The sequence below is a fragment of the Trematomus bernacchii genome, unplaced genomic scaffold (assembly GCF_902827165.1).
Source record: "Trematomus bernacchii unplaced genomic scaffold, fTreBer1.1, whole genome shotgun sequence".
Lineage (NCBI taxonomy): Eukaryota > Metazoa > Chordata > Actinopteri > Perciformes > Nototheniidae > Trematomus > Trematomus bernacchii.
In genome coordinates this window covers 6,829,547-6,971,029 of record NW_022987714.1, presented here as the reverse complement: position 1 = coordinate 6,971,029, position 141,483 = coordinate 6,829,547, and the positions used below count along the sequence as shown (strand labels likewise).

General features: G+C 40.7%; 9 protein-coding genes across 23 annotated transcripts in view; 8 read left to right on the top strand and 1 right to left on the bottom strand.

Moving 5' to 3' along the window:
- The first annotated feature begins 4,266 nt into the window (after positions 1–4,266).
- On the top strand, positions 4,267–16,351 carry arntl2 (aryl hydrocarbon receptor nuclear translocator-like 2). Of its 3 annotated transcripts, none has more exons than XM_034141251.1 (17): positions 4,267–4,561; positions 8,949–9,075; positions 9,179–9,238; positions 9,355–9,396; positions 9,557–9,714; positions 10,175–10,254; positions 11,675–11,767; positions 12,286–12,403; positions 12,494–12,643; positions 13,170–13,419; positions 13,525–13,631; positions 14,088–14,238; positions 14,342–14,412; positions 14,541–14,652; positions 14,762–14,846; positions 15,682–15,781; positions 15,870–16,351. In XM_034141251.1, exons 1-17 carry the CDS (start codon positions 4,504–4,506, stop codon positions 16,025–16,027), a joined length of 1,920 nt encoding a protein of 639 aa, XP_033997142.1. In that variant the 5' UTR covers positions 4,267–4,503; the 3' UTR covers positions 16,028–16,351. The 3 variants fall into 3 exon arrangements, with proteins under 3 accessions (XP_033997142.1, XP_033997141.1, XP_033997143.1); XM_034141250.1 differs by having other exon boundaries at positions 8,946–9,075; XM_034141252.1 differs by lacking the exon at positions 4,267–4,561 and adding an exon at positions 4,902–5,148.
- Positions 16,352–20,283: 3,932 nt separating this feature from the next.
- si:ch211-245j22.3 (uncharacterized protein LOC563798 homolog) lies at positions 20,284–24,881 on the top strand. Its single transcript, XM_034141249.1, has 5 exons — positions 20,284–20,427; positions 20,960–21,092; positions 23,117–23,266; positions 23,543–23,648; positions 24,151–24,881. Exons 1-5 carry the CDS (start codon positions 20,357–20,359, stop codon positions 24,285–24,287), a joined length of 597 nt encoding a protein of 198 aa, XP_033997140.1. The 5' UTR covers positions 20,284–20,356; the 3' UTR covers positions 24,288–24,881.
- Positions 24,882–25,918: 1,037 nt separating this feature from the next.
- Positions 25,919–49,225, top strand: ppfibp1b (PPFIA binding protein 1b). 5 transcript variants are annotated; one of them, XM_034141247.1, is made up of 28 exons: positions 25,919–26,092; positions 32,199–32,280; positions 32,939–33,144; positions 34,031–34,120; positions 34,236–34,349; positions 35,762–35,893; positions 36,616–36,708; positions 37,145–37,237; positions 37,907–38,024; positions 38,706–38,750; positions 40,144–40,205; positions 40,804–40,888; positions 41,158–41,294; positions 41,712–41,809; positions 42,561–42,621; positions 43,298–43,484; positions 44,172–44,204; positions 44,797–44,938; positions 45,169–45,297; positions 45,618–45,768; positions 45,903–46,014; positions 46,149–46,237; positions 46,550–46,672; positions 46,803–46,928; positions 47,008–47,196; positions 47,600–47,764; positions 48,261–48,326; positions 48,430–49,225. In XM_034141247.1, the coding sequence occupies exons 2-28, from the start codon at positions 32,217–32,219 to the stop codon at positions 48,511–48,513; spliced, it is 2,994 nt and encodes a 997-aa protein (XP_033997138.1). In that variant the 5' UTR covers positions 25,919–26,092; positions 32,199–32,216; the 3' UTR covers positions 48,514–49,225. The 5 variants fall into 5 exon arrangements, with proteins under 5 accessions (XP_033997138.1, XP_033997135.1, XP_033997137.1 ...); XM_034141244.1 differs by lacking the exon at positions 37,145–37,237; XM_034141246.1 differs by lacking the exons at positions 37,145–37,237; positions 38,706–38,750.
- Positions 49,226–50,467: 1,242 nt separating this feature from the next.
- Positions 50,468–54,699, top strand: endouc (endonuclease, polyU-specific C). 2 transcript variants are annotated; one of them, XM_034141858.1, is made up of 9 exons: positions 50,468–50,568; positions 50,804–50,860; positions 50,956–51,055; positions 51,133–51,244; positions 51,350–51,471; positions 52,947–53,059; positions 53,209–53,359; positions 53,769–54,082; positions 54,113–54,699. In XM_034141858.1, the coding sequence occupies exons 1-8, from the start codon at positions 50,558–50,560 to the stop codon at positions 54,036–54,038; spliced, it is 936 nt and encodes a 311-aa protein (XP_033997749.1). In that variant the 5' UTR covers positions 50,468–50,557; the 3' UTR covers positions 54,039–54,082; positions 54,113–54,699. The 2 variants fall into 2 exon arrangements, with proteins under 2 accessions (XP_033997749.1, XP_033997748.1); XM_034141857.1 differs by having other exon boundaries at positions 53,769–54,699.
- A 622-nt stretch (positions 54,700–55,321) lies between these two features.
- Positions 55,322–77,758, top strand: polr3b (polymerase (RNA) III (DNA directed) polypeptide B). Its single transcript, XM_034141888.1, has 28 exons — positions 55,322–55,393; positions 55,677–55,709; positions 56,256–56,312; positions 56,399–56,463; positions 56,551–56,626; positions 57,037–57,137; positions 57,410–57,501; positions 57,603–57,720; positions 57,905–58,013; positions 58,632–58,754; positions 61,446–61,562; positions 61,644–61,778; positions 62,897–63,058; positions 63,403–63,603; positions 64,480–64,642; positions 67,302–67,455; positions 67,951–68,025; positions 68,118–68,216; positions 68,332–68,459; positions 70,520–70,729; positions 70,897–71,055; positions 71,929–72,046; positions 72,179–72,321; positions 74,530–74,633; positions 75,753–75,919; positions 76,696–76,809; positions 76,929–77,102; positions 77,442–77,758. Exons 1-28 carry the CDS (start codon positions 55,322–55,324, stop codon positions 77,569–77,571), a joined length of 3,399 nt encoding a protein of 1,132 aa, XP_033997779.1. The 3' UTR covers positions 77,572–77,758.
- Positions 77,759–78,688: 930 nt separating this feature from the next.
- Positions 78,689–97,363, top strand: rfx4 (regulatory factor X, 4). 5 transcript variants are annotated; one of them, XM_034141069.1, is made up of 19 exons: positions 78,689–78,840; positions 79,008–79,943; positions 82,571–82,657; positions 82,870–82,930; positions 85,295–85,418; positions 86,662–86,723; positions 87,458–87,671; positions 88,139–88,216; positions 88,353–88,516; positions 89,291–89,391; positions 89,497–89,555; positions 89,660–89,804; positions 90,117–90,211; positions 90,754–90,871; positions 92,221–92,340; positions 92,855–93,016; positions 93,115–93,274; positions 93,369–93,507; positions 96,172–96,444. In XM_034141069.1, the coding sequence occupies exons 2-19, from the start codon at positions 79,901–79,903 to the stop codon at positions 96,442–96,444; spliced, it is 2,205 nt and encodes a 734-aa protein (XP_033996960.1). In that variant the 5' UTR covers positions 78,689–78,840; positions 79,008–79,900. The 5 variants fall into 5 exon arrangements, with proteins under 5 accessions (XP_033996960.1, XP_033996959.1, XP_033996963.1 ...); XM_034141068.1 differs by having other exon boundaries at positions 78,689–78,910; positions 79,023–79,943; XM_034141072.1 differs by having other exon boundaries at positions 78,689–79,943; positions 92,858–93,016; positions 96,172–97,363.
- A 2,829-nt stretch (positions 97,364–100,192) lies between these two features.
- ric8b (RIC8 guanine nucleotide exchange factor B) lies at positions 100,193–111,452 on the top strand. Of its 2 annotated transcripts, none has more exons than XM_034141514.1 (10): positions 100,193–100,405; positions 100,838–100,885; positions 100,983–101,612; positions 103,221–103,315; positions 105,689–105,839; positions 106,160–106,255; positions 106,446–106,590; positions 107,186–107,330; positions 107,460–107,579; positions 109,444–111,452. In XM_034141514.1, exons 1-10 carry the CDS (start codon positions 100,322–100,324, stop codon positions 109,547–109,549), a joined length of 1,620 nt encoding a protein of 539 aa, XP_033997405.1. In that variant the 5' UTR covers positions 100,193–100,321; the 3' UTR covers positions 109,550–111,452. The 2 variants fall into 2 exon arrangements, with proteins under 2 accessions (XP_033997405.1, XP_033997403.1); XM_034141512.1 differs by having other exon boundaries at positions 106,157–106,255.
- An 80-nt stretch (positions 111,453–111,532) lies between these two features.
- si:dkey-103i16.6 (SIRT1 domain-containing protein) lies at positions 111,533–129,581 on the bottom strand. 2 transcript variants are annotated; one of them, XM_034141515.1, is made up of 8 exons: positions 129,314–129,581; positions 116,786–116,984; positions 114,482–114,625; positions 114,104–114,336; positions 113,417–113,517; positions 113,176–113,337; positions 112,866–113,078; positions 111,533–112,112 (listed from the first exon to the last, which is right to left on the bottom strand). In XM_034141515.1, exons 2-8 carry the CDS (start codon positions 116,974–116,976, stop codon positions 111,924–111,926), a joined length of 1,233 nt encoding a protein of 410 aa, XP_033997406.1. In that variant the 5' UTR covers positions 116,977–116,984; positions 129,314–129,581; the 3' UTR covers positions 111,533–111,923. The 2 variants fall into 2 exon arrangements, with proteins under 2 accessions (XP_033997406.1, XP_033997407.1); XM_034141516.1 differs by having other exon boundaries at positions 114,482–114,622.
- A 10,952-nt stretch (positions 129,582–140,533) lies between these two features.
- Positions 140,534–141,483, top strand: part of tmem263 (transmembrane protein 263) — a 3,983-nt gene continuing 3,033 nt past the window's right edge. Inside the window, exon 1 of one of the 2 annotated variants that reach the window (XM_034141449.1) lies at positions 140,534–140,696. The gene's annotated coding sequence lies outside the window, so the exon portion shown is untranslated. The remainder of the gene's footprint in view (positions 140,697–141,483) is intronic. The other variant, XM_034141448.1, reaches the window with a different exon arrangement.

Below are 141,483 nucleotides of genomic sequence, written 5' to 3'. Positions count from 1 at the left end.
ATCCTGAAGACCAAGCACTTCAAGCCTCAACGCATCTGTCACTGTCTGTTTTGCCTTTCTCAGAGATTCAAGTTCAGCTAAAATGATCTCAATATTTTCACTCAAACCCAAATTCTCCTCCTCTGACTTTCTTATGTTTGCGTAATAACACACCCTGCTTTCTCTTAACTCCAACTGAAGCGAGGCAGTCACAGATTCCACAATCTGCTTTCCTGCAATGTCTCCTTCATTTGTTCTTGTTAGCTTCTCCTGAATCAAGATTTTCATTTTTGCCTCTTCCAGTTGGTCCTGAAGATCATGCATAGCTGTTTTCACGTTTTTATTTTCCTCGCTCTCTTTTACTGTCAGAGACTGAAGTCGAGCCATCTCCTTTGCATTGTATTCACTCTCAGCATTCAGAGAGTCGATATTATCCTGAAGATCAAGCCGTTCAAGCCTCAACTGTTCTATCTCTGCCTGTTTTTGTGCTCTCACAGAGTCAAGTTCAGCAGTAATGTTGGCATTCGTCTCACTCAAAGCCAATCTCTCCTCTTCTAGCTTTCTTGTGTTTTGGATATTTGTCTCACTGCTTTCTCTTAACTCCAACTGATGAGAGGCAGTCACTGACTCCTGATCGACCAGGATTAGTTCTTTAGCATCCTTCAGTTGGTCCTTATAATCTTCCATTTCTGTCTTCAGGTTTTTGTTCTCCTCGTCTTGTTTTACTGTCAGAGACTGAATTCGAGCCAGCTCATGTGCATTGCTGTTTTTCTCCTCAATAAGAACGCCGATATTATCCTGAAGACCAAGCACTTCAAGCCTCAACGCATCTGTCACTGTCTGTTTTGCTTTTCTCAGAGATTCAAGTTCAGCTAAAATGATCTCGTTATTTTCACTCAAACCCAAATTCTCCTCCTCTGACTTTCTTATGTTTGCGTAATAACACTCCCTGCTTTCTCTTAACTCCAACTGATGAGAGGCAGTCACTGACACCATCTCATGTATCTTTTCAGCAATGTCCCCTTCTTTCTTTGTTGTTAGGTCCTCCTGAATCAAGATTTGCATCCTTGACTCTTTTAGTTGCTCCTGAAGATCTTCCACAACTATTTTCAGGATTTCATTTTCCTCGTTTTCTTTCACAGTCAGAGACTGAAGTCTAACCAGCTCATCTGCATGGCTCTTATCTTGCTCATTCCGTAATACTACCATATCCTGAAAATCGTTCAGTTCTTGTCTCAACTGTTCTATCTCTGTCTGTTTTTCATGTTTCAGAGATTCAAATTCAGCAGTAATAATTGTATTCTTGTCACTCAAACTCAACTTCTCCTCTTCAAGTTTTGTTAAATGCCTAGAACTTTCCTCCTTCAATTCACTTAACTTCAAGTTAATTGACGTTTTAGCTGATTCCAACAGCTCATGTACCCTCTCATTCTCAGCCCTGATCTCGGCCATGTTTTTTTCGATATTTTTTTCCTCATTTTTCAACGGTGAAGTAATATCGCACTGTTGAATGTCGAATATGCTGAGCTTTTGATTGGACCTTTCCTGACTCGTACTGGGATGTCCTCCTCTCTTTATCTCTTTATGAGAGTGCAGGAATGTAATTGTGTCTACCAGGACTTCCTCCTGCTTATGAACTCTGTCTGCGTAATATTTTGCGACGCTTTCTTTTTCCTCCACACGAAGATTCCAAACATGGTCAAACATGTCCACGATTCGTTCACACACTTTTCCAGGAACCCTTTGTGAGGGCCCCGGAGGCTCCCCAGGCATTTATGGCGCATTTCCATTGCAGCGCGTAGCTCGCTTTAAGCGTGCCGTGTCGTGCCGTCCACTTTTTTGGTTGTGCTTCCACTAGGCCTCGTTCCGGCGCGGCACGGCGCGGGGCCACTTTTTCCCCTCTTTTCTGGCCCTAGAAAATTGTGGTTCTATCGGGGCCAACAAACAGGGCTGAGTCGGGCTGAGTATGCTAAACTAGAGAGAGGAGCGCTGGCAAGAGGGCTAGAACTACAACAAGATGGACATATTTGACCGTGATTTAATTGTAATACACGTTTCAAAATGATGCCGAAGTAACAACATACTGATACCGGTTAGTAAAAACCATGAATTAATGCTTTGTCAAGTCTGCAGACAGACGGCAGGGGAAAAACCTTTTAAAATGCGTGTTTTTTCTAGATGGAGATTGGCTAAGCTAACGCAGTATATGCCCCGACCGTCCACACTCACAACAACGGCCTATACAGACATAAATAAGGCAGCGACTGTATTCACCATGACACAGGCAGTCTGTGGTGTGTACTTGTTTAACTTTTGTCGAGTTTCTGAACATATATAAGGAGCTGTGAGCTCTGAGTGCTCACAGCTAACGGCTGTGTTGTGTTTCTGGATTTCTCATTGAAGATGACGTCACGGCTCCGCCTACACTGCGTTACTATAGTAACTACCCCAGTTCCTAAACTGTAATGGAAGCGCAGCATGAAGTGAGTCGGCCCTGTTAAGGCCCAACGCGGCCAAGCCGTACCGAGCCGTACCGAGTGTGGCCGAGGCCGACCGTGTAGTGGAAATGCGCCAATAGAGGCAATTTGAGTCCATTGTTTCTCTAACGCAAAGGGCATCCTGGGTAGAATCTTGAGACAGCTCATTTCTTTCCATTATGTCTCTGATAGTGCTCAAACCCCTTCCAATAACAACTAATTGTTTTAAAAAAAACAATGCATGCAGTTAAAGGTAATTCTGGTTATGGCCTGTTCGATATCATGCCATTCTATGTATGCCTTGCATGGCGTGATGTCATGGTATTGTAGTTACTAGAATGCCATGACATCACGTGATGCAAGGCATGTATTAATCTAGTACATGCCTTGCATCACGTGATGTCATAGCATTCTACTATATGCCTCGCATCACGTGATGACAGTGCATTCTACGTACATGCCTTGCAGCAGACACCTTCGCCATCATGTTTTTTTTGGGGGGGTTTTAACTGGAAGAAAAATGTGTTCCTTGTTGTAACGCACCGGGGAACCGTACACCCAGACTCAGAAGCTGCTGTAGTCAGTTGTGATATCACTTAGGTTATGTCTTCATATTATTACTAATGAGAATACTTGGGGAAATTATCAGTGCATATTGTTCAACCCCACACGGAGCTCAAGTGCGCGAGAAACAGGTACTTCTGCTCCTAATATCAAACTAATTAACTTTCCGGTCACGTCAGTTATAGAGGCTTCCGAATGAGTGCGTAGAAGAAGACAATACGGAGTGGTACAAATAAAAAAAAGAGAACTTTAAAAAAAACATTTAAATAATTGATTACAATATATTTGTAAACTGATTCAAATAATCAAGAGAGGTTTTTGAAAGCGTTTTTTCCTTCATAATCTTTGTTGCACGCTGTTGTCCAGTTGGTGGCGGTATTGCACCACTAAGCCTGTTTGTCAATCTTCACTAAACGAAAGAAGAGGAGGATTAAGAATATATAAAATGTAATAATTATTTATTTTCTTTACCCATTTTTCTTTTGTTTTTTAATCTTCGTGCATATTGTACAACATTTCCTGAAGACGAGTGAAGTGAATTACAAAATGTTTTTTTGTTATCAAAAATAAAATAAAAATTTAAATAAGAAGATATTTAGATCTTCCGAGAGGCAAGTAGACTGTAGGCAGTGGTGGAAGAAGTAATCAGATGCTTTACTTGAGAAAAAGTACCAATACATATATTGTCTAACTCCACTACAAGTAAAAGTCCTGCATATAAAATCCTACTTAAGTAAAAGTACAAAAGTATTATCAGCAAAATGTACTTAAAGTATAAAAAGTAATCATAGTGCAGAATTTATTTCCATTATATGTTAATATTAATATACTTCTAGATCATATTTTTGCATCAAGTGGCATTTTACTGTTGTAGACCAACAACGTTCTGATTTACTTATTGTAAAATATTTTAATAATTTTACTCTTTGTGACTTAAAGAGTAAGTCTACTGGAGAAATAATTTTTAGAGATGCATTTTGTTTAAAGTAGCTGAAGCTGTTTAATAAAATGTAGAGGAGAAAAAATACATTCTTTCTCTTTTAAATGTAGTGGAGTATGAGTGTAGCATGCCTACATGGAAATACTCCAGTAAAGTACAAGTACCTCAAAGTTGTACTCAAGTTACTTGAGTATACTTAGTTTCTGAATGTTGGCCTATATTTCTATATAGAGGCCATTGGGTGGAGCACTGCAGGGGGAGTCGTGAAACTGCAGCGGTGACTCCGGTGCGCCGGTAGGAGGAGACGAATAATTGTTTCCCTCCGGTTCTCCACTCTGCCCTGATTGCACAGCATACAGCTACCTCGGTGCGCCCTCTCACTCTTTTTTCTTAATTTAGGGAATACAAGGCAGTTGTTCAACCTTGTGCCACCGTCTCGGCTCCCCCACTCCCCGCCCTCTTACCACAGCAACATCCCGGAGAGTCAGTCCACCGCCTCCTCCATGCATTGGAGTCCCCCGCGCACCGGCTCCGGCTCCAGCCATGTCGGCCAGGAATGCAGCGGCTGGCGGCGGTGACAGAGTGGGAGGCGAACCGGCAGGTAATTGAAACACTACTAAACATATCCACCAGTTTGTACACTTGGTGATTCATAGTATGAGCTGCATTATGGTTTGTAAGAAAGGAGAGAAGCGCAGTGGTGTTTTTATGTCAATGTTTCTCCGGCTGACCGCAACTTTGCGCTATTTCAAAACTAGGTCAGTAGATCAGTAGAGCAAGCTCGCCCTCTAACGTTACGCCATTTATGTAACATAACACTGCACGAGTCACGACATTGTTTGTCATATTGCCAGCGAAATGTGCAGAATATGACTGACGTAACACATCGGGTTGTCACAAATGACATCGTTAATAACATATTGTATGTGTGGTGTTTGCTAACGTTAACGTAAACGAGCCAAGCCGAACGTTAGCTTAGCAACGGTAGCTAGGCCTGTTTACCGGCAACTGGGTCAATTTATCCGGTTTTACTGCCCATTACAGTCGAGACATTTTTGTTTACACTTTTTAATAGCCTTGGCTTTCCGACCGAACTATTGTCACTGTGTGTCAAACTAGCATTAATGTGTGTTGCTGTTCAGGCCTAACCGTCTAATGTTAGCCAGGACCAAGCAAGCGTTTCTGAAGGTAAGCCGTATCATTTTCCTGGTGTCTTTACGTAGTGACTGTAACGTTACTCTACATGTTCAGCATCTACTTAGCTGCCCTTTCATTATAAATACAGAAATCAAGAAGTCGAAGACCACCTTACCTTCTTCTGTCGAAATAAACACAAATTGTGCTTCGACTAACGAGTATTTACATTATCAATTTCTCTACAAATGTTGTTTGTCTAATCCATGGGCAAACAAGTATTCAAATTCTTTACTTCAGTAAAAGTACTAATACCACATTGTACAAATATTCAATTTCAAGTCAAAGTTAAATATTATATTTTCAAGCAAAAGCTGGAAGTGTGAAATATTTTTGAACTAAAACCTTCCTTATTGCTGACAATAAATTGTCTTTTAACCCACTCATGACTTTAATTGTGTATCTATAGTGTTGGATGGACCAAATACCAAATAATCATATTTTAAAAGTGTATTTTTAATTATTTTGAGTCAAAATCTGAATTTATAAAGCAACTAGTAAATACTTCTGTAAAATAAATGCAGTGGAGTTAAAAGTACACAATTGGCTTCCAATTTGTGGAGTAGAAGTGTAAACTAATATAAAATGGAAATACTCAAGTACAAATACATCATAAGTGTACTTAAGTACAGTTCTTGAATACATGTACTTAGTTACTTTCCCCAACTGTCCATTGGTGATGTCTTTATATCTTGGTCAATCCGAAAGCCAAGAATATTCAGTTTAAAATGAAATTTAAATGTCCGCGAAACTCACCCTGAACTGCCTTTCCTCACTGGACAAGTTGGACGGACTTCTTTTTATTGGATGTTAGTGCTTTTTCAGTTTTGATGTGAATATTTGATTAAATATGAGCAATGTCTTTATTGAAAAGTCACGTCTTTTCAATAGATTCCATGTCATGTGATATTAAATCAGCATGTGTGTTTCATGGTGACTTGAATGTTATTGAATCAAGCTTTTGTGTTGGGGATAATAATGGCCATATCCCCAGTGTGTGTGTGTATGAGATTAACTTGATGAATGTAAAAAACGATGGTAAAGGGTAACTCAAACCTTTTTCCACAAAGTTCACTATTGCTACATACATACACAAGCCTCTAATAACACAATAATACATGTATTTTAAGTAAATACAAATTATGGATAGTAATCCTATCATCAGTTTCTCGTGATGCTGTTACTGTGCAACTTTGAGATGGACATATGACATACGCCGTATCGTTTGTGGCATACCGTATGCCACAATAATACTTAATGGCCAGATCAAGTCTGAAATTGTCCTTGCAAGGACAGATATTAAGACTAGAGACGAGCAAACAAACATTTACCATACAGTACAGTCCTTTGGGTTGTTTAAGTGCAGCAGATGCTCAGTCATGGATTGAGTAAATGAGCAAGTTACTGTAAGGATCATGTGGGAACAGGAGAGAGGGATTATGGGAGTTGGAAGTGGAATGTCTTTACGGTAACCCTGTAATCCATCCAATCTTGACAGGGGTAGGGGGATTAAAAATCAGATTGTTGCTGATCTGTTAATGGCTGTTTGGGTCACAGGGTCTGTGGAGCAGAGTTGAAAACAGGTGCCACATTCGGTCTGTTTCGTGTCGTTCGCTAGACTTTATGACACTCTAGTGATAAAACGGTATGAACGTTTCATACCATGATTTTTAAATAATAACATCACAGATTTTTAAATAATAACATCACGGTTATCGGCCTTGTTTTGATATTGTTAAAATTAATGTGTTGAAACAATGTTGATTACATTATTGACCAACCTGCCTGTCTCACATGTCTAAAAGGCATCCGTAGTAGGGCTGAACGATTAATTGATTTTAAATCGAAATCGCAAATTGAAATGATGCAATTATCAAATCGCAAAGCCACTGCGAATTCTTTTAATTTGTTTTAGTTTTTTTTGTTTTTGTTCTTCTTGTGTGACAGTCATCCACATCAATCAGAAGTGCTGTGCTCCACATGTACCAGTCATTGTTAACCAATCATAAGTGGTCCATGATAGTAGGTGATAGACAGATTGATCCAATCACCTGCCAAGTATTTTTGAAATACTTTTCCAAATGGCTTCCAATGGAGCTTTCCTATATGGTTTGGTGAAACAAACCATCTGAGTAATGCTCCATCACTTTTTTTACATCTATTACAGGGTGAATCTTAAACTGAAGCTTGACTTTAAAGCAACGCAACGGAAGTTTCATGTAAGTTTAGTTCTTTCACTCGTAGCTCGGGCTGCGGGGTTGCTAGAGACGGGAGCACGTTGATACGACCTTCCTAGCCGGAGATATGGCCGCATTTTACAATAAACTTCCGTTGGGTCGCTTAAAAACAAATTACCGCGAATCGCAATTGCAATATCTGTCAGAAAAATCTCAATTCGATTATTTCCCCAAATCGTGCAGCCCTAATCCGTAGCATGTTAGACAGACACACCATGGCATTTCCCCCTGCATCAGGTGATTAGCTTAGCATGAAATTGTCTACGAGGAACACAACTTTCTTCGTGGATCTAACCTGAGAATTCTTTTTCTCATAGTGAATCAGATTAATGCATTTTCCTTTTAAATTATCTGATCATCTCCTATGTGAAGTCTTTATCTTGCAAACTCAAGAATCTCCTTTAACAAAAGCAAAAACACAATTCCTGCTACTATTTAAACCAGGGATGGGCAACTTGGATGGTGGTGGGGGCCAAATAATGTATGTAGTGGCCACCAGGGGGCCGCAGATTCACTTGACACACACACACACACACACACACACACACACACACACACACACACACACACACACACAAATTCCATGTATTGTATGTAATTATTAACAAATATACTAAGTCTGACATCTTCATTGACATTTTACAATCTTTCAGGGAACATCCTCTAAGCTCACTAAACAAATATCAGATCACAGAAATGTTATTTAATTTTTACAAGTGGTATGTTTGTATTGAACAGGTTATTTAACAGTGGAATAAAACTATTTTAAACGATTTGAAAGCACGGAAAATGTGTGTGCATTGAGAATAACCATTAAGATGTCATGAACACTAACCCAGACATTAGTTGTCTAACTTGAACCTAAGACACTTATAGCCTGTCTCTACATTCCCCTTATTCCACAATAAGGGGAATGTCAACACAGACACCTGTCAACCCGCACTCTGCTGTTCCCCAGCGCCGCTCCCCCTCCCTCCCGCTGAAATTATGAATGAAAAGCGTATAGTAATCATAGATAACACGGCAGGGTCCGTGACAGTTTGTTTTCATCTGATTTCAAATAAACAAAGTCTTGGTTTTTAGAATATTAAACTTGTTTTAGCCAAATTCAGATGATAAATAGAACTTTGAAGCTTGTAAATGCATAATTACAAGCGGCAACTTAACGCCACAGCAGGCATAACAGCCGGTGTTTCTTGTGAGTATTTCCCCGGAAAACAAACACAATACACACAAACGCGTCACAGATTATTTTGCGGTATTTGGCTGCCAAACGAAATCATGTACGCAGCTCGCGACGTAACTAGGAGTCTAGTGGACGGTATCAGTACTACAAGTAAAAAAAAAAATTGTCTGTGAGTCACTGCTCAAGAAGGCTGGATATGACAATGCATCTGTTTGACTCTTTATCGCTTACATCAGAGAAAGTGCAATCTGACAGATTTATAGTGTGATATGCAATGGAATGTTTTTCCAAAATAAATGAACCCCCCTCCTTATGAACAATTACATCTCATTGTGTCAGCTACAGCTCATTATGTTGATGTGTTTCAGCAGATGTGCTGGTTGAGGACAAACAGAGTGGTTCTGTGTCCTTGCCCAGCCCGATGACCCCGGCCTCAGCTGCTGGCATGTCCGCAACCATGGAGATGCCCCGGAAGCGTAAGGGCAGCGTGGACAACCAGTCAGTAGTGTGATTGCTTTAATATGGCTTACAGAAAATCTCTTAAATCCAGTGACCTAAATTGTTGCTAGTTACTATTGATAATCATTAATTTTTTTTCTAGGGATACAAAATCTGCCTCCATGGATATGGACATTGAAGATATGGACGAGAGCCACAATGGGTACTGTTTGCTTAATTAACAATTATCAGAGCTAATCTGTTTATTTTGTGCAGTTCTGCATGTGCTTGTTATTGCTTGGCGTAAAAATATTTCAAATTGTGTTTTTCGCTCTACAGGTCAGATGGTGAGGACCAACATGTCAAAATGAAATGCTTCAGGTTGGTTATATTTGACACCACATTGATAACATTTGTTTGTTTGTAATTTTATAGCCAATCTTGTAATGATATTCGTTGTCACATTTAAGAATATGCTTCAGTAAAAGGACAAAACTCATTTGAAGCAGCTTGATTGTTTCTCCTTTTAATGTCTCTACAGGGAACCACACAGCCAAATTGAGAAGAGGAGAAGGGACAAAATGAACAATCTCATTGACAAACTATCAGCCATGATCCCTACGTGTAACCCCATGTCCCGTAAACTGGACAAACTCACTGTGCTCAGAATGGCCGTGCAGCACCTTAAATCTCTCAAAGGTACCATGTTAAAGATAATCCAACCTGATATCACCGATTTAGCATTTACTTGATTCATGGTTTATTGCAATTTGGGCTTTATTTTCTTTAGCCCATCATTTTTAGCAAGAAATAAGCATCACACAATTAGTCAGGTTGTAAGAAAAACAAACAGTTTAGTCTGTAAAGCACATTATTTGAAGGTGGAATTTAAAGAGATCAGATCAGAGAACAGATTATATTTTTGTGGTTGAAGTTCTAAGTCACTGTGACCTAACGAACAATTCATGCTAATTATGACAATTACACACAAATGTCTAATAGAAAAGGAATGTCTGTTTGCCAGAGACATACTGTAGAAATGTAGGACAGTAGTTCTAGTTGGCAATTTGATCATGTTCCTAGATCTGAACAGTTCACTTAGTGAGTACTTGTTGTTACTGATAGAGTGGCATTGAAACATCTTTGTCTTTATTTTCAGGTTCATCAAGTTCTTTTTCTGAAGCCAACTACAAACCCTCATTCCTTCCCAACGATGAACTCAAACACCTTATCCTAAAGGTAAACAAACCATTCTCACGTGAGAAGCTAAAACAGCAATAGAGTACCTTTTTATTTTATTTTTAAAGGTCCCATGTCATGGCCATTTCTACTGATCATAATTCCATTGTGGAGGTTTACTAGAATAGATTTACATTGTTCAATATTCCAAAATCACATTGGTTTCTCATACAGCCTCTCTGTATAGTATGTGTATTCACTCTGTCCTAAACAGCTTGTTGGAGGTCCTGCCCCCCCCCTCCCCATGAGCCCACTGTGCTCTGATTGGTCAGCTCGCCCACTCTGTTCTGATTAGTCAACCACCGTTACAGCGGAACTTCAGTGATTATGTGTTACAATGGCGTTTGTTAGCAACCAGAAAATGACACCAGTAATGACAAACAGATGAGAATGCAGCGTGGGGTCTGGGTGCCGTGTTGGCGGGACGTTGCGGGGCTCGCTGCTGCGGACAGTGTGAGCTGGATTACTGGGGTCATTTCCTGGTTGCTGCGTGGGGTCTGCGAGACAGCGAGACGCCGCGAAACTCACCCTGAACTCAGCCTGAGCACACACACACTCAGCCTGGCTGTGAGTTTGTGTGTGTGCTCAGGCTGAGTTCAGGGTGAGAAATCAGCAGTGAGTGTGTGTGTGTGAGGAGCTCCGCGGATTGGTTAATTTGGACCTGGGTATGGTTACGTCACTATACTCAGGAAGAAAGAAAAATCTTCAACGAGGCGTTCTGGGGCAGCATAGACAGGTATTTTCTGTGTTAGAGTTTTACTCGCTACAGGGTGTACTTTGAGGGTTTGTGACTCTGCAGACCGTTTACATGCAGAAAAAGCTACATAACACACAAGGGGACGGGTAATAACCGGAAAAGCATGACATGGGCCCTTTAAGTTATGTACTTCATTACCTGTCAATCATTATAATTTAAGTTTAGTCTAAAAACTATATTAAATCAATACAGTATAAAAATATAATAAAATACTCTGGCCTTACACTTTTGTTATAGATAGATGGATGGATCGACCACATTATCGTAGGTTGGGAAATTGTTTTGTTACAGCAGCATTTTTGACAATCGTTATACAAGAATTACACAATTTCTTAAAAATAGAATAAAATACAAATGAAAAAACATTAAAAGTATACATATATATTCACTATAGAAAATACATATATTCAGAAGAGTATCTTAGAATACACAATAAAATATTCAGAATAAATTATAGTACTCTAATATACCAATCTCCTAAAGGGACAGAAACAAGACTTATGTGTAAAATGTATATAGTACACTATGCTTATAGTGTACTATACACATAAAAAAAGTTGTGCACAGTAGCTTTTAATTAAAACGTAACTATATCCTGTGAGGAAGTTACAATGTTTTCTTATTGCATTACAATATTTCACCCTTTGCCTCTCTGTTGTCCAGGCTGCAGACGGGTTCCTGTTTGTGGTGGGCTGTGATCGTGGGAAAATAGTGTTCGTCTCAGAGTCCGTCACGAAGATATTAAATTATAGTCGGGTAATAATTTTACATTTGTTAGTGTATCTTCAGCATCTTTGTTCATGTGAAACCACGGACACACCAGGTGGCTTGCATTGTCTTGGCACCAGAGGTAATGGACTAAAACACACCAGTGTGAGCGTGGATCTGTAGCACCACATTTCTTTCACAACTTTTAGACTTTATAAATACAGAATTCATTTTTGTTGGTTCAAAACACATTAGTCTTACTTTCCTCTGTTATACTACATCATGATAGATCTTTTATATATTCCCAAAAAAAGCCAAATTACAGTTCAAAATGCTTGCTGAAAAGTAATTCTGAACAGACACCTGTGACTGCCAGATAATGAAAAAATGATAATGGCTTTTTTATTAGTTTTGTTTTTAATTGTTGCCCTTGTTGCTGCTAAAATCTTAAATTGCTTGACCTTTGCTCCACGCGCTACCTGGTGTGTTCCGGGGAAATTGTTTGTCGTTATCAGTATAGACATCGTATTGAGGGCGGGTTGATCAGCTGTTTGCTCTTCCTACAGGCGGAGCTGATTGGACAGAGCCTGTTTGATTACATTCACCCAAAGGACATGGGGAAAGTGAAGGAGCAGCTGTCAGCCTCTGAATTATTCCCTCGTGAACGGCTAATAGATGCTAAAAGTAAAGCATTTTTTTTCTCTCTCCGTGTGTGTGTATTTGTGTGTGCGAGAGAGGGAGAGATCACCTTTAACCCTCCTGTCATGTCTCCAGCCGGTCTGCAGGTCCAGGCTGACCTCCCCGTGGGTGCGGCGCGGCTGTGTACGGGCGCACGCCGCTCATTCTTCTGTCGCATGAAGATAAACAAGATTTGTGTCAAAGTAGAGGAGAAGGAATTCCAGGCCAGCACCTCCAAAAAGAAAGGTTGGGAAACAATTCAGTGGTTTATTTATCAAATCACATTTGTATATTCAGGATTTAAATGTATCTGGGTCCCTGTGTAACAGCTAATATTTAATTTATCAGGAAGGCTTCCATTCACCAAAAGTATTTGTGTAAACTGCAGTTTCTCAAACTGTCAGGCAGAGTTGAAGGGAAAACATAAAGCAATGATACTGTGTGAAGTGACTGCAATTTAGGTCCAAAATGTGACTGCTTCCCAGTAAATTAGCCATAGTTCTCCATTTATCCTTTCCTCCTACACGTTTCATAATACAAGCGTAAGTTTCACAAACATTTCACTTGACAGCGATATAGGTGATCAAGTTATGAGAAACTTTTCTTACCAACAATATACTGTAGTACTCATACACATGACATACTATGGCTTGGAGTGTCCCAGTTGTCTGGATTTTCTCTAATGTGGTGGCCACTTGGGGTCAAGTTACACAGTTTATTTATATTTTGCTTTTTGTTTGCATATTGTGATTTGTGTCTTCGTGTACTCCAGATTCCCAGAAGTACTGCACGGTCCACTGTACGGGCTACATGCGCAGCTGGCCCACCACTCAGTTGGAAGCAGAGGGGGAGGGCGAGGGCGAGGCAGACAAGCAGGACAGCTCCCACTTCAGCTGCCTGGTGGCGGTGGGACGCGTCCACTCCCACTCCTCTCCCCAGGTTAATGGAGAAGTCAGAGTTAAACCCACAGAGTTCATCACACGCTACGCCATGGATGGCAAATTCACCTTTGTCGATCAAAGGTGGAGTTGAATAAAAAAACAATTTCTTTACAGTTTATTGCATACAGTTTTAACAATACAGAAGATGTCTTAACTAACACTTTACTTTTCATTCTTCTTCTGCAGAGCGACCACCATTCTTGGTTATCTTCCCCAAGAACTGCTCGGGACATCATGCTACGAGTACTTCCACCAAGACGACTTACCGCATTTAGCTGACAGACACCGAAAAGGCAAATTACATTTTTCTGTGACCTCAAACGTTTACTTTTTTCCAATTGTCTCAGATGCATTATTATTATTATTTGATGATGAACAATCTTTAACTATGTAGGTCAATAAATGAATGCAGGAATACATTCTAAAATCACAAAATGAGTAAACGGTTTGGATCTTATTTTCTGCTATAATCCAAAATCCAAAGTAATCTACCTAACTAATTTATTCCTGCAGCACTCTAGTTACATTACATTTTTTTAATACAATACAGCTGCAGTGTTGATGTAAAGGTCAATCTTTTTTACATTTCTGTTAATCTGATTCCAGTTTGTTGCAAAATTGTGATGCATTGCCCCTATTTCTATACGCTTTTCCTGTGCTCACGGTGGTATCTGCATCTAGCAGATCATACTGACGTTTATTTTCCTGTTCAGCCTGTAACTCATCCTACCTTTGGTTTTTTTTCACAGTGCTGCGCAGTAAAGAAAAAATAGAGACAAACTGCTATAAGTTCAAAACAAAAAGTGGCTCTTTCGTCACTCTGCAAAGTCAGTGGTTTAGTTTTGTAAATCCCTGGACCAAGGAAGTGGAATACTTGGTGTCAACAAACACAGTTATATCGTGAGTATACACTTCAGTCCCTCCATGCATTACCTAGATATATTACCTGAGACAGATACGCAGTATATTAATCAACGCTCCATCTTTTTTTTGCAAAAACTAGGTGTGATAACAGTCGAACCTGTCGGTCAGGAAACAAGGCTGAGCAGTCAAGCACTTCCAAGACGTCTGAAGGTCGGTAAAAAAAGTATTTAAGGATTTTATCTGATTGTTATCTTGCCGTGTTAGCTTTGAACAATACAAATTGTGCCATAGAATACTTCTGTTTATTTCATTTGTAACCTTTTTTTTTTTTTTACAAGATGGGAAGAAGTCCCTTCCAGTTATACCAGGCATCTCCACTACACCTGGAGCTATGATTTATGCTGGAAGCATCGGGACCCAGATCGCCAACGAGCTGCTGGATTCCAACAGGTGAGATGTGTAAATGTGATTCAACCAGCATCTTTCTAATCTAGAACTGCAGTTTTTGTTGATGTTACTTTGTGCAGTTAAAAATATATCTTTATCTGTGTTGGTTTAGGTTGAACTCTTCACCTTCCAGCGGCAGCGTCAGCCCTTTCAGTCTATCCCAAGATAAATGTCCCCACAATCAAATCAGCAACAATGTAAGTTGTTGAACATTCAAATATGTGATCATTGGTGCATTTGTCCCAGTCATAAAAATGCCTGAACATTTTCAGCCTGAGTCCAAAACGGTGGCGCATCTATTATTTTAATTATCAACTAATCTCCCAATTATTTTCAAAACGGTTTGATCTATAACATTTCAGAAAACATTTAAAAAAAATTAAAATGTCCATCCCAGTTTCTCAAAGTCAGAAAAAACATATTGCCAATATAAGTCGACAAATCATTGCAGCTCTTGTCCGAAAATGCTAAGTGTAATTTATGATACATATACCAATATTAAGTAATTTAACTGACTTATATCCTAACAGGTGTGTAGTGTCCATGGTAATGTAGGCCCACATTATAGTTACAATTTTGTACTTCAAATTCATTTGTACCAACATTTGGTCAATACTACCTGTCACTCACATAAAATGGTGTATCTTTTATCTTTAAAACAATATTGAAGTTTGCAGCAGATAAATTGGGAGCATAATATGTAAAACATTTCTATCATCAATCAAATCATAGACCTCTATTAGACCTCTGTTTTTACTACTTATACTATTAATAAAATCATGCATGTTTGCAAATATGGGATCAGGAGACATTTAGTCAACAAAGCTCATGTTGGTTTTCAGCGTAAGCTTTGTTGAAATGTTTGACAGTAAAAATGTCTTGCAAAATATTTTTTTTCAATGTAGAACAAACCTAAAGTAATGCAATCATAGCTATATGTACTTGGAAATGATAGCGACTTTCTAACCAGCACAGGTCAAACTCCTGCATGTTGCTGCTGGCGCCATAATTCCCTATTTTTTTGGTCTCTAGGTGCCAAACAGAGAGGCAACAGACATGGAGATTGCAGGAAAGTCCAGCTCAGAGGAGGATGCTCAAGGAGCTACATTCTCAGGAGCAGAGTCTCTCATGGGTACCATTTCAGATCCTGATGTTGTATTCCCTTCTAAGTTGTTTATAGAATCGTATTTAATTCTCTCCTCTATTTAAATGTTTCCCAGTTGAGAATCCCCAGATGGATTTGGACAGCGTGGTTGGACCGGGCCTTGGCAGTCTAAGCAGTGACGAAGCAGCCATGGCGGTCATCATGAGCCTCCTGGAGACGGACACCAACCTGGGGGAGGCCGTGGACTTTGAAGAGATGCACTGGTCCTTATAGAACCTGCTCTGTGTGACACCGCAGCACACTGAAAAACACTTGAACGCTCATTTTTGTGATGAGAACTGCTTGAATGCTCCCTCTTAAGACTTGGCATTCCTTTTTTTATTTATTAGTTGAGTTATGTTTTGCCACGTAAGCTGTGTAGTCTTTGTGTGGCTGCTGTAACAGGGAACGGGATCGACCTGTTGACCCTTGTCAGGAGGAGGATGTGCCTCTAAAGCCTTACAGCGGCCTGCCCTCGCACGCTGTCCCTCACATCTACTGTCATCCTCTCACAAGGCTGAATAACCCATGAACACCATTAAAAATGACTTGGGATTTTCTCCTCCACCTACATTTAAACAAAGGTTTGGCCTGACGATGCAAACAAAAACAAGATTGCACTGAATTTTTTTTTTTTTAGAGGTTGTCATTTGATTGGGTACTGTATGTTAATGAAAATACAAGAACGACAACCTGTCCCGTCTCGTTGACCCCTCAGGATGCTAGCCGTAGGTAGCCAGTGTACCGCGGCAAACCACACTTCCATAACCTCGAGCTTTGAGAGTCACTTAACGGTGGGCCACTCAGAGATTTTCTCTTGTCAGTATCTGAACACTCTCCACAGAAACAGTCCAGAAGCCTGGATTTGGTATGAGATTTGCAAACATCATGTCTTCAAGCCATATCTTAAAAGGGACAGTTTGCATAGGAAGAATATTTTTATTTTTTGGTATGTACGCTTCTATATACATCTAATATAGCCCTGGATTTTATTCCCTGAACTCTAAACATTTAACATTTATTGCCATCAATTATCAACCTCTCATTTGTTGGAGAGCAGCCACTTTTGGTGGTTGACAAATCATGAACTGATTTTTGAGCACTACAGAATCACTTCATGCTAAGTGAAAAGCCACACAAAGGAGTTGCTGTTGGCAACGGTGAGCAGCAAACCATTGAAAATCTGTGACTTTTAATCAATACATGTTGGTTGATTACAAATATATTATAAAAAAGATATATGATATTTGAGTCTGATGGTAGAAGTTGAACCTCAGGATGTAATGGAAACAGAGCTGCCACATTTAAACACCAATGTTTGAAATACTTTCCTACATACTCTTCTAGTCATTAGTCTGTAGTGGTTCACCTGCGTCTGTGTTCTGACTCTGATCATCAGCATTATAATCTTGCAGGTAAGCCATAGCTCTAGCTGGTTTTCTCCTGTACTTTTACTGTATGTGCTTGATAGAGGCACACAACTATACTTCGAATATAAAATATGTGATAACATTGAATAACTATATTACTTGAGTTAAATAAACAGATATTAAAGGTGGGGTAGGTAAGTTTGAGAAACCGGCTCGAGATACACTTTTTGTTATATTCCATGGAATGCTCTTACTGTAACATCCCGATAGCAATGAATATCTTAAGTGCTTTGACAAAAAAGCCATAAAATGTAATCTGTGGAAGCCGTAATACTGTAAAAAGCACGACCAATCATTTTAGCCGGCCCGTTAAAAATGACTCGATGGCCTACCTGCCTGTCAGCCTTCCATCTGTGCACAAACTTATCTCGTGCCCTCATTGGTCATGTGCGCGTTCGTGTGTGTTGGAGGAGGGGCTCTATAAGGAAGTGGCAGATTTGTTCCGGTTGTGTATTTTCAAATTCTAGTGCACTCGAGCTGGTTTCTCCAAAATTACCTACCCCACCTTTAAAGTCTGTTCTGCCTTTCTGCTGCTTTCAGTACATTGCTAAAATACAACAGATTGCATGTTGAAATGGAAAAGATGACAGGAAATTATTCTTTTATTGAACAAATTGAACTGAACACCAAAAGAATATTTACTATCTAAAGTCACGTTTTCTACTTATACTCGTTCAACTAACTAAAGAAATCCCTGAGTGCAATATCAACCGTCTTTCGCGATGGTTTTAAGTTGACATTGTGGTGACGTAAAAAAAAAAAGAAAAGAATATATTGTGCTGCCCTAGCAAATGATTATTAAGGGATTATTCTATGCAGAGCTATTGTTCCATTCATTTTAAGCTATGTTACTTGTTTTTTTTCTGTGTGATTTTTACTCCCAACTCGTGCATGTCTCCAAAAGCCGTGTAATATTATAGTTGGTGAGAACGTGAACGAGTTGTTTGGATCCCTTTTGCAATTTTACCTCATGTAGAGTTTTGTTTTTTGGATTTTACAAAAAAAATTATTGACAGCCATCGTGATGATTTCTGTGTTGGTGTCCCACAGATTAGATTGCCTAATGGGTTCATAAGGTAAAGAACATAATATGTAACTTTGCCAAATGTTTTGTCTCACAGTGGTATATTTTTTAAAACAATGTAAGCTAAAGAAAACTATTGCATTGGCTCGTTTAAAAAAAAAAAAATGTAAGCCCTTGTGTTGTTTTGCTGACTGTTATGAAAAGAACTTGAACATACACAAATCCAGTGATATTTTCTGTTGGCACATTGATTCCCTCACTCTTATTTGATACCCTTTTGATTGTATGTTACATTTATCAAAAACCTTTTTACCTGAATTATGAGTGTTGTACATTGATGGAGTCTAATAGGCTGTGAAATGGAAAAAAAGCTAAATCAGTATACATACATTTAAGTATTTTTCATTAGTGTTTAGACTGTATATCTGTTAGAGCTGCAACTAATGATTATTTTTTTAATCGACATTAAAACTTTTTTTTTTGTACATTACATATTTAGACTACACTTTATCCAAAGCAATTTATACACACTAGAGCAATTTGGGGTTAGGTTAGCCATAACCGCCCCAGATTAAAGTATTTTCCATACAATATTTAATATTTTTGTTGAAGTCCAAGGTGATGTCTTTAATGTCTAGATTTATCTAAACAACCCCATAGTAATGCAGTTGTTTATATATATAATAAAGAAAAGTAGGACATGTAAGAGAGGCTGGAAACAGCCATTTCTGTTGTTTTGGCGTGAAAGACATTATGTTCGTGTAATTATTGTTGCAACTCTAACACGTGCATCTTACCCTCTATCATTTGTAAACCGATCAGTCAACGTTTGTGTTTCCCAAGTATAGAACATATGAACTGTGTTGCTTTTAGGCCATGCCATCATTCATGTTGGTGTGTCGGTCCACCATTTATATTCATCCTATGAGGACGACTTTTGAGGTGTAGCCTATCCAGTAAGAAATCTTGAAAAGGTTGTTGTGAACCACGAAGAATACTCTCTTTTCTCTCTGATGCTTGAATAACGAGGTGCCTTTGGACACGTCTGCTCAGACAACCTGGCAGCCTCTGAACCATTGGATTGACTTGAAGCACACTGCGCACATCATGATTGAAGCGAAAGCTTGCTTAAAACAGGAGTTTTAATGTCTCCCATACCTAACCAAACAAGCAGAGCTACAGAATCGTGCCATAGACACCGGCTGGTCTTTTTTAAAGGCAAGAAGTCCAATTTGTATTATGTTTTTGTATCTGTTCCCATGTTGTGGCTGTAATCTCCCTAGAAAGCTTCCACTTCAGCTTATTTGGTGGTGACTGAGTGATAAACCTGCTGAGTGGTCACATGTTTTGCTTTTGTCTTCTTTTGAAATTCACAGTAGATTGTGGAAGTGAACATTATGTTTGGATTTCTTGCCCTGCTTTGTGATTACTTGCATGCCGCCTTTGTATCAGTTATTGTTAGTTTTGGAAATGTGTTGCGTCATAAAACCTGGGAAATGAAGACGTAGTGGTGACACAGCTAACCGTCACTGCGCAGGAGGAAGAACATTAACCCTTATATATTGTGCTTCTGGGAGCTTAACCCTTGTATATTGTGCTTCTGGGAGCTTGTCACTGACTCGTTGTACAACTTCCTGCCACTTTATAAGTTCCTTCTTGATTGATTTTTGGGCCCCATTGGAAGCACTTACTGTATTTGTCCATTGCTGCTACTATCATCATGTCTGGGCTGTCTTCCCAGGTTGTCATGTTAATAAATATTAGTTTACCCTCAACAGGAAGCTCGGGCATATATCCACACTAAACAGCCACACTGAATTCAAACATTTAATTAGGCTTTAACACTTTTTCTCCCATATTTCTGTCTTCAGTGAGTTGATTGTGACGCAGCTACCAGCTTTATAGGTAATTACATTTGCTTAATACTGACGTTCACTGAACCCACGTTTCACGCTCCCGCCCCTCCCTCCTCCCCCTTGACGAGATTGGCTTTGAGTAATTTGTCAAATGTGATAAGGCAGTGGCTGGTGTACAAGCACGGCATAAACTGGGATTTATTGTGTGTGTATAAAGTGAGTAGTGAATGCAGAGCTGTTGCTCCTTCACAGAATGGGCCAGGCTGCGACCCTGCCTTGTAAGAGAGGCGGGTCTTATGTGATGGAGCTGCACGAATGGTACAGGTAAGATTTTCACTTGACTTTATAATGTACATTCATAGCTTCAACTGTATGGATGCAGCTTAAGGGTTTTATGTAATGGGTATGACCATGAAACTACCCTACTTACATCAAAACAATTATAATTGTTTTGTAGAATGCTATTGTTTAAGATAAAATGTAATTGTCTATCTTAAATTGTATCTACTTGCCCTTTTGTAACTTTATTTTTTTCTGTACTTCCTGTGGAATTGTGTTTCTAGCCCTTCTTTATTTCCATGACGATACACTGCTGCTTAGCTTTACTTTGCCATGTTATAGTAAAGTGGTTCAAAATCATTTGGCCTAATTAAATTACCTAAGAACTGTCCCTAGGTGTAAGCAAGCTTATAGGGGTAGCTTGACCTTAATTCTCTTAATTCTGAATTTAAAGGACATGTTTCTCCTGCTACAGATCTGACCCTCACCCAGACTGCCTCTGTGTTTTCTTGTGTATTACAATAACTGACATTGTTATTTCCTTTAAAAAACATTTGTTTCTTTGTTTTTCTGATAGGAAGTTTATTATTGAATGTCCAAGTGGGCTAATCACTCTTCATGAGTTTCAAAAGCATTTCTGCAATGGAACAGGGGGCAGTGAGTCAGCTGAGTATGCAGAACAGATATTTCGCACATTGGACTATAATGAGGTAGGAAAATGATTCTATGACTTTATGCTAAATATCTCACTAGTCTTAAAATGGAATCTTTGAATCTCAAGTCTGGAGGGATAGTTGTCCTACTTCACAAGATGATTGTAATTGATAAATCAAACAAATATATATTGGGCTACAACAAGTAGTCAACTAATTAATTCATCCATTAAACGTGGGGTAGGTAAGTTTGAGAAACCGGCTCGAGATACACTTTTTGTTATATTCCATGGAATGCTCTTACTGTAACATCCCGATAGCAATGAATATCTTAAGTGCTTTGACAAAAAATCCATAAAAAAATGTCATCTGTGGAAGCCGTAGTACTGTAAAAAGCACGACCAATCATTTTAGCCGGCCCGGCTAAAATAACTGGATGGCCTACCTGCCTGTCAGCCTTCCATCTGTGCACAAACTTATCTCGTGCCCTCATTGGTCATGTGCGCGTTCTTGTGTGTTGGAGGAGGGGCTCTGTAAGGAAGTGGCAGATTTGTTCCGGCTGTGTATTTTCAAATTCTAGCGAACTCGAGCTGGTTTCTCCAAAATTACCTACCCCACCTTTAACTAATTAAATATTATATAAGTAATTATTCATTAAAGAAATGGCAGAATATGCTGTTTTCAGCCTCTTGCTATTTGGAGATTTATATATTCTATATTCTATATATAGAGAGAGATCCTATTGAACTACAGTATATATTGTTTTTTTTACTGACACATCCAAAGACATTTTAACATCACATTTAACGGTACCACTTTACAATAAGACTACCCTTATAAAGGGGTTTACGAATAGTTTGTAATTCATTTATTAATTAGGTTGTGAACACTTTATAAATCATTAATAAGCTTTTATAAGACATGAGATAAACAGGGCAACTGTGACTGGTTGCTTGCCAAATAGTGAGCCCACGTGTATCTGTACTGCTAAGCCTTAAATTGGCTACCTAGCTTACTTTGTCTTCTTCATCAGCCAGCATCCTTGGTATCTGTTGTTCACTGAGTTGATTCTCAACTCTCGCTAAGTAGGCTTAGTCATGTTGCCAAATAGTGAGCCTGTGTTGATGTATGAAAACTATGTTAGAGATGGTTTATAAATGGTTCTTAATGATTAATAAAGTGTTTACAACCTAATTCATAACCTAATGATAAACCCTTTATGAATCCTTTATAATGGTAGTCTTATTGTAAAGTGGTACCCATTTAACTGAAAATGTGTCCAACGCAACTTACTCTAAGTGCATACAACCATTAAAGGGGACCTATCATGCAAAATGCACTTTTGTACGTCTTTTATACATGAATATGTGTCCCCGGTGTTCCAGGGAACTCACCAAGTGTCAGAAAACACAACCCTCTCTATTTTCCTCCATACCCAAATCTCAAAAAAAGGGCCTGCAACGGATCTGATAAAAACTGATCCAGATTTGAACACTGTCCTGACGTCAGGACAGTGGCGCTATGGCTATTGGGCCAACTCCACCAATCAGGAGGAGACAGCCACGGCCATTGCCGTTCGAAAGCGCTGGAGACGCTGTAGTACATATGCCAGGCCTGTAGGTGGTGCTGTTCTCACAGAATCAGCCCTTGCAAAAACAGAGCTAGAAATTGTCAAATTGAGCAAAATGAGGCATGGCTAAAATGCATGATCTGTTTGGTATTTGGAGAAAAAAAAAAGTATAAATATGCCTTATATAGGTATGGTCCTACACTATATTATTATAATATAGCATGATAGGTCCATTTTAAGTTACAAACTTTAAAAGAAAGTATCCTTGGGTACCTCATAAGCCATACCTTTTTAAGTGCTAATACTGAGGTGGTTTTTAGATCTATATTTCACATGTCACATAGGACATTTTTTCTCTATAAATGTATTGATTGAACAATTAATTGATTAGTTGAGAAAAAAATTATGGCCAGATTTTTTGGTAATGCAACCCTGAACACTTTATAATGTTGAAAATAATTAAGAGAAGTATATAACAATACAAGATGATAATGAAGGTGCTTCTCTTCAGGACGGGGTGGTGGATTTCAGGGAGTACGTCATGGCCATCAGCATGCTGGTTGAAGGCTCTGCTGTGGAAAAGCTGCGGTGGTCGTTTAAGCTCTATGACAAAGACAGAGATGGAGCCATCACTCGGGAGGAGATGCTGGAGATTATGCAGGTGTGTGTGTGTGTGTGTGTGTGTGTGTGTGTGTGTGTGGTGTGTGTGTGTGTGTGTGTGTGTGTGTGTGTGTGTGTGTGTGTGTGTGTGTGTGTGTGTGTGTGTGTGTGTGTGTGTGTGTGTGTGTGTGTGTGTGTGTGTGTGTGTGTGTGTGTGTGTGTGTGTGTGTGTGTGTGTGTGTGTGTGTGTGTGTGTGTGTGTGCACTTCTTGGTGTCACACTTTGTCATGTATCCAGCCATCATCTTTCAGTGCAGTGTGTTTTCATTTGTTCACAGGCTGTGAATAAGATGGGGGTAGCAGCTGATTTAACCAAACCCAACCCACTTACAGCTGAAGAATGTACCAACAGGATATTCCTGCGATTAGATAAAGACAATAATGGTAAGGAAATTATTTTGCATATATATTTTTAAAGAGTGCATATGTGGAATTTGTTTAAAAATGAAAACTCTGAAAAAATAGCTCAAATTGCCTTTTTCAAAAGTTATGAACAGAGTAGAACTGAGGTAATGCATCAAATAATAAAAACTGTAGCATTTGAAATGTCCACATGTTAAATGTAAATCTACTAAACATGATGAATTCCTCAACAAGGTGTGGAGTTCAACATATTTTGCTGAAGTTTGAGTTGTAAATGTTGTCCATATAACACTTAAATTGGAAGAAAAAAACAACTAATATTCTTCCCATGTGGTTTATTTAGGTATACAATTATAATTTGATGTTCCAAAATGATATTGACAGTAGTTAATTAACATGAAAACCAATTAAGCTCTTGCTCCCTTGTAACAACCCTTGCAGGCATGAATTAAGGAGTGTGTAGAACTAAATGATATTAAAAAGAGTCTGTCCTCCTCTCTCTGTCTGTGTTCATCGCCTTTAGCTATCATCAGTCTGGAGGAGTTCATAGAGGGAGCGCTGGATGATGATTGGATGAGGGAGATGCTGGAATGTGACCCCAACACTGTGAGGGTGGAGCGGCCCCCGGGAAAGGACCCTGCTTTGGGGACCCATGGTTGACCCGTATGGTTTAATATTTACTGGAAGCAAAGAAATTAACCGATGTCGATGTTTGTGCACCCAGCTTCCACTCCCTGTGACACTGTAGATCTGGAAAAGCACTAAAACATGTAGCTCTTAACCTTGAGATAATATTAAAAGCATTCATATTTGCCTTGTTTTCTATCTATATTAAATAGTATGGCTATCATAAAACAATGACATTTTAGTCCAACTTCCATTATAAACCCTTTAATCAGTTCCATGTAAAAATATTGTAATGTCTACAACAGCTCTTGTTTTACCTTGACTGCCTAGCACAATGTAACACCTGCCCTGCATACCTTTGCAATTATCCAGGATTTCCATTTAATGTAATTTAATTATTTATTTCCAGTTAATTTTAGATGCAGATATTGTACTTTTAATTACTTTGCAGACAAAGAATTTACTGACAAAACATATTAGTGTATAAAAAAATGTATGCAGTGTCTTTAAAATAAAAAGTTGTTGAAACATCTTCATCTTGATCAGCAACACAACGTGACAATAATTTTATCAAATGATATAATACGTAACAACAAAGGGTATTTCTGTATATGAGGTAATATTACTGTAAATGTGTCTGTACTTCTATTTAAATAAAACAATTGAACTCATAACGTGTATTTGTATTGGACTGTTTTTCACAGTAGTATGGCTACATTGTGGATATGCTACTTCCACCACTGACACTTCTAGACCGCTCGATGTCGCATGTGCTTGTTTCTGAACAGCTCCCAGACTCTGAGGAATGCTGCATTAAATGTTCAGCAAAACGTGGAAGATACCAGCGTCATTGAGGTCGACAAGTTTAGGGTTGTCAGTCTGCAGTTAAATGTGATTGTTATTATCAGTTTCCAAACAGATAAACAGAAAAGATGAATGGCTTTCAAAAAATAATCTTTGCGTCCTGTCCATCTCTGACATCAACAGTGAGGAGTTGTGTAGCGAAACACTCCTGTCCGATCTTCCATATATATTTTTTATCTCCTTTATTCAAGAAAATATAAACATCAAACATTATATTGACATAAAAGAAAGAAAGAAAGAAATATAAGAAGAAAAAAAAAGATAACATTTCAAGTCAAATATCAATACATTTGGTTTTGATTGCGTTGTGATTTTTACTGTTTGTAATAGTGGAGTCATATTATTGTAATTCTGAGGAAATATTTTAAAGAATTTGCTTTAGAGTCAGTCCATTAATTAATTCTTGTGAATGTAACATTCTACCCAAAAGATAATTCAAAAGTCATTTTAATCAAATCCATCACCTTTAAAGTGTATACAAATGTCCTCATCCTGAAGTTAAGTTAAGAAAACAACAGACTAAAACTATACAAAAACTGATAGAATTAATGACAAATTGTTTCTTCATGGAAATTACAAGAATAGTCAATATCAATTTTAAATGTCTCTAGTGTCTTTTTTTTACAGGATATGTACTATTTTGAATGATACTTCTTTAACTTTATTATTGAGATTACATTTGTCCGATCTTCCCTATGCGACAATGAATGCACCACTACTCTCGTCATGTAAAAAGTTCCTGCTCACGGGCCAATCCCGGTCGCAGCGGGGCGGGATTTTCCAGCCGTGACGTCCCGAGTTTTCCAACAACTAACAAGCCCTGACACTTCGACATCATGGCGTAGCGATGTGGACGGACGGGGGTAACACTGGTTGGCACGGAGAAGTTCAGAAACTGAGCATTGTGGAGGTTTTGTAAACAGTAGAGAAAACAAACTGAAGGAAATCCCGAAATCTCGTCGAGCAGACTTCCGGTAAATTGAAGTTTTGGCTGTGATTTGTTATGCATTCTAACTTGGGTTTATGAGTTGCTGGCGTTTATTCGGAACAAACGGACCGCTGTGTCTCATGTTGTAACGGTTAAGGCCACTTTTTTAGTTTTTCCGCTGTGAAATTGTTTTCCAAATGGTCCTGGGACTTCTGGGGTTTCCAGCATCCCAACAGTTTACCAGCTAGTAACGCTATGCTAGTTAGTTTTCCACTTGTTGCACATTAGCACGGAGAGAAAACGTCGAGAGCAAATGTTTTTGGGTCATCCTAACATTACAATTGCATAGGGACGTTAATGTTTTACACCAAAACCCAACACAACGATGGTGTTTGGTGGGACCCGGCTATGTAAAGGGAGGTTAAAGGTTTCTGACGTGGGTTTCTGACTCAGCCTCTGACTCTGCCAGACATTGTGGTTAGTGAGATACTCCCAGAGCCCGAGGCCACCTCTTTTTACTTTAGACTACACTTCATCTGTTTTGATGTGGCCTTGAGGTGGTGCTGACAAACTTTTGAACCGACTATAATCCAGTTATCCAAGATGAACTGACCCATACTGTAACTGTGTAAAGTGTACTGTCTGCCATGACATTTGATCAGCTGTTGAATTGTCCTCCAGTTAATACCTCTGCCTGAGCATCCAATTAGTTTAACACTTCAGTTTCTATAACATCCAAAGTGTGGGATAGTTTAAGAAGTTGTTTTCTTATTTAACTCTCTGGGGGTTTCCTTCAATATGTTAATTATTGTCCAGCTGTTAATGGATACCCAAATTACTCTCTATTTCACTTCCTTCCAGTCTTTACTTTAGCAAAAGTAAACAATCCAAAGAATTTACTTAGAATGAGCTCTTGGCTTATAAAACTCAAGTATCTTTTACTTGTTTTGCTGATACAGAGTGACGATAATGTCATATGCTCTGGAAAAAAGCAAATGTGTGTAAACCTTCAGCTGTTTTGATTTGCACAACCTAACCCTATGTGCACCACGTGTGCACTTTTCAGTGTTGTATTGCTTTTTGGCACATTGTCAAAGACAAATAAGTGAAATTAAGGTACAAGCTGTGCAGGCGTGAGTAATATGAAAAGAATGTGTGCTGCTGTCCAAAATAAATGAATTGCAGCTATGATCCTGTGTGTGCATACATACAGCCAGGAAGAAAATGTGAAGATTTTATCACGTTGCCTCTTTTTTCAAATCAAGGTCAATTTCCATATTTTGTTCAGTGTGTTTATACTGCATAGCCCATTAAACAGAAGCCTTGTTGGGTACTTAGTTTAAGTTCCTGATGGTTTATAAAGAGAGAAAAGGCTCAATCAGCCTCGCACCCACACCATCTTTCATATAAGCCGCATTGTTTGGTGGTATAAAATTAGTGATGATGTGTTCTGCCTGCTCACTCAGGTTGGAAATAGCTGCAGGTTATACGAGAGCAGTGCCCTGTCGGCGGCTGGGGAAAGCTCTAAGAGTGTAAACACCCGGAGAATCAGCAGACCGCAGCCTGCTCACTGCACCGTTACATTCATGCACCCTTTAACTTGTACTGGATAATAAGCCCTGTCACAAGATCATATCATGTTCATAACATGTATCTTATATGGTGTGGCACGACAGGGTATATGGTGAGTGCCAAAATCACACTTAATAATGATAATAATAATACGTTTATTTAGTATAGCACCTTTCACAGAAATAGAATTCACAAAGTGCTTCACAAGAAAGAACAAAAGAAACATGAATAAAATAACAACATGAGGCCGAAATGTAAGGTTAACATAAAAACAAAACTCAGACCACGTAGAGTCCCGAAAGGAACAAACATAATAACAGAACGCATCACACACATCTCAAGTATAAACAACAGCCAATGTAAAAAGATAGGTCTTCAGTAGTTTTTTAGACTTGGATGAAGTTTAAAGAGAAGCTTACCCATGGTACAGTATTTTTAGAGCTGAACAGAGCCTCCATGGTTTGAAGTAAAATTGATGATGAGGTCTGGAAACAAGAATTAAGCTTTACTCATGGAAACAAGGGGTAAAGACTTAGTCATGGCACATAAGTGTCATTATGTGGTGAGACCTGGTTTCTACACAAAAAAGCTATACGTAGATTGCTTTGTGTTACGTAAAGCAAAAGGCTGTGTGATTTATGTCTGGATTGTAAATTCCTCTCTTCCCGGGCTTTTTTACCACCAGTGCAACTAAAACACAAGCTGTTAAAGGCAGTTGCATGACTGCTGTAAACACTTTCTCCCCTCAGAGACAAGTGGCCCTGAGGCTTCTATGTTGCTCTCCATTTCCTGTGTGCTCAAGAGTATAGGTCATTCTGGATTGAGGACTACACGATCTTCCCTTTTTCTTTATTTTTCACCAGAAATACGTCAGCTCTCTGTAGTGTCCAGTGTGGATGGGTTATGATGTTTTTCCCTGCCTGAAGGGATCAGAGCTGACGGGTTTGAAAAGCCATTATAGCGGTCCACTCTCCCCCTTGTATTCATTATTCTCCGCATGTCTCCATGAATTATATGGATGTTTTCACCAAAGGGCAAGATTGCTTTTTGAATGCTTCTTCTTTCTTTTGTTTTGCTTTGAGGCTCTTTGGGTCTGGACAGAGTACGCAGGCAGGTGTTGTTCCAAATGCCATGTGTACTGTAGCGTAACATTGCATTTTTTTCTCGTCTTTGTCTTCTCATGCCTCTCAGTCAAAATACCCCACTACCACGAACAAAGCCCCCTCTGTGCGTCTTATGGTTGGTGTAAGTGGTGCTCATAGAAGGGCGGACAGTGAGACTCTGTTTTTGAGAGAGATGCTTGCTTGTTGGGATTTTTGAGATGTCTCCTTTGAAAACAAGCGTGCACCGATGAAATATATACTTACGGGAAAATACAGGTGCAAATATCTTCAGTTAATGCTTTCTTAATTCAACAAAAAGGGAAACTACTCAAGTAATGGCCTAACATGTCAGAAAATAGTCAAACAAGGTTTCCAAGGTGTGACTTAATGTTATTACAAATGCAAATATTTTCCCTTTTTAATATGATATAAAACAGAAAACCTATGGAAACTCCTGATGTTTACAGAAACATTTACTTAAACAATAAATCTTTTATCAAAAATAATTGTTTGGGATTTGTTTTGAATCCACATATTATTGAAGCTTTAGTCATAAGTATTATACTCATTATTTGTCTTCAGACAAAGCTGTGGGAAGATGTAACCTTGTAGAAGATGTGCTCTTGAATATCTTAATGTGAATATTCTCAGTTCTCTGACATTTTATAGACAAACAATGAATCCATTAGTCAAGAATATAATCCTTTCTTGCAGGCCTTAAACAATCTGTTCTACTGCTTTCCTCCAGTAATGCTTTTTAGGCAAAGTGAGGCGCAGACAGGGTGCCTGCTTGCTAGACAACCCTGCTTTGTTTACCCAAAACGTACTTACTGTGGAGGCATCCCAGGACGTGAGGACAGAGTGGACCTCTCTGTAATTTGGCATTCTTTGTGCTGAGCTCTTTCTGGACTTTCTGGGAAGTGCTCAGTCTTTACACCTGTTTGGCATTGATTGACACATGGACAGCAGCTCTCTGAGCAGCAGGTCTGGTCTTGGCCTAATCTGTTTGAAGTCTGTTTGCTGTAAGCCAAGTGTTAACCTTACCCATATTTGCCTTTCTGCCTTGAGAGAAGAGCTGACTCGGCTTTTTGAGGAGGATACCCTGCAGGCCTCCATTCCAGTTTGAGTCATCATGATCCAAAATGTGTCTGTGCTTTAAAGACTGGACCACTGCTATGCATCTGTTGTGGGAGTGTAGTGATTTCTTTAAGCTCCTTTTTAAGCCCTTTTTCCTGCCCTGGGCGGCCCTGAATCTGATTGTAGTTTAAAATAAGAAACGTCAGTCTGGAAAAAAGTAAAACCATCACATGGATTTAAGCAAGTCTATTCCAACTATTTTTCTCTTTCTTGTTGCACAACATTTGCCTCAGTGTGTACTGTACACATGTATTGGCCTGAAGGACATAACTGGCCAGCTCCGTCTTAGCCTGAGCTGTGAACCACACACACACACACACACACACACACACACACACACACACACACACACACACACACACACACACACACACACACCACAAAGGTCAATGAGGCTGAAGACTTTTTAGCAAGACCACCCACTTTACCCATGACGATGAATAAAAAAAATATGGGGCAATATCAAACTTTAGGGCAACTCTGCAGAAAAACAAGTTATTGTATAAATCATACAAAAACAACATTTCTTAATTGATGAAAACACACACACACACATACACAATACCAGCAGTTGATACACCTCAAGTATGAAGACATTCAGAATATACTGTAAACCAAAACAAAAAATAATTGGGTTAATAAACAACTTTTGGTTGTTTCGGTTACGGTTTTGATATTTTATCCAAAGAGTTTAGACAACCCTTTTGCATGCTGATATGACTGTTTGTGACGCGAGACACCGTAAGTCCTCACAAATATGGAGTGCTAACCGTCTTCTGTATTTCTATTAAGTGCAAATGTCACTCAGATGCCACACATGGGGCATTCCTACTGCTGAATGTACCATTTTCATAGGCCTGATATATTTAGGTCCCCTCTGAAACACACATTGAAATGACATCTTTTAAATTCTTCAAGTTATTTGAGCACACTGTTCCCTAACCTACAACCTGCTAATGCTCCCAAAACATAAAAAATGGTTGCCTTTGGAAATAACTATTTGAGCCTGGGTTCTGTTTAGTTTTTTTTTTAAATGTCATGGTGTACGTCTGCTTGTCCAATAAGTGAGACGAGCAGTCTGAGAGGCATTTTGACCCCCCTTCAGATTCCTACTGTTGGAAACCACTCAGCATTTACTCTGGAGCTGACTGATGGCATGCTGGTTCCTCTCATCTCCTCTCAGCCTACTGTGCGTGTGTTGTGGAGATCCTATGTTTTAGTGCATGCTTATTTTACACAAATTGGAAAATGTGCCCACAGGAATGCTTAAATAACAGTGTTAGGTCTGTGGGTGGTTTCCATAAAGTTTGTAAATGGTGCTACGTCCCACTGTGGGGCACTCCCAGGATGTGTGGCAGCCGATATAAAAAAAAAGAAAAAAAAAAAAAAAAAAGGGACGTGCCTGTGCATGCATGTATAAGCATGCCTGTATATACAGCAGAGCCTTTTGATTAAACGTCCAAAGAAAATAGGGCCGTTGTGCTGCCTGGGCAGATGTCCAAGGCTTGGACACTAAAATGTATCTCTGCTCCAAACAGTGTGTCCAGTGTCCATTCGGCAGGACATTGATGGGGCCAATACGGTTAATGGCCTGATTGATATTTTGTATTGCATTATTCATCACGTATTCTGACACATTTACATGAGATCTATGCAGCATGGAGCATTTATCACTTCCTTTTTAGATGTTTATGTTTCACTCTTGTGTGCCTTTAGCTGTCACAGACCCCTGGTTATCATGTATCTTTGCTTTCTGACATATCACTCAGTCAGTACAGTCAAACCCATCCCACAAACGTGCCGTTTAAGCAGCCACTGTTGCTTTTTTAGCATATGGTTGTTGAGGATGTTCTGCAGTTGCAGTGTAATTCCTGGGTGGGAACCTTCTGTAATCTTACTGTATGCTTAACGCCAACATGGGCGCTCTTTGTCTAGAAAGTTGAGTACGACCGTATTTTGCTTGATTTGTCCTCTTCCTACAATGTTTATATTCACATCTTGAGCACACAGCAGCTGCTGTCACAAGGATTTGTTTCCATAGACTAAACTGTGATTATCTGCGGGGTAATAGTCATAACAATCACGGATGTTTTTAATCTAAAATTCCTTTCTGTTGAATGTGAGATTGCTTGTTCTTATTTTTTGTTACTACTTGTTAGACTGCCAATGTAGATATTTTTAGGAGCTGCTTTTATATACAAGAGATCATTATTTAGAGCTATGATCATCATTGTATTGTGATGCTTTTTTTGTTATTTAAAAATGACTAAAATACTGTTAAACAGATTTAAACCTGAGACATTTTTCTCTCTTTTTTTACGGTTTCATTGTTTCTTCCAGGTTAATCCGTGACTAAAGATGATGGCTGATGCCAGCGACATGTTGGCCGCCGCCCTGGAGCAGATGGATGGCATTATAGCAGGTAAAGCGTTACTATAGAATTAAGTATAAACTTAGTATTATAAATATTTAAGCAGCCATGTGGTAATTCCTGTTTTTACAGCTGTGTAAGAGCATAAATCAGCACAGTGTCTGTTATATAACGCTTCCATGTTGAGTCAACATTGATAAGGCTTTCTCTAGTGTTATGGTTTATAGCAGCGCTGACATTTTAAATGGACATCACGTGATGTCTGAAAGGCTTTAGCATTTTTTCAGTGCTAGGCTGTGTGGCTTGTAGCTATGTTATACAATGTAAACACCCAATTATATTGTGTCTCAATAGACCAATTCATTTTATTACCTCATTCTTTAGTGTCGCAAATGGATGTGGCCTTAGAGGATCGTGTGAAGCCGAATGACATGATTCACTTTAGACCTATACTTCATAGCAGTCTGACTATGATGGCAGTACATACCGTTGTTAATAATTGGAAAAGGGAAGTATCAAAAGTCAAGTCCCTTGTATTTCACAAGAAATCTTTACTTTTTTGCGAAACTCTGTACTGTTAAGAGCAGTAGTTTTTAGGAAGTACATGAGAATATATTTTCTAGTGAAGTATTAGATTTAGTACATACATGTATTTTTTTGGATTCTAGCTCCTCCTAATGTTTGCCTCGTCATTTATACTTTTGCTCAGGCTCCAAGGCTCTGGACTACTCCAATGGGATGTATGACTGCCAGTCTCCTACCTCTCCCTTCATGGGCAGCCTGCGGGCACTTCACCTTTTGGAAGACCTCAGGAGCGTCCTGGAGTTGATGGACACCGATGAAAGGGAAAGTCTACGCTGCCAGATCCCCGACTCCACAGCTGACAGTCTGGTGGAGTGGCTCCAAGGTCACCTGGTAAGATTTGTTCATGGAGGAAACAAGCTGCATAAAACTCTGAAATCTGGTCAAAAAGAAAAAAAGCAGCATTAGAAACATTGAACCGATCAGATCATCATCATTAGTCGAGATCAAAACTGTGCTTTAGTGGGAAGATCATAAAGTACGGTAACATCTTCTCATCAGAATACTGTAGCCTGGTGTCAGGTCAGTCTATTGGTTCTGTCACATAACAGATTTATCTGGATAAAATCTGGAACTGGAGTAAGGAACACTTTCAGCATCTAAATCAGTTGAAGTTGCATAACCGTGGAGGAGGTCTTGTCTGTGATGGTTGGACAGAATGTGCTGAAAACATGCTTTAGCACATCTGGTTTGCTTCTGGTTGTGCTCGCTCGGCTTGCTGCATTAACACTGTATGACTGTAGACAATCCTGGGCAAACAGTCCTGTGTGTAAGTAGGCGAGCGACTTGTTTGCTAAGCAAAAGATAGGCTGTCTTCCTCTGCTGAATTCCCTGGGAATGCAAAATGAAATGCTAGTGTTGTAAACGTCCCAGCCTGTGTGCTGCAAGGAACACGCTGACTTCTTGGGAACCAGAGCGTTGTTTGGGAGAGCGATGGGCTGCAGGCCAGATAAATGCCAGAGTTTTTGTGTAATGCTGTAAGTCACTCTGTGCACTGCAGTGTGAATGAGAGCCTTCTTCTCAGCCATGTAAGGTTTTGTTTGTAAAGCAGCACAGACAGTTTAATCTGAGATCAGTGTTAGGCGCTGAAACCTTCAAGGTTGTTATGATCAGCAGAATTATTAACTTACCTGTACCGCCTCCCTTACCCTTGTCTGCTCTTTAAAATGTCAGTTCTCTCATGGTTCTTTTTTAATCCATATTTTCTGTCGCCCTGCAGTCTAACGGGCACATCTCTCTGAGCGGGGGCGACCACTACCAGGAGAGGCTTTCCAGAATCGAAACTGATAAGGAGTCTCTGGTCCTTCAGGTAACCATCTAGCAGTTATAAAATAAAGAACCACGTTTTTTAATATATATTCATGTTGGGTAGAAATACAATCTTACTTTTCTTTTGCATTGAGTGACTTCTTGGTTCCACGCAGGTGAGCGTGCTGACAGACCAGGTGGAGGCTCAGGGAGAAAAGATCAGAGACCTGGACCTGTGTTTGGAAGAGCACAGAGAGAAACTCAATGCCACAGAGGAGATGCTGCAACAGGTGTGTGTGTTTATATATGTAGTATAGATCAGGGGTTCCCAAAGTGGGGGTCGCGAGATGAATACAAATAAAAAGAGATGATTACAAATACAAAATAAAAATTGTATTATTAATAATAATAACGTGTGCATAGACATTTTTCAAAAATATTCATGGGGTGGCAAGAGGGTGGCAGGAGATTTTGAGGGGTGGCATCCCCTGGCAGAAGTATATGCTGATTTAATCGCAGTCATATCAATCAATGTTAACTTGGAAAGCCACACTATTGATATTTTAACTCAATAACATTAGGTGACATTATTGTGGCACATCAGTAAAGCCTTAAATAGAAATATATAAGATGGCAGACATAATTGAATTTTTTTTAACTGAACAATAACAAATAAAAGACCAGCAGGGGTACCAAATATATGCAGACTGCTGCAATAAGTACATTAATTAACTGTCTCATCGATGTTTGTCTGAATTAATATGATAATATTAACAATCATATTATTCCTATCAGCTGTCAATCACTGTTATGATTCACATATTCAGTGTTATTATTAAATAAACTATATTTTTTGGAGGAGTTAATGATGAATGTTCCTCAAGATGCTTGTTCACAATGACTATCATATATCAAAATGCATAAGAATCAAAAGAACAGTTCAGCGCCCCACAACTTTATTGCAAAGTGGTTACTTTTGTTTTGGCTGGGCAGTGTAGTTTTACACACCGTCTTATTTGACTTTCTCAGGACTTAAAACTGTTTTTTGGGGGCAGACCCCCACAAAGAAGAAAATATACACACACATACTGGTCATCATCTTAACAGTTTTTTATGCTCATCCGTGAGCAGAGCATCAAGTTGGCATGCCTATAACAGCTGAATGCGGCGATTACCATTTTGTTCAGACTGGCCATCTGTAGAATTTCCCCGCAGCGAGGTTCCCCCCCGTTGACAATTCACTAGCACCCCCTGCCAGTCTCTGGCACAGTTATTTTGGGGGTCGCGGGCTGAAAAGTTTGGGAACCCCTGGTATAGATCATGACCAACTGTTTGCACACAGGATCAGTAGCCACCCATTAAAACACATTATGCATGCTCCACATGTGTTGAATAGAGTGTGGCTTTTAACTTTACGATTGGAGTTCATGTCCTTCTGTCAACAAACATCCGCTGTGTGTGATAAATGCTTGTTCTCCAGTGTGCTGCTGTATCTAATCAACAAGTGTTGCGCTGTTTAGAGGCTTTTTATTGTTTTTAACGACCGAGATGAGGCAGCCTGGGTTCCATGTCTAGCTTTAGCACAAAGCACTGAATAACCTCTATTATTATATTTAATACTTACAAAAACATTAAAATGCCCATACTGCCAACATTACTTGCATTGCCAACATTGTTTAACCGTGATCATTTTTCTCTGTAGGAGCTTCACTGCAGAAGTACTCTGGAGAACCAGAAGCTGGAGCTGATCTCTGAAGTGTCCAACCTGAAGCTGAAGCTGAACTCCATGGACAAGGACCGACTGGACTTTGATGACAGATTTAGAGACAGTGAGGTGTGTGAGCTAATCTTCAGGACAGGAGTTAGCTTTATTTCTGCCTGTCCTTTCTCTCACCTCAATACACACACACACACACACTCCAAACAGACCCTCATTCATGTTGTCTGACACCTGTGTGGGAGAGGGACTTCTCATTTTACTGTCAGCCTCAAAGCAGCAGTGTGTTGAGTAAGAAAAAAAGTCTGCATCAGCATAAAATGAACTAACCATGGAAAATATGCCTGCTCTATTTGTTGTGAGTTTAAGTAAAAAAAATCCCCTGTGGGAGTAGATTACCTTTTTTTTTAATTCTACCTTAAATACGAAATATGTAAAACCATAAAGATGTCAATCATCTGTTTACTAGAGATGTCTGCCCCCAGAGGGAAACCATGCAAAGTTGGAAAGCTTTCAAACACGTAATGTTATTGTTGTAGCAGCGGCTGTCTCTTCCACCCTACTGGAACAAAAAGCGTCTGTCTGCCTCGCCGCACATTAATCACTCCTCTTCTAAAAGCCGCTTCCTCTTGCTTTATCCCTGCTGCTGCTTTGAAGCATTTACATTCTCCAAGAAACACAGTCAAACTTATCTGGAGCTGCTTTTGAATATTTAGTTGAACTTTGAATGGAATTTTAGAGCTGCCATAATGATATTCATACCGTAAAAGTATTACTTAGTATTTTAGGAATCTGCTTCCCATTATTTCTACAATGATATGAACGTTTTGTTCTTTCAGGATTTGATTCTTGAGATTAATGAACTGCGGTACAGAATGACAGACCTGGAGGGTGAAAAACTGCAGTATGAAAAGAAACTCAAATCCACCAAGGTGAGTTGTCATAAGGAGGTTTGCACAGCCGCAGTGTTTGTACTCTTCATGACTTTCATCTTATTCTATGCTTTTTGTAGCAAACACCTCAGTTTCTTTGTTCAAATCTGAGATTTTAACCGAGATTCTGGTGGCTGTTTTCAATACTCTAAATTTAGGATTGTTTTGACAACATTTGACTCAAGGATAACATCCCTGTTGAAGATGTGAGGGTGTTCGATGACTGATTGTTTAAACAGGCTTTTGGACTTGCCCACAAAGCGTAAACCTGCTCTTTAAGCTTTCACTCTGATGGTCGGCAGTCTTTGTTTTCATTGTGCTTTGTAAATATCTTTGGTTGATTCTTCGTCATTCCATCTTCTTGACCTTCTTTCCATCTTTCACATCTTGCATCTCTATTTTCTCTCTCTTCCGTGGTTTGTCTCTCTGATGCTAGTTGCTAATGGCCAAGCTTTCTAGCCTGAAAATCAAAATGGGCCAGATGCAGTTTGAGAAACAGAGGAAGGAGCACAAAGTCCAGGCCATGAAGGTTTGCTTTTCTCAGGATGGCTGTTTTGCTTGCTGTATGATTATGGTTTTTGACCTCTCCCTTTGGCTCTTCTGTTTTTTACTTTTGAGGGACAAAATCACAAAACTTGGTTTGCAGCAGTACCATTTTAGGCAAAATTGCATCACTTTTTGCAAACAGTGAAGTCACTTTATTTACTAAACCACGCAGCACAGTAGAATGTAAAAGTCAAATGTAGTCTGAACACTTTTTATAGCTCTGTGTCTACAAGACACCACTTAAAGCAAACATTCTCATTTGTTTAAACCACAGGTATGCTTTGATTTGGATTTTCCAAGAGTTGGCAGCGTTCCGTCTTCCTGTGTCTTTTTTTTATCTTTCTTTGCATTTTCTTACCAATTTCTTTCCTGGTTTTGTGTCTATCTTAAAACCTATTTACAGTTGAATGTGTCTGTCCCTATGCTTGATTCCTGTTGTGCTCACTTAAACATTATTTTTGTTTTTAAAATCTCCAGTTTTCCCTCCCGTTTGTGTTATTACTCCAGCCCTCTTACCTCACACAAGAGCAGGTGTGCCATGTCAGCGTCTGTGATCCTCTGTGTTGTGGTTTGTTTGTAGTGTGGAGTTGGGGGTGGGGGAGGCTGTGTCTGTGTGAAGGAATGGCCCTCACTGTTGTCCTCTGTTGGACAGGAGGAGCTAGCCATACTGAGGAGGCAGCTGGAGGGCAGAGACGGAGAAATGAGGCGACTACAGGACGAGACAGGTTTCAAAGCCATCGCCTCGAGCAGCTCCGACCCCACAGAGAGAGGTGGGACAGAATCACAAGCCTCACTGAGGATGCGTGATGTTTAAACTCATGTTCAACTTTGTCATATGATTAAGTCTTAAAGGTCACCTATTATACAAAATCCCCTTTTTCATGTCTTTTATACATCAACATGTGTCCCCTCTGTGTAAAGAGATTCTGAAAGTTTCAGTTAAAAAGATTCGCTCACTTTTTGTCCTGATCCATTTTTATAAAAACCTGTCTGAAAATGAGTTGATCAGATTTTGGCCACTTTATGATGTCATAACAATTTTTTGGGTTGTGCAACCATTAGCCAATCACCAACCAAGGTAACACCCCCCCCCCTTATCACCTGAATCTCCTCCTAGAGCACCATTGTGTTCTTTTTAACCAAATATCTCTGAGAGGCGTGGGGGGTGGCTCCTTATTTTCATCTAAAATAAAAAACAGAGAATCAGCACTTTTGAAACGGGGCTGAAATAGAGGGGATTATGGGATGCTACAATGCATGATCTGTTTGGTATTTCAAGCCAAACACTTCAGAGACATGTATTGTTTATATCTGAGTCCTATAATATATTGATGAAAAACAGTATAATAGGGGACCTTTAATATCTGTGTATAATTAGCAAAGCAGTAGGTTTAGCTTATTAAGATCTGCAACAAATCCGATTTTGTTTCATCATTCTTTGTCCTGTTTAGTCTCTCATCCAGATGAAACTCTTAGAAAGAGGCTGAAAGAAAAACGTAAGGGGGTTATGCTTGTGTTTATTATTGTACTTTATTCTTGCACCTATCTCAACCCCTGTTTGCATGAACGAGCATGAGCCACCCAAACTCAGCTTGTCCATTATAACCCAGTGGAGTGCTAATACCCAAACCATGGAGCACCAATCTGCTCAACTATTGTCAACATTATGACTTTGATCCGAGCACTGAGGTCACCCAAAGCTGTGTGTTCATGTCCTGGACCGGCAACAAGGAATGTCTGCTTTGTGTTTAAAACAGGAATGAGGAATGAATTGTGTTTGTCATAACCATTCAGGCTGCTCACTCATCCTCCCGCCTCATGTCGTCCAACAATAATCTCCCCCTCCCCCCCCGCTCACACCAACAGCCAGTGTGTGCTCTGCTAACCTGTGAAGTTGTCATGTTCAGTGTTGTGTCACATTATCTCTGTCTGTCTACATATCTGTGCCTTCCCCGTCGTCAGTGAACTTTCACTTATGTAGAACAATTTCAAGTTTATAGAGTTTATTAACGTGACAGTACAGTTCACTTCTCTAGTCTCAATCAGAGGTCTTGAATGTTTTACAGGCCAAGGAGCCCTTAGCTAATACATAAACAAAGAATAGACCCCATTTTTAACTGCATGTGCCTTTTCATGTAGGACGACCTACATTAAAATAATATTTAGCCACTAGTTTGCCATTAGGAAAGGTGCCTGTTTTACCATAGGTTAGCTAGCTCATGTGATTGCTGGGGGATTCATGGGTAACCGTACCGCCTTTAGAATATCAACAATTTTACCTTTGCTTATATGTTTGATTCATACTTCTGTTTATGTGTATTTTCACACATATTCAAATTTGAGTTAAACATACTTATACCATTATCAAACAATAATTTTGTGGTCCTCCTGCAGTGACTCTGAACACACCCTAAAAGACCCCTTGTCTAGGTCATTAGAAATGGCCGCTATAAGAGAGAGATGTCAGATAGATATAAATATTTTACAAATCTTTAAACACATTGACCAGCATATGCCAGTTTGCTTAGAGATCAGATTGACATACTGTATGCATTTAGTGATTATAAACCAGTGGGTGAGGCTTGAATAATAATTAGTATCCCCAGGATTGCTAGAGTTGAGGGAAGACTGATCACAGAGTGTTTGTTCTGGAAATTGAAAATGTTCTACCCAAGTGAAAGAACCCTGCTCACACAAGATGGTCAATGAATCTGAACATTTAAAAGACCAAGAAAGTGGCTGTGATGTTCCTGGAATGACGTTCAGTAATGTTGCAGCATGTTATGTCTTAATGTGTTAAATCCTGCAGTTTACCCTTCGTATCCTCCTCAAACTACACACAGTCACTGCTACAGTTCTTTGTCTGTAATCATTTCCTTTCCTCACTAGATGTGGAAGTGCAGAGAATGAAAAAGGCAGTCGAGTCGTTGATGGCAGCGAATGAAGAGAAGGTATCAAATCAAGTTTTCTATCTCTCTTTCTAAAACACCTGCCTCACTGAAGTATGAAAAAAGATTATGGAAAAATATTTGTTTCAAATCAAATGTCATAATTCTTTGTCTTCTGAAATATAAAATTCAGTATTTAAAAAAAATATAGAAGCAGAGAGGTTTTCGTGGCAAGAGCAGTCAGCCAGAGGAGCTACAATGTTTATTACCACACTATGCCAAACCAAGAAGCTTGATTTTCTTTTCTTTTTTCAAAAGCAAGGCAATAAGTTCGGCATGTGACCAAACGCACACACAGACAGAGCTGTCTGTACGCCTTTACGTCAAAGCCTGCTAAACGGCTCTGCCCCAAGTACAAGATGTTGGACAGTAGAACATCGTCCACTTTCAGCGTAGGAGTGTGGAGTGAATGTTCACACTGGGTAATGCAAGTTTACAGAGGGCTGGCGTGACGATCCCGAAATAAAACCTGCTAAGCTAAGGGTTACCAATGGGGAAAATAAAGTTATATGCAAACGTTGTGTTGTATTATTCTTTAAATGGAAAATACATAGGAACCCTGCGCTGAGTTTAACTGTTTGATTGTCTCTCCTTTTTGCAGGATCGTAAGATTGATGAACTAAAGCAGTCGCTGCTGCGGTATAAGAAAGTTCAAGAAATGGTGATGTCAGTGCAAGGGAAGAAAGGTGAGATGACTCTTCTGTTGGAGTAAATAAAACATTATCTAATGTCTGAGATAAATGTTGCCCTGAACCTGCTTTTTGCTCATACACTCAATCATTCAACTCTCTTCGAATCATGTTATGTAAATTGAATTTGAGGTCTTTAAAGATCTCCCTAGAAACAATAGATGAAGTTTGTCTACTCGGATAAACGTTTTGTCTTAAGTGGTTTGTTTATTGCTAGATGAAACAGCTGATTTATAAATATTCATCTCATTTATCGTCCTCTGCAGAGAAAGGCAAAGATAACGAGTATTTCGAGGGTAATGGCGATGGATTCAACGAGTTCTTCCTAAACATCCCGATGTCTGCCGAGTCGGAGAAGTATGACGTATTAGATGTTGAACTGAAGAGGAGGAGCCCAGATGAGGTTTGTGTTGCATAATGTGAGCATGAAACGCTTTCAATAGAAATATTATTGCAAAGGAGTTGCATTAAAACATAATATCACAAGCAATGTCAGGGATTCAAAAATGTAGACTAAGAGATTTAAGAAACCTAAAATCACTGTAGTTTGTTTTATCCATTTAATGTATTTCTAATGAGTCTTGCTGTAGTCTTTTTTTGTAAGTTTTCAGTAAAACTGTAATAGCTCAAGCACATTTCACACTTGTGTAATGAGTGTTGAAGGGTCTGACATCCAATTAATTGAATAACCTCTCCTGTCAGTTCTCCAAGCCTGTGTGCAGATTTAGACTGCCGCGGGAGAATATGCAACTTAATGTTTTCAGACGGTGCAAACTTGGATATTTAAAAAATGTATTTCCTTGCTCTGATGTGTGCTTAGTTGGAGATGCTTAATGGTCAGACTGAAGAGCCTTCACCCTCTCCCAGCCCTTCAGATCCAGAACGAGTGTCAGAGTCGGCACCAACAGATGCTGAAAGGTGAAATATGAAGAATTCTGTATCCCCGTTCAAATGCAGTGATTTACTCCAAGTCCATTTAATTTGGCTTGTTTAGGTTTTTGTATAGTAGATAAAGTAGATCTTGTTAAGTTATCAGCAGCTGATCATTTGTGGCACTCCAGTCTTTAAATGTCAACATTTTTAAGGGATATCGAAAATAAAAAAAAGATCCTTGGCATTTCAGGGTTTCAATTATGTCTCAGGGTTTTTAAGTTTAGTCAGGGACACCAAGTGGCTCATCATCATTTGGTTTGGGGAAATTAACCAGGAAACGTGTCACAATGACTTCAACATGTCATGTCTTCTGGCTCTTTTATAGTTTCCTGGCACCATCAACACCTTTTATCTCAAACACCTGAAAACATACAGCTGTTTGGAAAATTACAGATTTTCTTTTAGTTCAACATGAAACTTTATTTAATAATAATTTAACAGGTATTCAACTTTTCATGAATATCTTTTACATACATCTGAGAACAATTACTGGTGTGACGAAAATGCTTTATTTGTAATGTTTGTATACCACTTTCACTTCAATATGTAAAAGAGTGCTGCTGAGTGGCCTTTCCTGAAGTCCTACTGGTATACACTGTAAGGATTTATTTCGGCCGCGTTCTTTAACTTGCACAAGCAGAATGTGTGTAACAGCAGTTCACATCCTGCTGCTGCTTCTCATGAGCTCCACGCTGCTCAGGAGACAAGCTCACTATCTCCTCTCTGTCTGTTTCAGCTGCCAGGATCCCATCAAGAAGGGCAGCCAGGATCAGATGGAAAGGAGCAATAATGAAAAGGTAAACTTTACACATTTAGAACCGGGAAACCTGTTCGATTAAAAGAGTCTTGTTCAGTCAACCTTACCAAAGACATCACGGCATACCATGACGTCTCAGAAAACTGTTTGTAACAAATAATATTAGTCTCATTCTGCTACACCAAGATGTCTCTTTGTTGAAAATCATTCTCTCTATTTGGCTCATACTGTTTGTATGCATGCATTAAACATGCTCCATAGAGTTTATAGCCTTCGCAGTATCCCACATTTTCTGTGCTGTCTAGAGCATATCTTGACTGATAAGTTGATCAACAGAATATTCACTAACTATTTTTTAGAATCTATAAATTATTAAAGTTATATTTCAAGCAAAAATTGAATTTCAATTTTTCAGCCTCTCAAAGGTGGAGATTATCTAATTCTCTTTGTTTTATAAAACATTGATCTTAATGTCTTTGGGTTTTGGCCTGAAAAACAAGACATTTTGACCACTGTATGGACCAAAAAAATTATCGATGTTAATTTACAGCTTCGGTGCAGTGTCTACATCCTTAACTCTGTTTCTTTACAGTGAAAGTAACAATATTTTATTCTTTAGGCAAATATTAGTCTGCAAGATTAGCATATTATACCTGATACTTGTGGGATAGTATGTATGAAAAAGTGATATAGGAGTATTGTTTTTGTCCTCTCAGAATGCTAGTGAAGGGATCAGTAAGATGAGTGGGAAGCCTCCTGTGGGTTCCTCTGTGGGTTCCTCTGCGACCCTGCCGGCCTCCACAGAGGACGAGAGCTTCGGCTCCAGAAAGGCTCGCTCGTCCTTTGGAAAGGGCTTCTTCAAGCTCCGCGGGGGCAAGAAGACAGGCAGTACTCCTAACCTTGGTGAGAGCAAACCACATGAGTTAGCAGCTGTGCAATGAATTAGCAGTTTACTAGATGATGAGTTAAATGGATGTGAACTATTTAACTAATCACCAACTATTTTAATAATTGTTTGCAGTATTTCTTTAGAGTTGATCATTTAATGCAAACATGTTCAGGTTTCTTTACCCCCTCTCTGACAGTAAACTGAATAATATCTTCGCAGTTGTGGTCAAAACAAGACCATTCAAAGACTTTATCTTGGGTTGTTATCTTGGGTTGTTATCAACATCTTTTCTGATATTTCATAGACCAAACAAATACAAAACAAAACAATTTACAGATAAATGAAAATAGTTTTAGTTGCAGCCCGACTAGAAAGTGAGATTTTCTTGGAGGTTTTTTTTCACCATGGACGATTTTTGTGTTTTCCGAAGCCACACCCATGAAATATACTCTTATGGACCAGGACCATAATTTGCAGCCCACACAAACTGTGGTCCCCGTTTAATTATGGAAGTTGGTTTCTGCGTTGGATTTCCTTCGGTCTGTGTTTGTGCTTTTATTGTGTGTACTGTACACATGTATGTCTGCGTTTGTTCCACCTCTCCACTCCTGGTCTTATTTCATTCATAATGTCTGCCCTTTGTCTTGTTCTTTCTCTGTTGGACCCTGTGGGGTCTTGTGTGTGTTTTGTTACACATGAAGACCGCAGCCGGAGCGCAAGTGCCCCTATGCTAGGTACAGTATAGACCCCAGGTCATTGTAGGGTCTCAAGAAAACAAAGGAAACTTCAAAAGATCTCCTATTGTTGAACACCTTTGTCTTTTCTAACTTCATCCGTTCAGCTGACATCTTTTTATCATATCACGTTTCAGCGCTTCAACAGCCACACCCCTGTCCCAACCCATTGTTGCACAAATGTCCAACATACAGACAGTCTGTTGTTCATTTGCCTGTGTGCCTGCATGGATTTGTTTCTGTCAAACCCTTCCCCAAACACAACTATACTTCAAGATCCAGATAATCCAATCAAATGATTTATTTGGATCTTGAAAGCCTCCCGCTAAAAATCTAAAACTACTAGTGAGCCTCCTTTTTTATCTAATAAAACAAGGCTGTTTCTTCCAGTTTTACACAGGAATCAGCAGTGTCTGATGCATGCTTACTAGAGAGGGTATTTCTCCCCACTGCCATGACCCCTCATTCTGTCTGAGACATCATGTGTCTGAGTGTTTTCTGGGTCTCTTCCCTGACCCTGTGCAGCAGCTTCTTTTCTCCCACCATAACGCTCATGATGCTGATTCTTTTCTGTGGGCATTTGTTTGTACAGCTGAAACGGAGCGACCGGGCACCGACCATCTGGACCTGGCCGGGCTGCCACAGAGGTCGGCTAACAGCGACAGCACCAACACACTCTCCACGACCCCTGAGGGCAGGAAAAAAGCCAAAGGAATAAAGAAACTCTTTGGGAAGTGAGTAGAAAATTGCATGATAATTTCTAGCTCTAAAAAATAGTAAATTAGTTACTATTTATTTCTAGTACTTCTAATGCATTTAGAATAAAGGAAATAAACGTTTACACTTTCAGATTCACCTAGAAATATTTACAATGTGCAAATATGGTTTATCACTATGAGCATATTCTATAGCATCGAAAGGATGTTTTGATATACTGTATATTCAATACCATATTTTCTTTAAGGCTAAAAAGGAGTCAGTCTACCACATTTAACCTGGATGACAACCTACCAGAGGGAGACTTTAAGAGAGGCGGAGTGCGAGCCTCAGCGGGACCCAGGCTGGGATGGTCTCGGGACCTCCAGAAACCCAAGTAAGTGTGTGCATTCGGTCTGAATGATGAGAATCTCTGGTGTACAACACAACTCAGAGATCATGTGAGGATTTTTCAGGAAGCAGTGTTTGTTGGGACTACAACTAACCTTCAGAATCAATCAGAATACTTCATTAATCCAGGGGGGAAATTGGGTTACATGACAGTTGCTTCATTATAGAATAACATATTTAAAAAGAATCATATTTAAAAACATTACATTTATACTTCCAATGCAAATGTGTATGTGTTGCCTTTTTTTAAACTCTATAAGTATGCGCACCTGTCACCATTATGACTTTTCTCTTTCTTCTCCTTAGTGAGGTTGATGCTCCCTTTGCGCGCTGGTCGAAGGATCAGGTGTGCGACTGGCTGCAGGATCAGGGGCTCGGTCTCTATGTGAACATGGCTCGAGTGTGGATCTCCTCTGGACAGACGCTGCTGCAGGCCTCACAGCACGACCTGGAGAGGGTGAGCTGCTGCAGAACAATTCAATAAGTCCAGCCAAGCAGGCAGGCAGACAAAGTCTTTTTGTTATTGATCCTTCTGCATCACGTAGTACCTCGGGGATCTCAGTGTAATACTTGGCTTCGTGTCGATTCTAGGAGCTGGGCATCAAACACCCGCTGCACAAAAAGAAGCTGCAGCTGGCTCTGCAGGCCCTCGGCTCAGAGGAGGAGAATAATAAAGGAAAGCTGGACTACAACTGGGTGACCAGTGAGTACTAGCTGCCAGCTCCCGGTTTTAAACACCCTTCTGCTTTGTTGGTTTTTCTTCTTCACCCATGTTACTTTTAATTACATTTGACCGTCAACTTGACATTCTCCTTCTGACACTTTGCTCTTTCTCAGGATGGCTGGATGACATCGGTCTGCCTCAGTATAAGACCCAGTTTGACGAGGGGAGGGTGGACGGTCGCATGCTGCACTACATGACAGTGGTGAGTGTTAGAGAGACACACGCTGCCTCCACAGACGCCGCGGGGAAAGAGGTCCGACGACTCCAGTGCCATCTCGCATTAGGATTATTGCATACAGGTTCTGATGAGCTCCACTCAAGTGGACCTGGTCTTACCCTCCATATTTGAGACAGACCTGAAGTCACACCACAGTGACCTTATCTGTTCAATTTGAGGCTTCTTTGCCTAGGAATGCTTATTGTTATTGCAGAAGTCTGTTGTGTTTTTAATGTATTTCTTCAACCATCTTTACCATTTCACAATAAGTCATTGGTGTCTTACTTTGCTCCTCAGGATGACGTGCTTTCTCTGAAAGTGGGGAGTGTCCTGCATCACCTCAGCATCAAGAGAGCCATCCAGGTCCTCCGACTCAACAACTACGAGCCAAACTGCTTGCGTCGAAGGCCATCTGACGAGGTGGATACAATCACCTGAGAATTTAGCAACCTTTTCTGCTGTTTGAAATAACCCACACTCATTTTATAATGCACATCTACACGTGAACATTTCTTTTTTTTCATCCTCTTTCTGTGCTTTGTGCCCACAGAACAATATTTCTCCAGCAGAGATCTCCCAGTGGACCAACCACAGGGTGATGGAGTGGCTGCGCTCTGCGGACCTGGCTGAATACGCTCCCAACCTGAGAGGCAGCGGAGTGCACGGAGGCCTGATGGTGAGACACTCTGGCAGTCACTTTTTCTGGGAAACCTGAAAGTATTCAAACCTCCTCTAACACATGTGCTCACCCTCAGGTCCTGGAGCCGCGCTTTAACGTGGAGACCATGGCTCTGCTGCTGAACATCCCCCCCAACAAGACGCTGCTGCGCCGCCACCTCGCCACACACTTCAACCTGCTCATCGGCTCCGAGGCCCAGCAGCTCAAACAGGAGTGTCTTGAAAACCCAGACTACACTCTGCTGACTGCCACCACTAAGGTCAAGGTAAAGCAAGACTTCTGATGGACAGACATTGGATAGATGGATAGAAATATTACTGAAAGAACTTCTATTACTTGGTTTGTTACAAGGGTTACCAAGAGTATCTGAATTAATACCTAACAGACTAGAACGCAGACATACTGACTCTTTAAACTCTAAACCTGAAATACTAGATATACTCTAAATAAATGTAAATTATTAGACCTTTAAAAATGTGTTTACATTTCACTGAAATTGTATAGTCACAAAAACAGTATTAGCATTTAGTTATTGAACGTTTTAAGATTTGCTTTGTAAGGTAACCCTGAGGGATATGCACATTCCTGTTTGGATATCTACTGTAAATGTAGCCATGTGAAACTGATGAAGTGTATTTCTTTCTCTTTGCTCTCTTTGTTCATACCAGCCAAGGAAAATGTCATTTGGTAACTTTGGCAGTCTGAGGAAGAAAAAGCACGAAGAGAACGAGGAGTACGTGTGTCCGATGGATGTGCAGATGCCAAAGGGACGAAGCTTTCAGAAAGGCTATGAGCTCCAAATCTACGAGGACGACCTCGACAGACTAGAACAGGTGAGCTTGTTCTTCTGTCTGTTTACTGATGATCGTATACCCTTAATAATGTAGTGATCGGCTATCATAATCACAGCTGTCAACACTTTATTCAAGTTTCATCAAGCTAATGCCTAATTTCCCAAAAATCACAACATTCAAACAAATTGCCCGGTCAAAACTTCTTAAGCCACTTCCTTTATTGATCTTCTGCCTCCCTTGTTGATAAATGTGTTATATACAACTTGCATTGGTAAGTATTTCAGACCTCAGAGAAATAAGGCATTCAACTAGGTGATCAGTTTGAACCTGCTTAAATATGAAACTAACTTGATACAAACTATAGGAAATGCTGTAATACTTTCATCCCTAATTATTATTCATGCTCAGATTTTCAGGGGTTGTCTTTTATACAATTCATATAATGTTTGGGAGGTTATGAATTTAAATAAGATATTTACTACGTAGAAGTTTTGAGGTCTCGGTTTATTGAGTTTGGCGGCTTCTTGTTTCACAGATGGAGGACTCTGAGGGAACTGTGAGACAGATCGGAGCTTTCTCTGAGGGTATTCAAAACCTGACGGTGAGAATTTCCTCATGGCCCAGGACCAATGGCACATTGTACTCACTGATACCACTGTTTCACAAGCTAAATATTGTATTCTCTGTAATGTCCCCTTATCCAGAGCATGCTAAAAGACGATGAATTCTTCAAAGAGGCTTCCAATTCACCGAACCCCAGCGTAACAGACGAGGACTCCATGGCGTGAGGCAGTCGGCACCCCGAGCTCTGGTCCTGCTGAGAATGAAACTCTGGGCCAACCCCTCCCCACTACTCACAGACTTGGCTCAACAAACTCCAAGATTGCTCCAACATTTCATTTTAGTGTTACATTCAAAGATGAGCCTAAAGTATTACAGTGTCTCCTCCTTTTCAGTTTCAAACGACGGTTTTGTGGCAGCCTACAGTCCTTTCACTCCTGAACTCTGTCTCCGTCAGAGGGAACATTTAGGGCATCACCGCTGCCTGCCAGCTGGTTTCTGGAGATATTTTCTACTCAGTTGTGTACTGGCACCGTTTATATTTATGATAGAAGTGTCAACCAGCAGGATAAAAGACATCTTAAATATGCCAATATAGATTTTAATATATGTCTTGTAATCTGCCTCCTGAAGGGATGTGCTGAGACGATTTTACTCATTTTTAGAAGGTGGTGTAAAGTAATAACTCTAAAACAGCTGCTATGTTTTCTTCAGAACTAAACCCTGCTATTTACGTGGGAATGTTCACATATGTTATCCTACGTTGAACATTTTACAGGTTTTCACTCCAAAGTAATATTCTAAATCTTTTTGCACCAATACATATCGTACAGTACAAAGGCTATGAGTAACATTGCATGGTAATAACATTCAACACATTTATGTAAGAGCTTTTTGTTTATTTTATTGTTTTTTTACCATAAATTGATTTAAATGGAACCCTGTTTGTTGACAGTTATTTTCAGAAAAGTTGATTTGGATGTCCTTTTTATTTCAGATAATGTTTTAATGCAACCCTCGACCATCCACGAGAAGTTGTGTGTATATATATAGTTGTTGTTTTTTTTAAGTTCATCCATTTCTAAGATCAATAAAATCATTTAAATCGGTTTGGATTTGGGTTTAACAAACAAGAGATTATGGGAAAGCTGATTTCACTGCTAAATGATGAAAAAACATGACTGTTTAAAGGCTTTTTATCAACGGCTCTCTTTGTGTGTATTTAAATTATATCTCAACTTTGATCATGCTGACTGATTTTTATCGAACTGCAACACAAGAATATTTGAGAGACCAGGAAGAAAAGTTAAGCACCACAGCCAACAGGTAACGGCAATTATTATTTAAGATTTGAAAAATACCATATTGAAAGAGTGCCATGCACCATAATTAAATGTTAGCATGAGTATCAGTACGTAAACCATTATTACATTGAATAACAAGCAAAGTCCTTCTCAGTCTTAATTATACTGCCCTTAAAAAATATGTATAAGTGGAGATGAAGACCTTCACATCGTCAATCAAATAGTGAAGTGTGTACAGCAGAGATGAAGAGTAGATCTACTTGAGGGTTGTGATGAGGTGCTGATCTGGAAGTAGAACTACAGTATCTGCTTGTATCTTATTTACATCTGATTATTTTTAGAAGGCCTGGGGCCTACAACTAATTATAAATAGAAGCCCGTCTCAACATCCACTACACTTTACATTAACTTCCGAGATTTCCGCCCCGATCCTTGCTCCTATGTCAATTGAACATTTTGTAACTTTTCTGTTATGAAAGAAAAACAATTGCTACACGGATTATATCTGACATTGAATGGCATGGCTTTGTCCCTATATTGTAATTCTAAATTAAAATGGTGCCCACTTTCTTGACCTATAATTTATTTGGTGACTAACATTCACTCACACAGATTTTCTAAAAGAATACATGAGTACTGACCTTGACACACTAACACATTTACTCATTTAATTTAATTTTGGAAACATGGAAATATATACATTTTAAAGAACAGCACATTTGGTATAAGTGCATCAGATCAATAAGACAGGTCGCCCTCTGGTGGCTGTATAATACAACTCCTGTGAACATCTGGAGGAGTTTGTTCCAAAGTGCCCATGCGCAATCAGTGGACACGGTGCCTCCCATGGATGTATAATAAGGTGCCTCCCCTTCAGGATGTGTTGAGGGTTGGGACAGGACTGAAGCAGAAGAGACTGAACTTTACTGCAGCTCGAGCTGAAGGAGTGAACCGAGAAAAAAGCATCATGGCTGCAAGGTTTGTTTTTCATTTTCTGTCCAAACACTAAACTGAAAATTAATTTTAACCCTGTAGAATTTCAGTTATTCTTCATTGTTGCACTTTATGTCTTTTATGACTGAACATCAACAGATCAGAATAGTGTTTTTTCTTTAATGTTAGACAATAAACTAGATTCGGAGTAAGAGTTTGGTTTTATTTCTGTTTATGTATTTACTATTTAGGATGAATGTTTTGGGTTTCTGATGTTCAGGTTCTGTGGAGTCCTTGCCCTTCTTGCTGTGTTTCTCAGTGGACTGGATGCATCAAGGTACAGTAGTCAATTTGAGAATTTCTCATGCTTTATGTGTTTTTTTTAGTTTACTTATTGCTACATATTTTTTCCTTCTCAAATTATTGCAACAGACCAGCTATAAACCAGGAACTATCCAATATCTTCAATGAGCTGTGGACTTTGGATGTGAATCGCATGACCCCTGCCACAGACTACACAATCTCTGTTCAGGTATGGAGCATGTTCTTATTCAAGCAAAACCTTAATTCTGTTTTTACAAAGATATCTTTTGTGTTCAAACTGTCCAGGGTAGAGCCAATTATGTAACCCAGGGAAGCCATGTTGTGACGGACCGAGCCTCACGGCCTCTCTTCTCCAACGTTAATGAGATCAAGCTGCAGAACATCACAACCTTCACCCGTAAGTCCCTCTGCAACACACAGGATATTTCCCTCTCATTCTGGGCATAAACATGCAGCTCATTGCAGACCTAACTGAGATAAATGTGATGTATGTTCCCTGCAGGCCTCATGAAACTCCTGGACAACTATGAGCGGTCCACAGGCGTGGCTGAGCGAGTCACAACAGAGGAGCAGACTGAGATGAATCTCTTCCTGGATGCCGTCCTAAACACTGAAGTCATGAAGGTATTAAGACGTGTTGCAACCAGCTTTATTTAGTAAGCCATGTTTCAACAGGGCTGTTTCCAGTGGTGTAATATAGTCAGGAGCATCCACTCAAGTACTGTAGGCCCTTTCCTAAGTACAATTTGCAGGTATGTATTTTCATTTTATGCTATGCTACTTTACTACATTTAAAGAGCCAATACAAAACAACTAATAATAAACATTGACATGATATCTCGCAGAACTACTGTATACAACACAATCGAAGTTAGTGCCACTTTTACCAGCTGTGTTGGACACATTAATGCATCAATAATAATATAATTTGGTACTCTATTTGGTACTTGATGATTTGGAACATTCAGTTCCTTTTGATGCCAATTATTTGCGTACTTTTGATAGAGTAAAGTATCTTCCACCACTGGCTGTTTCTATTGCACAACACCTCCTTCCTTACGTGTGTTTGTTTTGAGCCGAGATGTCTTTTCAGAGTAGAAAGATCATGAATATAACGAATGCTCACTCTTTTTTGCTCCCTTAATGACTGTTTCTAGTTTGTTGTTTTCCAAAGTTTTGTGTTTTTTTTCCAGCCTCACTGCAGCACTGGACACATTAGTTCAGGATGTTAGGGAGAAAAAAATATCAGAAACATCTGTGCAGCTGAGGAATGCTGTGTTGGCCTCAGAGGGTCTGAGGAGGGGATTAGTGGAAACATTGAAGACATGCAGTAGTTTTTCTGTTTCAGAGAAATCCATGTTTGTTAGATGGACCTGATGGCGGGATCAGGATTTAAGTCTATATGCAGATTACAATAACACTTTTTTTACGTAGCTTTTTTAATTGTTTATTACGCTTTTTCACATACACAGTACAGTTTGCAGCTAAATACTTATTTACTATCTCTTTTGACTTTGTACAGTACAGGTTTAATCAAAGAGGGAAACATTTAACAAAGTGTAATACAAACCGCAAAAATAAAAGGTTATCAAAGAGCATATTTTAAGAAAAGGCAGAGTGCTTACAGTAAAAATAAATAAGTAGATATTGAAGTAAAATGTAAACTCTAATGTAATGTTAAGTAGCTAAGTGCTGTTTGTATAAGTGTATTACGTATTGTTTCTAAATCTTGTTTCAATATACTTCAAACTACTTTTTCAGTGGGTTTCAGCAAATGTTTATATTGCATACACAGAATATAATTTTCAACAAGTATTGAAGTTTATTCAATATTTAGTATACTTTTAAAACAGATAAAGACGCCTCTGGTTTAACAAGATATTATAGAAAAGTCTGAAAACATACATTTTTGTACCTGTTATTCAAAGATTGATGTTAAAAAAGCATATTATGGAGTAATACATGATTTTATTTGGGAACACATCTCAATGCAACTTGTTTTTTAGCCTGTCTCTCCCATTTAGTTTATTTGATCTATCTGTATTGTGAGAAAGTATTTTACCTGAGATGTTTATGTCATAATTGTGATTTGTCCACAGCGAGCCCATCGGTACCTGGTGACCAAAGGACAGTCCAACTCTAACCTGAGGATCTTTAAAAATCAGCTTCGCTTGATCTGGTTCAACCTCTACCACAGAAAGAGAAACTCAGCGTGAGTTGCACAAACATCAGCAGATCATAACCTCAATTTGTTGAATTTATTATAAAATCTCAAGGGATTTACTACGATTGTGAAAAAGTTATGTCATTGTTTTGAAATGTATCTTCTGTTCTGTGTCTCTATTTCAAAACATTCACCAGCCTGGATTCCTGTGGATTCGAGCATGTGTTTGTTGGAGAGACTAAATCTGGATCAGAAATCATTGGTTTCCACAACTGGGTCCAGTTCTACTTGCAAGAAAAAAGCACGCACTTGGACTACAAAGGATACAAGGCCAGGGATCATGACTTAGTGAGTGCAGCGGTTCATCAGACAAAAGAGATGCATTTATTTCTGTAGCAACATTTCCTGTTGTCTCTTTTTTATTCCTATACTGTAAGGTTCAATGAATTGTACAACATGCGGTTGCAAAACGAAATGCAGTTGCTACATACAAACAAAACAAAAAAGAAACTCCCCCAGAGCCTCCGTAGATGAAACTGTTAAATAACCTGAAAATAAGAAGTAACCTTACTGACTTTGGTCAGACTGACTGTCTGACCAAATTTAGAAAATGTCCCAAATTGGGATCAATAAAGTACTTCTTATCTTATCTTATCTTAAATCATACTCAACACATCAGAAAGAAACTCAAGTTCTAAAATTCTAAAAACTCTTCACAAATTGAGCTAATGTAGGGTTTGTGTGTATCTTTCCACAGCCCGATCATGATGACCACGTCCTGAACCTCCAGTTCAGCTGGCACGGTCTGGTGAAGCCTGTCGGCAGCGCCTTCATCGGGACCAGTCCTGAGTTTGAGATGGCGCTCTTCACCATCGTCTTCCTCATGAACACAGAGCGGAGCACCACAGTGCTGGTCAACGTCGACCAGTGTCAGATGGAGCTGGTGGTCATCCGACACGGACGCTCCCTCGGGACGGCATACCCCAAACTGCTGAGCAGCAACAGCAGACATGTCAGCCATCACTAAACTGAAGGAGAGGGTCTTCTGTTATAAAGTGAAGCCCACATCCTTATTATGAGAGCTACATAAACTACATTGGCAATTGTTGTTGTTTACATAATCCATTACATCATAAAAATGTCATCTTATCTGATTACTTTTGAATAATTCTAAAATCAAACATTGAAAATATGCCACTTTATATTAAAAATGTAAGTTTCACTGATATTATTTTTCTAAACATATCAAAACATTTTACATTTTCAATGCATTTACAGTTGTTTTCATCCAATTACTCTAACAGGTGTGTTTTCTACACCATGTGGGATGCACTTTAATGAGTCAATAACATTGATTATTGTGAACAAAAGTTTCATATTTTTTAAACTACCATTTTATAAAGACTCATTCAAAAATACAAAAATATAACTAAGTAGTTGATTGACAGTGCATCTATAATCTGCACATGTTTTCATATCAATCTCAGTTGATTAAAGTTATGTTACTTACATGATCAAGAGTCTGTGTTTTGGTTAAAACACCTACTGACCTACTGACTACAGTGCATGACATATATCTGTAAATGCCTGTCATCTCTTTGACACACATTTGTAAACTTTTTTAAGTCAAACATGTGGTGTGTTTATAAAATGTCATCAGCCAATAAAATGCCATACAACCCTTTAAATGCATCAAGATCTCTTTGATATTATCATGTAATAACTTAATGTATGTGAGTACTATGTATGAGGGAGTGAAATCATTATTAAAATCATTTTTCTTCAGTAAAGAAAACCAACTCAAAATTGTGAGTAATAATTCCTCTAAGAGTTTTACATTATTCATGCATTAACATTTAAGTAGTATTGTAAAGTTGCAGCTGTTCTATATAGTGTGTACAGTACACATGTAAAAGATGTTCTGAACTGTCTTTAAAAGGCACCAGACCTCTGGTTGTTTTGAAAAGATTGTTATTGGTACTGTATCTTGGTATTCATTTTGGGTCGTTTTACTGGGTTTGTGGTAATTAGGCGTCTCTTTGTGAGCGTTTTCTTTCTAAGGTTGCACTGACCACTGTGCCTATCATACTGTTCAGAAATTCATCTATTTGACATCACGACATCACATCAAACATTTTAGAGTTTTCAGCACCGTACGAAAAGCGGAACACTTCTTTTGTTCCGTGTGTACGGACATTTTACACTGTAACACACGAGAGGGTTGCATGCTGGTGCGACTTCCGACGCCGTATCAACAGTGACAGAATGAGCAGAGTTTTATTTGTTTACTGTTGAACAGTAGAAACAACCATGGAGGTGCTTGGGGGGGAGTTTGGTGACATGACTCCTCAGGAGCTGGCGGCTCCTGTCGACACCATAGAGGTGAGTTTAGAGGAAATAAAGACTAAAGTTTCACACCACGAGTAGAGAGAGGCTAACATGGAGGCTAGCAGCACAGAGAAGCAAAACAAACAGTTCATGGAGGCTTTATGGTCTGAACCTCGCACAATGTGTCACTTGGGTGTCACATTTATTAACATTTTTTATTAAATTTGGAGCCTTACATTAAAGTTGCAAAATAAGAAAAGTTGAAGCAAATTGCTCTCACTACCTGTAAATAAGTGCAATTAAACCTGATATGTATTGAATTTCTTTCTTTTTTCAGGAAAAATGGAAACTGTTACCAGCCTTTCTAAAGGTAACAGCTCACACCTTCGAACTGCTGTGTTTCACAAACATTTACTTTTATTTCCTATAAATCCTCACATAATGAAATAAGCTTTTATATTGGGACCCCCCTCAACACACAATAGCAATTTAACTGAACATTTAACGGATAAACTGATTATGGATAAAATAATTAGAGAAACTCATTTGTTTCATTGAATTAAATACTTGACAATTCAAGGAACCTAATAATGTTGATGCAAAAATGAACTAAACTGTGATATTGCCATAAAATAACATTTGCAGTCTGCCTTACAACAACGTAATGGACACGGGACAATCACCACAAGTGCAAACATGTTACATGCATGTGGGTCTGGATTTATGTTGATACTGTTCAGCAATAGACCTCATTTCCATTTCCATTTTATTCTATTTTTTTTTTCTTTAACTCTAACTATTTTGCTCCTATTTTTCTTTTGACTGACTTATCATTCTTATTGTTTCACCACTACAAACATAACAAAATGTATGCATTTCACTTTGCACTATGTTTGACCTGTAATCTGTTTTCCAGGTGAAAGGACTTGTGAAGCAGCACATCGACTCATTCAACTATTTCATCAATGTGGAGGTAAAACAAAACCCCAACGTCATCGTACGTCACAGCTCCGGTTTTATTTAAATATAAATTGTTTATATATATTTTTTGTTTTCCAGATAAAGAAAATTATGAAAGCAAACGAGAAGATCACAAGTGATGCTGATCCCATGTGGTACCTCAAGTGAGTCGTCTCTAAACCATCATTGTTCGATGTAGCATCTTTTAAACTCATTTATAAGTTAAATGTATTTTAATGTTTTACTTCCAGATACCTCAATATCTATGTTGGCATGCCTGATGTTGAGGAAAGCTTCAACGTTACCAGACCAGTATCTCCTCACGAGGTGAGCTTTGCTTTTGTTTATTATTAAAGTAAATATTATAATTAATGGTTGACTATAACGTTTTTTAACTATAACATCTTTTTTTATTAGAGACAATTTATCACTTGAAAGAAAATGTATCCTGAACTATTTAAATATTGAGTCAAAAAGTGCCAAATATTTGTTAACTGCAGCTCAAATATTAACACCATTTATAAAAAATAAAAAAAAGGCAATATATTGACATATTTTGGTGTGTTTTTACATTTACTATTAATTGATTGCCTAAAATAAAACTTGATAAATTGATAATTTAAAAGATTCTTTCCGTTGATAGGGTACTAATTATTATTATTATAGCAAAATATCTTATCACCTACGATGATCAAACGTCAGAACATTTCCCTCTTCATTCCTGTTTGTTTCAACAGTGTCGCCTCAGAGACATGACCTACTCTGCACCCATCACAGTGGACATCGAGTACACACGTGGCAGTCAGAGGATCATCCGCAACGCACTGCCCATCGGAAGGTATCAAAGCTTCTCTTTTTGTTTCACACACAGTCACTTCCTGCCCCTGGTGGCTGAAGTTCTCACTTTTTGTTGTCAAAAACTCCTTTTATCAGTCTGGAACTAACATTCCTTACATTCAATTCAGCTGTCCTTTAATTTATCTTATCTCACCTTAAGTTTAATTTCTTAGTTCAATCTTTCCCTAATGGCAACATAACAATAAACAGCACATACAGTATAATTGAACTAAGTGGTCTTATTAATACACTCTTGTAATTCACTATCCTCAGGATGCCGATCATGCTGCGAAGCTCAAACTGTGTTCTCACTGGAAAGACGCCCTTGGAGGTTTCTAAACTCAATGAATGTCCTCTGGATCCAGGTACACAGAGAATGACACAGAATAAGAGCATTAACACACCCTAATTACGATTCATTTTCTTGATAGTGATTCTTGTAAAACCATCTCCTATTTCTTCACAGGGGGTTACTTCATAGTAAAGGGTCAAGAGAAAGTCATTCTGATCCAAGAGCAGCTGTCCAAGAATCGAATCATTGTGGAGCAGGACAGGAAGGGAGCAGTCGGAGCCTCAGTGACCAGGTACTGTGACAATATCTTCCCTTAGCCTTTACTTGGTGTAGAGACGGAGTTTTAAAACTGCATTTTTTTTAAATTTATACCAGCACAGGGTTTAAAATGAATAGGCTTGTTGCAATTACTTTTGTTCCGATTAGTTTCCAATTCTCAAACCTTCCGTTTCTTTATCCACGTGTCTCAATTCCAGCTCCACTCATGAGAAGAAAAGCAGAACTAATATGATTGTCAAGCAAGGCAGATTCTACCTGAAACACAACACGCTGTCAGAGGACGCCCCGATTGCCATCATATTCAAGGTGAAAGATAAATGATGAATATACATGATGGTTATAATGATGAAGCTGAGTGATGCAGAGCGTCCAGTAGGGGGTGCTACAACACAGCCAGATGTTTTTCTTTTTGTTTTTTATCTTCATGTGTCGCCATTTGCTCTCAATGAAAATGTCAGTTCGCCAGCTGGCATCATTAACTTATTTTCCCTCTGAGGACAAGTCTCTCCAAACATGTCGGCTTGTGAGCGTCGAGTGTTTGGAGCTGAGGTCTGTATCTACAGGACACGGTTTGCATGCAGTTTGCTGTGCACTTGTATATCCTGGGTGACTTCTTCCCTCAACAACCTCAGATCTGGTGTGGGACAGACTGATCAGTTCCCACAGCTTCACATTTCCATAAGCAAATGTCAGACAACCTTAAGACTCCCACCTCACCCCTCCCTTCACCACACACACACACTCACACTCACACTCACACTCACACTCACACTCTCACTCACACACACACTCTTGTTTGAGTAACTAGTTGTGTGTGTACTTTACCTCCCCTTAATGTCCTTTTGTGGTTACATAAATGAAACATTTCAACTGTTTTTGTTATAATTATTCCCCTCACACTCTCGCTGATGGTCCCTCACACAGGGCATGGGCGTGGAGAGTGACCAGGAAATTGTGCAGATGATCGGGACGGAAGAGCACGTCATGGCGAGCTTCGGCCCGAGCCTGGAGGAGTGTCAGAAGGCCCAGATCTTCACTCAGACGCAGGTGGGCCGTTAGATTCAAAGATTCAAAGGTTTTATTGTCATATGCACATAAGCTGTGTAGAAATGGCAATGAAATTATTCTGACCTGAGCTCCTCCAACAATGCAACATATATAATAAAATAAAAATAAAAATAGTGAAGATTATTATTAATCTGGATTTATAAAGATGATAAGGTAATCAATCTAGCAAAGCATATATATTATATAAACTTCCTTTGTTAAAGGAAAAGGTTAACATTTTAGGAAAACAGTATTTTTTTGTTGTTGCTGAGAGCTAGTTAAATAGATACCACTCATAACTGTACAGTAAATACAAACTTACAGTCAGCGGCTGCTTAGCTTAGCTTAGCACAAGGACTGGAAATGGTGGAAAACCGTCAGCTGGGCCAACGGTGACAAAATCGCCTCTTAAGCGCACTAATTGCTGTCTCTAATGGTCGCCTGGCAACCACACAGGGATGACAAGACTCAGGAAGTCACATAACCCCCCTGTAAAACAAGACAATGCGTTGTTACGCTTTTGTTTATTGTACAGATTAAACAAACAAGCTGTTACAATTTAATTAGTGAGTTTTGGAGGTGCTGGTAGGCAGACTGTTTCCCCCCATCTCTAGTCATTGTGCTAAGCTAACCGCTCTCATATCTTGTGTAGAAACATGACAGTGGTTATCTTATCATCAATCTTGCAATATTGAGAACATTTCCACCCAAAGAAAATTATGATTCTGAAAATCAAACGTGTTGAAATCAATGACTGTTCCTTTGTAATTCGGACAACATCATTTGTAGAATGACAACATAATTACTGTATGATTGAGCTCGGAGTCAGTAAACAAGGATCTTGAATTATCAGCCGCACTAATTTGCCCATTACCTGCGTCTGAAGAGCAGGATGCTGTCGCTCAGACGCAGAAACAAGCGTCTGTTGACAGAAGGTATTTTCTTTGTCTCTCTGTGATCAGATGACGAAGGCTTTGTCTCACCAGCCTGTCAAGTAATGCTTTGGGTGTTTTATTCAGCAGGCCCACGTGTTTTCTTTGACATCTACAGATGAATACAATCGGCCAATTTGTTTTTCATAAAGATGATGTTGTTAGAAGAACCACTGATGCATTGATGAGGCCATATTTGCGTCCTAGCAACCGGTCTCTGCAGCTCTGATGTCCCTCTGTCTGCCAGCCTCCATGATGTCTTTTCATGGTATTCATTGGGTCATTGTATTGTGCACAATGAGGCCTAAATCTATATAATTAAAGGCAGATAAGGCTTAAGAAACATTGCTATCAGATTATAAGTAATCTGCCTAAACCAAAACTGACTGTCATTTTTTTTTTCAGTGATTTATACTTAAGATTCAGATTTTAAGATGTGTGATTTCATCAATTAAGAAATGTTGTTTTTGTATGATTTATACAATAACTTGTTTTTCTGCAGAGTTGCCCGAAAGTTTAATATTGCCCCATATTTTTTTTATTCATCGTCATGGGTAAAGTGGGTGGTCTTGCTAAAAAGTCTTCAGTGTGTGTGTGTGTGTGTGTGTGTGTGTGTGGGTGTGTGTGTGTGTGTGTGTGTGTGTGTGTGTGTGTGTGTGTGTGTGTGGTGTGTGTGTGTGTGTGTGTGTGTGTGTGTGTGTGTGTGTGTGTGTGTGTGTGTGTGTGTGTAGGTGTGTGTGTGTGTGTGTGTGTGTGTGTGTGTGTGTGTGTGTGTGTGTGTGTGTGTGTGTGTGTGTGGTGTGTGTGTGTGTGTGTGTGGTGTGTGTGTGTGTGTGTGTGTGTGTGTGTGTGTGTGTGTGTGTGTGTGTGTGTGTGTGTGTGTGTGTGTGTGTGTGTGTGTGTGTGTGTGTGTGTGTGTGTGTGTGTGTGTGTGTGTGTGTGTGGTGTGTGTGTGTGTGTGTGTGTGTGTGTGTGTGTGTGTGTGTGTGTGTGTGTGTGTGTGGTGTGTGTGTGCTGTGTGTGTGTGTGTGTGTGTGGTGTCCTGAAACATGTGTTTTCTGTACTCTTTAAAATAAATAATACCATCATGTTAATAATTTTACAATAACATTAGCTTCACTTAGAGCAAATGCCTTTGAAATTGAGTTTTAAATGAACATAATGCTAACAGAACTAATGACCGGAGCTGGATAATGAACCGCAACACTTTTCAAATTCAAAATTGAGTGTTGAAAACTGTCAACTATCAAAAGTTACATGGCATTGACGGAGACTGTAATCAAGTAGTTGCAACGTCCCTGGTTTGAATCCAGTCTGGGGTCTTTGTAGCTTCTGTGTGCCCCTTTCTCTCTTCTGCTTTTTCAAAGACATGTTCACTTATTCTTTCTTTGATCAATGTCCTGAATTTTATCTAAATTGAGACTAATGCAACATTTGTCAATTCAACACCAATGCATAAAATAATTGTTAAAACTGTCTTGGCTATTTTAAGAGTATAGGAACAAATTAATTGTACAGTGACAAAAAATGGTTTTGGCCCTTTTTTTGTTGAGGTTTTTTTCAAGGTCTTGTGTTTCAAGGTCATGTTTGATTGGGTGGATTAGGTTTGGGTCTGGTAGATATCTAAAAACATTATTGTTAATGGTATGCATTTAGAAAATCTGGTATCACACCTTCATTAATGTCTAAAAAGGTGTAAACCCCCCTCTCTCGTTGCCCGCTCCCTGATCCCTGCTGTACCTGCTGCTCTGTGTTTCAGGCTCTGCGGTATCTGGGGAATAAAGTGCGGAGGCAGCGCATGTGGGGAGGACCGAAGAAGACCAAGATGGAGGAGGCCCGAGAGCTCCTGGCGTCTCTAATCCTCACACATGTGCCTGTATGTTTCCAGACAGACAAGGTCCATTTACTACACTCAGTACGTTTTACAAAGTATAATCACTTTGTATTTTGTCCACAGGTCAAAGAGTTTAACTTCCGGGCTAAGTGTATCTACCTGGCTGTGATGGTGCGGAGGGTGATCCTGGCTCAAGGGGGCAACAAGGTGGATGACAGAGATTACTATGGCAACAAACGTCTCGAGTTGGCTGGACAGGTAAGCCTCTGTGTGCCATGTGGATTCATTCACTGCTTGATAATGCCCGTCTTATTTTGTTTTAGAAAAACATGCAGGTCCATTAAGCTCATTTATTTGTACATTTGTGAACAGGTAAATGAGCCGAGTTCAGTTCTGACATCAATAAGCCCCCTGTTGATCTGGGTGTTTATAACTCAAAGGTGTTTTCTACCTTTTTCTTTATTCATACAGCCATTAGAAAATAAAACAGGCCTGACAAAAACACGTGTAGAAAAGAACAAATAACTCTTGCGTGCTTTGGTGCGAGCGGATCACAGCGCTGCTCCCGCCCTGATCTCTCACCTGCATCTTTGTTCCTGCCTCCTTCTTTTAATAAGGCTCTCATTATTTTCCCTCAGCTTTGTTTTTCCATGTTTTGTTTTGGCCCCCCCTTCTCCTCCCCCTGTATTTCAGCCTGGCTTTGTCAGGAGAGAGATATGCGGTGGCACCAAAATCCAGAGGCTGTGGAAGCATGGGGATTTTTCAGCAGCGTGACAATAGAAATGCTGCCTTGACTGGAGCGATTGAGCTAATCCGCAGGCCCGGCTCTGATAATGTAATTACTGCTGTCTTAAGGCCTTTAATTTCCCCCCCAACCTGCTCTGTATAAGGAGCAGGAGATGGGAGGAGGGTGGGGGCCCAGAGCCCTCTTTCAATAGGGGCTTACACACTAACAACGCCAGCAATCTCCTCACTCTCCAATTATGGTTAGCTGACATTCAACTAATTGGCCTGGCTGCGCAATGGAAGCTTAATTTCTTTATTAATTTTAAGCAGCGCTGCCTGTTTGTTTTGATGTATGCTAATGCATAGGGTGGGGGGTGGTGAGAGAGGTTGGCTCCTGTAGGCCTGGTGGAGGAGGACAGGGACCCTGGACGGAGGCCAGGTCAGGCTTATCAGCGAGTCGGCACAGCTGGTTATTAAATCTGACTGTAAACGCACCTCAGCGCAGATTAGAGTCAGAACAGGTGTGCGGTGCCAGGAGATCTGAGAGTCAGACTGGAGAAACAATGACGACTCTCTGAAGTTATTGTTTTTACAACTTAATGACTTCCATTTAAAAACAACTACTGATGGTGTCTCTCCGTCCGTTCTAGCTGCTGTCTCTGCTGTTTGAGGATCTGTTTAAGAAGTTCAACTCTGAACTGAAGAAAATCGCCGACCAGATCATCCCCAAGCAGAGAGCAGCTCAGTTCGACGTGGTGAAGCACATGCGGCAGGACCAGATCACAAACGGCATGGTCAATGCCATATCCACGGTGAGAGTGTGCTTGGGGAGGAAAAGTCAAAGCTCAGACAAGTTTTAAAGTATTTGATTAAAAAATACATCAACATTTAAACTGGCATCATCTGATATGAGACATCACAAATATATTTTTCGGACTGAAAGATGGATCTTTGCAAGTTGATGTATAGCGCAGCATTTCTTAGTCACAACAACACTGTCCAATCTCAGCAGTATCATGTAAACAGATGGAGGTTTTCAAGCCCAGCAATTATTTGTTATAAGTCAAATAAAAAATATATACTACATTCAAAAATGTTCATGAAAAAATACTTAAATAGGCAGGGTTGTAACGAAAAGTGACTGTTCTGTCCACAGGGCAACTGGTCTCTGAAGAGATTCAAGATGGACCGTCAGGGTGTCACCCAGGTCCTGTCCCGTCTCTCCTTTATTTCGGCTCTTGGCATGATGACCAGGATCTCCTCCCAGTTTGAGAAGACCAGGAAGGTCAGCGGGCCGCGCTCCCTGCAGCCGTCTCAGTGGGGCATGCTGTGTCCGTCTGACACTCCTGAGGGAGAGGTGAGCAAACGGCAGCCACATCAACCTGCGAACAGCGGTACACAGATCTACGTGTGGAAAATCTGCTGAATATTGAAATCTGTGTAAAGCCTGAGTAAAGTTACTTCTTAATTGTGCTCAGTTTGCTATGATGATACATGTTTGTGCCCTTGCATTCTGCCTCTATTGCTTTCTACACAGAGCTGCTTTAATCCTAGGCCAGCCCAATTGTGATTCCAACACTAATCGCAAAACAAATGGAAATCAGAACACCCAACATCGTGTGTGCATTCATAGCCAGAGATCCGTGCATCGACATTAGGCAGAAGCTAATGATGACATACATTAGTCTTGTAAAAACAGCACACTTGTGCATTTGCTAAATATGCCCATGTGCTGGCAAAACTCGGGTTACATGACACTTTGTCTTCTTCTTTTTCCCATCAACAGCACTTTCAAAGTTTGCAAGTTCCGAGAGTCATTACTGATAAAAACACTGCTTCAAAAGTACCCTGTTTCTAAACTACAGCTAGAAATAAAAGGGATGGAAGGAAAGAAAACCGAGCATTACCCATGTGGAGTATAAGTAGCCATAAGACCGGGGAAAGTCAAGTCAAAGTCAACTTTATTGTCAATCTTTCAGTTTGTGTGTACAGACAGAGAGATCGAAATACCGTTACCCACAAAGGGGTAGGGATGCTATGACCTGTAGGCCCATAAAGAGTTGACCTGAGCTCTTTGTACCCATTATTAGATGTCCAATAAATGCTGTGGATTGATTTGGTTTGGTATTTACAGACCTGTGGTGCAGGTCTTGTGTAGTTTTGTGTTATTAGAAACCTTGTTTTCTTTGTTATACTATCTGTACACGCTTTATATTGTTGTTTTGCTGTGTAGGCCTGTGGTCTGGTGAAGAACTTGGCTCTGATGACCCACATCACCACGGACATGGAGGACGGTCCGATCATCAAACTGGCCTTCAATCTGGGCGTAGAAGACGTCAACCTGCTGTGTGGAGAGGAGCTCTCCTACCCCAGCGTCTTCCTGGTCTTCCTCAACGGTAAAACTCCTCGTTGCAGCCTAATAAATAAATAAACACAAAGAGAATTACCAGTCGCTGCTGTTGCTTTAGATCACTTGAAAAGGAACTTTAATCCTCCCTGTTTTGAATGCATTGCTTATGAACTTGAAGGGAAAATATTCTGTTTAGTTTACAGAAGACAATTTAGTGTTTTGCAGGGAGTCTGATAAGTCGTTAATTTCATGGCAGCAGTAGGTATTATTCTTGAGTCAGAGCTTGGCCCCTTAATTACTGTATATGTTTGTCTCGCCACTGATAACTGTCAAATTATATTAGCTGCCATACCATTTAATTAGTTGGTAGCAGCAGGTGTCAAAGCCCATCAGAGTGTGTTCACTGCGGATGTGCCCTCACACAGAGGCAGAGCACAGAGTCCCTCTGTTCTCCAGTCGTTTGTCTGTCAGCCTCGATATGAACAAACCCCTGCAGGCAGCCGGCTCTCACCAGCGGCGGAGGTTCAGGGTACACTAATGTATACGCAGGCTGTTTCCCCTTTCAATTTAAAGTCTGTGGATGTGAGTTTTGGATTTAAAATTAAACTCAAAAGTAGAATAAGCTACTTTAACGGCAGTCACTTTTCTGAGTAGTGGATTTGTCTCATACCTGAGCTTAATAAATTAGCTTTAACAATCAATTAGTATTTTACCAAAATATTCAGATGCTCTTTGAATAGTCAGTTTAAACATTTGAGTCCTTTGAGAAAAAATACCAAGCACTTCCATGCTCCAACTTTTCATAATTGTCACAATTGGCTGCTTCACTCTGTCTGATATGATCAGGGATGCGAACTTGTCACCTTTCGGCGAAATTCGCCGTTTTGAATCCAAAATAGGTCGTTTGTGTGATTCATGTAGATCTGCAATAAAAATATTTTTGGGGTATGGGGGGGGGTCTGGGACCCGGAGTAATCTGCGGGTAATTATGTGCCATCATGACACGCATGGTGTTATTTTTTTATATATTATAATGAAGCGCGAGCTGTGTGCTCGAGTCTTCCTGCCTGTCGGCTCTGCTCATGGATGTATAATAACTAAGGCTCTGCTGCTCCGCGATGATCGTCTAGCTTCATTAGCTACATTACCTACGGGTGCGTTCGTTAATATTAACTGTGCGGTCCGGAGTCACTGTGGCACAGACTGGACCGCTGGTGAACAGCTGTTAGAACGGGCCGTTCAGGTGTTCAGAGCAGAGCTCCCTGTCGGAGCGGCAGAGCGTGATGTGCACTGAAAAGTTTTTCTGTCGCAATATTATTTAATGAATCGTTGAGCTAGCTAACTAGCATACATTGTCACTATCTGCTAACGTTAGCTTTAGCCTTCGTTTTCTAATAGTTTTTTTCATAGGCTATAAACGGAGGTGGTATAAGTATAGATCTTGAGTAAAAGTAGAAGTACTCAGGTCTTGTACTTGAGTAAAAGTAGAAGTACTCAGATCTTGTACTTGAGTAAAAGTAGAAGTACTCAAATAGTGTACTTGAGTAAAGTAAAGTACTCAGGTTTGAGTAAAAGTACCAGAGTGTAGGAACAATCCTGCAATCAAAATGTTCCTCAAATAAAAGTACAAAAGTATTATCATCAAAATATAGTTAAAGTAGCGACAGTAAAAGTAGAAGTACTCGGATCTTGTACTTGAGTAAAAGTAGAAGTACCAGAGTGTAGGAATACTCTGTTACAGTAAAAGTACTGCATTCAAAATGTTCCTCAAGTAAAAGTATAAAAGTATTATCATCAAAATATAGTGAAAGTAGCGACAGTAAAAGTAGTCATTGTGCAGATTGGTCCATTTCAGAATAATAGATATGATATGTTTTATAATGATTGATCATTGAAGTGTTCTCAAAGCTGGTAAAGGTGCAGCTAGTTTGAATGACTTTGTATACTGCAGGGTAGCTTGTGAATTTAGTCTGATTTAAGACTTGATTAGATTTCACATCATTCATCCACATTTGTAAAGTTACTAAAGGTATTAATACATGTAGTGGAGTAAAAGTACACCTTTTACCTCTGAACTGTAGAGGAGTAGAAGAACAAAGTAGCAAAACATTGAAATACTTAAGTAAAGTACAAGTATCTCAAAATTGTACCCAAGTATAGTACTTGTTGAGTTTATGAACTTAGTTACTTTACACCACTGGCTATAAAGATAGAAAGACTAAGCCTTGCACAGAGGCATGAAAATACATTTTCAAAATTATAAACTGACTGCTACACAATTAAAATAAATGCTTTTATATATTTCTATTAGATGTGACTCTTTGGCGTTTCTGTTATTATTAACACTGCTGCTTTAGTTGTTCTGACTGCTAAAATCCTCTGTTATTCCTCATTTTAAAGCCGATATTCCGTGGGGTCGGGGGGCTCGGATCCTTGTCACCTTTTTCATACCTGATGAGTTTGCATCCCTGTATGATGGCAAACACAATATATTTTCACTTCACATTGGGCTCTGGGAAAACTAATAATATTTTACCATTCTCAGCTGTTTTATAGACGAGATTATTAATTAACATATTAATTGAATATGTAATTGTTTGCTGTACCTTACTTGCAGGCTGAGTATGCATTAATGCTGATTGTGGGTAACAGCACACAGTAGTTATGTAAATAAGCGTGTGCATTGGTCTGGTCTATGTCAACAGGTAACATTCTCGGAGTGATTCGGGATCATCAGAAGCTGGTCAGCACCTTCAGACTGATGCGCCGGGCGGGTTTCATCAACGAGTTTGTATCAATCTCCACCAACCTGACCGACCGCTGCGTCTACATCTCCTCTGACGGAGGACGTCTCTGCAGGTAGGGAAGTTCAAACCTGGACCAAAACACACGTCATAAAAACATTTAGAGTCCTTCAGCATTAGTGAATTGAGGTAAACTAAACATGTTTTTCAGAGCGTCAGTGCAGCCATTACAGGAAGATCAAAAGCATCTAGGAGTAGTTTGTACGCCATTTAATAGCTGAATGATACATACTCTCAAACGTATACTAATCCAAATTTCATTATTTGATATTCATAAAAAATGTATTCAACATATTGCTTCCTTGCATTTGACAAGAACATTGGTAAGAGTGCTTGACCGCTCGTAAAATGTTCTATAAGAAGAGCAAAAATTTGAAAAACTGGATGAACTCAAGAAAACATGTATTATTATAGAGGGAATTTAACATATTTGCAAAAAATATTTGGGAGGATTTGAAACGGCAAAATGTAATAACTTTTCTTAATCTATTTCAGAAGGGAATATGTAGAAAACTTTCTGCTAATGTTCTGTTTTGTTTTTCTCTATCAGACCTTACATCATAGTGAAGAGGGGACAGCCGATGGTGAAAAACAAACACATTGAAGATCTGTCACAGGGCTACAGGTGAGGCTGCCAGTTTTTAAAAGCACATTTGTTTGCAGATAATCATATATGTTAAAACATATCAAACTTAACAAACTTTTCTTGACCTCCAGAACCTTTGAAGACTTCCTGCACGAGGGCCTGGTGGAGTACCTGGATGTAAATGAGGAGAATGACTGTCAGATCGCCCTTTATGAACACATGATTAACAAGTGAGTGGCAAGTGATCACACAGGACAGACTTCAAATTGTGAAGAAGTTCTCCTGATTTGTCATCACGCTGGTCTCACTCCCACTTCCGTTTTTTTTTTTTGTCATTTCCTGTAGAGACACAACACACTTGGAGATCGAGCCCTTCACGCTGCTCGGGGTGTGTGCTGGCCTCATTCCCTACCCCCACCACAACCAGTCTCCCAGGAACACATACCAGTGCGCTATGGGCAAGCAGGCCATGGGTAAGACTCAGCTGAGCAGGTAGCTTCAGTCTGCTGCAGGTCATTCAACTGTAGATCTCAAATCCTTTCCCAAACATCCTCCACACATTACTTCTATGCATGCACAAACACAAATACAGACAGCAATTTAATCTTACATCAAGACTTTTCTTAAGTCTCCTAAATCCGGTGGTTTAGAGTTTAAAGTTGTATTTGCACGAGTTGAAATCATACAAAAGGACATTAGAATAACAAACAGTATAGATACAAGCAGCCTGCTGGGTCCTCTCCCCCAAAAACTCTGCTGCTGCTCTACTTTTTGTCAGAAAACATTTGTATGTGTGATTGAGTGTTTTTCTTATGTGTGTGTGTCAGAGTGTGTATGCGCATGGACATCAAACATGGGGCGCTTGCGTAGGTTCTCCATTGTGCTGTGTGTGTGCGGAGGCCCTTTCCCTGCCAGTCACCCAGAGTGTCATTAGCAATTCATTGTGTCTGCTCTGGCTGTGCTCGGGGGGTCAGTGTGCTCAGCTGCGAAAGACCACAGAGTGCGCACCCGCAGCTCCTTGGTAACCAAAACTTCCCCAAGCGGCCCTGCTAACATTCGTAAGAGCCGCGTACACCCCCCGCCCCACCGCTTTACCTCCGTCCCTTCCTCCCCTCCCCCCATTATTACAAAAACACAGACTGGAACTATATTTGGCCCAATATTCTCTGCCTTGTCTGTTTTGTGTGGACAGCCCTATACATGTGCAAATGTGGTTGTGTGGCCCGGGCCTATTATCACAGACTGTGTGTTGTAGCCTGATTGTGAAGTAATAGTATCTGACAAATGTCAAGGCTTCCAGGGAGGCCAGGCTTTATGCCATAACTCAGCCCGTTCCTCCGCTGCTCTGTAGACATTTACCAGGCCCGTCCCACCAAACAGGACGATTAAACACATTTAATCCACTCATAGTTAAAGGTCACCTATTAAGCAAAATCCACTTTTTCATGTCTTTTATACATAAACATGTGTCCCCTCTGTGTAAAGAGATTCTGAAAGTTTCAGGGAAAAAGATTCACTCGTTTTTTTCCTGATCCGTTTATATAAAAACCCGTCTGAGAATGAGCTGATCAGATTTTGGCCACTTTGTGATGATACGTTTTTTTTGGGTTGTGTAACCATTAGCCAATCACCAACCAAGGTAACACCTGCCCACCTTATCCCCTGAATCTCCTCCTAGAGCACTGTTGTGTTATTTTTAACCAAAGATCTCTCAGAGGGGCGTGGGGAGTGGCTCCTTATTTTCATCAGTAACAGACAGAGAATCAGCACTTTTGAAACAGGGCTGAAACAGAGGGGATTATGGGATGCTACAATGATCTGTTTGGTATTTCAGCCAAACACTTCAGAGACATGTTTTGTATATATCTGAGACCTATAATATATTGATGAAAAATAGTATAATAGGGGACCTTTACAAGCTCTACACATTGTGTGCATTAACACTGGACATTTGAAAAATAATGATACACATGCACTAACAAACAACATAGTTTCTTATCAGAAAGTGAGTTATACTTAAAGGTCCCCTATTATACTGTTTTTCATTACTTTATTATAGGTTATAAGTGTTTGGCTCCAAACACCAAACAGATCATGCATTGTAGCATCCCATAATCCTCTCTGTTTCAGCCCTTTTTCAAAAGTGCTGATTCTCTGTCTGTTACTTTAGATGAAAATAAGGAGCCCCTCCCCACGCCCCTCTGAGAGATCTTTGGTTAAAAATAACACAACGGTGCTCTAGGAGGAGATTCAGGGGATAAGGTGGGCAGGTGTTACCTTGGTTGGTGATTGGCTAATGGTTACACAAGCCAAAAAATCGTTATGACATCATAAAGTGGCCAAAATCTGATCAGCTCATTTTCAGACAGGTTTTTATATAAATGGATCAGGACAAAAAGAGAGTGAATCTTTTTTCCTGAAACTTTCAGAATCTCCTTCCACAGAGGGGACACAGACATGAATAAGTGGGTTTTGCATAATAGTTGACCTTTAAGTTAATCCTCCATATGAATTCATGTTCTCCCCTCTTCAGGTACTATTGGCTACAACCAGAGGAACCGTATTGACACCCTGATGTACCTGCTGGCGTACCCTCAGAAGCCCATGGTCAAAACAAGAACCATCGAGCTGATTGACTTTGAGAAGCTGCCGGCCGGTCAGAACGCCACCATTGCTGTGATGAGCTACAGCGGCTACGACATTGAGGACGCTCTGATCCTCAACAAAGCCTCCCTTGATAGAGGTGAGAGCTGTTTGTCTGAAGATGACATGAAGCATGTTGTCAATTATTAGGCATTTTGATATAAATAATGCATTGGAATTTACTTAATAGGGGCTTCTATTGCAACACATGCATATCAACAACCTGTTGAGGTAGCAGAACGTTCTGACCTCTCTGTTTCCCTCCAGGATTTGGCCGTTGCCTGGTCTATAAAAATGCCAAATGCACGCTGCGACGTTACACCAACCAGACCTTCGACAAGGTGATGGGGCCCATGCTGGATGCCGTCACACGAAAGCCCATCTGGAGGCACAACATCCTGGATGCTGACGGCATCTGCTCTCCTGGTGAGTACCAGCCGGAAGAGACCAGCATGCCTTGCAGCAGCTCATTACAAGACTGTCCTGCTCCAATAAATGTGACTGTCAATAATAAAACAACAGGATATATCTTGGGATGTTTCAATGTGCAGTCTGTTACAGGATGTCATTGGCTTGTTATGTTTCATTCAGTGAGTAGTGTAACACCAGCCCCATTATATAATTATGTTAATTAATGTGATGTAATTGATCAATCAGATTTTAGACTGTAACGGTTTGGGTTTCAAAAGTAACATTATTTTGCCTGTAATGAGGAGGACGTTTTTGTAAGGCAGGGATAGCAACGCTTCCAAGCATCGGTTGCCTGTTGGGCGTGCCACTGCAGGTGTCCTGATAGATGATTGACAGTTACTATATTTTTCTGAAACAGCAATCAAATATCGAATTGAACGTTTACATGGCTTACTTGTGTTAGCTGTCACACCAGTCATCATTCTATATTTCATTACTACTGACCAACAGAGAAAACATACAGGCTACGTCATTCTGCCCCTGATTTGACAAACGTATTACTTGTGGAAAGTCAGCTCGTGGATTAAAACCCAACAATGTCAGCTCGTTTCTAAACGTATTTTTATTTTAGGAAGATGTTTCAACAAAATGTGTTTCGGGAGACATTTAAAGAGAAATAAAGTCAGGCAATTTCTGAATCTGTTTTTATTTTTGCTTGATGTTTAGTTTAGGAGTTTTGGGGAATACCAGAACGCATTGAACGTCTGCTTATATACACAATAAATAGGAGATGTTTAAAAACCTCAGATCCTGTGCACACCTGAAGTCATATAAGAGCATGTTGTAACCCTGTGCTAAACTCTGTGATGTGTCTTGTGTTTGGCACAGGTGAGAAAGTGGAGAACAAGCAGGTGTTGGTGAACAAGTCCATGCCAACCGTCACCCAGGCGCCACTGGAGGGCAGTACCCAGCCAGGCCAGCCGCAGTACAGAGACGTGCCGGTCAGGTGAGAGAACTCCAGCTCACAACACCACACCCACCTGCTCAGCTTCTGCATTTAAAACAACACATCTCAACATTTTGATTTCTTTCTAATCCTGTGAAAAAAACTAAACTTTCTTTAATTGTCTTTCTGCAGCTATAAGGGCTCCACAGACTCGTACGTCGAGAAGGTCATGATCTCATCCAACGCTGAAGATGCTTTTCTCATCAAGATCCTCCTCAGGCAGACCAGGAGGCCAGAGATAGGAGACAAATTCAGCAGTCGACATGGACAGAAAGGTGCCGGCTTTATCTCTGTCACACCGTGTTATCTGGTTAAAACAAATGGCATCATGTTGACCTCAGACCTGTATGTTTACTGCTTCAACATTCCCTACTTGGAGCCCCGAATTCGAACCTGTCATGGAAGATTGTAAATGACTTGGAAAAAAACTTTGGTCGTCTCTGTGCCGGAGCATTTGTTGAGTCAAGTCCCAGTAGCTGCTGCTCTGTCACTGCCCCCCTGTCCTCATCTTTCAAGAGCTCTTTTCAATTAATTGGCTCTTTGTCCTGTGCCAGACTATGCAAATGTATTACACCCCAGCAGTATTCTGCTGCTACTGGAGAAAAAGTGTTTACAACCTCCATTGTTTTGCAGCACCTCCCCTATAGAGGGCTGGTATGATGTTTTAATCAAAAAGCTAACTGGCGCCATGCATAATTTACTCTCCTCATTACTGCCGTGGCCACTGGGCGGTCAGCTCAGGATGGGACAATGTCTTCTGTCTCGGATAGTGACGAGAGAGAGAGAGGGGTCGCCGTAGGGTTAGCTGCAGATCAAGATGGAAGGTCCCAGATGTGCAACTGATCTGATGTACGGCTAGTTAATTAATCTGAGCCCTTTGAACTCACCGTGAGGTGTTTACAGATACTTTTAGTATTAAGAAACTCTTGTAAAACTTTTTTATTTAGCTTCAAAGTAGTACCCGATTAAGGTTTTATTGTTTTATTATCAGTGAATTTGGCTGTGGCTATAGATCTCTCAGCTACTCATGACTAGTCTCATAAGTCCTGGTCAGCAGAGCAGAATAAGTTAATTATTTACACACACCAACACACACACACACACACAGCTGTGGAGGTGGGGGAGGAGGTGCTGGGGTTGTCAGTAGTAGGGGCCCATTGTGCGAGCCGCCAGCGTGGGGCTGTGTGAGCTGTGATGGAGGGCTCTGGACCCTTGCTGTTGTCTTGCCTTTCTCTGCTGATTTCATGCCTCTTTTATCATTCACTTTCACACAAAACAAACAACACCGAGGATGTCTGCTGTGGGAACAAGTGTCTCTCTCTCTGAATCTTTCTAATCACCTTCTCCTCCATTTTCCACTTCTTCCCCCGTCCTCTCTTTCTGCCTTTATTCTACTTTTAACCTGATATTCAACCTTTCCTTTTTACTGACTGTTTTTCTTTCTATTTACCCCCTTTTAACTTTCCTTCTGGCTTTGCCATACTCGCCTTTTTCTCCTTTCTTTACACCTTCTTCCTGCTCTTGGATGACTTTCCAGCAAATCGCTTTACTTGTTCCCAGTCAACATCCTGTTACTACATCCTGTATGGCATCAACAGGCTGCTGTGTGGCTGGCTGGTCGGCTCATAGTGAATTTTTCCCACGTGCACGGATTCAATTTCTCCTCTCCAGTTGATCCCCTCCACTTCCTCCGAGTTAAACTGAAAGTCATGGATGTGTAATCCCAGTCTCCCTGTCAAGCTAAGCACCTTTCTCCACTTCCTGCTCTCCTTCTCTTCTCTTTCTCTTTTTTTCATTTGCAAATGGGCCTACAATCTGTTTACCCTGGCCAGTGAAGAGTGCTTCGGCCCCTCAGCAAACATTTGCCCTCGCACTTAAACTCCTGGCTACCAGGGCGCTCGTCCCCCACATCATGTGAATCACAAGAGGACCCAGTCTGTCCACAGGAGTATGGAAATGTCAAGCTCTGCCAGAGGTCTACACCAAGCCCCCCTGCAGCATCCCGCAACAAACACTTTTACTAGAAGTTTCATCATGTCTAAGTCACAACACTGTGGTCAGTTAGGTTGATGGGCAAAGTTGGTTTAAGTCCTAGGTTAAAATTGAGGATTTTAAAATGGAGCCAACTATTTTTTTCCATAAATATAGATAATTTTTTTGTTGAGTCGTAATAATCGTAAAAAATAAAACACTATTAGATTACCAATAATGATAAATGGTGTATATCATGTAATCCTAATATGTAATAAGCTGCAACTTTAACCAAATTAGTCATTTTTGCTTAATAAAACCAAACCAATCAATACATATTTAGATTATTTTATCAATCAAATTATTGCTTAGTGTACAAATTCTTACAGCGTTTTTTGAAGAAAAATATTTTAAAAGTGCTTCTTGTGCATCATCTGAAGATGTCTGTAAAAGTACTGCTGTATAAAGATGTATCCATTGACTTCATTATGATTTTTATTCCTGTGTATCAGGTGTTTGTGGCCTCATCGTCCCTCAGGAGGACATGCCGTTCTGTGACACGGGCATCTGTCCAGACGTCATCATGAACCCTCACGGATATCCCTCCAGAATGACGGTACGAACTGTGGGAGAAAATATTTTGTAATGCTGAAAAGCACAATGATTTTCATCAGAGATTAGTGTTCCTATTTTTTCATTGAGTCCTTTCATTGTATTGTCCAGAAAAAGAGTGCAAAACGCCATTATACTTTCCCACAGATAAAGGTGACGTCTTTAAATGTGTTTTCCCCTAAACCCAAATACATCTACTTCATTATTAATCATGCAAAGAAAATCAACAAATTATTAGATTTGAGCCACTTCATTTAGTAAATATTTTTACATAAAGGTTTAAAAGGAGACTTAAATGATAATGGACTATGAAAATAGTCACAGATTCATTTTTTTGCATTCTATAAACTGATTGAATAATCTTTTAAGCTCTGATATTCTGTGTTTTATTTGTCAGCAACTTTTATTTTCGAACATTTGATGATTCAACACCTAATCTGTTATTTGTGACTTCAGTCTGAATCACCTGTTGACCATTGCTCTTCATAAGTTTGTGTCGGCTCTTCAGAGACAAAACCCTCATTATCCCGCTCCTCTCCTCTCTGGGTTATCATTGGCCTCCAGAGCACACGTCCATTGACGCCGCTAAGCAGCAATCTAACTGTTCACAAACAGATATTTGTTGCCGCGGAGACGGCTGCCAATGAGCCGACGCCTGTAGCAGAGTGTGGAAGTTTTATCAAACATGCACAGCACATCTGAAGCGCAGGATGGGGCTGAATGAGAATGACTTGGCCCCGTTTCTGCCTGTTTTTGTCCCTTACACTGTAAAAACTTGAATGATCTTTACTGCTGAAGTTGTCAGTGCCAGTGTGTTTGCTCGCTGTGGTTGTCATGGAGAAGTCTCAGAAATGTTTGGCTCGGGAGGATGTTTCTGTGGCCTGAGAGTGAAATGAGAGTAGGTGTTTCCTTTTATGTGTCAGGGTCAGGGGTCCTCTGGGTGAGACCTCAGTGGAATTGTTGAAATCAGTCATCCTTAGACTGCCGGTCCCACCCCAAGGGGTACATGTGTAATCTAATCACACCCACAATATCAACACTCGCTGCCAGTGAAGAGTGTAAAGCACAGAAGATTTATGTTATTAATGAGCCTTCGTTACATGTGGACTTCTGATCCTGTCAGGTGGGGAAGTTGATCGAGCTGCTGGCCGGGAAGGCGGGGGTCATGGACGGATGCTTCCACTACGGCACGGCGTTCGGAGGCAGCAAGGTGAAGGACGTGTGTGAGGATCTCGTCCGCCACGGGTACAACTACCAGGGCAAAGACTTTGTCACCTCAGGAATCACTGGGTAATGAAGAGCTCATGTTTCATCCCATTAAACACAACTCAAACACACGTCACATTACTTTTATTGTTTATTTATTTACACTGAGTTTGTGAAAACATAAAGCTAACGTGAGGCAGAAAATCATCATATCAGACATATTGAGCCTTTTATCTCAGAGGGAGTTCATGATTTAGTGAATAAGCACTTATTAAGGACTATTTCGGTAAATCTATGTTGTTGGTGTCGTCTAGCAAACTCGAATATCGGACTTGGAAAAAGTATTTGTTTCAAAGTTATATGAAACATTTCTGCATTAAAATATAAAACAAACGCTAGACCTATGATATATATTTGTTTTAATTGTGTACCAAGGTTCAAATAAAAAAATCTGTTACTTTAATAAAGCTAACGGTTAAATATATTTGGTAACCTGTAATGACAAGATATCTCCTTTGCCTTGTGTAAAGGTCGTCTGCCAGATAATGTCATTATTAGATATTTTTTTCATACAGTTTTAACCACTTTTTTACGAAATAAGTTTAAGATCTTAGTCATTCTTAACTATATATCAAAACATTTCAGTTGAAGTTATTGGGCATCTGTATTTTAAGTTTTTAGAAAAACAATCGGAGCAGCAATAGCAACAACTGAACAGCGCTGGAAAACACTGATTCTTTTTTTATTGAAGTGTCTATTTTTACTTGACAAGTGATTCATTTTGAACTGAATAATCTGTACTGTAGTGATGACTAAATGTTTACAGATGCATTAGCTTGATATTTACCTCATTCCCTCAGGGAACCTCTGGAAGCGTATATCTACTTCGGACCGGTGTACTATCAGAAACTGAAGCACATGGTGCTCGACAAAATGCACGCCAGAGCCCGAGGCCCCAGAGCCGTCCTCACCAGGTAAAATCAACCGTCCTATTGTTATTATACAGAAATAACAAAAATAAAACTGTGTTGCTCTCATTTATCAATATCTCTACTACTCTAGTGATAATGTCATGCTTCTGTCCCGTCCTCAGGCAGCCTACAGAGGGTCGCTCCAGAGACGGAGGGCTGCGTCTGGGCGAGATGGAGCGCGACTGTCTGATCGGCTACGGAGCGAGCATGCTGCTGCTGGAGCGCCTCATGATCTCCAGTGACGCCTTCGAGGTGGACGTGTGCGGGCAGTGCGGCCTGCTGGGATACTCAGGGTGGTAAGTTGAACATTTCAGTCAACATCTCCAGATCTGTGAGTCAATTTGTACTGGAAACAAACATACAGGTTCATCTTTTCACGAAATGATTTCAGTTTCATCATACCATCATGTCCTTTAATCTGTTTCTTGTAAAAAAAATGTAGTATCATGCAAGATTTGAAGGTGCATTTAAGGAAACATCTAGGTCAAAGGACATCAACCTTTGCCATTAGTTTACATGATCCAGTGTACAACAATGTCCACTGAAAGAATCAAAATCCCATGCAGCATTGTCTTTTTTTGAGCAAAAGTTGAACAGGATTTGTTTCTTGTCTGATTCTCGGTTTTTATCTTCAGGTGTCACTACTGCAAGTCCTCCTGCCACGTCTCCTCTCTGCGGATCCCGTACGCCTGCAAGCTGCTGTTCCAGGAGCTGCAGTCCATGAACATCATCCCCCGACTCAAACTGGCACGCTACAACGAGTGACACAGTGGAAGTGAGTGAAAGGTTGAGAGATAGTATTTACAAAGGAACAGAAGAAGAAACAATCTAAAGCAGATTGACATTTTTGTTGGTGATCACACACCGAAACAATGTGAAGGTTCTCATTCTGTTGATACTTTCCAAACATTATGTTTTTGTATATGTTCATAATAAACACGAAAAAAAATTACACAATCCGCTGCTGTGTGTTTGTTGAGATTCGAAGAACAAAAACTTAAAACGATTGTTAAAATTGTTGCCAATTGATTCTGTCTAATCATTAATCAAGTAATATTTGGACCTGTATGGTTTGATAGAGCTTGAGATAAGATACATCACCATGATAGGCTTAATATATCGATATTTAATTACAATATTTACACTTTATTTGCTGCCTGATGAGGTCCATTAGAATTAATCGGTTGCCCATAAAACCCTTTGAATGAGTTTAGTTTGGGGTGTTTTTTGTTTGTATTTATAAACTGAGATTATTTAATTTAAGCAGCAGACAGTTGAAGACATCCCTCCTGTAGATGTGCAGACAGCTGGATGCTCGGTGAGGACTTACTGTATACAAACAAGCGCCACTTTCGTGGTTTACATCAATGTGAAGAGAAAGTAGCTTTGAGTCATACGGTTTCCTCTTTAGGACCAAAGCCTTAATGCCACCAACATGTCGTATATAGCGTAACGGTACCCCCCACTCGCACATACACACACAACTCAATTGGGGCCTTTTCACTGAACAAAAGCAGTACACATCCGTTTGTGCGGGCAGAGTGGAAGAGGCTCTTTTGGTGGCTGCACCTGTCCTTTTTTATGAGCCTCTAATAAGCAGATAACGGTGTCTTGCACTGAGGGAGATACAGACTCCACCTTCTCCTTATTTGACTGAAATTAATTAGATCCTCCTTTGAGGTCACGGCTGTGCATTAGCCACCATTTAGCCCTTTGAATAGTGCTCTCATTAGTGGGCTGTTAACGCACATATTTGTTGTTTAATCCTTTCTTAGACACCAAGAGAATTTACAGATACATGTAATAGGAAATTATTCAAATGTTATGATGAACAGTTTTTTTTACATAATTCCAAAGTCCTTTTGACCTGTCACTCATTGAGCAGCTTCTTTCTTCCCACATGAGTCTGAAAGGACGCACAGACCTGCTCTAACTAAGTATGACCCTGTGCACAGTGTCCCATGTGATGTTGCTGCCACCCTGTCCCACACATGCTCACAGGTGGCTGCACGGTGTCTGTGTGTCTGTGTGTCGGTGAGTAGCAGCAGTGGTGCCCACGCCTGCGCACTGGTAGAGAAAGTCCTCCTTTGCTATCCATGGTGTGGTGAGTAATTCAGCCATAATCCGCCTTTCTCCTCTCCCCTCTTCTTTCCCCTCTCCTCTCCCCCTCTCCTGTGGTTCCATTCATATTCTAATCACAGCTTTCGCTTCTCCAGCTCTCAGGCACTCCATCAGAGCCCTCCCAGCCTCGGGCTTTGCACTTTTACTTCCCCCCCTTTGTGACCGTTCCCTCTTCTGAGAGGCACACCAAAAATAAGGTTGCCACAGCGAAAGAGTGAGTGAAAAACAGGTGAAAATCCACCAACAATAATCCACATTGGTGAAGTTTTTCCAATGTTTGATTGTATGCCTGAGAACACGATGGCTCGAATCAAAAAAGTTATCCTAAAGATTGTTAATGGTTGAAGGAGGTGATAAACTCACCAAATGCAACAAGTGTCCATGGGATGTGAAATTTAAAATGAGAAGGAAAAGCAGGAGCGGCAGTTGTGTAGGCATGTATGTTTATATGGAGCTCTGGGGTGTATAAAAACGTATTAAATGCCATAATGGAAGACGGGGAGGCCACAGTGTTAGGACTGCGTAGATCTAAGCCTCTTTTTTTTTCGTTGGGAGGGAGCTTTTCTTATTCAAAACAGCTCCACAAAAGACTTCCAGTGAGCCTTGCCACATCCCCATCTGACTTGGGGCCATTCATCAGCCTTCCAAGCCTATCAATGACATGTCCCCATCAGGGCTCCTATAAAATCAGCCCCTTTCCCATGAAACATCAGCAAACATTTTGACGGGTCTGGCTTTCCCCCCGCTGGATTTCTGGAGTCTCTACCCCCCCCCTTTCCTCCCTTATTCCCACCTCCCCCCTTCTTCTCCGCCAACACCACCCCTCTCTGGGCGAACCTCAGATCCTCAACATCTCCTGTGACGGGCAGTGGTCACGGAAACACACAGCGAGACAAGGGGAGAGCCGCTGAGGAGGGGGAAACGTGCACTAAGCCATTTTCTTGGAGGAGCCAGTGTCGTTGATGGGAAGAGGATGCATTGCGGGCTGCTGGAGGAGCCTGATATGGATTCCACAGGTCAGTCCTCTTATTCCGCTCTGCTTTGTCTGGATGTGTTGAGGGAACCAGCAGAAATGTTGTGTGAGCTTCTGCTGATGCTCTTCAGGAGGTCTCAAACTTTCAATGCAGTCAGGAACTGTCTGGAGGCTCGGCCGATGATTTTTCTCACGGTTTTATCACTCGTTTCCTTTGAATTTTAATTTCCTAAATTATTTATGAATGACTGTTTTTGGTCACGCACATTTATCAGAAGTGCTGTTATGTTATAAGTGTTTCACTTGTTGCTTAATTTATAAGTCACAGAAAGCAGGGAATTGCTATTAGATCTTTCAGTAGTGGCTCGGTCCAGTGGCTTCTAGTTTTTTACAGTTAAACCAACTTTAATGATCTTCGTTCATCATAATTAACAGTGGAGGGATAAAATAAAAAATGCCCATAGAGGTGGACTTTAAAGTTATCTGTATTTGCTCTTAAGCTTATTTTTAAGTTTTGCTTAAGATTGGAACACTAAAGCAAAACTGAACTTTATTAGTTAAGAATAATCATTCATATATATTTGTATTTTATCGTGTTGACATACCTAGATTATTTGGTTTTCAGAAACAATAATGATTAAGGCCCATGCTGATAAAAGATTAAAATAAAAACAGTTAAGTTGTTTCAATGTGTTAAAATGTGTTAAGGGGTTTTATTGACTTTGGTTACAGACATTTAAAATAGTTTACATTCTTAAAAATCACATGTGTAGTGTGCTGGTGCAGTGGAGACTAGTTTAGCCCAGAATGTGTTCATAAATGAGAGAACGTCCGTTTCACTTGTTGATCAAATTTAATCCAATTATTTAGATCCCATACTTATCTGTCCCTGTGGCAAATGAAGCGTAAGATCTGAGCCTCTGTGGAGAATTACCTCCACTTCAGTGGATTCACCTTTTTAATACAGGCTTTTTCTTTAAGTAGCCATGAGCAAAGACTGCCGATAATGATTATGCATGTCAGTCGGCCGTCAGTAGAGTTACATTTCAAATGCAAAGGCTGTTTTATAATTGTTTAACATGCATTGTGTTTGGCGAGGAAAATGCTGTTAGTCAGTTAGTAATGTGAGATGTGATGATAATAACAAACATTAATTAAAATCAATAAATAGTACATTTCTAATCATAAAATGTCACTACCATGGAAAGAAAACACTTGTTCCCTGTTCAGCGTGCCGGTTTTTTATTTTCTGCTGTGCAGTGATGAGACATTTTGACCTCGTCTCGCAGCACATGCTGAACATCGAGCTGTAGATAGCCCATCCCTCGTGTAAACTTTAAAACTTTTAAATATCTGCGACCTCCTCATGGGCTGCACCAACAGGTCGTCCTGCAAGGAGGCTGTCCTAGCAACAGCTGCTATATTTATGGTTGTCAGCTCACATGCAGAAAAAAATAAGATTTAAAGAAATGTAATGTTTTTATTTTGTTAAAAGTAACATGTTGAGTACTGTATGTGCTGAGTTAACTTCTGAGGTAGTTTAGGCTGCTAATTTTAGGGTACATAAAATTGTATTCACCAGATTTAGTGGAAAATATAATACTTTTTAATCTATTTCTCTGTTTAGGACAAATACCCAAGTAATAGTGTCTAGTTAGCTTCTTATTATAATACAACAATGAAAATCACAACATTTTGCATTAATATAAACAAGAATAATAGTATTAATGTCCAATGCCCTTCCTAATTACACTGGTCAAATAAAGTTCGTAAAACTAATACAACCAGAATTTTAAATGGATTTCCACTCTACGTATCAGGCTGTTTCTACATGAAAGCTTTGGTGATTTGCTGCAGCCTGCTCACAGAAAGCACACCAGTTGAGCTATTTCTAAGTAGAAATTAAAACGGGACAATGGCCTCTATTCCACCACACTGCCTCAGTAATGTGTGCAGGCTCTTTTAAGCGAGTGTGTACTCTCGTAGTCTCCTGGGAACAATGCTGGATTCCTGCCGTCCTGGTGAAAACATTTCAAATAGAGCAATGGCCGCACCGCTGCCTATACAATTGATTGTTGTCAGCTCGCCCTGTCACATTACCAACAGTTAAAGTGTCCTGTATAGCTAGTGATTTGCACTGTTTATGTAAATACAGCTTTGGATCTATTATACTGCGGACAAAATAAGTTCACCTCAGGAAGTGAGTTTTTTTAACAGTGTCAGTTTCAACGAAATTTTATACAAAGAAATAGAAAAACTGCTATAAACTGTTTGAGCCAAATAAGATTAAAAGGCCTGTTGGCACATATTTAAAAATCTTATTTTTTTTGACTAGTTTCAAATAAACATGTCTCCCGTCCTGGAAGAGGTACCCCTCCTCTGTTGCTCTCCCCCGAGGTTTCTTCCATTTCCCCCATTAACTGTGGGGTTTCTTTGGACGTTTTTCCTTGTCCGATGTGAGGGTCTAAGGACAGAGGGTGTCTTATTCGTAATTCATATTCTGTAAGAACTGTAAAGTCCCCTGAGACGAGTGTAAGATTTGTGATATTGGGGTATATAAATAAACTTTGATTGATTGACAAACATAAAACATAAAATCGTTTTTTGAGTTTACTAAGAGGCGACAATTTGTGCAGCTCTGTGATCTGTGGTCCTTCATGTCTTTTTTAGAGAGTTGGATTGAACGATGCCTCAACGAGAGTGAGAGCAAGCGATACTCCAGTCACACGTCTCTGGGGAACATGTCCAATGATGAACGTAAGCAGGACGAACACTGTTACACTAAAACCACTGACTTCACATCTCATAGCTGCTGTTTATCCATTAATACAATAAGTGTCATTTAATGATGACAGTTTATATTATTGTGTCCGTTACACACACTTTCAATGGTGCTATATTTGTGACTGTCATTTTACATGAATAACTACGTTTTCATCCCTAAATCCTAAATGTGACGTGTGTTACAGATGAAGAAAAAGAAAACAACAGAGCCTCTAAACCACATTCGACACCGGCTACTCTTGAATGGTAAGTTACTAAAAATATTTGTGTATATGTCCTTCAGTCGGATGAAAAACTTTAAGTGGAAAATTGTGAACAACAAAAACACAACAATATATGTCAAACAGCAGTAATCAAATGTAAATAAAATGTAAAATGATGTAGGGAAGTCTTCGAATAAGTATTACTAAAGCTTCTATTCTCCAGATGAAATGTAAAACACTTGTGCTAAATATGAATTTACCTTATAATTTTCAGTCATGTTTGATACCAAATTTGCATCCTTGGTTCCCCGTATGTTTGCACATGGTGAGCAAATGTAGTATTTTGAAAAAAAATACCAATAACAAAGTCTTCTTATCATCTTATCATGATTATGATAGGAGATGATTTTATTCTTGTCTTTCCAAATGGGGAAGTTTGATGTGTTCTATCATAGAAAGATCTTATGCAAACAGTCTTAATAAGAAGAGCAGCATGTATCAGATCTTTGTCCTCTGCATGTATGAAATACAAACCCCACACATGCCTGTAGTTCATATCTTTCTGTCTGTTGCACTGCCCCATGACCAGTGACACCATTTACTAATAGTATTCAAAAAGCACATGGTATAATGAATATTTATGCTGATTTAAGCTGCACTGCAGGGGGCTGAAACCCAGCGTGAGGAACATGAGTTGGGTCAATGTACCTTTTTAAAGAGAAGCATTATAGACATAAATGGTGCTATAATTGGCCTTTATGATAGTTTCACTCCGCATATAGAGACTTTTTTTCTTTTGAGTGAAATTAACTACAGAAAAAAATTCATTTTAAAAAGAAAAACCTCACAATACCTCTACATTTGCAACCATCATTTTTAACTGATGATTGCGTTTTCATTGTTAAACCAGAAATAATATATTTGTTCATAGGACGGCTTGACCACTATTTGTTTTTGAGTTTGAGAAAGTCACTAAAATTAGGTTTATATATTTAACAAGATCGATAGAGAGTAGCCATTCATGAATAAACCAGTCTTATGAAATACAAAAAAAACCTGAAAACATAAAAAAAGGTTTCAGTAGTAGAAGTCATAACTCTGATAACGACAGGAACGGCCTCTGACAGCTTTTGTGTCCAGCAAGAATAAATATTAGATTTATTAAGAACTGAGCAATGAAGTTAAGCTCAGAAGGCAGAGAAAACATTTAAATCAGCATTGTGCTATTCAATGATCTGAAAACAACTTGAGATACTAACAGTAAAGTTCAGACATGTTTTATATTTATTTTTAATGTAAGTAATGATGCAGGTGAGATGGTGGCAGGGTTTAATATGGACTGCATTGAATATAGCAACTTTATGTAGTTTGTTAACGCTCTGAAGATCCAGACTCTGTGTATTCTAGCATTTTTACAAAATGGACGTTACATTTATTAAAACTAACAGGGCCCCTCGTACTATGAACATATTTGATTAATACGTGAAGGAGTTGTTCCTAACATTTAAAAAACAACATATACGCTCATTGTAAAATATGTCAGCCATGTTATATTTAAAATCACTACAGACCTATTTGCAGTTTGTTTTGCAGCAGAGATTTTGTTCTCACTGCGTTATCTGCCATTTGAATTTAGTAAAAATGCAGATGATGTGTTGGGGGCTTTCTTTACTAATGCAAACTGTAGAAAAGATTTCAAAACCATAAATGATAAAAAATCCATCTAATCTTTTACCAAATCTGCCACAAAACAAGTGACATGTTTAAAGGAGGGAAATACACATCAGAAATCACAGCAATGATACTGGTGTTCCTCAAGGCTCATATTTGGGTCAATCCCTATTTGATTTATTCTCATTTTGTTGTTCCTTGCGAGGAGTTACACAGACAATGTGATTAAATATGTTTGCAATGATCCTTATTTACGGCTAGTTGACAACCCTGTCAGCAATTGTTTGTAGCAGGAAACACAGCGCGCATTCAGATGTTTTATTGAGGCTTTAAAACTGCATTGAGTTTTTACTTTGTTAGGGAAATACTCCAAATACAACTTCCAGTCACAGATCTGACTATCTGATGCATTATCAAGTGCTTTACAGTACAAAATAAAAATTACAATTTGAACAAAAATCCAAACATTGTAGATGGAGCACAATTAATTAAAAAAATGTAAAACAACAAAAATAAAACATTTTTGTGCATTTTAAAACTTTGGAACTGTAAATCAGGTGTTTCTTTCCGTCATATAAATGACTCTTAGCAAGTAGGAACAGTCATGAAATAAACTAAAACCAATCACTGCATCCATTTATTTAGCTGACATTAATTTAATCTGGCTTTTTAAACATTTACACAGTGAAGTACTGCTGGTTTGTTGTGTACTGAGCATCCTAATTATGATCCACAGGCTAGAGGAGAACTATGAGATAGCTGAAGGTGTGTGTATCCCCAGAAGTGCCCTCTACATGCACTACCTAGACTTCAGTGAGAAGCAAGACACGCAGCCTGTGAACGCAGCCAGCTTCGGAAAGGTACGATTTAAACAGAGATGAAGTAGATGAAGGTCTAGCAATCCCTCCCTTTGTCCATCCAGTTTAACTCGTGATCATTTTAAAATGTCTGGATAACACATGTGTTTTAGTGTACATATATATTTATATGTGTTACACACTGTGAATTAAAAGTAATCAGAGCAAAATGACTCGGAATTAGAAATAAATCTTTATTGGATGTTTTACAAAAGCAATAATCTCATGCACTAAATCAGCCGTGAGCATCAGTGTGACCATTGCATGCCTGGCTTGGTTCTGTGCAGCTCTCTGGCTGCTGTTGAAGTAATATCCACTGCAGCTCAGTGTGACGCGAGCAAAGCTCTGCGCTCGCTCACTGAACACATAATCTCGAGCCAAAGGAGATGTGCTTTGGTCTGTTCCCACAACCCCAAGAAGTTCCTCAGCCTTGCTACCCCCAGCCATCCCGGTACCCTGGACTCAGGCCCCAACCCCCAACCCGGCCCACCCCCACCCCTCCGCAGCTCCTGTCGGAAGATATTGAAAAAGAGAAGGGGCCTGGATTAATGTGTAATTAAAGGAAATTTGGAAGGGTGAGATGTTGCGGAATGTTAGATCAGTGGCTGGAGCAGTGTGGGGTGTCCTTTAGGAAGGCTTCATTGATTCAGGACAAAAAAACGAGAGAGGGCCCGGACTGCCTCCCTGTCTGCTCATTTATCAAGCGGGGCCTGACAGAAACTTCACAGCTTGGCCTCTTTTTTCATCCCACACAATGGAGAGCTACACTGTTTGCTAAAGTTTCTGCACCATGAGTTGGACCAAGGAGCCAATCTCTTTGGACAAAAAGAGAGGAAAGGAAGAAGGAGGGAGTGGAGAAGAGAAAGAGAGTGAGAAGGAGAGAGGACGGGTGGGTGGACAGATGAGGGGAGACTGTTGATATAGGGAAAAAGTAATACCCCTGGATGTCATAAATAGATGGCTCTCAAAGCTTGTGTTCTCCTCTCAGACCTCCCTGTGGATACAGCGCTGAGACTTTGATGTTGTGCTCCTGACAAACTTTATCAGGCAAACATACACTCACAAATTTACATTTTATAAAGATCTTATAGTATGGCTCCTTTTATCACTTGTATGCATATTTATATTAAAATAATATAATTATTTTTTTCTTTACTTTCATGAATTACTTAGAATGAATTTGATGTAACCTCTCACTCTTTAGTTACAGCACACCGACTAACGTTTTCTCTCCTACACCGAACAGATCATAAGGCAACAGTTTCCAGCATTAACTACCCGAAGACTGGGGACAAGAGGGCAGTCGAAGTAAGTTGGTCTTTTTATTTAACAAACTGAGAACATATTTCTCACTTATTATCAGACTCTCTCCCCAAAAACTGAAAACAATTTCAATCAAACTGCAGCCACAGAACATATAAAATGAAATAAATATGAACAGTTTAACACAAACAAGTTGTCAAGCCTTAGATTGAAGTATGACACAGGATAACAACACGAACAAATAATGTTGTAATATATTTGTACAGAATATCTACACTTTCTTACCCAGAGTCAAAGCATTCACCACATGTAATGTTGGTTAAGATCTGAAGTTGTTTTTAATAAGATAATTTTGTTCTTTCAAAATATATAGAGAGAAATCAGAGAGCAAGATCAAATCCTATGAAACTAGCATTCTAACAAATGTATTAGTTGGATATAAATGTGGTAAATGCTTGTATGCTGCTCATGCTCTTTCTGCATGTCATATATTTATTTTTGCTATGTATATAAATGTCATGTTCTTGTATGTTGTATGTGAGGGGACTGCGGATGGAAATTAGCTTAAACATTGTTTTTGTTTTAAAGTGTTCATGATGTGCACTGTCCCGGTTCAAATAAACGATTAAATGAAAAAAAATGAAATGAAATACATTTATTTCTAAAAGGCGTTTTTTTTCCTTTTCATTGCTTTTTTTAGCCCAGTTTTCTAAAGCTGCAGTTTGAAGTGTTTGTACTTAGAAGATGTTATTCAAGCGTTCCCCCTCTGCTCTCCTCAGGTACCACTACTACGGCATAGCGGTGAAGGAGTCCTCTCAGTATTACGATGTGATGTACTCCAAAAAGGGAGCTGCGTGGGTGAACGAGACGGGGAAGAAAGAGGTCACAAAGCAGACAGTGGCGTATTCACCGCGCTCCAAACTGGGGACACTCCTGCCAGAGTTTCCAAATGTCAAAGACCTAAATTTGCCCGCCAACCTGTCAGAAGAGAGGGTAAACAGGAGTTTTAAAAGTCCATCCTTACAGCAACCCCCCTTCTCCCCAACTCTCCCTGCCATCTCACCAACTCTGCGCCCCCTCTGGCTCCAGCCTTTTATCTGCCGGGACCTTCACAGGGTTTGCATTTAGAGAAGGACCTTGAGGATTTATATGCTGGCTCCTCACTAACTCTTAATCTTCCGGGGAGATAATAAGATCTAGCAATGAACAAAGGATAGGCACTAGCTGTCCGGCTTTTAAAGAGAGGCCATGATTTTAAATGGTTTGTGTTTTGCTGATCTCTAAAGCTCGTTTTATATTACTCGGCTCCAGCCTAGACCTGTAACATGTATTTATTGGTTCTCATGCTTTGTACAAGATTTATTCTCTTGTTTTTCTACTGCTCTTTTTACTTTTCCCAAACAGATAAAAGCTGTTAAGTTTGTGATGCAATTAGATTAATCCTGCGTTGTTACCCACAGGTGTCAACCTTCATCATGATGTACAGAACGCACTGTCAGAGAATACTGGACACTGTTATTAGAGCCAACTTCGATGAGGCAAGTTACTCCCCTTTTTAAACCATTTCAACAAAAAGTTTGATTCTATTTTATGAATTCCAATAGATGTTAATGTTAAAAGAAGACCCTTTATTTCCTGTAGTATTGAATATCATGTTGTGTGTGTTACTTTCAGGTCCAAAGCTTCTTGCTGCACTTCTGGCAGGGCATGCCCCCCCACATGCTCCCTGTCCTCGGCTCCAACACTGTGGTGAACATAGTCGGTGTTTGTGACTCCATCCTCTACAAGGCCATCTCTGGGGTGCTGATGCCCACCGTCCTGCAAGCACTGCCTGATAGGTGAGCACCTGTTGAGAAACCTTCACTCTAAAGATGTGTTACATTTTCTGTTACTAAAACTGGATAGGATGTATGGATGTCTTTTACTGCTCTGACTTCATAGCATTTATAGACATTTGTTTTGCAGTCTGAACTCAAGCTGCTGCATTAACGTAATGCCATGGTTAAGATTCAGTTTGGTAATTTAAGCTGTTTACCAAACATTAGGCTGCCTAACAGTTTTTCCTTCATAATAATTATACAATTTACTTCAAAGGCTCACTTCTTGCTGTACTATACCTTTTACTATTTAATACTGTTAAATAAGCAGCATAATATATTATGTGTACCATTGTGTAAAACACAGTGTTCATTGCAGTTACATAGCATGTCTTTCTCATGGTCTGCATGAACACCAGTCGGGTTTGTTGTGGTCTGATTCTTTGAGTATTTTTGAATACGTAGCTTATTGAAAATGTAATTGTTACTGCTGAAATGATAAGTCAAAACCTCAGTTTGACGAAACGTATTAATTGTCAAAAGGAAATTCAGGCATAATCAACATAAATGACCTGGACTCCTAAATCGAGCATCTGCTGTTTTTCTCTCGCATGTGAAATTAAACTAAATATCTTTGTTTTGTGGAAAAGTCCACGTCTTTTTTATTTTTTACTATTTTTTGATATTTTATCAAATATTATATAAATATTGACAGACTTCATACAGGGAATAAATGTCCATTATTAATATTCTTTATGGTTTTAATAATGTTTCTGTTTTCTCTCATCCACACAGTTTGACTCAGGTTATTCGAAAATTTGCCAAACAACTTGATGAGTGGCTCAAGATAGCACTTCACGAACTTCCTGAAAACCTGAGGAATATCAAATTTGAATGTAACTATAACATCACATCTCAACATAATGTACTTCTTAAGAATGTTATTTTAAAACAGAAATGTTGCATGATAACAATACTAACCATGTTTTTCTTGTTTTCAGTATCAAGGAGATTTTCCCAGATTCTAAAGCGGCAAACATCATTAAACCATCTCTGTCAGGTGCATATCTTGTTCTGAATGTTTTTTAATCAAATCCATATGAACAAACAGAGCTGATATGGGTATGCTCGTGTTGGTAATATTGTCGATTTATCTGTCCCCAGGCGTCTCGGACTGTGATAAACAGTGCCGACATTACCTTTCAAATGCTGGAGGACTGGAGGAATGTGGACTTGAACAGCATCACTAAGCAGACACTTTACACCATGGAGGACTCACAAGATGATCACAGGCAGCTTATTATCCACTGTAAGTCCACGCTTTAAAGTGACTCCAACACACCCAGCCAGAATTACACTCTACTGCCACGCAGTGTGACACACAGAGAGACAATCCTTCCCACGACCGGCGGAGTCAAAGCATTAATGATGGAGAGCAAAAGGTTAGACAAGTTTGCTCTCCCCTGAAACACCCTGCGGAGCATCTCCAATTCACTCCGGTATCACTCCTCTGAATCTGTCCTGATGGGGTCAGAGGTCACAGATCATGGAAGTTGGGAGTTTTTTTGTTTTAGAGTGATGTAAAACACAATTTAACCTGAGGATCTCTCTCCTGTCTCAGTGTATCAGGAGTTTGACCGTCTGTTGGAGGAGCAGTCTCCCATCGAGGCGTACATCGAGTGGCTGGACTCCATGGTGGACCGCTGTGTCGTCAAGGTCAGACAGCAAATACTTTTTTTTCACTCATTTTGATAAAAATTAGGGTTAAAACCTCGTCTGACTCAGCATTACCTTATCAATTTTGTGAAAGTTTCACAAATAAAGTTAATATATTTTCAATGTTTGATACTAAGAAGTGATTTTAGCTAAATGATTCAAGTGTTTGCGCAGCAGAAGTCAGATTACTCTGCCCTTAAAAAGACACCTGTGGCTGAAAGACACTCGTCTCTGCGTCTCTTTCTTACACAGAGGCACTTACGCTGCAATCCTCCCAGTTAATGATGTCTTCAAGCTTCCCATTTGCGTCCATTATGTGCCAGATATGGGCTTGTAAAATCTGGTCGCCCTGGCAACGTCTTGGACTGCCCAGACAATAGTTCAATAGGAAGGCGTGTCCCCGGGGGCAAATTAAATAGTTGACTTGTTGACATGTTTTTCGTTCCTGAGGGTTAAGCCCCAATGCGGACCCAGGGGTTAATTCTACCCCGGCTTCCCAACCCTTCCCCCTCCTTTCTCATGGAAATGTTCTCTCTCTCTAGGTGGCAGCGAAGAGGCCCGGGTGCCTGAAGAAGGTGGCCCAACAGTTCCTGCTCATGTGGTCGTGCTTTGGTACCAGAGTCATCCGGGATATGACCCTCCACAGCGCGCCCAGCTTTGGTGAGCAGCTAATGCTATGTTTTTAATCTTTAATGCATCAGGTTGCAAACAATACACACACTTATAACATACCAAAGATCTCAGTGGTAAAAAATGTGTTAAGCAACAACATAACTTCTTAAATTGCAAATAAAGAGCTTTGTCTATAACAGCCTCTATGAATAAAACCGTCTACTATTAAGGCTTGTGTATCCCTTCAATCAAAATGATATAGTTGAATCCTGCTTTTCACGAGGCAAAACTTTTGTACTTTAGATTATGCATAACATTAATGGACCAACCTTCCTAGTACATAACTGTATATACATATTTTTTTGCTGAGCATCAATACTAAATTAAAGATTGAATATCGCTTATCCAGGGATTTTATACCTTTTATACATCCCAGCTAAAGATCTTTTTGGTAAGCTGCAACACCGAAACTTAAAAAGCAGTGTTGAACTATAAACGTGTGCACATTTACTATTTCCAGGGTTCAGTAGCAACAAATAAACATGTCTTAATTCTTTTTTAAATTATATTGTTCTCAAATAAGGAAAGAGGAGAAACAAATAAAATGGCTGCTCTAATAGCTTGTTGGATTGTATTAAGAGAAGAGTAGTACAAATAAAATGGCCTGTCTTTCCTCTGCGTGGCCCTGTCTGTGAATATCAAAGACACAGCTGGTTGCAGTGTTTTGATAAAGCAGGTCTCTGTGCACAAACAGCTAATTAACAAAAGGCGCCCCTCCCCTCTCCCGATGTGTTTGCCTGTCTTTTCCATTTTATGACCGGTCAGTGTTACACCCCTCTCCCTTGAATAGCCACAAGTTTTTATTATGCGCACGGCAGCGGCAAGGACCCGCACAATGACACAATTGTGACACTTCCCTCACATGCCACAGTCTCCTCTTCCGTGTGACCCCGGGGTCAGCTGACATATTTCTGGCACTGACTCGGTACACGGAAACAAGCGTACGCGCTTCTTTTTAATAACAGCCGCCCTCATGTCACTCTGCAGGATGTGGTGTCATTGCTCAGATGCTTTTAGAATCGCTTTAGTTGTAACAGCCGTCATCATTCATGACCATAATAAAGATGCAAGAATTAGTCGATTAATGGCAAATGTAGTTACGAAGATTTTTGGTTTTATTTGATGTCCTCCTTTTTAAGACATCATCTTGGACTTTCAGAGTCTAGGACAGACTTTTTTTTCCCTTATTTCTGCCATTCAATAGACCAACATGTAATTGATAAATAGATAAGGGAACATCCTTTGTCACACTGTGTGTTTTTTACAAACAATAACTTCTATAAATAGTGTGAGTCGTCTTCCTTCTGTATATAACTGGTCCTGTCTTCTGTACGCAGGGTCCTTCCACCTGATCCATCTCATGTTTGATGATTATGTGCTCTACCTGCTGGAGTCCCTGCACTGCCAGGAGAGAGCCATCGAGCTCATGAGGGCCATGAAGGCAGAGGGCAGCACAGGTGAGATCATTAATGACAGTATAGCTGCAAAAATGCCTTCCGGCGTAGTAGAATAAGAGGATTGCATCACTGAAAAGGTCCTAGTATGATGCGCTGTTATTTGTTGAAATCGTTCGCATGCTTTTTTCACTTAGAATTGTGTAGATTTACTTTGTTGTGGGGACTTTATTCAGTTCGTCACTTTATTTTGTACACACAGTTCATATGCTTTGCCCCCATATGTGTGTTTTACTTGTACACATTCAGCTACCACTCACAAAGAGTTTAACCTTTCAAAGTAATAATTATTGTACATCAGACTTGTATTTGGCTCAAACAAACTGATAAAATAAAGACAATTTAAGAATATAAATGTTGAAATAAAGGGGAGTAGCTGAGAAAGCTAGTGGTGGGATTTTAGGGCATTTTGAGTGATGACAATGTGGGGGCATGTTTGATGTGATTTGAGAGTAACTTCATATTTTTTTTATTTGATAAGACTGTCTAATAGTCTGTCCTCTCTTGACACCTTCAGCAGAGAGAGAGGAGGAATTCCCGGTGAAAGAACCCACCCCCACCTCCCCCTCTCCAGGATCCTTCTCTCCCGCTCGCTCGGTGCACTCAGTGGGCGTTTCCTCGGCCAGCTCCCCCACTGCAGCCGTGTCCCCGGAGTACAGCGGGGTCCCCACCACCACAGGTGAGACCCTCCTCTCAGTCACACACAGACATGCTCTCACCGCACATAGCTTCTTGGAGCCAACACATTTTCTTTGTGTCCGTATATGTGTCTACCAGGCGCTGTTCAGTCATATACCTGGTCCCTTACATACACAGTGACAACAGCCGGCGGCTCCACTCCTGAGGCCGGACAGCAGCTGTCCTGCATGAGGAACAGCGCTCCAGTCCCCCCCCCATCCTCCACCCACCGCCTGCCTGTGTACAGAGAGGAGCATGGGTAATTATTATGATTTAAGCATTAAATTATTTGTATATGTTGGAGAATTTCTTTAATGGGTTTTAACTTTCTTACCTCATTCCACTGATTCCAGGTATACTGGTAGCTACAACTATGGAAGCTACGCCAACCAGCACCCTCACTCCATCCAGAGCCAGTATCCCAGTCTGGCCCATGATCCGGCGATCCCACCCCCCCTCCACTACTCCGCCTACCACCGCTCTTCTGCACAGGTCAGTACCAGGCACCTTCATTACAATGAACTTAAAGCAAGAGTCCTTATTCCAATATTGTACATGATTAATAGTACTGAAATATTATCACCAAAATTGAGTCAAACATTCAAAGGTAAAACAATTGATAGATTATATATCCTAACGAAAAGGTTGGCATTCAGTAGTTTATACAACACACTGATACAAATAGGGCCTAAAGAGTAAAAACAAAACAATAGGACAAAATCAAGACAGTCAGAATGCTGTCAATATTAGTGTCTGTGGTGCTGGAAATATCACACATGTAACATAATTAAGAACTAATTACATAGTACAGTGCAGGAATAATGATTCAAATGGATAATATAAAATACAAATGAAATTACAGTTTATAACCGGATACAAATGTGGTTTGTGCAAAGCCTAACTTCACAAGTAACTGACCAACAGTTCAGCAGCATACTTAAGATTGTGTTTAAAATATGAAACTGCAACATAGTAACCGTAGTTTTCAGGTAAAATGTGGTAGAGAAAACGTTCAATCTTTATCTCTGAAATGTCATAGAGTAGAAGTATAAAGTTGCATTTAATGGGATTACTTAAATGAAATGGGTGTTACTGTACCTACATGTTAACTGGTGATTTCTCACTGGCGAGATTAGCACCCTGTTTAAATTGCAGATAAGGATGATGTCCATAGATAGAGATGAAAATGAGTGTGACATTACTCAATAACATAAAACAAATGTTTCTGATGTTTGCAAAAATATCTGTGAATACGAGCGTGTGTCGACTAAGTGTTACTAATGGTTCAACTGAATGAGTCTACACTGCAGAGCAGTTTGCAATTGTGCTATGTTTGTTAATTATGATAAGATCAAATTGGAAGAAGAAGATAGCATATGTGCAAAAATGTGCCCATTTGTTAGCATACAACATGCACATAAATATGTCAATATTAGAGAATGTGTGTGGAGGCTATGCTTTGAAGTCAGATGAAGACTGAAGATTTAAACAGGAGGAGGTGAGATGAGATTAAGACGCTGATTTTACAGCTCGTGTAGCGCCTGGAGTGAGTTTACTCTTTTGATGGTAATTTCCCGTGGAGGGCCCTCCAGCTGACATCAGCTGGGCCTCAGTGGTCGCAGTGTGTCTAACAGTCCAGAATCAGCCTCTCTACACAGCGGAAGCAGACAGAGAAAGGTGGCTTGGCCGGGCCAAGAGGGGCCCTGCTCTGTTACTCCTCTTTCCACTTCTCAATAGTCTCTTCATCTGTTTGAGCCAGTAGCCACAGAGCAGAGCAAGGGGGCGTTTATTAAAATATTGTTATTCAATGGTCTCTTTTCTGCTTGTGAACAAGAGGCAGCTGAGCCGTCTGTTCTGCTCTCTGACCTGCACTGACTGTCTTTTTCCATGCCATGATCCCTCATAATGGAATCAACTGTCGTGTTTATATTTAGTGAGAAAAGGAAAAGGGTGCTACTTCCACTTTTTTTTTTTAAGCCTGTCTGAGCTTAAATCGGGCACAATGCCTGTGCTTTGTCCGTGTGAGAGGTTGGGGATGGAGCTGAGATGAAAATAAAACCTTGTCGGATCCCCATCTGTTCAAAATATTGTTGTCATCTGGCAGATTTAGTCGGAGCTGTTTGGCATCAGTCACCAAAGGCAACAAAAATAACACCGGAAAACCACTCTTTCAGCGGAGCTAGAGTCTAATTTTCTTAAGTGGCTTAATTTTCTATTTCGACACTGGTACAACTTGTGAAGCAATTTCCCCTGACAGGAAATTACCATCAGCAGGGTCAGTTCACACCCAACGCTACAGAGCGAACAAAGCGTCCTATAAGATATTGGCTGGACTAAAGCTACCTTTGAGGACACTGCGGTCATGTCCTCTGTACGTGCTCTGGGAATATTTTGGTTTCAGCAAGTCAGAACTGCATGTTGAAGTTTGACTACTTTTATCCCAATTAATAAAGTAAAGGATCCCGTATTTCTACACTTGTTTATTCCTGGCAGCATTTTGAAATTCATTAAAGGAATAGTTGATATTTTGGGAAAGGCACTTTTTTGCCAACTTTTGATTGATTGAAGATTGATACCAATCTCATATCTGTTTATAGGGCTACATCCACCAGCTGATTATATTAGCTTAGCATAAAGACTGGCTTGTTGAATTGCCTTGTGTTGAAAGGTGCTATATAAATAAACTTGCCATGCCTTGGAGACTCGTGGAAACAGCTAGTTGAGCTTAATTCAAAGGGTACAAAGTTTGCTTTATTAGTTAGCTCACTAACTAATATGAACTACTAACACACTGACACGTTGCATCTTATATCGTCTGTACGATGTAACATCCTGAGAGAAAACCAAAACAAAAATGTGACCTTTCCTGATCAGTTGTTGCTCAGAGTTGTTGCTGTTCAGGTCCAGATTTGTTTTTTAAATTAAATTGGCTGCCAAATCTGAACGTCTTAATATTCAATTACTTGATTAATTGATTATTCAAATCACTGATAATGAGTCTTATAGAATATTCTGATATTGGATACACGATTAATCTTTTGAGTCACTTTCCAAGCACAGCATTTACTGCTTTTCTTCGTCACTGCATATGCTAGGCTTCTCACAACCCTTAATGCCACTGCACCAGCATAACTTCTTTCCTCTTCTCCTCCACAGTACCAGCTCAACGGCCAGATGGCTCGGATGGAGCCTTGCTTGATGGGCAGCACTCCTCGGTTGCACCCGGCACCTGTCGCCCCCCGGTGGCCAGATGTGTCGCCAGCTAACAGCTGTTACACCAGCCCACCTATGCATTCATCGCGCTATGCTGCCTCTGGTGACATGTACTCTCCCCTGGGCCCACGCAGGAACTCAGAGTACGAACACTCGCAGCATTTCCCCGGCTTTGCCTACATAAACGGGGAGGCCACCACAGGCTGGGCGAAATAAACTCAATCACTGCTGTGGACAGCCGTGAGCAACTCCAGGCCTTCCAAACTGGTGGATGCAAAGACTCTGAACACTTCCGATCAAGTACATCACAATAGGAGGACTAGAGAATGGAAAGTACCGATGCAAGGTATAAGGAATCGTATGGACGAACTGACAATTTGAAATTACTGATGATTGTGGTGTAACTTGTGCCGAGGTTTAATGACATTTCTTCAACACTTTTGCTCACTGCTGGAGGAAAATAATCATGTATGTTGAACCTGCAGCAAAATCATTTCACATGTGCAATGCTGCTGCCAAGCTGTGCCTTTTGTTTTAAGGAATGTACACCTCTGTTTCCCTCGTCATCAACAAAATTTCCCATCAACACTCAGTCAGTTTGTCAATGACTGACGGATCAGTGTGCCGTAAGCTGTGTATCCTCAGTAAACCGCTGCCTCCTCCCGTTGCTCAGCTATGTGCAGCATCCTGTCGTGGGCTCGCTGCAGCAAGTTGGTTTGCTGCAGGATGGATGATCTGCACTGCCTTAACGTTACCAGTTTATACAGCGGCACAAATCCAAGCATAACAAATCATAGGACGGTTATAAACTCCTTGATCAGTGTGTTAAGGTGTGTCCATCTTGGATAGTTTTTTTTAATGATTGAATGCTGTGACTCAAAAACAACTGTGTGAGTGTATTCTGTCACGATCTTTTTTGCTGTTTTCCCGTGACAATATAAATATATATATATATATAGTATGTATTTTCTGTAACTTTGTAACATGGTGTATCCTTTATTTTCTATGTTACAATTGGTACTTTGTTCTCTGTTTTGTATGGTTAGTGAAAGATGCACTAACCTAGGTTTGTGTGTTTTATGATGCACTCAAAGCTACTGAGGACCTATTACCCTATGGGTATTTATAAAAAGGGAAATTATCAAAGTGTACAGTAACATAAAGTCTAGTCACTTTTCTGTAAATAAAAGCACTGGAAACCGTCTGTGGTGACGATTTAAAATCTTTGTCAAATGAGTCTTTGTCCAAACGTTTTCTTTGTTCTTTTATAATCATGCACGAAAATGTCCAAATGTTAACAAAATTCAATTAAACACATTATTGTATCGGGTTGATAACCAAAATGAACGTCAGCACTAGAGTTAAGTCTTTGTTCTTTGATTTATTATATAATTGTATTTTAAAATACTATAAAACAGCTTTAAATGTATTTTATTGATTTGTTATTTAAAATGTTACTTTAATTTACTAAATATGACATCTTTATTTCTAATGATGGAAAGTTCTATTTCACAATGCATCTCTCCACTTTCAGCTTCCATCAAATTTCCAGTTCACACTTTGTTGTTGGAGAAAGAAAAACATTTTCTGAAGTCGTCTGAGCTGATTGTTGCTTCTCTCCTCATGCAGTGACAACACGGTGGGGGGCTGGGCCCGTAGAACAAGGGCCACACTGCAGAAAGAATTACATTTCTATAGAGAGAATTTCCTGCTGTGCTGGGGTCATTGCACCTCAGTCCCGTAACCTTTGACCTCTGACCCCTGCCGAAATTTGTATTTATTGGTACATAGATCCTCTGTGTTATGGCTCTCCAAAATCCTTTGGGATTCACAACCGAGCAGATAAACCTGTTAATGCATAAAAAATGGCACCCCATCATTGTGGTATAATCAGCTGAGCTCAGTTTCAATATCCACGTGTTGAAGATTTCAGAGGGAGATTTAATGTTCTCGGTGTGTTTGCAAGAGGACGTCCCTGTCAGCAACATGTCCTGCATGACCAGTAGCTCTCATCTTTTATGTGCTTTAAAATAAATCTATAACTCATATATTGAAAAGTATAATTTCAACTTTCACACTGGGTTAGTGGTTAAACTCACAATATATTTCTGTAAAATGCATTATGGTGTCAGTGGATTCATAAATACACCTGAATTAAAAAACTGGGATTAATTCAAATACCTCATAAATTATTCCTGTTCATGGTCTTAATAGAAACTGTTACATATTTTAGGGAGGAAAACATATATATCTACTCTCACAGTTATTGGCAGTTTAGATTCACAAATCCATGCCTTTTGACTGTGGAAGGAATAGTATGTGGGCAAAGAGAAAACATGCAAACTTAAGTTCAGTCATGTTTTAAATGTGAGGCAACTGTATCCTGATCCCATTTGGTGGCATGTAAAGTACCACTGTTCACCAGTCAGTCATAAAGAGGTGTATTTTTCTGCAGCATCACATAACTGTGTACAAGCAACTGTGGGATTTTATGAAAAGACTGAACTGCAGGATCATCGCCTCATTCAGTGTTTACAATAAATTATTGTATTTAATTCCAAGAATCTCTGACTGGTCATTTTATAATTTTCTGGAAAGGAAAAATGACTTTAAAATAATTTCTTTCATTTTTAAATTCAAGATTAAGCCACACAGTAAATATACATGTCAAACTATTGTTGCGATTAAAATGTTTCCTGTCAAATGTATTTTTAAACTTGTGTCATTTCAAAATGTCTTTTTTTACAAGACATTTCACAATGCTTCGGTCATTTTATCCAATATAAACTGTACGGAGTACAGACTTTTATACAAATTCATTCATTCTCCTTTTCTTTTTATGTATCTTGTGTTTTCCGCAAAAACCCAAAACACAAGTTACTTTTACAGCTATTCTTACACATAGGCAACTTGTTCTACTTTTAGACAAATAATGTGTTTTTATACAATTTTGGGCACATTTTAATTTAATTTATTGTATTTTTTTTACTGCACTCGAGGATACATTCAAAGTTCTTGACATTTTCCGGATCGACTGGCCTTCATTTCTTAAGTGATGATGGACAGTCATTTCTCTTTACTGAGTTGAGTCGTTCTTGCCATAATATGGTTTACAACAGTAGTCAAATAGAGTTATCCATTGTGCACTATGCTGCACAACACAACTGATGGTCTCAAACACATTAAGAAGGCAAGTAATTCCACAAATGTACTCTTGACAAGGCACGTGTGTTAATTCAAAACCATTTCAGGTGACGACCTCATGAAGCTGACAGCCAAGAGTGTGCAAAGCTGTCATCAAGGCAAAAGGGGGCTACTTTGAAGAATGTCAAATAAAAATGATATTCTGGATTTTTTAACACTTTTATGTTAACTAGATAATTCCATATGTGTTCTTTCATAGTTTTGATGTCTTCAGTTTTAATCTACAAAGTAGAAACACATGTAAATAAACAAAAACCATTGAATGAGAAGGTGTGTCCAAACCTTTGACTGTTACTGTATGTGTGTAAAATAAACATGATATCAAGATTAATACATTTGAAACACAACGGTTATTGTAAATACAGGAATATCCCAACACCATGTTGTGCCTTCTAGAATATTCTGAATATGTATTTACATTGGGCTATTCTGCATTTATGAGTACTTTTACTTTTGGTACATTTTGATGCTTATAATAATGTACTTTCAATAAAGATTTTGAATGCAGGACTTTTACTTGTAAACAGTTATTTGTGCACAAAAGTATTGCTACTTTTACTTAAGTAAATAGTAATACACATTTCTTCACCACTGCTGGAAACAAGGCTTTGATTCAGTAAAATCTTAGGGTGTTTATTTGTGTCTATTATTTAATATATTATGCACAATATTGATTGCAGTATTTGAATACTATTTATTTTGTATTTATCCTCCATTGCCCTGCAGTGGGACAACCCTGAAGTGATGGAGACGGTGGGGAGTTTCCCTGTTGACAGCAGCAGCAGCAGCAGCACACTGACTCCCTCTCAGCTAGCCGGCCAGCTAGCTAGCTGCACCCTGCACCCATTGGTCTACACGAAACTAACTACACTTTCACCAGATATCCACCATGGATTTAAATAATATTGTGTCACAACTTGAGAATACCAACGAGGAGGAAACCGAGAAGCTTCTGCTGCAGTACAATCGAGAGGTAAGTCTCGTTTTACGTGGACCAAAACAAACGACGGTGCTAACGTTAGCTAGCTAAACAACTAGCTTAGAGTTAGCTAAACATATTTAGCAGCCGAATGAGCTAAGATGTTGACACTTTCGTATGATATGATAGCTGTGTTGCATCGTTTAACATATCACACTAAACATATGAATGAGGCAACCCGGAGTTGTATGTTGTTTCCAACACCATCCTGATAATGCTAATACTGTCTGCTCACTAACTATATTACTGCTCGTAGTTAGCAATATTAGCATACTTTAGCTTCTTATTGGAGGTCTCTGGGAAATATGTATATCCGTTTCAAAGAGGCTGGGGTTTATTGTATTATACTTTGCATGTTAATTCAATATCTATGACCATTCAGGTTAAGTTGTTCGGTGTCCTCAATGAGCATCTTATCTGTTTCAGAACAGTCACACCTTCAGTTTTGACCAAACGGAAGAGAGCCTGCGGATTGTAAGTACTACTTATTATCTGAGAGGTTGGTTATTAGATGAACACGGTGGCCCAGTTATGTTATTATCTATATCTGTGTTATTCGGTGTCATCTCAGAAGCTGTGCCAGGGCGTATTGTCAGTTCTGGGCAGGCAGGTGCAGCCCAGCTGTCAGAAGACATGTCTGGAGACACTCCGCATCCTGTCCAGAGACAAGCGTGTCCTCGGCCCTGTAGCCACCAGGGAGGGCATGCTGATCCTGGGAGGACTGGCGAGGCTGAATCCTGGAGAAGAAGGAGATGAGAACCAGAAAAATGGTCAGGAAGACACCCAGTCAGAGGAGGAGGAGAGGGTGGTGGTGGAGGCCTTGAAGTGCCTATGCAATGTGGTTTATAACAGTCCTGCGGCTCAGCAGGTCTGTGTAGACGTGCAGCTTGCTCATGGCCTGTGTGCCATTCTGCACACGGCCCGCACATGGCACCATGAGGTGGGTCTCTTCACGCTGCGCCTTGTCTTCCTACTGTCTGCACTGAGACCAGATGTGCGAGGGGTTTTTCGGAGAGAATTGCATGCTGTAAGACTACTGACGGAGGTCCTGGAATTTACCCTAGATGTGAGCTGGGTCGGTCCCTATGAAGCTGCCCCTCCAGATCCACAGGCCCTGCCTATGCCTGCAGAAGACAATGAGAGAACAATGGAGGCGCTCAAAGCCTTGTTCAACCTCACACTGTCTGACACTGGTGGTGAGGTGAGTTGATGATGGGTTGTACATCTGTTGACCGCTAGTCGTTTGGGTTTTTTTCTGTTACTCATTGTGTATGTAAGTGTAAAGAGCAGATAAAGTATGCATCATCAGAAAAGTAAATGTTTCTGTCTTATCCATTTAGTCAATTAAAGATTAGACTGTCCTGGTCCACAAGGATCAGAAACATTATATCTATCTCTTGGGAGTCAGACAAACCGACCAGACATCAAAGAACTTGTCGTTTTTTTTGCATCACCTCCCATGGCCTGTGTCTTAGCCAAATGTATGCACTTGAACACTCTGCAAAGACTATAACCCAAGGCCAGCTAGCATGTGCATTCTGTGTCAGATTTACAGGCAATAAGTACACCGTAGTCTGTATTTGTCATTCAAAAAGGGAAACAGGAAGATCTTAGATTTCAGACATAAAAGCAGTTTTTTGAACACTTTCACAGCACCCTCCCTTCTTTGCAGTTTGCTTGTTCCCTCACTGCAGCTTTTGTTCTCTTGCACTGATTTGCTTAAGCTGAACAGCCAAACAGGATGATGTTAACCATCAAAACAACCGGCTTAAGGTGTCATGGCCTTTAGTCATGTGACAGTGAGCCACTAAACACAGCATTATTTTTGTATTTACACCCGTGCTTTTCCCTTATATGACAAAATGTTCTGTTCATACTGCTCACACACAAAGGCCAAAATAAATGTATCATCCTGTGAATGAAATGAGACAGTATTTTGTTGATATCTTTTTGGTTTTTAAAGTAGTTATTAGGGAATAGTTTGTAGTTACAGATCATTTATGATAATCCTTCTCAAAATTGGCTGTCTTGCCACATTTCATGCAATTTGGACCGAAGGGGACACATGACCGCCTCTGATACTGTGTAAGTCTTAATGACACCAAATGTAGGTGTTCGTTTTCAAGTTTGACCCTGCTCTCCTCTTTGACACTGTAGAAATCTAAGCTTCCTATTCCTTGTCCTTTTTATAAATCTAGACTCAAAGCTTTGATCTCACTCTATCTCCTAGCTCTCCTCTTTTTGCACTTTAGAATGGCTGTGATGCCCCATAGATTTTTTGGCAGGTGTTTTTGCAGTTAGGCCTTAGTGTCCATATCCTTATCCTTGTAGCTTAAAGGTGGGGTAGGTAAGTTTGAGAAACCGGCTCGAGATACACTTTTTGTTATATTCCATGGAATGCTCTTAACATCCCGATAGCAATGAATATCTTAAGTGCTTTGACAAAAAATCCATAAAAAATGTCATCTGTGGAAGCCTTAGTACTGTAAAAAGCACGACCAATCATTTTAGCCGGCCCGGCTAAAATAACTGGATGGCCTACCTGCCTGTCAGCCTTCCATCTGTGCACAAACTTATCTCGTGCCCTCATTGGTCATGTGCGCGTTCGTGTGTGTTGGAGGAGGGGCTCTCTAAGGAAGTGGCAGATTTCTTCCGGCTGTGTATTTTCAAATTCTAGCGATCTCGAGCCGGTTTCTCCAAAATTACCTACCCCACCTTTAAGAACTTCTGTATCTAGGTGTTTTGCTTAACTTCTGAATATAACACTTCCTGCTTGAATTCATGTTTTTGTACATCCTTGATTTGATAGGAGGATGACCACCAGTTCCGAATCATCGCTGCCATCCTGCGTCATCTGCTGATGCTGAAGACTGAGACTGAGGATAAAACAGAGGAAGCTCACAGGTGGGATGTCTGTCCTTTACTGCAGTTAATATCTGAATCTGTTTTAGTCATCTACACCCTGAATATTGAATGAAGGCACTCTGCTCTTTGAAACTTGTAAAACTGGTCAGACTCATTTGAAACTGATTTGCATTGAAAGTCACAGACTGACAAAGGGCTTTCACCGCTCAACACACTAACTTGTGTAGATGGTCTGCTGTGGTCTGATAGCAGACTTCCGTGCCGGTTGAAAAGCTACGATGTTTCTTTGTAGCCTTGTTGGGTGTTTTATCTTGTAGATGTTCTCAGCTGTCTTGCCACTGCAGCAGCAGCATCTTATTGCCATGGTAATTTAATTCAGGAATGCCAAGAATCTGTGGCCATAGACCAAATTTAAAGAGTGTCGTATAAAAGAGACTGATGTTTCCCTTGACCTATCAACTCAATGGCTGAACAGGTCATGCGACTTTGGCCCATTGACCGACATGACTTTGTTAAGATACTATGACATGTTTTATCTATACTGCATTTGACTTGTTTTCATCATAGTTCTCAACATACTATACTTTTTTTCTTCAGAATTACCAATACTTTTTTATGGCATACTATATTATGATTTACATATTTTTCAACAGTCTATACTATGACTCTTTTAATTACATTTTTTAACATATACTTTTGAGCGCCTCTAAATGTGTCATTATTTGTCTCTTATTGGCTGTTGCAGGTCTACTCCGACAGTATATCGTAAATATCCCAACTAATGGATAAGACTCACGTTACAGACATATAACAGTTGATATATCTGCCCACAGTTTATTAGGCAGAACGTTTCGCTTACTAAACACAGCTGGGGATTGTGGGGGTGTTGAACAATGTAAATATCTCTTCAACACGTTCTTTATTAACCTGTATTTCCTGTATATTGCTCTCCTGACAACATGGATTTGTGCAAATGCTTCACTCATAGCTCCGTGTAAGCCAAGAGCAAGAGATGATTCTGTACTTTGCCATGTGGGATCCTTTACTTGTGAAAATGACTCGGGCAAAATGCTCAAAGCTTTCATCTAATGTAGTCATCATCCTTTCTTCTTAAAGCTATTCTTGACTTATTTGTACTTCTTTAAGACAACAGAGTCTTTGGCAGTTCATTACCTTTTAATTTACTTGACTTTTAAATATCAAACATTTGGTTTAGACCAGCGGTTTTCAAAGTGTGAGGCGCGCCTCCCCTGGGGGGCGCCAGAGAGCTTCAGGGGAGGCGCAGCGTGAGAAAAAATAATAACGAGAAAAAGACGAGTAAAGTGACATTTGCACACTTTTGCCTGTCTGTGGAGACCGAGTTCCCCCACCTCGCCAAAAAGGCTGTTAAAGTGCTCACTCCCTTCACCTCCACCTACCTGTGTGAGTGCGGGTTTTCCGCATTGACTCTGATCAAAGGAAGTGCCGGTCAAGGCTGCAGCCAGAGGATGATCTGCGTTTATTCCTGTGTGCATCAAAGACGCAGACTCATTGTTCCCACTAAAGTAGGGGTGAGTGTAATAAGGAGATAAAGTTGACGTTCAGTGTGTTGCCGGGAGCATATAAGGATGTTGAAAATGTTAAAAATGTGTGTTGAGAACACGGCGTGCGAAAATATACGGGTCGTGCTGCAGCTAGATGTGCCTGTCCTCTGTAAGGTGTCGGCGACTGACATGCAAGGAAGAACGGCTGTCCACAGGCTGTTCCAACTTTAACAACTTTATTAACTTCCAGGGTAGTGAATTGAACATGCTATTGTAATTGGGTGTGTGGTATATTTTCATGCACGGACACGCATGTTCCACAACACACAAACTGAACAACACTCAATTGTACGATCGCTACCAGTGTCCTTGCGATCTTGTTATAACAAGTCAACAAGTGCACGTTATTACTGATGCAATATGGTTGAGACCATTCGGGCTTATTCTAGAGGGGTGCAAGGAATAGTCCAAGTAGTGGAGGAGTTTTATACAATATGTTTAAAACATAAAGATAAAAAGGTTTTAAAAAGTGATTGTTTAATGTTTTAAGGAGGTGACGCTACTCAGCCAATCAAATCGGTGCAGTCAGTGAGTCAGCACAATAGATTCAAACACTCACAGAGACGAGACAAGAGGAGAGAAACAGTCGGAATAATTTCAAATGGCGGAAGGTAGACAGCGAAAACAGAGCATTTAATGACATGTTCTCTTACTGGACCTCTTTGAAATGCAATGTAATAACAACAATAATAATAATAATAGCAATAATAATTGGGAGGGGGGGCGCGGCTGTTCATATGTTCTCTGAGGGGAGGCTCACCTTCCCACACTTTGAAAACCCCTGGTTTAGACCAACTGCGTCATAAATACTTTTTCTATTCATCTGCAGTCATGCCATCAACCTGCTGAACAACCTGCCTGTGTCCTGCCTGGACGTGTTAATCGACGTGCCTGTCCAGGGGGGCCTAGAGATGTACAGTGGGAAAAACTTGGATGCAATCCAGATGTTGATAGACTTCATGGCGAAAAGGATGGACAAGGTAAAGTTCATCCTCTGCAGCAAAGCCAGACAGAACTAATTCATCGACACTTCAGGACACAGAGAGCTTTTGAGCTTACATGCAAACTATGATACATTTGACATTTCTATACTCACTTGCAGCCAGTAATAGTGCACCTTTTTATTGTGACAACTTGCATCTAATTGATATGTTAAAGTAGTGCTAGACCTGCACATCATTCAGTTTCATTTCCACCCATCATGCACTCTGATCCAAAACCCTCCCCTGATTTAAAATGTATTCAGTGGTCCGTCTTGTGCAGCCTGTGAAGTGTTTGTGGTTTGTGTCTCTCCAAGCAGGGCTCCAACTACAAAGAGGGTTTGACTCCGGTGCTCAGCCTGCTGACTGAAGGATCCAGACATCACAGGGAGATCCGCAGGTTCATCAAAGCTCAGGTACAGAAGCTGCCAACATTTAGACAGATGATAATAAAGTATGTGACGTTTCTCATTTCATCTGCGAGGCCAGAGTCTGCCCTGCTGAAGTGACCTGTGTGCGTTCATGAGTCAGGGTTTGATTGTAATGACAGAAAAACAATAAATGCATAAATCAATAATCTGAACTCCTGAACGTCTGCACCTTCAGGTACTTCCCCCGCTGAAAGACGTAAAGATCAGGCCAGAGATCGGCACCACCACCAGGAACAAGCTGGTGCGCCTTATGACACATGTGGACATGGGGGTGAAGCAGACGGCTGCAGAGTTTCTCTTTGTCCTCTGCAAAGAAAGCGGTGAGCAGTGGTCGGGGCATGGGAGGAACATAGTGCAACCCCACAGATCAGAAAATATGAAGTGAGAGCAGGAATAACTTTGGTTTAGTTTATTGAGTTTCAGTTCTTTGCACACAGCTCCAACACAAGTACTATCATGAGACATATTGGAGATATGTGAAATGGGACTCCCTGATAAGAAAATCTGAAGTTTGAGAGTAGGGGCAGAAAGCATTTAAAATACATGTTTATTATCTGTTGTGTAGATTTTTTTAAAGCATGTTTTATACAATAACATTGGGAACCACCTAGGACTAACCAAATACCCTAAAAAGGAACTAACCGTGCTACTAAATGGTCCCAAAACATTTATTCCATCAGTTTTAACATTGGTTTAATAGCTAAGATGCAGTAAATGGAGACATAGGGCAAGTGGAATTAATGTTAGATTACAAATGGATTACAGAGCAGGGTTTGTAGTTTAGAAGTTAAGTGCAAATAATGGAGTAGTGAACTATCAGATGCATGACTGCTGCGTTGCTATAACTACTGCTAAGCTCATGCTCGCTCTAGATGTAACTTAACGATCTTGTGTATTTGTGGTGTTGTCTTGTAGTAGACAACCTGTTGAAGTACACAGGATATGGAAACGCAGCGGGACTCCTGGTGGCTCGAGGACTCCTTGCAGGAGGGAGAGGAGAGACTCAGTACTCCGATGATGAAGACTCAGACACAGAGGAGTACAAATCTGCTAAACCCTTGTGAGTGCTCTGCACAGATCTTAGGGTACAGCTCTCTGAGGCCAACGTGTTTAGTTCATCTGTATGCATTGATTATGTATGAATCTGTTTGCTGTTGTACTTTTATTTGTGCTCATCTTCTTGTTCCAGCATCAACCCCATCACCGGTCATGTGGAGGAGCCCATGCCGAACCCCATCGAAGAGATGACGGAGGAGCAGAAGGAGTACGAAGCCCAGAAACTAGTCAATATGTTTGACAAGTTGTCAAGGTAACAATGCTAAAATATAAAAGACTCTAAGAATAACTCTACTAGGGACTGTAGAATCCTCGGTTTAGTAATTCAACTGTAAGTGTTTTATTTTTCTGATGTTTGTTTTCAAGTTATTGTTTTTTTTGATAATGGACAGTAGAGGTAACAGGACATGAGGGGAAAATAGGAAGGAAGAAATGTAACAAAGGTGTTTCAATAACATGGTCAGTGTCTCAAACCCCTTGGTCAGGAACATTAATAGCATACAATAGCACAAAATGTTCAACGGACGGTAGTCAACAAACAGATATCATGCTAACCAAGAAACAAACAAACTTGACATGCCACTGAAATCTTTTCAAAAGTTACAAAAAATCCTCATTTGTCAAAAGGCTCGACTAAGATCATTAACTTTTTGAGCTGGAGCAACAGTTGTTTCCCTGTTCAAATTATTCATATTATTCATTGTTTCCCCTGCGAAAGGCCCACCTGTATTTGTGTTGACCTTTCCTGAGCCGAGGCTAACGTCAGTCAGGCACAATGGCGTCACAAAGGTAACAGTGCGCCCGCTCCCTGCCAACCGCTTCATCAAAGGAAGAATCTCTTCCTGTGAGCCGCAGCTTTAATTAGGCCCGACTTCCAGCACGCCGCAGCATTCAGCCGGGGTAAAAGGAAGCTGCCGGCACGCCGCTGCAGCATCATTACCACAGCCCTGTTAATTATCACCTAATTGGTAGACACAGCTGGCTCTTCGGGCCCCGGCTCCTTTTATGTGCCGCATTCAGGTTTTCTCAGATAACACATGTGTCCTGACTTCATTCTGAGGAGCCAGTCAGGGCGTGGACTGAGACAGAGGCACAACTAACAACAAGGCAATTTGAGTGGAACGTGCAGGGAGAGACACGAGTGAACAAATGTGCAAACGTAAGAAAGCTGACCTCGTCCTTGTAAAGCCAAAGAGGGGGTTGAGCTGTAATGAGACACGTGCGCCCAGAAGAGGAAGATTCCTCTCCTCTTTCTTCTGCTCCTCAGTGGAGGAGGTGTGATGCTGAGGGAGAGGTGCGTCCTCAGTGCAGCTCTAAGGAGATCGCTCAGAGCCCTGGAAGAATGTGCCCCTCTAACTGCTTAACTGGTCCTCCAATTAGCACATATTCTGCACCCCCGCCCACCCCCGTTTACATCTGACAGACCCCCAGTCCTCTGTCACTGCTCGGGAGGAGAGGAGGGATTATTTCTGCACTAATTGGGAGGGATGATGTCACATGTTTTTGTTTGTTTTGTCTTGTTAGGCTTCATTTTACCTGCCGACACTAACCAGTGATCTGAGGCTGTGGACTAGTGGTGCCTCTCTGTCAAAAGAAAATGTCATTAGAGAAAGCTGCAAAGAAAATACTTAAATATATTCAGATTCATCCTGCATCTCCTATCAAACTACAGAACCTGCTCTTTAACCAGGATAAGTTACATTTAATTGGAGGAATCAGTAGCGATTACATGGCCATTTATTTTGGAATCTCTTTACAACTGAATGCAAATGGGTCCTTAATAAATCTGTGGTGGGTAATTCTCTGATAAACCATCTCAGAGGGAGGGGTGACACACAGTGCAGGTATAATTGGATTAGGATGAAGGGGCAGCCGTGGCTTTGAGGAGATTAGTTTGAGCGCTGATCCTGTAATTAAACTGCCAGGGAGGGGGGGGGTGAGGATGGCCAGACAGGGGCAAGTGGGGTTGTAGGGTGAGGGTCCTTGAGCTCTGGATGTAAGAGAGTAAAGATGCAGGAGTGAAAGCCCCCTTTAAACTGCCCGAGGATACAGACAGTCCTGAACAGAGTAGGGGGTTAAATTCAAACAGCAATATGTTTTTCTTTTTGTGTCAACAGGCAGAATGTGATCCGGCCGATGGGGGTCATGCCTGACGGGACGTTAGCACCACTTGAAGAAACTCTCTGCGACCCCCCCGATGACTCAGGATCGGACTCTGACTAGGCACGCCACTTTCAGGCCCCATGTTCAGGCTAAACCCCTCAACAGATCCCAGAGCTGTGTCCCATGTCAGTGTCAGGAGGGATCTCACAAATCCAAACAAATGCTGAAATTTAGGATCTGCTTTTTTAACTTGGATGACCAGAAAGTCACCCTAATTTGACAGATTTGTGAATTAACATTAGGACGTTTAAGTGTATCAAATGTTTCAGATTGGCAGATAGTGAATCGGGTTAACGATAAATGTGTTTTAAGCGATAAGCGATGTAATATATGTTGGGCAACATGGTGTATTTAATATTAAAATGTGACGTCCGGTGATCCGGTCCTGAACTGGGACACGGCTCACCATGTCCCAAGAAACCGTGGAGGCCCTGTCGCAGCACTGAGACCTCCTCCAGAGAGGAAGTGGACTTGATGCGCATCAGAGACTTTGCAGTGGCATCAAAATGCAAAGGAGACCACCATGCTTACTGTTGCACCTTCCTCATTTATTGTAGCACTCCTTAAGTTTAAAAAAAATAGAGGTAATAATATAATTCGTTGCTGGATCATGTGTAGGTCACTGAAAGCACGTTGTCATAGTCGAAGTGTCACTGGGTCTGAATAATCATTCCTTCACATGTGCTTTTGTTTTTTAACATTTCTCTTCTTTCTGCTACATGATGATTTTGTTAACTCTGTTTCTAGATGACTCAAGCGCACATAATAGAAACTGCTTTAAACATGATATCAACAAAAACTGTAAACAAAGACCCTTGTTGTTGGTTTAAAATCATGGGGTATGTCCGTTAGAGACAACTAGATTGGTGAATATTTAGAGATCAGGCAGTGTGGATAGGTTTCACTTGCAGCTCACACTGAGTCTGTGTTCGGTTGTGTAATTATTATGAGTGTTGCACACCAGTTAGTCGCCAAGGAAACCTTCTGAATTCAGGGCTTGTTGGTTTGCTGTTGTGTCACTGAAATACCTTTTTTTTTTTTATGTATAAATTGTGGAGAGACGCAACCTTTTCCTGTGGTGGACGATAGTGAAGAGATTGTTTCTGCCTGCTGTGGACTCTCGACAGAGAATTGTGTAAACTGCAATGATTGTTTTCTAATTCATTTTACTTTTGCCAAATCTGCATTATGTTAAATCAGTTGATGTTTTTCTTTTTTTTTTCTAGATTGAAATGTTTGCTAATTTTATACAATTCAACATGTCTGTATAAACTGATAAGACTTATTTTTGTTAGTACAATTTAATTTAATATCTGCCACTTTTTAAATAAGCTGAATGCAACAGATTTGCCCCCAAAGTGAAACCCTGACTTTGGATAACTGAGACTTTCCTTGTACAAAAACAAATAGCTGATTACAATCCAGAGAAACCGAGTAATGCTTTAACCAGAGAACATGTCATTATTATATGATAAAGGAAACTTTTACTTGTTTTATAATGAATAATCATGAGCACACTTTTCACCTGACCTGAGAATCATCACTACTGCCTCCTCACACAGAAAATAATAAATGATCTAGAGTTTGCCTCACAAAAAGACTTCGAGTCACTCTCTTAAACTTCATGTGACTAATTTAATGTTTTTTGTTGCTTAGAAAAGTCATAAAAGGTCAGACATACACAAATTAAAGTCAAAACCTAGCAGTAAGGTGTTGGGTAGCACAAGCTTTTGGAAACACTTTTTCCCCTTCAGTTAGTCATGCAGCCGTGTCTCTCGTGCTCCTGTGTAAATGCCTTCTCTTTCCTCCACAGTCATAGTGGGATATATTAAAATTGCATGTTGATCCCTTCTCTATCTGGAAAGCTTTTGTTGTATTTTTGCACACTTTATATACTGTAAATAGCAGCGCACTTATTTTATGTGAGGCTTCCACTGAAAAGTTAATAAACTGGAGAATAAGAGCAGTGGTTGTTTTCTGACTAATATTACATAAACCTTGTTTTTAAATGACACAAGATGCAAATTAAATGACACAATTCCTTTATTGAATTTTGTTTAAAATACAGTTATATAAAACATTAACAAGATGACTGACATGGGACATATAAAACACCTGAATAAACATTAGAATTGTTGTTACAATACATGTATAGTAGTGTTCTCGATGGACACTCGCTCTATAAGTGCTATAAATATGCTTGTAGATAGCTTGATAAACAACATTTTTGTATTTACATATGAACATACAACTATGACACACTGTGACTCCCAGATAAACAGGTAAGTTGCACCTTCAGTCCAAATGCACAAAAAGCATTTTCTAAACGAATGAGTCGTGCATGTGAACAGGTAACTGGAGAACAGTGTTAGTGTCAGAAGAGGAGGAACAGTTTGAAACCTTTCCAGAGCCTATTGTTTAGGAAACGTCAGCGTCAGGTGCTCTGGCTGGAGGACGCAGAGCTCTTGCTGTCCGTCTCGGAGTCCGTCTCCTCGCTGCCGCTGCTGGCTCCCCTCTGCCCCCCCGCTCTGGACCTGGAGGTCTCCGTCCCAGCCGGAGCTCCTTTGCTCTGACAGGACGTCTGGTCCACTGACAGAGGGCTGCTTATCAGCGTAGGGAGGCTCTGCAGAAGAACATGATTCACATAGTCAGCAAAAGTGTTTGAAAATTGAGCCCAGAGACATTTTAAGAGCAACTTCAAAGATTATAAATCAAGTTCTCATTGGGAGTGCTAATGTTTATAAAGCAAATGGTGGATTAAGGCCATTTCGGATGTCAGTCATTAGCCCATACATGGAAGCTATTGAAAATACTAGTTTTACAATTTAAGAAAAGCTGATATTCAAACAAACATTTTAATAAAAGCAACTAAATAAGCTATTGAAATTAACTGAAATAATCTTCTATAATAATACTTTGACAAATCATAACATTTAATTATCATATTTTTATTGCATAATTTTTTCACTTAAACCAGCACGGAGGAATCGTTAATAACATTAGTTGTGTGTCATTTAAACGTAATTTATTGATTGTCCCTAGGTGAAACCCTGTGGCTTTGGAGCAAGGGCAGTTGGTGGTTAAGTTGCATTATGGGTAATGTAGGAAAGTAAAACTAATGATCGAAACCAAAAGATGACATCTAAGGCTCTGCAAATATCCATTGTTAGTCTGAATCTTATAGAAGTGCAATGTCAGCAGCACCATGGAGTATTCTTAGGTTTCTTTTGTTTATACGTATATATCACCAGTGCTCTGCGTTTCCCTTTGGATATCGCAAAAGTATGTTTAAAAAAATCATCTCAAGACTTACACCTTGCATAATAATCTTTAATAAATTGATTTGTATGGCGTTGTGTTTTAAAATGGAACCCACCAGTGTTTCCTGACTCCTCATCAGCTCCTCCATGTCATCGTTCCAGCCGAGCATTTCAGCAAACCTCCTCACGGTCTCCTCCAGGTCGCCCAGCTCCATGTGGTCCGCCCTGCGCAGCGGGACCTTCTCAAAGGGTCCCACAGCGTTTCGGTTCAGGAGGAGGCGGGGCACGGTGGAGCGGACTGTGTTCACCAAGCTGGCAAATGGCTCAATCTGAAACAATAGATTTTGGTTCAGATAAAACCGAGCTCAGCGTTCTGCTCAAAAAATGTATTGAACCAATTAGAGGAATGATATTAAAAATGCTTACTTGTAAAGATGTGCCCATAATGATGAGCAGGTCTGCTTTGGGGAAGTCTTGAGTGTTGAGGAAATACTTCTGAGGAAGGTCCTCTCCAAAAAACACAACGTCAGGTTTCACTGTTGCAGCGCAGAAGGTGCATATGGGGACTTTGTCATTCATTATGGCCTGCTGCAGAACCAGAGAAGAAAGCATTGAATAGAAGGACTGTTTTACATTTCAAGATGGTGTTTTTTTAGGTCACACATACCTTAGCGTCTTCAGCGGGGTATGCAGTGTAGCAGAGGTGACAGGCAGCTGTGGCAAAACTACCGTGAGCTTCCACAAGTTTGTCATCTGGGATGCCACACACTGTACAGACAGAAAAATATTATAACTCAAACCGACTTTGAATCTTTTTTCCATTAGACAAACCAAGAAAGCACAAAGGAAGTTGTGCAGGAAACACAATGTGTAATTTCTTTCTTTTGTTGTTGTTTTTTTTGATGTTGTTATTTTCTTTTTATTGTTTTTTTCCAGAAAAAGAAAAACATACATATATACATACATAACAACACAGCCTGCTAAATGTATCACATATCAAGATATCAAAGTACCACGGCAAACTACACCAGAGACAGGACAATAACTGACAAGACGGACAAAGGGAACATCACAGAGGTAGAGCATCATCCATGGCATACACGATATACATGATACGCGGTATGTAAACCATCCTGCACATACTACAATACAACACATTATATACATCAAATACGTAGTACACAATGTGTCATTTCTAGCGCATCAAACTCCATGCAAGAGATAATGTTAAATATTTTTCTGCAATGGTAAAAAACATGGATGTGCACATTTAATGTGTATTTTTGTACTCCTTATGAAATGGTTTAAGTTTAAACAGTTTACATTTTTTTTATACAAATAAGATCTCCCTCACGTTTCTCGAGTCCGTCGATGTTCTGGGTGTACACTCGGAGCAGCAGTCCTTTGTTATGAAGCATGCGGATGAAGTAGTGTATGTAGTTTGGACGGTGGCTGCCGGGATACAGAGCCTTGGCCAGGGAGAAGAAGGGCTGCGGGTCGTTGGAGAAGTAGTCAATGTTGAAAATAGCTTCTGGGTAAGGGATGTTGTACTTCTCCAAGTTGGCGTAAAGACCGGTTCCTGGAGTTCTGGAAACGTGGAAATACAGGCACTTTGATTTGGACATTATGGTTTCATTAAAGTGTCTTTATTGTACTTTTTATATCCACTTAACAGACTAATATAATAGACAAAGGAAAGATGATGATGGGGCTGTAAAGAGAACAAATGTACCTGAAGTCTGGGATGCCGCTGGCCGTGCTGACTCCTGCTCCGGCCACCACCACCACATTCTTGCAGCGGCCCAGTTTGACCAGCCGAGCCACAGAGGCTAGACCCCCCCGAGAGGAGGATTTGACAGCTGAAGCAGACGGACTGCTTCCAAAAAAGACACAAAAACATCTTGATCCCAAATAAGACAATCTCCTGCATAATACCTTTGAATGAAGGCAGTGTGGTCTCCCATTTGCTCCTCAAAAATGGTATGCTCCCCAGCCACAGTGGCCCTGACGCCCAGCATGCAATGCCCCGATTACTTCTTTAGACGGTGTCTTTTGTTGACATTACTGGTTTCACAGAGTTATAGTTAAACATACCGTATGTCTCACGACTATTACATGTTTACTTTGTTCAAATCTAGCATCATTTTTAATATAGTACTATGCCTCCACTGTTTTAGTTTTGTTACATGTATGTATAAATGTTTGCATATGTGGTTATTTGTGTATATATGTATTTGCAAGTTACTAATGATAATATTTTTGCCTCCGTTTGTCAATCACTGATATTAAAGGTCTCCTATTATACTGTTTTTCATCAATATATTATAGGTCTCAGATAAATACAAAACATGTCTCTGAAGTGTTTGGCTCCAAATACCAAACAGATCATTCATTGTAGCATCCCATAATCCTCTCTGTTTCAGCCCTGTTTCAAAAGTGCTGATTCTCTGTCTGTTACTTTAGATGAAAATAAGGAGCCACTCCCCACGCCCCTCTGAGAGATATTTGGTTAAAAAGAACACAATGGTGCTCCAATACCCCTTTCACACCAACGGTGTTTCAGGGCCGGTTCGGTGCTGGTGCTTGAAAAGCACCGGGTTTTCCTGTTCACACCGCAGCCGAGCAGCGTCATAGCTCCGGAATCCGGTTCGTTTCGAGCACCAAAAAGTTGTCCGTCTAGAAGCAAGAACCGCATACGTCACGCTTACGTCGGAGGGGGGCGAGATTAACCTGAGCTAACACTTAAGGCGAGTACGGCAAATAAAAGTTGTAACAAGCAGTAGTGCTGAGCAAAGTGACTAGAACGCAACCACACACTTGTTAAAAAAAACACACTTTATAAAGTCAGGCAACACTAACCAGGCTTCGTGTGATTCTGTTTATTTGTACCTTACTTTGACCATCCGTTCGCTGTTATTGATCATTGTGGAGAGCAGGCAGACGTTTTGTTTGTTATTATAGCAGCTATCGGATGGAATCAATAGATGGGCTGCACAGGTTGTCATGTCCGACTATCACAAGTAGAATCATAATGAAAAATACGTCGATAAAAAGTGCCTGTAGAACACGGCTTAGCAAGTAGTCAGTTTAGCTTCGGTTGCTATGCTAACATCACCCATGTTATACCAGAGAAACTTTCATAACAGCGTTGTGATGCCAAACAGCGTCAATTCAGACTGACACCAAACAGCGTCAATTCAGACTGACACACATTCACTTAAGGGGAACTGGGGATATGTATCAGCTGCTTGTGTGACAGTCAGACAGTGAATACTTTAGAGCCGTGTGAGCTAACCCGGAGCTAACGAGAGAATACACTCCCGTGGAAGAGCAGCCAGCACTGCAGCGGTCGGTAAATGCCGCTGAAACACATTAATAAACAATGAACCACGGCACTCTGGAGAAAAGTATAAGGTTGGAGAAGTCGTTATTTAATTTAATCTGGCTTCGTATGATTAAAAGCAACGCAGTCCCCGGCCCGTTGTTGTTGTGAGGTGAGCTCCGGCGTTGGGGAGAAACTCAGCGACGTAAACTGTGACGTCATGACGCAGCAGCGGCAGCACCAGTCGGGCTCTGAGCGGTGTGAAAAGAGCCGGCGCTAAACCGAAGAACCGGTTCTGAACCAGAAAAGCTCTAGCACGGAGCTTGAACCGGAGTTGCGTTGGTGTGAAAGGGGCATAAGAGGAGATTCAGGGGATACGGTGGGGGTGTTACCTTGATGGTTATTGGTTAATGGTTACTCAAGCCAAAAAACCATTATGACATCACAAAGTGGCCAAAATCTGATCAGCTCATTTTCAGGTTTCTATATAAATGGATCAGGACAAAAAGTGAGCAAATCTTTTTTCCTGAAACGTTCAGAATCTCTTTACACAGAGGGGACACCTGTTTATGTATAAAAGACGTGAAAAAGTGGATTTTGAATAATAGGTGACCTTTAAAGTCACAGTTGGACCTCCTGCTCTTATTCATGCTCTCTGATTTCATGTTCCTTATCTAGACTCTATAAAAACGTAAACCTTTTTAGGGTCCCCACCTGTTATTGAGAGTGTCCTGTCCGCTCATACTCATCTGACTGAGGTCCTGGGCCAGAGCAGAGTCAGTCTGCTTCCGTCGTTGTTTTCCGTACGGACCCGGCCCGGAGTCCAGCCTCTCTGCGGGCTCGGTGAGTCGGCCCGCGGCGCTGCGGGTCACCCTGGGGACCGGAGGCTGGCTGGACCTGTTCATCCCAAAACCTGTTGACAGCAAGCCAAAAAATAAACATTCAGCCTACATTTAAAAATCTGTCATTGTTCATGAGTTGTAAATCACAGCACAATGTGGGATCTATCCAAAGGACATTTTAACGTCAAACAGAAAAAAGAATGATTTGTTTTTGGTTGTACCAAATGGAAAATATTTTGTTCAACCCGTATTGTTCTAACTGCACTAATTAGATATTGATTTGTTTGTCAGTGATTAGCTTTTCATTTGCTCCCACTCTTTCTTCTGTGTCCCATATTTAAAAAGCTGTTACACTGAAAGCACCCTTTTCCCCTCACCCTCTCTCCGCTGAAATGTTTTAAAACTGTCAACTGTTGAACAAAAGGTAATGGCTGCAATATATTTAGCAGCCCCCCCCTCAGCTATGCTAATACAGTCCACAGCTGTGGCAGCTTTACTGTTCAGGGAAAGCGGAGGGGAGAGCAGAGGGGAGGGGGGGTGAGTTAAAAAGAGGGGTGAAAGGGAACGCAGATTGACTGTGTGTCAACAAACCCAGCTGGGAGAGAAAAGAGGATGCCCCCTAACGGCCCCCTGAAAGTGAGGGAAAAAGGGAGAGGGGGGCTAGAGATAAATGATATAGAGGCGGGATTCAATAAAGAGGGAACAGAGGAGTAGAAGAAGAAGAGGAGGAGGGAGGTTTCCTTTCCAAAGCTATTCTAGGCCTTCAAACAACTTCCATGAGGAATGAGTGTGAGTGATCAGGCAAAGGCAGCGGACAAGGAAACAAAAGAGCTACATCCCATAAAACACGACTGCTTCAGAGGGCGGCAGGGAGATAAGACCAGCTTTTCTCCAGGAGCACCTTATCCCCTCTGGACGGGGCAGCAGAGGTCACTGAAGGCTTACTGAGCAGCAGCAAAAAAGAAAACACAATACCAGCCTTTCAGATGAAAATGTAAATGTGATGTAAACATGCTTTTAGCTTAAAAACATGTAAACTTTGGCCTCTAACCACTGTAGATAACCCGGGATAAAGTAGTATCCAAACTTTCTTTTAAGGAGCTCAATCTTCTTTCACTTTGCCTCCTTACAAAAGATTGAATCCCCCACATTACTACCATTTCTTTCCCTCCCTGCACATCCTAAAGAACTATTAAAAACAGCGGGAGGGTGAGGGTCTCGGCTTTTGTCCGACACCTCTAAAAAAGACACTGCTGAGTACATGCAATAAATCACCAGCCCAGTTATTAAGGTCTCACACTGATGGTGTGCAGAGGCAGAGCCAGAGAGTCAACACACCCTCTGATCATATCTGCAAAAGTCACACTCACATAAAAAGTCATGCAAAAAAAGGCCAGAATGACCTAGAACAACAAATAGAGCACACTTTCCTGGGATAATATTGATTTTGTAAATTAAACGTGACTCAACACGTCTCTGTAGCTACAGAAACCTGTAGAGTGGCAGCAGGTTACGACCAGTCAGAACAGAGCAGCAAAGGGCCATGTTTACAAAATGGAGGACACTTCAGCAACAACTTGAAACAACAAAACTGAAGAAGTTGTTGTCGGTTTTAAAAACGACATGAAGTCCTGTGTGCATATTTATTTTTATGAGATCAAATGCTTTTTTGTGTTTTTTAAACACTTGTGATGAAGGCCTAACTGTGCCACAAATACCATTATTATTCTTTAATGGCAAATAAATCCCTGTGTAAATGACAAAAGGCTTAAAAAGGATTTGACAGCCCCCCCCCCTCCTTTTTACTCGGCCTTTCACTCTGGTTGTTCTCGCAGCTCTCTCCCAGTCGATAAGCTGAGTGTGTCCCAGTGTGTCCCAGCACCGGACCACCAGGAGTGTAGCTGCTCACATGAGGGTTACAGTGATCTAATTAGGACCGTCCTAACCCCCCCCCCTCCAAGTCAGGCTAATGGATAATCCTTTTATAACTTTTAATGCTTGGACTAAAAGCCAAAAAAAACAAGGAAAGTGAAAAAGTGTCAAACAACAAACTCCTCAACTACAGCAACAACTGAGGTACAACAAAACCTGAAACAAAACAATAGAAACAAAGAAATTCAATTATATTTCTTAAACCTTAAGATTGATTTGCAATTTAAATAACACATTTCTTTTAAATTAAGGCTGCATCTAACAATTATTTTCCTTATAAATGAAACTGTCAGAGCACCTAGGGAACAATGTTGTAACAGAACATTTGTTGTATATCTCTCACCCCCTTATTAGTGTGCCCCTACACGGTCTTCTGTCCAATAAAGGCAAAAATAACAAAGAAAATATAAAAACACAAACTGTCAAATATTTGTTTTCAACAGGCCACCGTGAGGTATTTAGTTAAAATACAAATAAAATGGAGGAAAAGCAACAAATCCCATTTGAAAAGCTAGAACCATTGTTGTCAATGTGTTGATTGACTAATCAAATTGTGTTTTTTGTGTTAAACTATTAAATATATTACAAACAACCATAATCATAATTTCAGCAATATATAAAAAATAAAATATAATTCCTCTAAATTCTTTTTTTTCCCACAGTGATCAAGTTAATCCAGTTGCAATTCAGTTCACATTCTTCATTAGGTTTATTTGCTTTTCAAAAATAGATGTAGTAATACAAAATATCGCAATACAATATATTAAAATAATATTATAAAAAATAATATAATAAACTAAAAGCAGTATTTTAGAGATTAGATGTATACTTTGTGGTCCAGTGTTATAAACCTATGATTTATTTTCACTGAAATAAAGTTGTTACGTCCCTATCCGACGCTCATTCACTGTCAGCAGCAGTGGGCTGAACCTGTGGACAGTCTCTCATTTCCTAGAGAGTCGATTGTTAGAAACCTCTACCTGATGGTTCTGTCACAGTAACAGGTCAGCTGTGTCTTAAAGGAGATTTGGTTGAGTGTAATGAGGGGCTTTTCCCCCAGCTTTTAACCCTCCGCCCTCAGCAGAGTTGAGGACAGCACACTTTGATCCCGGCTGCCAGCCGCCATGACACAGGGATGGCAGTAGGCAGAAGGGTCGCCATGGGAACCTCTTCATTACTTAGCTGGAGAGGCAAAAGCTCAATGTCGTCCTTCCCACCTGCTCACTAACGACATATCACTCTGTGTAGCATCTTTGTTGCTCTCTCAATCCACACAAAGCAGCCAGTCCTAATGTGTGTTGGTATAGTGTTTGCTCACACAAGGGAAGGCTGGGCGGAGGAGACTGATTCTGATCAGAGGGCCCATGCATGGTTCACCAATGAGTCTTACTGTTATTTCTCCTCACCAGCGCTAAATGAAACACCAACAAAGGGATGTGATGTTATTTGTGTGGATTCATTGAAAGAAATGGGTCTAAAAATAAACACAGGTCAGCTGTCAACAAAAATGTTTAGACTCCACTCATAATACATAGAAACATGTACAAAGCAAGGCTGCAACAAACCACTTTTTTCATTATCAATGTTCTGCCAAATCATTATTTGATAAATCAAAAGAGCTCAGAGTTTTGCATGTTTTTCAAAGCCTTATGATTATTTATAAACATTAATGGTTGATGGATTTTACAATAAACTGGATGTCAAAATATGTTTGGTAGACAGGTTTTCTTTGTCAATTGGTTTATTGATTAATCGACTATGTAAAGGGCCATCCTCGGTTACAGAATGGCTCTCTAGAAAACACAATCATTTAAAAAAAATGTATAAGATTAAAAAGGGTAAGCCCGTTAGAATAACATGTTAACAATTCCTGATTTTTAGGGGAAAAAAGGAGAACCACTTTTGGATGTACAGCACGGAAAAAATTCAGGCACTCAAAATAAATTGACTGTGTGGTCTGGATTTACAGAGGAGCAGCTAACAGTGAGGCTACACTGGCACCTGCTGGAACAAAACCTCATTACACAAATAAACTTCCCTCTCCTTTGAAAAACAATCAATACCACAGACTGACTGATGCTATGTCAATACACATATTACATGACAGCACTAATAGGATTGTGTCACGTTGTTTAATTGTATTGCTTTTTTCCACAATGTAGTATGATTTTGACTTTTACACTCATTGTATAATTTGTATTATTGTATGATGCCTAATGACATCAAGCAAAGGGACTGCCAGTGAAAACTAACCTCTAAGCCAACCCATAACTTTAAGCCTACATTTATTTGAATGTTGATTTATGTACATTTTCAAATATTATAAAAATGTTATCACAAAAAGATAATTCTTCCCATTTAAACTATTTTGAATGGTTTACTGCCTGTTATCTATGTTCCCAGGTCCTGTGTTCTGTAGTTCATTATTCTGTTGGCACACATTAACCCTCCTGTCAAGTTTGACCCTTTTAAGTTTTTATAAACATCATCCAGCTTTTTGGGAACAAGGCTCCAAAACAGTCAAATAAGCACAACAAAACCAATGGTTGTCATTTTATTAGATTCTGAAGGCCTCAAAAAATTGTCACTGGTGTGTCGGGTCAATTCTGGCCTGGCCGTGACTTTGGGTGGTTATGAGGGCAAAACTTTACTACTATTCTTGTTTAATAATAATCAAATATACCCACAATGTTTTATGGCTGCATGCCATACTATTAAAGACAAATATTGTCTGGAAGTCAGATTCTACCCTATCTTTGATAAGATTTGAAGTGCAGAAAAAAAACTTGGAGGCAGAAACGAACAGTATAAATCAGGAACTTAAGTCCTGCTTTTATATCAGTTACGCAGCCTACACACGGCGGCGTGCGTTGCCGCTTGGCGGTGGGCGTGTCTTGAGCTTGGGGAGTTTACGCGAGCAACGCGACCAACAACCAATCACATGAATCTCCCGTGTCTCTCCCAAGCGGCAAACTCTGGGGAAGAGCCGGGACGCCAATACGGAAGTGCCACAAACTGCAGTTCATATATTGGCCGATAGGCACTGACTGCAGAAAGGAGCAATTTCCATAGACCCCCATGTTAAAATGCCCAATTTTACAGCCTAAAAAAACATGTTTCTACCTATGGATCCAATAAATATTATTATAGATATAGTTAGATTCCACCTTCATGATTATGGATCTGTGAGTGAATTGTTTTCTAACATGACCCTTTTATTTATATTAGGTCTTAAAGTTTTTGCATAAATTAGGGCGTGGTCACATTGAGTGACAGCTCTGTCAAGTGACTGCTGCTGTTAGCTTCTTGTCTCTCTGCTAGCTGCTCCGTCCGTGAAGCTACAGGGACTCTGCCTGCCCAGTTCATCCAGGGAACACAACTTGACCCCGGCCGTGTTTGTTTGTTCTTCATGCTTATATATCGGACTATTGTGACTCGCTCTGCGGTTAAAACAGACGGTGCATGAATGCCGTTTTGCGGTAAGTGAAATTCGAGTACTTTATTTATGTGTTTATGATTTTAATCAGCTACGTAATGAATGTTAAGGCTTGGGTTAGCATGTAAACGAGTGGTAGCTACATCGGTGCTAACGATGCTAATCGTATCCTCCAAGTTAACTTAAAACCATAGACTGTATATATAAAGGTTCAAATGAAATAGACAAGTGTTAAGCGTTAAGTGAGATAGTACTGTAGAACAAAAGGCTTCTGTTTGAGGTTGATAAAATAAGGTCATCCTTGTAACTTAGAGAGATATTTTATTATGTAGGTAGGAACTGTATGCATCGCTAAGGTTAATTTAAATTGGCTATGCTCAAGTATGTAGACAAGCTAACGTCGAAGTAGTGTATGTGAAATCAACCTCACAATAAGATGTGTGCATATTACAATTATTAATGTCATATTTCAAGATGATTACTTAGATATTACAATATGGTTGGTTGAGCTGGAGTTCATTATTGAGCTTACACGTTAACGTCACAGTCATCTGAAGAACGAACCCAAACCTTGTTGTTTTTATTAATTGCATTACCAAATTGGTATCAAATAAACAGTAAGCATTGGTAACACAACTTCCAAAGTTACAGTAAAATAAAAAGGACCCTGACTCAGGCAATACACAATCCAACATGTTCAACAGAAGAGAATAAGTTATATTGTTTGTACACATGGTTCTTTACATATATATCTGTTTGTTTAAAGTTTCCAGGTGATGCAGACAGGCTGGACCAGAGAGTGAGAGACAGAACTGGACTCCTCACAGCAGTGAACTTCAGCACAGGTACAAATACTCTTTTTTCATACTGTACAAAGAATCAAGAAAGATATTGGTTTAAATAAATGAAGTATTGACTTTAATACACTGATATACATTCCATTAAACAATACTAAATACTAGATTACCTACACATCAGTGAAGTTGAGGGGTTTTTCCATGCAAAGGGTTACATGTTAACAAGCAATATTACTTTGTCAGCTTTCTAATTTAAGGTATTGAAGGCAAAGCTATTAGTGAGAACTGCTACTATTTATCTCTCAATATTGTCTGTAAAAAACGTGGTAAAAGTTATGATTTCAGTGAGAGAACAGAGCAAGCTTCTACAGTTGCACTAAGTTTTGATAACAGTTAAATATTATTTTGATAATAAAATATATTTCAATGTTGATGAATGTCATACTGTTCATTCATAATCTGATTGTCTTTGTAGCTCACTGTTGAAATAAAATAAAACATTACAATTACAAAATAATTATATCTACAGCCCCTAAACACAAGCACACCTCTTTCATAAATAACACACTTGTTCTGCAATAATATGTTTTATGTTTCCTGTAATTTTTGTTAGGAAAGGACATGCCTGAAAGACACGACTCAACATTTTCTCCTTCTCTGAGGGTCAAGAAGAACATCCAAGAGGAAAATTAAAAGCTGATGTTATGAGATTTTAAGACCAGTACAGGACATTCACTAAGAAACTACTTTTATTGTGAAGTCAGCTGATCGAATGCACCTATTTCCACATCTACACTCCATCAGCTGATTAATTCTATTTGCCTCACTTTATGAGCTTCACAACATGTACCTTGTACCGCAGAGTTTGCAACGTCACAAATAAATGGGGCCAATCTTCAGTCAGATGTGAATGTGTAATCTAACATTTTCAGTAAGAATAATGGACAAAAGGAGTGCAAATACAAATTCAATTTATTGAAATCTGAACCAAAAGTTAATCAAACATGTTTTAAATAAAAAAGCACATATGGACAGAAGGTGTAAACCTATTAAATGTATAAGTAAACACATTTAGTCAAATAAAGTGACAGACAAGGCCTGTGCAGTTGGTATCAGCTATGCCCAGCATGGGCTCCTCCATCAGGCCTGGTCCTCCTCGCAGAGGAAAGACCCTCAGGCCTCTCCAAACCAACAGACTGGACGTCCATCACACGGAGGTTTCTCCCTGAAGTCTCTGCAGCTTTCTGGACACCACGCTGTCTCAATCCGTCCACACTGAATATGAGTGGGGGAAAATGAAAATAATAAATGCTTTAGACAATAAGAAATATAAAAGTTGACTGTTGAGTTGCTCAGTTTTTTTAGATTGTCAATACTATTACTGTATAACTAATATCTCAGGTTAAGAGGCACCTTCAAATAAAGATTGGTCTTTAAATACATTTTGTCTTTTGAATTGTTTGTCTAAAGTCAAGGATCTAGAACTGGTACTTATAGTTTTAATGATACAGTCTGGTTATAATGCTGTTTGGAGGAGGCCTCACAGGTAAGAGCACTAACTAGCTACCATCACATGTACTGTACCTTAGCTTGACTTAAATGTATTAAACGTATAATTAAGTGATAGCAAAATATAAATAACTAATGTCATGCAAACATATTAATTTGCTTGATTCCAGTGTTGCATTTAGCACATTGCATACAAACGTTAAGGGATTTTAAGATTCTGAAGTATTATGCTAAAAACTCAATAACTTAGATTATTATTTATAGTTTTGCTGAATAGTTTCATGTCCGCTTACCTTAGAAACGTAAAATGTGACGGCAGTGTGCAGATGGGGAGCATGTTAGCTTAGCTTCTTAGCTTGAGCTAGCTCTGTTACTTCCCAGCTGGAGGCAGCAGGTCCCGCCTCGGCTCCGCCTCTTTGCCCTTATTTGGAGCAGGCGGGAGTGGAACTCTGACGCCACTGTCGAGCCGTTAGTGGCCGACTCCGCCTACTAAGGGCTTCTCGGCAACTCTGCAGAATCCTATGGGTGACGTCACGGACCCTACGTCCATTTATATATACAGTCTATATATGCCGCGTTTCCACTACAGCGCGCAGCCCGGTTTAAGAGGGCTGTGACGTCAGCGGCCCGTTTGTGGTTGCGTTTCCACTTGGCCTAGTACCGGCCGGCTGGTCCTAATTCTCAGTTTTTCTGGCCTCATAAAATCGTGGGGCCAGGGCCAGAGGCAACCGGGCTGTGTTTGTGACGTCAACGCTCTCGGCTGCTGATTGGTCGGAGAGAATCGTCACAATCTGCGCGCGAGATAATCCATTTTTACAAACAGCATTTTTGTTAACGGAGGAGCTACAACAATGGCAAAGAAAAGCACACCATGGTCGGTCGAGGAAGTGACGACGTCCATTATATTGCAGATGATAAGGTCCAGCGGGTGCTCGACGGGACAACTCGCAATATCAAAGTCTTTCAGGAGGTCTCTACACAGACACTGGACTCTCCAACGGCGTTACTGGAGTCTGCATGGTACGTTTTTGCTAACGCTGTGTTATTTGCTTGAAAGCTTTGTGTCCCTGCTTTGTGTCCCTGCTTTGTGTCCCTATCTGTTTTAAAGCTCACTTCTAACAAATAAGTCTATTTTATCCTTACATTTATGTTCGACAACCCCGATGGAGCCCCGAAGGCTAGCTAGGCAGATAGCATTAGCGAGAGCTATTGTTTGCTAACACCATATGTGCCATTGTTTACGTTCAGTTTGTCTTTTCTATAGTTGTTGTTGCTATTTATAGTATTGTGCTGCAGTAGTTTGTGGAATTTACAAGTCATGTTTCTGTTCTAGATGATTACATTGGGACTAGCGAGGAGGAACAGCGAGGAGGACACAACGTCCTCTGCATCAACAGCACAAACCGAGGAGGAGAGGATCTGGCCCTGCAGGAACGGCAACTGGCCCAGCAGAATCAATGCCATGTCTTATCTTATTGCTTGTTGATAAATAATTGCACCCACCAGCGATCGCACAGAAAGATGGCATCATCTAGGCGTCCCTCTGCAGTCAGAAATATCATAAACACCATCGTCCACAAAGCACTGTACAGGGGTTTATGGATTTAAGAGAATACTTATCACAGTGAAACCTTTATCATCTGTTGCAATTAAAGCAAATAAGAGAATAAATACTTGGTTAAATAATACATTTTAACTCTTTAGCAGGACAACTCTGCATACTGTTTGAAATTGAGTTTGCTAGCTTGAGGTCCTCCTCTAAAACATAACATTACATAATGGTATTAAGAATACATGATAAATACATGTAGAAAAATTACTCAATTGTAATACCCTCGTTGTGCTAGACTCAAACACATTGCTTATATATTTCAAAGAGAAGAGAACAAAAGAAAACACCTATACAAAGAGAGCGGTGCACAGCGCTTAATATTTACTTGCACTATATTTCTGTTGATCTGGGTTATTGTGTTGCACTGTTGGAGGAGCCTGTGACCTAAGATGTTCATTGTCATAACTACACTAGCTATGTTCGTATGACAAAATAAAAAACCTTGAACCTTGAGGCTGTGTCTTTCAGACAAACCATCATAATCATATTATTTTATGCTGTGGATACTTTAGCCTCCATCCATGTTAACAATTTTTTACACTTGCATTTATGAATATAGTTCTGTTGTGTTTTACACTTTTGTATTTATGTTTATAGTTTGCTTTGATATTTGCTTAATTTATTAGATTATTATTATGGGGGCAGTACTTGTGCTTGAAATTCAAATATTTACTAAATAGTCAATTCTGATAACATTTTTTTGGTTTAAATAATTTGACAAACACATGTATGTGAAAAAGAAAAGATGTATTTATGTTCAATACAATACAATGAATATTTAGGTATTACACGTAGGTTTTCCTCAGGCATCCTGAAGTTCTCCACCCACTGAGTGTGTGAAAGATGGAACAATCACATTCCACCACTCGGTAGCTCGGTCGGTAACTTCTGAAATACACAAACAAAAGCATACATATTTTAATACGTAAAAGTGGTAGCTACAATTAATTAAATACTTGAAATACTTTGGTCGTATAGGGAGAGTGAGCCTAAACACATTGCTAGTTAGCGAACGTTAGCTTACCAAGTAGCATTGTAGTTAGTAGTGATTCGAGTCGTCCTGTAGTCTCTGCGGCGTAGGAGGACTGCCCGAACTCTCGCGTCAGCTTCTTCTATACCTCGTCTTGCTATACGTCGCCTCTTTCGAAACAACTCTTGTCTATTTCTTGTGATAATAAACCACACAGCAAAAAACAAGCAAACGATCGCTTTCACATCTCCATTGTTGTGTCGCATTGAAGATGACGTCACGGCAGTTTTAAGCAGCGTCGCTCCGCCTACACTGTTACTATAGATACTGACCCGGTTCCTAAACTGTAATGGAAACGCGCCACAAAGTGAGCTGGTCCTAACGAGGCCGGGCGCGGCCAAAGGAGGCCGAGCGGGGCCGAGCGAGGCTGTGTAGTGGAAACGCGGCATATGGTCCAAACAGCCGGCCAAAAGGCGTCATATTCAATCGGAGAAATGCACAATTTTCGACTTCCTTAACTCGTAGCTCTGTTGCGCCAATTACGAGTAACGTTATCACATCAGGTGTGCAGAGGTGGGAGAAGTACTCAGATCTTGTAGTTAAGTAAAAATACCATAGTGTATGAATACTCTGTTACAGTAAAAGTCCTGCATTCAAAATGTTCCTCAAGTAAAAGTATAAAAGTAGCGACAGTAAAAGTAGTCATTGTGCAGATTGGTCCATTCCAGAATAATATATATGATATATTTTATAATTATTGATCATTAAAGTGTTCTCAAAGCTGGTAAAGGTGCAGCTAGTTTGAATTTGTTGGCATATGAGGAAATGAAAGTAGAGCAATGTTCTACTTTTGAAGCAGAGGCGGAGGCGTCAGCCAATCAAATCCCGCGTATGCAAATCTGACAGTTCAAGCGCTAGCCAATCAAACCGCGTGTATGCTGAGAGAGCCAGACCGCAGTTCATTTCCTCATATGCCAAAAAATGGAGGAGAAAATAATCGTAGCGGTAGGGAATCACCCGGTGCTTTCAGTCCCTGTTCACCTACCGGGATACAAACCGGAGGAGCCAGGCATGGAGGGAGGTGGCAGAGACAGTGGGTGAAACTGCTAGGTTTTCGCCTGTTTGGGGAGTTTATATCCAGTGTACTTCGTTTGAATGGACAGCAGGCATAGACAGTATATTTAGCCACCATGCAATGTTGCATAAAATAGCACCATAGACATTAATTAAAAATCGCTTTTTAGACATTAATGTCTATGGTGAGATTCATACACGGGAGCCTTTTTAAAGCCTTTATACCCCGCTGCAAACAGAAACCCCCCCCCTTCCCATCACAAACTTTACACAGACCCCCCCCTTCCAATTATCAACTCCTGTCTTGTTTCCGCAAACTCTTGTGTCCTGCAGCAGCTAAACGTTTTGCAAGCCCCCGTTCGTTTAGTACCTAAAATAATAGACATCGCTTTTTCCAGCTGACAAACCCGACTTTCTGGTCACTTCTTCAATTTTCCAGCCCTTGGGGAGAGACACGGGAGATTCATGTGATTGGTTGTTGGTCGCGTTGCTCGCGTAAACTCCCCAAGCTCAAGACACGCCCACCGCCAAGCGGCAACGCACGCCGCCGTGTGTAGGCTGCGTTAGAAGACTGATGTGAGGTGTGAGCGTTCAGCCTAGTTTTCACCTAAGGAGGAATAAAGCAGGGACCTTTTCATAAGTTCACTCAAGACAAGGCCTTAAAATGGCCATACTGCAGTTTTGGGGATCAGGAGTTCCTTCAATAGCCCATGTCATATTATGTAAATACCTTTATATATACAGTCTATGGTAAATACAGATCTGAGTTACATCTTTGTGTACACATTATGTTCCATATAAATCTAGGTAATATAGGATATATATATATAGCAGCTAGGAAAGAGCTCGTCATTGGGATACATAACAGCTTTTTAATCAGAAAAAAAACGTGAGACAAACAGACTCGGACAATAAAAGTAAATAAAATACCAGGATTCTGCAGAAAATGATTGGCATTGTTGTTGAAAGACGGAGGGTCGTCTACAACAACATATTCTGATAGTAAATATAATTACATGAACTTTATAACAGGGCTTTCATTAACATCACTGTCATCATTCATCACCAACCTGTCTCTCAGACGGCGGAACGTTTGAATGCTGAACACACGGCGACCACGGACTGACGGACGACTTTGTTGGTCCACCGTCCACTGGTTTCACATCTGAAAGGAAACTCGATAATTTACTTTATCACTAAAAACTGAACATGTAATCCACCAGCCGCTGCATTGAGGTCATCATCTGATTCAGGAGTAATAAAGGTGACACTTCTTCTAAAATACATGCACTTTATCTCTAGCAGACCAAACTGCGGAGAGCTGTCACTCTGATGCAGTTTCCGGGTACCTACAAAATCATTACGAATACAGGCGGGAAACACCAGCTGGAGTCACGTGGTACTAGTTTCCGGTGTTCAACTCCAGTGCTCAGCTGGCCTCTTTCAAAGCATGTGTGTATGATATGGCAGAATGATAGAAAAATATCCAAAAGACTGAATTATCTTAAATGTGAAAGGAGATATCTGTTTTATTATAGATCACTCCAATGAATGCTAATGCTTTTTGATTAGATTATACATTATTTAATACTTGAAAATTAAATGTTCTTGTGCTCAATTCTATTAATTAATCTTATAGTATCAGCTTTTTGAGATTGGTGACTTTTGTGAGTGCAGGATTTACACTGCCTCGACCCACTGCGGTCAAGCCACCAGCCTCCACTTCGGAAAACACAGTCAAACCAGCCCGGCCCGCACGGTGCGCGAATATCCTATGCATTACGGTAGAGGCCTGGAAAAACTGCCTTCAAAATAAAAGCGCTTACTCGGTCAATAACAAATATACCTAAAAAACATACCAAACATATTCATATATACTGGAGCTTAAATTAAGAAATATGTACTATATAATGTGATCAATAATTATTTCAAACAAACTACGTATGACTACTACATTATAACTGAGTGAATGTAAAACTTAAGGAGTTTCAAAATAAAAGACCTTTGAAGTCTCATATATGAGCTATCATCCCTCTGTTTTTAGATAAGAATAAAACAAAAACTCTCCAGTATCAAATACTTATTTCACTTCAGGGTGATAGCAGGACACCCCAACTAGTCACTCAGAGAGAATCAGGACAATCTGATATAGAGTTTCAAAATAAAATACCTTTGAAGTCTCATATATGAACTATTGTCCCGCTGTTTTTAGATACAAATACAACAAAAGCTCTCCAGTATCAAAGACTGAAGTTACCTACTGTAACTCCAGCTTCTATGAGTATTGGCATAGCCCTCTAAGGCTATCGCTATTGGGTAATCCCCCTGCGCACCCGCGCAGCACTGAAACACTTGTAGTCCACGCCCGCCCGCAAGGTGGGCCCCACCCTCGGGCTCCCTTCCGGTATAAATAGGAAGGAGGCCCGACAATCTGCTCCCACACAAAACAACTTTTCTTCAGCTATTCGTGGAGCCATTGGGGCCCAGAACTTAGAGGGCTACGCCAATACTCATAGAAGCTGGAGTTACAGTAGGTAACTTCAGTTCTATTTCGTATATGGCTTCGCCCTCTAAGGCTATCGCTATTGGGTTAAGGGCGAAGCAAGATGTAGTCTGCGCCCCACTGGGTCGCCCCGGTACAAGAAGCACAGACACACCTGCTCAGATAATAACCCATGCCTATTGCGCCATGCGAATGGCGCATCACAGTCCCTGGAATATATCATAACATGAATATTTACCATGAGGGGACGAAGGCTGGGAATAATACATACCTGCCGCTGTGAGAAAGTAGAGACGAAGGTCACACTTTGCCCAGTGACAGAAAGGAGGGGGAATAGCAGCTCTCTGCGTGCAGACAGGCAGAAGAGCGCACAGCTGCGTCCCCAACATCACTCACTCTGACAAGACATTCCGTACGAAATGTGTCAGGGGAAAAAGGGGGACGTCCCTCTCATAAGAGGGAATACAGGCCACTCTCCGTGTGCCGAGGCAGGAGAGAGGCGCACAGCTGGATCGCTGACGTCACTCACTCTGACAGGACACTCAGCACAGGGTGTGTCAGAGAGGAATGGGAGACATCCCTCAAATAAAATTGAATAAATGAACAGGGAGAAGACCAAGAAGCAGCAGTGAAAATGTCTTCCACTGACATTCCTCCGTGCAAAGCCGTGGAGGAGGAAATTCCTCTGGTGGAGTGCGCATTGATGTTCTCCGGGGGATCCACCCCAGAGGAGACATATGCCTGTGACACAGCCTCACACAGCCAGTGTGACAGCCGCTGTGCAGACAGAGGCTGCCCGATCGAGCGCTCTCTGTAATGCACAAACAGGCGCTGAGAACGGCGCAAGGCAGCCGTGCGCGCCACATAGCAGGACAGCGTGCGCACAGGACAGAGGAGATGAGACGTGGCTTCTTCCTCCGACCTGTGAGGAGGGGGAAAGAAGCCATCCAGGGTGATCACTCTTGACCTAAAAGAGCTTGTGATGACCTTTGGCATAAAAGCTGGGTTAGGGCGTAAAACAGCTGAACTGCCATCTCCTTGGATCCGGAGGCATGACGGAGCCACAGAGAGAGCAGACAAATCACTCACCCTTTTTGCTGATGTTAGAACCAAAAGTAGTACTACTTTGGCTGATAACATCTTAAGGGGAACCTGATCTAAAGGTTAAAATGGGGCTTTGCTTAGTGCACGTAACACCAAAGCCAAATCCCACTGAGGCGCTAGTGCGCGTGATACAGGTCTGAGTCTCCGTACTCCTTGCAGAAAACGTTTCGTCAGGGGGTGACTAAACACCGTCCCGACCCCGAAACCCACATGACAAGATGATATGGCAGCAGCATACACCTTGATTGTGTTGAAAGCCAAATTCCTGTCCAACAACAGCTGGAGGAATGACAGCACGTGAGGCAGGGGGCACGTAATGGGGTCCAGGCTTTTTTCTACACACCAACGCTGGAAAGCTGTCCACTTGGCTGTGTAGGACGCTCTGGTAGACGCGGCCCTGGCTCCCTGAATGGTCCGTACAACATCTTGAGAGAGGCCCAGCCCCTCTAAGTGTTCCCATTCAGGGGCCATGCCCATAAGTGCTGGCCTATCACAGGGTGACTGTTGATCGCTCCCTCCACCTGCGAGAGAGCGTCCCCGCGCCACGGAATTTCCCATGGTCTGCCTGACAGCGTACGCTGTAGGCATGGAAACCAGGAAGCGCCCGTGCGCTCCGGGGCAATTAGGATCACTGACAGTCGCTCCTCCTGCACTCGGTCCAGGAACCGAGGGATCAGCGGGACTGGTGGGAAAGCGTACAACAGTCCCCTGGGCCATGGTCGATGTGCGAACGCGTCCACCCCCAGGGGGGGGTGGTCCTGCACTTTCAGGGAGAACCAGAGGGCGCATTGCGCGTTCCCGCGTGCGGCGAACAGATCCACCTCTGCTCTCCCGAACCGGCTCCATACCTGGGAGACCAGCTCGGGATGGAGGCTCCAGTCCCCCTGGCAAGGACCTCCTCTGGACATGAGGTCTGCCCCTTTGTTCAGTTCGTCGGGAACATACATTGCTCTGATGGAGAGCAAGTGTGCGCGCGCCCAGATCAACAGCGGCCTGGCTGTGTTCAGAAGCTGCGCTGAGCGTACTCCGCCCTGGCGATTGATGTAGGCTGCCGCGGCTTTGTTGTCTGTGCGAATCAACACATGCTGATTCCGCAGCAACGGGGCAAAATACTGGATTACTCTCCGTACGGAGAGCAATTCCAGCACGTTTATGTGGAGGGACATGTGAGCCGGCCACTGTCCCCCCACTGCCTGTGACATACACGTTCCTCCCCACCCTGAGAGAGATGCGTCTGTGAACACCGAGATGTGTGACGTAACTCTGCCCAGGGGCACACCCGCTGACAGGACGTGGGGACTTTTCCAATAGGTTAAGTCTGAACCCACGGAAGGAGGGATGGCCACCATGCGCCTCTTCTGTCGCACGGGGTCGATGCGCAGGCGAATAAACCACCTCTGGAGTCTCCTCATGTGAAGGAGACCCAGGGGAATCACCACGTGACCAGCTGCCATCATGCCAAGCAGCTGCATCACGGAGAGGGCTGTCACCACGCTGCGAGGTGTGACGTGTCGGAGAAGAGCTGTCAGTGCCTCCACTCTCTGCTGTGAGAGTCGTGCTCTCATGCGGGCTGAGTTCAATTCCACACCCAGGTAAATAATACTCTGGGAGGGAAGAGGGCAGCTCTTCTTCCAGTTTATGATGAAACCCAGCTTTGACAGATGTGATACGAGCTGTACCGTCTGTAAAGCAACTTCCTCTCTGGAGCGAGCCAGCAATAGCAGGTCGTCCAGGTAAAACAGCACTCTCATCCCTCCTCTGTGTAGCGGCTGCAGCGCCGTCTCTACACACTTCGAAAAAGTGCGAGGAGCCAGGGAATAACCGAACGGCAGACGGTTGTACTGGTACGATATTCCCTGGAATGAGAAACGCAGGTATTTCCTGTGTTTTGGGATGATGGCTACGTGGAAGTATGCATCCTTCAGGTCTATCGATGTGAACCAGTCCCCCTGGTGAACACACTCCAGCACCTGTCTGATCGTCAGCATGTGAAAAGGCCTTTTCATTATGACCTTGTTGAAAACTGACAGATCGAGGATGGGTCTCATTCCCCCTGTCTTTTTCGGGACAAGAAAATAGTGGGAGTAATACCCCTGATTTTCTTCCCCTTGAGGAACCCTGGAAATAGCCTCTTTCAACAGGAGTTCCCGCAGCTCTGCCTGGAGCGCAAGACACTGTTCCTGGGATGACAGGAGTGTTTCCTGTATCCCATTGAACTGTGGGGGGGGGGAGGGAGGCGAACTGCAGGGTGTACCCTCTGCTGATCAGCCTGCTCATCCATCTGTCCATCAGACACACGCGCTGCCACTCTGAGAAATTCTCTGAGAGCGGGCGCACATGCTCGAGATGTGTTGTGGTCGTCATGGCGACGAGCCACGTCAGAGCCCTTGCCGCTGCCTGTGAGGCAACCCAAGGTGGGCCTGGAGCGAAAGGGCTGTGAGGGAGCCTCCACACGCTGCGTTTCACTCTGGCTCTCATCATGAGGCGTGTACACGCTCAGGGGATGAATGGAGATGTATGCAGTGTTGACCACATGAGGCGTTATAACGGCGCTCATGGGTTTATTATGACCGTGTGTAGGAGACGTATCTCGGACAGAGGCATGCCGCGAGTTCTGCGGTTTATTAACCGATAGGTTAAAACCAGCAGGCTTCTGCAGCGAGCCCTGCTGTCTACTAATCAACAGATTGGTGGCAGCTGGCTTAGTTAGCGAACTCTGCAGTTTATTAACCGATAGATTAAAAAGTGCAGGTTTTTGCAACGAACCCTGCTGGCTACTAACCGATAGGTTATAGACAGCTGGTTTACACAGAGTGGAGGATATGTGAGAAACACTTGATACTGATGACTCAGACAAAAAGTTGAAAAATGAACCCATTTTATTTTTCTCACAATCCCCCCCAACACGTCAAAGGCGGCTCTGCTTCCTTGGAGGCTCACGTGGAGCAGACACAGAGCGGGAGTGCCTCACTCCCCGTTGACTCACCGCCGAGAGACCCCTTCGTCTCTGGGGTGGCGGGGGAGCGGAGACGCGGGGCGGAGCCCCTGCCGCCGCCGACGGGCGCTGACGCGGCGATCCTAGCCTGGGAGACAGCGACAGACGCGCACAGTGTGAGCGCCGTGCTGGCCGCCTTGGCGATCTCCTCCGCTTCATCAGCGGCCAAGGTGGTGGACCGCTCCACGTCACCACCGAGTTAGATAGCAGCGCGATGTTGTTCGCCGCCGCCGCCGCCTGAAAGGCACACTGGTGCACCCGGTCGGCCTGGCGGGCGACATACTGGTCCCTGGGGGAGGCCAACGTAGGGCGCCGTCTGGCGATCATGTTGGCCTGCCTCACCCCAAAAAACGCCGTCAGGCCCGGCTCCAGCGAAGGGGTGGCTGGGAATCCAGCATCTGTAAATCCCTCCACCTTGGTGAGGGGAACAAATGTGGCCACCGGAGCCTTCAGGGTCCTTGGGTTCGCCGCCGCCCCCTCCTGATACCTCCTGATGGCGGGGAAGCGTGGCCAGATCGGATCACTCCTGACCGTCTGCACCCGCGAAAAAACTCCGGCCATGTCGTCCGGAGCACACCTCTCCTGAGCTAGGGGAACGGGGAGACCTCTGCAGGCGGCCGCCTTGCAAATTATCCCTGGCAGATGCCACCTATCGACGGCAGCGCCGTGGTGACGGAGAAGGGGACCGCATGCTCGGCCGCCAAGTCGGCACCCTGCTCCGACTCTGTCTCCCCCGTCCGGGGGAGAGGAGGGAGGGGAGAACCATACGGTGAACCGTGGAGGGAGATGGGGTAGGAGTCGTCCGACTCCTGCCCGGCACTCGGCTCCAGGGACACGAGGCTGCCGTCCACGGGCTCGTGGACGGGCCAATCGTCCTCCTCGGCCGCAGCAGCGAGAGCGTCCGCTCTACGCTTCCTGTCGTCCGAGGGGAGACGGGCACAGTGCTTGCATGCGACCTGCTGGCTGAGAGCCGCGTACGCGTGCTCTGACCCCAGGCAGCATTCGCATACTGTGTGCTGATCGTAGCTCATAATATAGCCGGATCCACATGAGGGACAATCTCTAACGCAATTGTTGCTCATGTTCTCGGTTATACTAAGTGTCTCTTGTGCTTCAGTAACGGGGTGCTGAAGAAAAAGAGGGAGCAGATTGTCGGGCCTCCTTCCTATTTATACCGGAAGGGAGCCCGAGGGTGGGGCCCACTTTGCGGGCGGGCGTGGACTACAAGTGTTTCAGTGCTGCGCGGGTGCGCAGGGGGATTACCCAATAGCGATAGCCTTAGAGGGCGAAGCCATATACGAAATAGAACTAATATCACTCCAGGGTGATAGCAGGACACCCCATCTAGTCACTCGGGGAATATCAGGACAATCTGATGTGCAGTTTCAAAATAAAATACCTTTGAAGTCTCATATATGAGCTATCATCCCTCTGTTTTTAGATAAGAATAAAACAAAAACTCTCCGGTATCAGAGACTTATTTCACTTCAGGGTGATAGCAGGACACCCCATCTCACTCTGTTTTCTTCTATTCTGTGAGTGACTACACACAGTGTTATTCTTATCTAAAAACAGAGGGATGATAGCTCATATATGAGACTTCAAAGGTATTTTATTTTGAAACTGTAAATCAGATTGCCCTGATATTGTCTGAGTGACTAGATGGGGTGTCCTGCTATCACCCTGGAGTGAAATAAGTCTTTGATAATTGACAGTTTTTGTTTTATTCTTATCTAAAAATAGATGGACGATAGCTCATATATGAGACTTCAAAGGTATTTTATTTTGAAACTGTAAATCAGATTGCCCTGATATTGTCTGAGTGACTAGATGGGGTGTCCTGCTATCACCCTGGAGTGAAATAAGTCTTTGATAATTGACAGTTTTTGTTTTATTCTTATCTAAAAATAGATGGACGATAGCCCATGAGATTTCAAAAGTATTTTATTTTGAAACTCCTTAAGTTTTACATTCACCCAGTTATAATGTGGTAGTTATACGTAGTTTGTTTTAAATAATCATTGATCACATTATATAGTACATATTTCTTCATTTAAAGTGGACCTATCATGCTATATTTGAAACATATATTGTAGGGCCATACCTATACAAAACATGTCTGTGACGTTTTTTTTTCAAAATACCAAACAGTTCACCCATTGTAGCCATCCCTCATACTGCTCAAACCCCTCTTTTGAAGCCCTGTTAGAGAAACGCAGATCTTGGGTCCTTAGCTTGGAAAAAAAGAAGAAGAGGAGGAGGAGCTAATGCCTGATCAGAATTATACCGGAGATAAAGTTAAAGGGGACCTATCATGCAAAATGCACTTTTGTACGTCTTTTATACATGAATATGTGTCCCCGGTGTTCAAGGGAACTCACCAAGTGTCAGAAAACACAACCCTCTCTATTTTCCTCCATACCCAAATCTCTAAAAAAGGGGCTGCAACGGATCTGATAAAAACTGATCCAGATTTGAACACTGTCCTGACGTCAGGCGCTACGGCTATTGGGCCAACTCCACCAATCAGGAGGAGACAGCCACGGCCATTGCCGTTCGAAAGCGCTGGAGACGCTGTAGTACATATGCCAGGCCTGTAGGTGGTGCTGTTCTCACTGAATCTGCCCTTGCAAATCCAGAGCTAAAAAATGTCAAATTGAGCAAAATGAGGCATGGCTAAAATGCATGATCTGTTTGGTATTTTGAAAAAAAAAAAGTATAAATATGCCTTATATAGGTATGGTCCTACACTATATTATTCAAATATAGCATGATAGGTCCACTTTAAATTCTGCTGTGATAAAACGCCATCCTGTTTAAACCATGTCAAGGATTATTTCTGAAATAGTATGGAGCTCAAATGCTTTTTCTCTTGCAGGTTTATCACAAGGTGAATTCTTTTTTTATTTCCTGCTTTTTAAACACATGTGCTCTACACAGTACAGGTTAGCTCTGAGTGTTAGCGAGGCTTGCTAACAAAGACGAGATTACGTCCAAAACACGTCAGGCATTGTTTCTGATAGCAACTTTCTGTGGGTTCGCTGCCGATTTGACGTCAGATCGGCAGCAAATCTGTATCCGCTCGTTGTACACCCGTTTTTAAAAGATTTGGGTACGGAGGAAAAGAGAGAGGGTTTTATTTTCTGACGCTGCGTGAGTTCCCCGACGCACCGGGGACACATATGTATGTATAAAAGACATCACAAAGTGCATTTTGCATGATAGGTCCCCTTTAAGCTCCAGTATGAATATGTTTGGTATGTTTTTTAGGTATATTTGTTATTGACCGAGTAAGCGCTTTTATTTTGAAGGCAGTTTTTCCAGGCCTCTACCGTAATGCATAGGATATTCGCGCACCGCAATACAACGTGCGGGCTGGCTTGACTGTGTTTTCCGAAGTGGAGGCTGGCTTGACCGCAGTCTCGACCCCAGCCCCTGTAAAGGGTCAATAAACAAGAAATAATATCAAATAAGTGGATAATGACCAAACCGATTTCATAAAAGGTCGCCTAGCCTCGGACAATCTCAGGAGATTCCTGTACATCATTGACACTAGCAAAGAGGATAAAACTCCAGCGGCCGTCTTGTCTCTGGATGCTATGAAAGCTTTTGATATCCTAGAATGGTCATACCGATTGGCTGTTCTGGAGTCAATGGGGTTAGCTAAGGGGTCATCCATATGATCAAAGTACTTTATGCTGCACCGTCATCGATGATGACAAAATTATCTCCTCACTTTTTTCCGTTTCAAGGTCATCCATACAGGGCTGCTCCTTGGGTCCAGGGCCCTTTCCCTCTCACTCGAGCCACTGGCCCAATTTATAAGACAATCACAGGATATTATCCCCATTTCTATCCGAGGCTTGCATCATCACATTGCCCTTTACGCGGATGATGTACTGATTTTTATGCAGAATCCCTCAACTTCTGCAACTCGTCTGCTTAGGGTAATAGAGGAATTAGGCAACCTATCAGGATTTAACATTAATTGGCCCAAATCTGCCTTTTTACCTCTCAACGACGCTGCCAAATCAGCTATTCTCCCTGCAAACATTCCTGTGGTAAGAATATAAAGAATAATTATATGGACACGTACAAAAAGATTCTCCAGGACCTCAATAGATGGTCGAGCTAGCCCATCTCACTACAAGCCAGAGCTTAAATAATTAAAATGAATACTGTGCACTGCAGTTAAAAGTTAATCAGTTCAATGCTCCCTTTATCGCCCCCCATTGCTCAATTGGTAGAAACTCCAGTCGGCAATCTCTACATTTATTTGGATCAACAAGCAGCCTAGACTCAAAATGTCCACTACTCAACGGAGGAGGCTCGATGGCAGTATCACATTTTAAATTGTATTTCTGGTCCTTCTCATTAGGACCTTTGCTTAATGGTTTGACCCCAAAGCTGTGGTTTCATGGTGTGCTTTAGAAGAGGAGTTAGTCTCTCCATGGAGACTCCAGGACACTATTTACAGAAACATATCTATCAAACAATGTCAGCTTAGGTTCGGTCCTCTTATAATAATTACGTATAGGACTGAGGTCTGTTCATTTTTCCCAATGGGAAGAAAAGGTCTTCACATCTTTGGAGATATTATGTCTTGATAGGTCCTGGGGTGGGGGGTGGGAGGGTTTCTTTATTTTTTTCTTTAGTTTTGTCTACTTGTCTGATTGTTCTTATTGTTTTTTTTATTTCTGTATTTTTTGTTCTGTTGTGTTGTACATTTTATTTTTCTAAAGTTTGTATAAATAAAAACATTTGATAAAACAAAAAAAACAAATGAGTGTATAGTGATAAAAGCATTTTGGTGTTTTAATATTTAAATCCTTTAGACCATTTTTTAAATTATTTCCATGGTTGTATTTTGAGTGGATATCTATTTTATTTTATTTTGTTGTGACTGTAGACCTTCACTTAATTCATGCAGAAATTAACCCGTTAGGGAGGTCTTTTCGTCAAACGTTTTCAGTTATATAAAATGTATACAACATATATTTGTAGGCAAACAGCTACAAAACATGTCAAAACAGGTGAGTATGCAAGACATGCCTGAAGGCCCTAATCAGTTGATAAATGCTTTAGTGAGGCAGTCTTTATAAATAATACTATTACCAAAAAAACGGATACACAATAAATACACAGCCTATCAGGTTGGAGCCCCAGAGCCTAGTGGGTTTTCCAGACTTATCTATATTATTATCTTTGGCTCTCATCATGACAATCCTACTGATTCTAAAGATTTGAGGTGGCGTTTGAGTATGGAGTACGCACTGTTTTACACTATAACGTGATATCTCCTCATAAAAGATACGATCTTTGATTCGCAGGAAGTACGTCACTTCCGCTCTGAGGGGGAGATGTTGGTTTGCATCAGTACCCCCTCCCGCCAGAGATACAAGATAAACCTTCTCATCTTATCTTTAAATGTCTCTGTTCACATGCAACACTACACCCTGTGATACTTTCACAACGTGGTACTCAACCAGTTGTTTTCTAATTATCACCACACCAACACATGAACAGCCATTTCTTAATTAAAATAATAAAATTGCCTGTATTTGCGGATACAAATAATACACATTTGAATATGTTATCCAGATAATAACTACTTTTAGTTGCATGCGTGCAGCATCTGCAGCTCCATCCTGCGGACAGAGTGTACCTCTGTGTTTTTATGGGTGGAGACTGTGGTCCTCCTCCAAACAAAATAGACAGTCAGACAGACAACACAGGTCCGTTTAACCATCAGCAACATTAAAGGCCGAGGAACCTGAACATTATTTCCTGCGCATTTAGTTTTAAATCCCGCACAGGACATTGGATCATTGTGATAACCTTACCAAGCGAGGTAAGTGCTAAACAGTCGCTGGCTAGTTTGTGGTTCAGTTTGTGTAATGAGAGTCAGCCATCTGCAGAACAACAACAACATTTAGCCATATTATCTCACAAAACAGCCTCAAAGTAATCTCCCTCGACCATTGATGTAAAAGGGACATACACGAGGAGGAAATACGTGTAAAAGTCGATCGATTAAAGATGGGAAACACCGTTTAAGTAATGTGTTGTGTTTCGGGTGACGTGTCTGGATGTCTCAGCTAGAAGACTGTGCAAATAGGCTAATTATGGCGACTAAAGTCAAAACAACCATATACCGTTGGTTTTGTGTTTTAATTACAAGTCCACTAATTTCTGTCTTTAAAAGTGAGACGGCTACATTTATTAAGAATGTATATTGTGCAGAAATGTGGCAACTTTTAGCAAGTATCCGTGTTTAACCTGCCTGTAACGATAGCAAACGCTGTCTCTGCCACGAAACAAACGCTGCTGGTTAGCTAACGAAACGTAGCACAAGTTTTACTTCAGGCCTTTACACAACTACTCTTATTAATATATTTAGATATGGACCTTATATGATTTGATGATGTAATGATGTTGTATATCCATCAGTTAATTGTCAACACCACAGCTGCCAAAAGCGTTTATTTGTTCATTTTAACTTGATAAACGCTATAGCTGTTTTCGTCTGAGCAGCTTTCATAACTTCACAGCAAGGCACGATTGACTGCTGAAGAGCAAAAATAAAATAACAGAGAACACTGGTCTAAAATCAAATGACAGCTATGTGGAAAGCTAGG

Excerpts from the sequence above, each read along its gene's own strand:
- arntl2 (XM_034141250.1), top strand. The coding sequence starts at position 4,504 with ATGTCGGCCAGGAATGCAGCGGCTGGCGGCGGTGACAGAGTGGGAGGC. Across the intron at positions 9,239-9,354 it reads ATGGACGAGAGCCACAATGG|GTCAGATGGTGAGGACCAAC; the intron begins GTACTGTTTGCT and ends TTCGCTCTACAG. Across the intron at positions 14,239-14,341 it reads TCAACAAACACAGTTATATC|GTGTGATAACAGTCGAACCT; the intron begins GTGAGTATACAC and ends TGCAAAAACTAG.
- si:ch211-245j22.3 (XM_034141249.1), top strand. The coding sequence starts at position 20,357 with ATGGGCCAGGCTGCGACCCTGCCTTGTAAGAGAGGCGGGTCTTATGTG. Across the intron at positions 20,428-20,959 it reads GAGCTGCACGAATGGTACAG|GAAGTTTATTATTGAATGTC; the intron begins GTAAGATTTTCA and ends TTTTTCTGATAG. Across the intron at positions 23,267-23,542 it reads AGATGCTGGAGATTATGCAG|GCTGTGAATAAGATGGGGGT; the intron begins GTGTGTGTGTGT and ends ATTTGTTCACAG.
- ppfibp1b (XM_034141247.1), top strand. The coding sequence starts at position 32,217 with ATGATGGCTGATGCCAGCGACATGTTGGCCGCCGCCCTGGAGCAGATG. Across the intron at positions 35,894-36,615 it reads ACAGATTTAGAGACAGTGAG|GATTTGATTCTTGAGATTAA; the intron begins GTGTGTGAGCTA and ends TTGTTCTTTCAG. Across the intron at positions 40,889-41,157 it reads GTCAGTGCAAGGGAAGAAAG|AGAAAGGCAAAGATAACGAG; the intron begins GTGAGATGACTC and ends CGTCCTCTGCAG.
- endouc (XM_034141858.1), top strand. Across the intron at positions 51,472-52,946 it reads TAAACACTGAAGTCATGAAG|CGAGCCCATCGGTACCTGGT; the intron begins GTATTAAGACGT and ends ATTTGTCCACAG. Across the intron at positions 53,060-53,208 it reads CACAGAAAGAGAAACTCAGC|CCTGGATTCCTGTGGATTCG; the intron begins GTGAGTTGCACA and ends AACATTCACCAG.
- polr3b (XM_034141888.1), top strand. The coding sequence starts at position 55,322 with ATGGAGGTGCTTGGGGGGGAGTTTGGTGACATGACTCCTCAGGAGCTG. Across the intron at positions 58,014-58,631 it reads CGATTGCCATCATATTCAAG|GGCATGGGCGTGGAGAGTGA; the intron begins GTGAAAGATAAA and ends TCCCTCACACAG. Across the intron at positions 75,920-76,695 it reads GTCACCTCAGGAATCACTGG|GGAACCTCTGGAAGCGTATA; the intron begins GTAATGAAGAGC and ends TCATTCCCTCAG.
- rfx4 (XM_034141070.1), top strand. The coding sequence starts at position 79,901 with ATGCATTGCGGGCTGCTGGAGGAGCCTGATATGGATTCCACAG. Across the intron at positions 86,724-87,457 it reads GGGACAAGAGGGCAGTCGAA|GTACCACTACTACGGCATAG; the intron begins GTAAGTTGGTCT and ends TGCTCTCCTCAG. Across the intron at positions 90,212-90,753 it reads TGGACCGCTGTGTCGTCAAG|GTGGCAGCGAAGAGGCCCGG; the intron begins GTCAGACAGCAA and ends CTCTCTCTCTAG.
- ric8b (XM_034141512.1), top strand. The coding sequence starts at position 100,322 with ATGGATTTAAATAATATTGTGTCACAACTTGAGAATACCAACGAGGAG. Across the intron at positions 100,406-100,837 it reads TGCTGCAGTACAATCGAGAG|AACAGTCACACCTTCAGTTT; the intron begins GTAAGTCTCGTT and ends TATCTGTTTCAG. Across the intron at positions 107,331-107,459 it reads TACAAATCTGCTAAACCCTT|CATCAACCCCATCACCGGTC; the intron begins GTGAGTGCTCTG and ends TTCTTGTTCCAG.
- si:dkey-103i16.6 (XM_034141515.1), bottom strand. The coding sequence starts at position 116,976 with ATGAACAGGTCCAGCCAGCCTCCGGTCCCCAGGGTGACCCGCAGCGCC. Across the intron at positions 113,338-113,416 it reads ACCCCGCTGAAGACGCTAAG|CAGGCCATAATGAATGACAA; the intron begins GTATGTGTGACC and ends CTGGTTCTGCAG. Across the intron at positions 113,079-113,175 it reads TTATGGGCACATCTTTACAA|ATTGAGCCATTTGCCAGCTT; the intron begins GTAAGCATTTTT and ends CTATTGTTTCAG.